We start from the raw sequence: 144179 nt of genomic DNA on the forward strand, positions 1-144179 counted from the left end.
TGTTCCCCTCTTCATAGGAACGCCTACTCCCCACGGGAGTCTGAAACGTAACTAATGGATTAAACTGTGAGTACAGCGAAAAAATTAAAAATAAAGGCATACTGTAGCTGACGCTAGTATGCTGGATGGCATGGTAGACAAAAAAAAAATTTTTTTTTTTAGGGTGAACCCCCGCTTTAAGAAAGAGAGAGCTCCAAAAAGTCAAGGTGTTTGTGACTGGGTGACACACAGACATCTCCCAAACCATCATTGGCACTATGAATGCCTATTTAAAAATAAGAGGATCAGATCCCAATTACATTTCACCTAAAACAACGTTTTATTAAAAAACTGACAAATGAATAAGATCCTGGTAGCACCTAATGTGCCTATGGCAGGTTAAAGGGGACATGTAATTTCTCTGATGATGATGTTGTAATAGGAAGCTTCCAATGACCCCTGCTGTGAACTGGAGTCATATTTACAGCATGCCTGCGCTTTTTCATTCGTAAAATATGCTTACCATTATTTCGTAATTTTAAGAAATGTCTTTGTTTTGACACTAATATTCTTGCATCATATTTAGCAAGTTAGACAACCTCAATTACCTGGAAAGCATAGAAGCTGTAAGACAGGGGTGTTCAACTTTTTGACCTCCCTGGGCCACATTGAAAGAAGAAGAATTGTCTTGTGAAACAAAAAATACACTAACAATGAAAGCTCATGAGCAGAAAAAGTCGGGCAGATCACGCATTAATGATCACTGATATAGATACCTATTTAAATAATAAAACTGTTTTTGTTTGTAATATTTTTTATTGTGAAATTAAAACGTCCTCCAAGAGCTCCCGAACCTCTCCTTTTGTTTAGAACAAGCAGTGGACATTAGTTGGGGTCATATGAACAGAATAAACATGGAGACCCTCTAAGCCCTGTACACACAGGTCGAATGCCAGGCAACATCGGCCGCTTCAATAAAAACCTGCTGACAAAATCGGCCGTGTGTGGGGCAGCTGGTATGGCTTGGCCAGTTTTTTGGGACAAGCATGCTGGAAAACCACCAGCTGACCGGCTTCTGATCAGTGCTCTCAGCCAATGGGCTGTCCCCATCAGAACACAACAGCTCAGCGGGAGAGATTGCTGTACTAACATTGGATCATTAGTATATCGGCTCTGACCGGAGCTGGCAGTTGGGTTGAACGTGAAAAAACTCATAGTATGTACCAGGCTTAAAGCGGAGTTCCACCCAAAAATGGAACTTCCGCTTTTCGGAACCCTCCCCCCCCTCCCATGTCACATTTGGCACCTTTCAGGGGGGAGGAGGGAGCAGATACCTGTGTAATACAGGTATTTTGCTCCCACTTCCGGGCATAGATACCCGAGCCACCCGCAGATATCTACGCCACTTCCAAAGCCCCCCCCCCCGCTGTCTTCTGGGAGACACACACAGGTCCCAGAAGACAGCAGGGACCAGTGGGATAGCGCAGCACGAGTCGCGCATGTGCAGTAGGGAACCAGGAAGTGAAGCCGCAAGGCTTCACTTCCTGATTCTCTTACCAAAGATGGCGGCACCTCCACCCGAGATTCGAGGGATAGATCAGCTTTGGGTGCCGAAATCGCGGGCGCCCTGGACAGGTAAGTGTCCTTATTTTAAAAGTCAGCAGCTGCAGTATATGTAACTGCTGACTTAAAAAAAAATGGCAGAGCTCTGCTTTAAGTCAAAACTGAATTTGAAGATTTGAAGGAGGTTGAGAGCAATAGAAGGTACTTTGGTAAATATACAATTTTTTTTGTGTCACTTAAAATAATTATTCACAGACAATACCACTAATTCAAAGCTTTAAATCCCCCCCCCCCCCAACACACACAAATATGTATATCATTTCTTGCTTAAAGTGGATGTAAAGTCTTATTTTTTACTTGTACCTACAAGTAAGCCTCTAATAAGGCCTACCTGTAAGTACTACGAATATCTCCTAAGCTTGCAAAGTTTAGGAGATATTTAGAGTGCATGCAGCCAATGATGTCATCTTTGCATGCGCTCTGAAGGTCGGCTTATCGTGCCAGATCTTCTGAGCCTGTTTCGTAAACGGTGGGGGGGGGGGGGGTTCCCCAGGGTTTACAACTGCTTTAATTAATAAGCCCTTAGCTGAAATGTGAAAATGGTCCTGGATCTTGACTGGTTACTGGATACTGTATGCTGAATGTAACATTTTAAAAATTTGAATTGTATTCAGAATTTGGTCTGTTGTCGATATAACGGGTATTTCCCATATTCTCGTAATGTAAGCAATGGACAGCTGGCAATTATGTGACATCTGTTAGGTGCCTCTGGATAGCAAGGGCAATACCTTGTGATTGCTATTTGTTGTAGCACAGAGATAATTACTGGCATGGGCAAGTCTTGCCAGGGCTCAAAGGTCAATGGCACTGAATCAACCTCTCCATCAGTATAGTCATTGTAATTGCTCCAGGAGTGGACTGCTCAGCCACCAGGATTGGTAAATAACAGACTGTTAATACTTTGATGTCCAATGAAGAATGGATAGTGGTATCCTCTGCTATGCTTTATATAAGCCCCTTAATGTAAAACAAGAGCAATAAAAAAAGTAATTTTCAAAAAACCTATATATATATTTTTAGTGATTATTCTGTGTATGACACTGCACACTGAAGCTGGTTTCCTTTTTGTAAAAGAGCATGGGTGCAAGCCTAGGGGGAAGGGCATGGCCAGCTTGGCATGGTCTACATGTCAGCCACTCCGTGGGAATTTGAGGCTATGAAGAAGCATGTTTTTTTTTTTCCCCCACAAAGATGAAGCATGTTTAGGTAAAAGAAATTACATAGAATGCACCAGCACACTATGCATTGACATGTCAGCTTGTATTACGGCAGGAACACAATGCTACAGCTCTGGGCATTGGGTACTCCTGAGCCCTGAACTTTGGGCATTAAGTATACCTGAATCCTAAACTCTGGGCATTGGGTACTTCTGAGCCCTGGGCATTAAGAATTCTTGAGCCCTGAACTCTGGGCATTAAGTACTCCTGAACCCTGAACTTTGGGCATTAAGTACTTCCAAAAAAAAAAAAATACATGCATAGTGTGTTTTAGTGCTCTGCCCAATAAAATCAACTTGCTGCTCTAACATTGTGTATATTATTACGCTAAGTAATACATAATAACATACTGCAACAATGTCAATCTAGCCTAATAATAATAATAATTCTCCCAAAGTCCACAAGATCTATGCCTGGCCTTTAGGTCAGATGAGGGCGCTTAAGAGCAGTATTTTTCTATTTATGGCAAAAAAAAATATGTACTATTATTTCTTTAATTATTAACTTTATCAGACAAATTGTAAACAGCAATGATTTACTGTAAGACTATAAGAACTTTGCTCTAGGCAGTTATAAAAAGCCAAGAAAGGGAAAGCACCCAAAATACAGTTTTTCTTAAGAGCAGCTAACATAATGTTTACTCACGGTGGCTGGACTTCTTTCCATCCCACACAATTGCTGTAATTCTTAATAAATACTTGTGACAGTAATAATGATGATTTATTCATATGGAATAGATAAAAAATGATCTTATTATGTCAGAAAATTGTTTAGGAAATTGTTGGTGAATTTCTTCATAGTGGACAGAGAAAAACAGGTCTTATTATCTCAGAAAATTGTTAACAAACACAATTAGTAGATCGGTTTAGCAACATTTAACTAAAAGGAATTTCTTTTTATAAAACATTGCTCTACGGACGCGACAAATATTTGGGCAGGGTCACCATATTTTTTGTGATATGATTATTTCCTATGTAATGGCCATAATTCTGTATTTTTCTGACATTTTTTGGGGGGAAAAATATTGTGCTATTGCCACTAGATGGCACTTAGGAACATAAAAAATTATCGTGCTACACAAAATGTTTTTTTTTTTTTTGCGGTGTGCAAAAGGGGGGCACATTCATACAGCATGTTTTTATTTATTTAAATACACCCTGTACTGCTTGCTCTTAACAAACATAAGTCCTTTCTCCACAGAAAGTGATTAAAAACAAAAGGAATAGAAGTGTGGTGAAGGAAAGTATTTTTTTTTTCTGTTTCAATATTTTTATTGGAATTTCAACTAGTCATAACAAGCTATGATTTTTTTTAAATATTCTTTATTTATATATTTCAAGAACAGGGTACATCCATCAGTACATATAAATATTCTGTTATATTTCAAAACATGGTACAGTTCTCATCTCATTACATTCTTTAAATCTATTTTTTAATCTCCTCCTTCTCTTCTTTCTCTACTATCGTTACTTTACTGTCCATGTGTTCTTATCTATGTACTGCCTACAGAAAAATCACAATATTATGCCCCTCTTTCTCCTAGATATCCTTATCTTTTATTTCTTACAGCCTTCAACATTTTTCTCTTTTAACATTTTTATGCTCATCCCCTCCCAAATTAAAACCCTAAAAAAAATATATATATATTTTAATCCCCCCCCCCCCCCCCCCGCACCACACTCACCTCCCTCCCCATCCCCTACCATCCTGGAGGTCCACAAGTATTGGTCTCCCATATAGTTCTCTTTCCCCCAGCGGACCTACTCCCCAACTATGCTTCCCATTAATCTCTTCCCTTCTTCTGACTGAACAAATATATTCCATGTTGCCCAAGTTTTGTTATATTGCTCTTTTCTGTCTTGTGCCGTTAATACCAGGTCCTCCAAGGCCCCCACGTTTCTAACCCTGTTGAGCCATTCAACTATTGTTGGAGGCCTAGAGCTTTTCCAATTTTTTGCTACACATGCTTTAGCCTCATAGACGATGTGGCATAATACTGAATTTTTATATTCCTGTATAGGTAGTTTGCGAAATAGGCAACAGAAAAAACCCAGGATCGTCTGGCACTGGACATGCCACAATTTTTTGGGATATCTTTCGTACCTCTTGCCAATATTGCTTAATCTTGGGGCAAGTCCAGTATATATGGAACAAAGTTCCTCGTTCTCCGTTACATCGCCAGCACAGATCTGAGGCTTCGGGAAAAAACCTTCCTAATTTTGCTGGCGTATAATACCACCTGGTTAATAATTTATATTTAATTCCTGCGTTCTGGTACATAATGATGTGTTTAGGGCCAGGTATATTATCTTTTTTGACTGAGCTGGTGTAAAAATCTTATTGAGATCCCTCCCCCACTTTTTGATTGCTAGCATCTCATAGTTCTCTTGAGGCGCTATTAGTAGTGTATATATCTTTGATATTTTTCAATTGAGGGGTTCCTTCTCGTTACAGTACGTTTCAAATTTAGTCAGTTCCCGTTTGAACCTACCTATTGGTCTCAGTGACTCCAAGAAGTGTCGCAATTGTATTGCCTGCCAATATTTTATTTCAAATAGACCCCCTGGTTGCGTTAATGCCGAGATTGAGGGCCATGTATCTTACTGTGAAAAGTGTGATACCTGGGTATATTCCCTCTCTCTGAGTTTCTGAAAGGTCCCTACTTCCATCCCCAGTCCAAAGCTTGGATTTCCCAGTACCGGGTATAGTGGGGAGTACTTTGACGAGAACTTTGAGTTTTGGCAAATTTTTGCACTTATAGACAACGTTGATCCTATAAAGGATGCTTTTTTGATATGGTCCGGTAAGTTTACGTAGCACCAAGGTGCCCTGCCCAATGGTACTTGACTCAACTCTAACTCCAATTCTATCCATAATTTGAGTTCTTTGTGTCTGCACCAATCTATGACTCTTCCCAAGTGGACTGCTTGATGACATTTAAAAAAGTCTGGGACTGCTAAGCCCCCATATCACTTGGGAAGGGTCATTTGATTCCTGCTTATCCTTGGTCTTTTATTAGCCCAGATGAATTTGGTAAAAAGCGTGTTTACTTGCTTAACCACTTAAGGACCGCCTCCTGCACATAATTAAATAATTTGACAGAATGGCACGGCTGGGCACAAGCACGTACAGGTTTGTCCTCTTTAAGTGCCCAGCCGTGGGTCGCGGGCGCGCGCCCGCGACCCGGTCCGAAGCACTGTGACCGTGACCGCGGGACCTGCGGACTCAATCGCCGCTGGAGTCCCGCAATCGGTCCCCGGAGCTGAAGAACGGGGAGAGCTGTATGTAAACACAGCTTCCCGTTCTTCACTGTGGCGCCGTCATTGATCGTGTGTTCCCTTTTATAGGGAAACACAATCAATGACATCACACCTACAGCCACACCCCCCACAGTTAGAAACACAAATGAGGTCACACTTAACCCCTTCAGCGCCCCCTTGTGGTTAACTCCCAAACTGCAAATGTAATTTTCACAGTAAACAATGCATTTTTAATGCATTTTTTGCTGTGAAAATGACAATGGTCCCAAAAATGTGTCAAAATTGTCCGAAGTGTCCGCCATAATGTAGAAGTCAGTAAAAAAATCGCTGATCGCCATTAGTAGTAATACAGTGATCGACATTAGTAGTAAAAAAAATTAAAATGCAATAAAACAATCCCCTATTTTGTAAACGCATTAAATTTTGCGCAAACCAATCGATAAACGCTTATTGCGATTTTTTTTTTTACCAAAAATAGGTAGAAGAATACGTATCGGCCTAAACCGAGGAAAAATAATTTTTATATATATTTTTGGGGGATATTTATTATAGCAAAAAGTAAAAAATATTGCATTTTTTTCAAAATTGGCGCTATTTTTGTTTATAGCGCAAAAAATAAAAACCGCAGAGGTGATCAAATACCACCAAAGGAAAGCCCTATTTGTGGGAAAAAAAGGATGCCAATTTTGTTTGGGAGCCACGTCGCACGACAGCGCAATTGTCAGTTAAAGCGACGCACTGCCAAATCGCAAAAACTGGCCAGGTCCTTGCTGCCTAAAGGTCCGGGTCTTAAGTGGTTAAAGTAGGCCCCCGGGATTCCTATTGGTATGGCTTGGAACAAATACAAGAATTTGGGCAATATATTGGGTGTTACAGCGGCCAAGCCATTTATCTAGCAAGGAGCACACTTCTTTATAGACTGGTGGGAAATTTACCGAGAATAACTTTTCTAATCTTGATGGGATGTTTATCCCTAGATATTTCAATGCCGACCTTACCCATTTAAACTTAAAATTAGGTTGTATATTTTGCTGTATTTTTAAGGGTAGGGCTACCCCCATCGCTTCCGATTTTGCATAGTTGATCTTCAAACCTGCTAGTGTCCCGTATCCTTCCATTTCCTTCATCAAGTTTGGCAATGAGACCTGGGGGCATTCTAGTGAAAACAACAAGTCATCTGCATAGGCAGAGATTTTATATTTCCGATCACCTATTTAAGGCCCTGTATATCTGGGTTTTGCCTGATCATATTCAAAAGAGGTTCTAATGAAAGTGCAAACAACATCGGGGATAGTGGGCACCCCTGACGCGTTCCATTTGAGATTTTAAACATTTCTGAGTAGATACCATTTACTTTTACCGATGCTCGGGGTGATGCATATACTCCTGCTATCCAATTCCGCATGTGTTCTCCCATTCCCATTTGTTTCAGTACTTTAAACATAAAACGCCAACTAACCCTATCGAATGCTTTTTCTGCATCCGTACTCAAAAAAAATAGAGGGCGTTTTTGTTTTGTTGGCGTAGTGTACCAGGTTGAGAACCTTTACGGTATTATCCCTAGCCTCACGGGTGGGGATAAATCCGACCTGGTCTCGATGTACCAATTGATTTAGCAAAGGCTGGAGGCGGGAGGCAAGCAGTTTAGTAAAGAGTTTTAGATCTATGCTCAACAATGAGATTGGGCGGTAGCTCCCGCACTCCGGAGGGTCTTTCCCCTCCGTCGGAATTACTGAAATGTATGCCATAAGTGCCTCCGGTCCTGCTGGGAGCTGGTCATGACCTGTGGGCCCTGCTGGCCTGTAGGCCATGGCTAACTTCCAGAAGGTCCCGCAGGTAATGGGCAACTCCCAGCAGGGGGGGAAATAAATAGAATGATCATGTGGGGGTCAGGGTCTCTCACCTCAGCCATGGTCCAATGGCAGCTGCCAGCTCAGCAGGACAGGTCCTCCTCCCTGCAAGTTGCATGGCCTCCTCCATTGTTGGGGGGGGGGGTGTGATGGCGATGCTCCTGTGCTGGGGTCAATTACATGCACTGACTGCAGCCAGCAGCGTGCCCAGGCAGACCCCTGCAGCATAAAACAGAAACAGATTCAAACATATTTCTTTCCTCTCCTTCCTTGAGGAATACTCAAGTCTCTCAGTACGCTAGCAATTTGCAAACACACTCAGTGACAGTAGCATTGTTAGGAGCGCCAGGAGGAGCCACGGCTCCTTACATTTTTTTCTTGTGGCTTTACTCCGAGCGGCGCGTCAATCGCCTATCTCGGAGAAAGCCATGAACTGCAACTCCCAGAAGCCACAGTGGCTTCTGGGAGACAGGCGATTGACGCGCCGCTCGGAGTGAAGCCACAACAAGAAAAAAAATGTAAGCGGGCAGGCCGCGGCTCCTAACAATGCTACTGTCACTGTGCGTGTGTTTGCTACGCATAACGAAGCTTTGGCACCGCACGGATCAAGGAGAGGAGGAGGGAGGGAAGCCCTCTGACACCTCGGCGCCCCCCCCCCCTCTGGGCGCCCGGGTGCCGGACACCCCGTGCACACGCCCAGGATCGGCCCTGTCTGAGTAGGTCTGTCAGTTGTCTCCTCAGATGTGACAATTCTATTCCTACTAGCGGTGTCTGTACCTTATTGTGTTGTACTTCTAGGCCCAGATTCACGAAGCAGATACGACGGTGTATCTCAGATACACCATCGTATCTCGGATTTTTTCTGGTCCTATCTATGCACCTGATTCATAGAATCAGATACGCATAGATAGGGCTGAGATTCCGACAGTGTCACACTGTGTTACACTGTCGGATCTTTTTTTTCGATTTAAAAATGGCGCCGGGGGCGTTCCCGCTGATTTACACTGAATAATATGTAATCAGCGAGATACGCGAAATTCACGACCGTACGCGGACCCGACGCGGTGTGTCTTACGTCGTTTCCGTAGCGCGGTACCCGTCGTATACTTACCCATGCTAAAAGCAGGGGTCAGTATTGTTAAGTATGGCCGTCGTTCCCGCGTCGATTTGTATTTTTTTACGTAGTTTTCCGGTAAGTCGTTCCTCGAATCCGGAACTACGTAGTTTGCGTACGCATCGAAACCACTGACGTCCTATTGACGTCAGTGGGAGCAATGCACGCCGGGAAATTCCCCGGACGACGCAATGCGTATTTAAATCGGCGCGGGAGCGCGCCTGATTTAAATATGACACTCCCCTAGCCGCGGAATTTGGAATTCCGCTGGGGGAGTTAGGATCCGCCGTCGCAAGTTTGGAGGTAAGTGTTTTGTGAATTTGACACTTTCCTCACAAACTTGCGAGGGCGGATCTTAATTCACATAGTTACACGGATCTAAAGATCCGCTAACCTTTGTGAATCTGGCCCCTAGTGCCTGAATTTCTTTTGTCCTTCTCGAGCTCTTTTTAATCGGGACCCATGTTTGATCAAGATCCCTATCATCACCACCTTATGTGCCTCCCAAATCATGGGCGGATCACTCCCCGGAGTGTCGTTCAAATATGCCTCCATTTCTTTTGCTACATCATCCCGAATTTCGGGAATCTGTAGTAGGCTTTCATTCAAACGCCAGCGCCACTCCGGGGCAGAGGCTGTAATTGACAAAGCAATATGTAACGTCACTCGCGCGTGGTCCGACCATGTTATATTTCCAATTTTAACTTCATTTACCGCTGTCAACAAATAGTGTGGCACCAGAAAGAGGTCTATACGAGAGTACATTTAATGCGAGCTGGAAAAGAACGTATAGTCTTTTTCTCCCGCATGTAATAGCCTCCAAACGTCCACTAACTGCATCTCCTGTAACTTCCGCAAGATCCCCCTCCTGGTCCCCCCTGCTATGGAGGAGGCCCCAGTTGATGTATCAACCTTGGGATCTAATGTTGTATTGAGGTCTCCCCCCTAAGATCAACTTCCCTTCTACAAATCTCGCCCACTTACTCTGAGTTTTACTCAAAAAGACATTTACGTTTGGTATGTAAACCGTCGCCAAAGTCACCTTTGTGGTTCCAATATATCCCTTTAGAAAAATAAAACGCCCCTCTGTGTCTACCAGTTTGTCTAACAGAGACCAAGGTATCCGGTTTGAAATTAAGATAGATACCCCTTTTGACTTTGAGGTCTGATTATGCGCATGATATGTGCAAGGGTAAAATCTATTTTGCAAGCTATGATTTGCATACATAGAGGCGACATCAAACAGGCATGTAAAGAAACAGCATGTATACACATAATAAGTAGCAATACAGTAAACTGTTACCAGGACCAGGTTAAAAATTAGGTAAATATCACAGGCTATACTATGCTGTCCCCTAGAGCAGTGTTTGTCAACCAGGGTGCTGCGGCACCCTGGGGTGCCTTGAGGAGTCCCTAGGGGTGCTGCGGCAACAGCCTGATCTGAGTGATCCTCTGTTAGCTCCTGTGCTACATGAGGGAGACTGCACGGTTAACTCCTGTGCCAGCACCTGCTCTCTGCTCCGCTTTGTACTCTCACCAGTGTTCTATCTGTCAGTGCCCCCGTCGAAAAATGCCTCCCATGGGTCTGCACATGCGCAGTACAAAACGTCACTCCAGCTGATATGTTAATCAACTGGAGTGACATCAAACCATTTATTGTTCATTTTATTTATTTTAGTTTGACACGATTTTCCCCAAAAATAAATGTTTTGATCACTTTTATTCCTATTACAAGGAATGTAAACATCCCTTGTAATAGGAATATAGCATAACAGGTCCTCTTTACAGTGAGATATGGGGTCAATAGGACCCCACATCTCACCTCTAGGCTGGGAAGCCTGAAATAATAAAAAAAAAAACGATCCTGGCTTCGATCGTAGCGGTGAGTCGGAAGAAGCACCGGAGGGCGACGGGAGGGGGGGACGTCCCATTTTGCCTCCTGTAAGAACGATCAAGAGGTGGAACAGCCACCATGATTGTTCCTATGGTGTAGAGAATCGCCGGCTGAAAAAGATGATATCTGAATGATGCCTGTAGCTGCAGGCATCAGTCAGATATCCATGCACAAAGTCAAGGACGTCATATGACGGCCGGCAGGAAGTGGTTAAAACGCATTTTTTCCAGAGTATTTTCCGGGTATTGCAGAGTACTGGCAGGGGTATTGCAGAGTATTGTGCGGGGGTATCGCAGAGTATTGGCCGGGGTATTGCAGAGTATTGTGCGTGGGTATTGCAGAGTATTGTGTGGGGGTATTGCAGAGTACTGGCAGGGGTATTGCAGAGTATTGTGCGGGGGTATTGCAGAGTATTGTGCGGGGGTATTGCAGAGTATTGTGCGGGGGTATTGCAGAGTATTGTGGGGAGGTATTGCAGAGTATTGTGGGGGGGTATTGCAGAGTATTGTGGGGAGGTATTGCAGAGTATTGTGGGGGGGGGGGGGTATTGCAGAGTATTGTGCAGGGGTATTGCAGAGTATTGTGCGGGGTATTGCAGAGTATTTTCCGGGTATTGCAGAGTATTGTGCGGGGTATTGCAGAGTATTGTGCAGGGGTATTGCAGAGTATTGTGCAGGGGTATTGCAGAGTATTGTGCAGGGGTATTGCAGAGTACTGGCAGGGGTATTGCAGAGTATTGCACAGGGGGTATTGCAGAGTATTGTGCGGGGGTATTGCAGAGTATTGTGCGCGGGTATTGCAGAGTATTGTGCGGGGGTATTGCAGAGTATTGTGCAGGGGTATTGCAGAGTATTGTGTGGGGGTATTGCAGAGTACTGGCAGGGGTATTGCAGAGTACTGGCAGGGGTATTGCAGAGTACTGGCAGGGGTATTGCAGAGTATTGCGTGGGGGTATTGCAGAGTATTGCGTGGGGGTATTGCAGAGTATTGCGCAGGGGGTATTGCAGAGTATTGCGCAGGGGGTATTGCAGAGTATTGCGCAGGGGGTATTGCAGAGTATTGCGCAGGGGGTATTGCAGAGTATTGCGTGGGGGTATTGCAGAGTATTGCGTGGGGGTATTGCAGAGTATTGCGTGGGGGTATTGCAGAGTATTGCGTGGGGGTATTGCAGAGTATTGCGTGGGGGTATTGCAGAGTATTGCGAGGGGGTATTGCAGAGTATTGCGCAGGGGTATTGCAGAGTATTGCGCAGGGGTATTGCAGAGTATTGCACAGGGTATTGCAGGGATGCCTGAGCAGGGATAGCTGAATCTGTGACTGCAATAGTCACAGATCCAGCCCACAGCGCTGCTGACACCCACTCTCTCCTCTCACACAGAGAGGAGGGAGGAACCGGCGTCATCAAATGATGCCAGTTTGTTTACATGTGATCGCTCCATCATTGGACGGAGAGATCACGTGGTAAACGGCCGCTATCAGCAGCAATTTACCACGATCCGTGATGCAGATCCAGAGGACCCGGCGGTCACGGACATTCCCTTGTGCGCGCCCCAGGGGGCGCGCGGGAGCGTGATTCTGGAAGGACGTCAATGTACGCCCTCCCAGAGTTAACGAACCGCCCTGTAGACGTATTTTGTCTATGGGCGGGTCGTTAAGTGGTTAAAGTGCCAGTAGCTGGGCTAAACATAATACCTCCAGCCTTTTCACTTGACTGTAAATCAGCATTATCACCCCTGTCCACTGAGCTCCAGGCAATTTTCTTTTTTTTTCCGTATAGTTTGGTGAGAACAGAGAAGAGTTTTAACATATACCAGGTTATCCTAATTAAGGTTTCTCCTCTAGATCCTGTCTCAGTGATGACATATAGTATGCTCCCTAGTGGTGTCACAGTCAGAAAAAACTGTTAGGCCCTGTACACATGGCCGGGAATCCAGTAAGGAAAAAACATGTTGGTTTCCTGACGGGATTCCTGGCAAGCTAGTCTTGCAAACCGTGCATACATGATACAGACGGCCATTCAAAAAAAACCGTCGTTCTTTGAATTGCAAGAACGCAGTGACTTCATCGACTACGACGAGCGGCGCTCGTCACATTCGATGCCGTCGCCGCCATCTTGCTACACCCCACACTAAACTTGTATGCTACTGCACATGTGTCGACCGGTTTTCTGATCAGGAAACACTCTGCCGGGAAATCCGATGAGAAAATAGAGAGCAGGGTTCTCGATTTTTCCGTCGGGATTCTCGGCTGTTTTCCTGATGGGAAAACTGATAGGGAGCATACACACGGCCGGGATTCACCCGTGCATACACCCGGCCAAATGCTCTCCTGGCAGTTTTCCTGAGTGGAAAACCGGTCGCGTGTACGAGGCTTTAGTACTAATCCTTTCCTGCTTTTGTAAACATAGAGTTGTTTATTGATGTAGTTGCTCCCTTTGAAGATATTCTGCTAATTTCTTCTATTTGTAACTGCACAGAAAATATGAAGAAATGTTCCTAAGATACATACAGACAGCAAAAAAAAAGAATTTTCTTACTCAATAAAACACGCTCAAATGGGTATTTAGCTATTTTCCACGAGTTTACCCTTAGTACAAAGTATATTAAGGCAATGCACCATTAATAAAACAATGTATCCTTCAAAGGGAAAGTATTGTATACTAACCTTTCACTGAGTACATATACTAAATTATTATTGCAACGTTTGCCTTAAAGTAATTATGAATGTGTTTTTTGCATGCTTGTTCATCTAGTATTTCAGTTATAATAAATAAAACAATTTGTTGTTTAGCCATTAGAGGGTGCAAACACTTCATTTTCAAACACTGTGCTTTCCTTTCAAACAACAGCAAGTGGAAAACATGTTCGTGGGTTAAATACCCAATCATGTGAATTGGAAATGGGAAAAACATGATTTTGAATACACACATGGCAAAGTAAATATGTTTTATTTGTTTAGTATATCAACTCCAATGAGTCGGCTGAGTGCTAGGCACATGTTGTGAAAAGTAGTTATTAAAGTGGTTGTAAACCCTTACAATCCCCTTTTTGCTACAGGTAAGCCTATAATAAGGCTTACCTGTAGCTACTACGGATATCTCCTAAAGCTGCATGGTTTAGGAGATATCCCCTGTATCTGCACTTGTGCCGTTGCTTCAGTGAGTGTGTTGTTACCGGCTGCTCCCATGCGCATGCGTGGGAGTGACGTCATCGCGGCTCCGGCCAATCACAGTCCCGGAGCGCGCAATACCCAGGAGTATCTCTGGGAGCGATGTCGCCGGATTGGTGCTGTGTATGGGCACCACAGTGGGGGCTTCGATCTCAGGTGAGTATTACATAATGAGCTAGTATGCCTTTGTCTTGCAGGTCTTTTTTTTATATGTGGGTTTACAACTACTTTAAGTCCAACCATTGTGTAGCACTGCAAGAACTGATGCAAATTCTGCATATGCATATGCAGTTGAAGCAGCATTAAAGCACAACCATTGTGCAGCACTATAATCTTAAATAAAAACCTTTGAAAAAAAAAAAAAAAGGATGCAGAACTGCATATGTAATGAACAACTCTTGCTGTCCTCATGTACATACACAATGAGAGTATAGATAAGTGGGGGGCAGTTATGGAGCTCCAAATTACCCCCAGGGTGTCTGGGCACAGTACAGTCTTTAAAGGCCACTTTAAACAGTATGTAAACCCAACACTTCATATTCCTAATATGTGCCTGCTGTACCATGTACTTGTGTGTGTGTGTATATATATATATATATATATATATATATATATATATATATATATATATATAAAACTATCCTGTTCTCTTTGCAATGCTTCCTTTATGTGAAATACCAGGTGTTCTTGCCAGTTCCTCTGCTTTTCTATTAAAAACTTACCACACTAAGTAGGAGAACACACTATGGTCAGTTCTCTAGTCTGCTCTCCTCCAATAAGAAGTCTTGTCTTGACACCCCCCCCGTGCAGCCTTTCACTGGGAAGATCAGTGTGCTGCTGTTTCTCCTCCCCTCCTTTTAATGCAGGTGAGCCCAGAGGGAATGTGATCACTTCTAAAAAAAAAAAAAAGGAAAAAAGGTATTTATAATGTTTTTTTAACGGGTTGTTTTACAATCACTTTATTCCACAGAAGCCACACTCGCAGCTTACGTCTCCTCCCCTGAAGCCATGGATGGAGAGGAGGGGGAAATCCATGTCTGCATGGAGTTTTAGTCTTGCCTTCTGGACACGCATTGTTCACAGTGAGAGGAAATGGAGAAAAAAGAAAAAGTTGCAGATGGACGAAAGAAAGTATGTGGTGAAGAGGAGGAGAAGTAATGACTTACCCCATCTAGGTCGCAGGCAGCACTTCCTACAGGTGGCGGCTTCACCCTGCGTCTCCTCCTCCTGGGCTTCACGGCAACTTCCACTGCGCCTCCTCCCTCCAACTTCTCTGCAGCCAATAGGATTGCTTCTCCTCTCAGCCAAACAAGTAACAGGTCTCAGAACCCGCTTCCTGACCAGGAGGAGAATCAGGAAGACAATAGCAAATATAAATTTTCTATTGTCACACAAAAGGGTGGGCTTGGGGTGCAGGGCTCTGCGCCGCTAGCCCCACCCTTTTTTGAAGCTATATAGAGCCTCAGGCTTTAATCATGTGCTTCACAAAAAAAACATTGGAATCTATGCTTCTGGCGGTCTGCATATAGATTAGGGGCCAGCGCATGGCTTAGGGGGGTGGTACCCCTGTGCCCAGTATGGATGGGCCTCCACTGGCCACAAGGCAAGCTGTGCTATGAGGATGGAATCACAGAGTGTGCCCAGTGGCATCACTAGGGTTGGTGTCACCTGGTGCGGTAAAATATGGTGTCACCCCCCCCCCCCCCCCCCCCCCCCCCCCCCCCCCCCCCCCCAATAAAAATTTTCAAATATTTTTTACCTTACTGTTTACTCTCTGTTCTCCTTTCTTCCCCTTTTCTCTCTCTCCCTATCCATCTTTCTTGTTCGTTCTATCCCTTCTTCTTTCTCTCCATTTTTCTTTGTCCCCTCCCCCCACCTCTCTTTCTCCAGAACCGGAATTCCAGCTCAGGAGCCTATAGGCCAGGGGCGTACCTAGAGCATTTAGCACCCGGGGCGGATCCAATATCTGGCACCCCCCCCCCACGTTAAAAAGGTAAAAACACCCCACTGTGCCCCCTGCATACCTCTGCATCCTTCAATATCTCTTTGTTACTACTGTGTACCCCTCTCCACAACTGCACCTCTGGACCCCTTTACATTGCACAGCACCCTGCATCACTGGACCCCTTTACATTAAACAGCCCCCTGCATCACTGGACCCCTTTACATTAAACAGCCCCCTTGCATCACTGGACCCCTTTACATTACACAGCACCCTGCATCACTGGACCCCTTTAAAATTACACAGTACCCTGCATCACTGGACCCCTTTAAAATTACACAGCACCCTGCATCACTGGACCCCTTTAAAATTACACAGCACCCTGTATCACTGGACCCCTTTACATCCCACAGCCCCCTTCACCTCTGGACCCTTTTACATTACACAGCACCCTGCACCTCTGGACCTCTTTACATTACACAGCCCCCTGCATCACTGGACCCCTTTAAAATTACACAGTACCCTGCATCACTGGACCCCTTTAAAATTACACAGCACCCTGTATCACTGGACCCCTTTACATTACACAGCACCCTGCATCACTGGACCCCTTTACATTACACAGCACCCTGCACCTCTGGACCCCTTTACATTACACAGCACCCTGCATCACTGGACCCCTTTACATTACACAGCACCCTGCATCAGTGGACCCCTTTACATTACACAGCCCACTGCATCACTGGACCCCTTTAAAATTACACAGTACCCTGCATCACTGGACCCCTTTAAAATTACACAGCACCCTGTATCACTGGACCCCTTTACTTCTCACAGCTCCCTTCACCTCTGGACCCTTTTACATTACACAGCACCCTGCACCTCTGGACCTCTTTACATTACACAGCCCCCTGCATCACTGGACCCCTTTAAAATTACACAGTACCCTGCGTCACTGCACTCCTTTACATTACACAGCACCCTGCATCACTGGACCCCTTTACATCTCATAGCCCCCTGCTCCTCTGGACCCTTTTACATTACACAGCCCCCTGCACCAACATTTTTTTTTTTATCGGGATGGTGTCACCCCTCTAGCGGGTGTCACCCGGGGCGGCCCGCACCCCCCGCACCCCCCTAGCAACGCCTCTGAGTGTGCCTGTAGGGGGAACATGGCTGCAGGGTTACTGCATAGTGGGCTGTGTATGGCAGTGCTCCTAACAACTGCATTCTGTACCCTGGGGTTTGTATGGCATACTACTAACCACTGCACTCTTTACTCTGGGCTGTGTATGACATGCTCCTGACCATTGTACTCTTTATTCTGGGCTATGTGTAGAGATGTAAAAGCTCCAGAAATTTTAGAGCCATTGGAAAACCAGTTTTCCCTGATTTTTCCAGAACAAATTGAAAATTTAGCAGAAATTTAAAAAAATTAACCATGGATTTGATTTACAAATTAAAAATCATTGTATTACACTGGGAAGGTGAAATGCAGTGTTTATAAAAGTATTATGCTTGAAATAAAAGTATGTCTTATTCAGTAAATAAACAAAACCATTGGATAGTAGAGATCTGTCAGGAACCATAAACCATGAATCAGACTGACACAGAAAATGCAGTAAAAATCACACCTTTTAACCACTTAAGGACCGGACCAATATGCTGCTAAATGACCCAAGGGGTTTTTACAATTCGACACTGCGTCGCTTTAACAGACAATTGCGCGGGCGTGCGACGTGGCTCCCAAACAAAATTGGCGTCCTTTTTTCCCCACAAATAGAGCTTTCTTTTGGTGGTATTTGATCACCTCTGCTGTTCTTATTTTTTGCGCTATAAACAAAAATAGAGCGACAATTTTGAAAAAAATACAATATTTTTTACTTTTTGCTATAATAAATATCCCCCAAAAACATATATAAAAAAAGTTTTCCTCAGTTTAGGCCGATACGTATTATTCTACCTATTTTTGGTAAAAAAAAATCGCAAAATATGCGTTTATCGATTGGTTTGCGCAAAATTTATAGCGTTTACAAAATAGGGGATAGTTTTATTATTATTTTTTTTTTTTTACTACTAATGGCGGCGATCAGCGTTTTTTTTCGTGACTGCGACATTATGGCGGACACTTCGGAAAATTTTGACAAATTTTTGGGACCATTGTCATTTTCACAGCAAAAAATGCATTTAAATTGCATTGTTTATTGTAAAAATGACAGTTGCCGTTTGGGAGTTAACCACAGGGGGCGCTGTAGGAGTTAGGGTTCACCTAGTGTGTGTTTACAACTGTAGGGGGGTGTGGCTGTAGGTCTGACGTCATCGATCGAGTCTCCCTATAAAAGGGATCACTCGATCGATGCAGCCGCCACAGTGAAGCACGGGGAAGCCGTGTTTACAAAGGGCTCTCCCCGTTCTTCAGCTCTGGGTGGCTAGAAACGAATAGCCGCGCCCTCGTCCCGGATCGCTCCTGAAGCCACGGGAACCGCCGCATGTACCGGGGGGGTCCCGATCAGACCCCCGACCCACGTCTAGGCAGGGACGTACTGGTACGCCAATGTGCCTGTCCGTGCCATTCTGCCGACGTATATGTACATGCGGCGGTCCGGAAGTGGTTAATATAATGGTAAAAATGATAGTAGGTAATAGCCAAATAGGTAGTCAAAACATAGCCAGGGTTTAGTTGCCAAAGCGGGTAGTCAGAACAAGCCAGTAAATCAGGAAACCAGAGATCGGCGTAGTCAGAGGCAGGAGACAGGATCAGGAACCAGAAGGGACGTCAGCCAGGCAGGTCTTCAGCAGGAACACAGCAGAGAGTCTCCAAATATGTTTCACCAAGGCGAAGGCACAGAAGGAATGACCCACGCCGTTTAAATAGCCAGAAGGGGCTGGCTTTAGGCTGGACTGATGAGTATGAAGTGATCACCAGGTGAGCCACTGTGAGACGATGAGTACTGGCAATTAATCGACAGCTCAGCAACCTCAGCACTAATAAGGGAGGTCTGAGAGCCCAGCCCTGACAAGATCCCTCTGTACCTCTTCCTTTCCCAGCTCCCAGCCTGCAGAACCCCCCTCAACCCAGGGTCCCCTCACAGGCCACACAACACAGCTTCTTCACTTCATCTTCCACTCAACTCCCCTTGCTGGCCATGCTCACAAAATTTAAGGGCTGATCCAGCCACCCTGCCAGGCCTCCTGCCTGGGGATTGGCCAGATTCCCATAAATATTCAGATTAGCACCTCCTGGCCTCCACTCACTAGCTTCCAGAAACTTCTCCAAGTTTCTAGCACCAGGGGGGAGGTATCAGAGGTCTGACCTGTAGGGCCCACCAGCTTGACCTAGAAAAACCCACCCCAATTTCAGACAACTACCTTGAGTCACAAAAACTAATTTACCTACACTAGTCTAGAACTAGACGGTATAAATAAAGGTATTGTGTATTTTTGGGAGGCAGTGGTTTGTAACACTTACTCACTTGACGATGCTGCTGGAGAAAAAAATACTTTGGGGTTGATTTACTAAAGGTAGATAGTGTAATATCTGGTGCAGCTATGTATAGAAAGAAATCAGCTTCCAGTTTTTTGTCAAAGCCTAATTGAACAAGCTGAAGGTAGAAGCTGATTGGCAACATACCCAGCTGCACCAGATTTTGCACTCTCTAGTTTTAATAAATCAACCCCTTTGTGATGATCCAGAAGCAGCAGAACTGTGGAGGAAACAGCTACTCGCACTTTCATTATGATCCTCATTATTTAATTCAATAAAGTATTTTTAACCACTTATAGACCTCCTTCCGCAGGAATACGTTGGTACTTTGAAGAGGAATGCCATTGTTATTGTAGCAGCTAGCTACCATAACCCCTGTACCCCTCTTCTTCAGCATGTGGTCCTCTTTCAGATAAAAGTGGTCTCTGCGGCGGATACACCACAAGGGCCCATATTCTCTCAAAAAATCCGCGGGCTGCGCTTAAGGCACTTACACTCCGCTGTCCCAACTTACAGGAGCAAGTGTTGTATTCCCCAAACACTTGCTCCATAAGTTGGAACGGCGGAGTGTAAATGCCCCGGCGTAGCCTGGCGGATTTCCAAGGGGGCGGCTTGTATTCAAATTAAGCGCACCCCCGATTCTAATGAACTGCGCATGCGCCGGGCTTCAAAAAGCCCAGTGCGCATGCTCCAGTTCTCGGCGGAAAACGTCAATGACGCCGACGTGTGCGTCATTGACGTAAAGTCGTATTTAAGAACGACTTAGTAAAACGACGTACCCGACGAAAAAACACGACGCGGACCCGACGCCATCCGTAACATGGCCTATGTGGGACTTGCGGAAATTTACTCCTCATATAGCAGGAGTAAGTTTCCGTTTACGCAAACGACGTTAGCGACGGTTACGCGACGCGAACTCGTTCGGGAATCGGCGTAGAAGGATCATTTGCATACGCAAATGAGTCCTTCACGTAAATGCCATCTAGCGGCGGCCGGCGTCATTACATTTAAGAACCGCCAGTGTAAGTGACTTACAGATGGCGGATCTTAAGTGTATCTATGCGAAAATGATTCTAAGATTCTAAGTTACGATGGAGTATCCTGAGATACTCCATCGTAACTTCTATGAGAATATGGCCCAAGATCACTTTTATCGGCGACGGGAGAGGCATAACATTACTCTGCATAACATTATCTTTCACAATATAAAAAAAAATTGGCTAACTTTACTGTTGTCTTTTTTTTTTATTAAAAAAAGTGTTTTTTTATCCTAAAAAATGGCGCTTGTAAGACCGCTGCACAAATATGGTGTGACAAAATGTATTTCAAAAATCGTATTAAACATGGAGCCCACAAACAAACTAAACTGAAGGCTTTCTCCTGCAGTGCTCCCTAGTGTCAGAAATGCATATTTCTCGTGTTTGAGAGCTGCATTCAGAAGTGTTGCTTACTGTAAGTTGTATTCGAAGATTTTCTTGCCTTCAGCTGAGAGAACTTGCAATAATTTAAGACTTTACATAAAGTCTCGGAAATTTTTCATTAAGGTCTTCATGTTGTATAGTTTGAATACCATGTCATAGGTATTTTACATATCATTCTAAAAGAACATATTCCACACTTTTCCAATTTTTCTGGAAATTAAAATAAAAAATGGCTTTGAAAAAAACATGAAAAAATAGTTTTTTTCCACAAATTTTCTGTTATTTTCTAGGCCTTCTGATCTGACATGCTCCTAACCACTGCATTTTACAGTGGGCTGTGTATGCTCCTGACCACTGCACTCTGTACACTGGGCTATGTATAATATGCACCTGATCACTGCACTCTGTACCCTGAGCTGTGTATGACATGCTCATGACCCCTGCACTCTGTACATTGGGCTATGTATAATATGCACCTGACCACTTCACTCTGTACTCTGGGCTTTATATGATATACTCCTGATTATTGGGCTCTGAATGCTGGGCTATAAATGATATACTCCTGACCACTGTACACCAGGCTGTATATGACATACCCCTGACCACTGAATTATGTGCAAGGTGCTATACCTGATATTCTCCTGACCACTCCACTCTGTAGGTGAGCTGCTAATGACATGTTCCTGACCACTGCATTCTGTTTTCTGGGCTGTATATCACACATTGCTGACCACTGCACTCTGTATGTAGGTATGAAATGGTTAACGCTGCCCCATCTGGGAAGGTGGGAGTTAATTGTGTTACTGGGTCTTTCTTGATGGGTTTTCTTGGGTTTTCTTGGGTTTGACCCCATCCCCCCCCCCCCCCATCCTGTGTGCTATAAAAAAGGATGGAGGCTCAGAGCCTAGGGCTGGAGTTTGGTTCAGTTCTGGTCTGCACTGTTCTGTCAGACCTACTCAATGTCATTGCCAGAGGCTGGATTTCCAGTGCCATGCCAAGGTTGGGGCTCAATACCATCTATGGACTTAACCAGTTTGGACTTTTTCCTATGCAGGTATGCTGAGGCAGCCACAAGCCTGACGTTGGGGACTAGGGATGTTAGGAAAATGATTGCACTTTGTTGTCTGTATATGTCATCATTTTAATTTATTCAAGTAAAGCATTTCAAACTTTGTCTTTGCCTGGTCTGAAGTTACTCAAGGGGGGTAATGCAAGTAATCGGCATATATAGTTACAGTTTGGGTCACGAAACACATTGGGGAATGAAGATAATGGTACAGGAATTCATATAGTGTGAGGATACAGTGGTTACCTAGGGTAAAGAAGTTCTCTCTAGCAGCCTGTCGTAAGCGAAGCGTGTACATGTGGCATGTGACTTGCAGTGAGGAAGATTTTGTCGGCACTGCTTCAGCAGCGATCTGTCCCCCATAGCAAGAGGAGAAGATCTGCACCACTTGCACTTGGGCCCTCATTCTGTACACAGGTATGGGAGAGAGAGTTTAGTGAAATGCACGCATGGAGTCTGCGCTAGTTGCACAGTGGGGCTCCATACCATTACTGTGAATGTAGGCCGTATATTATATATTCCTGACCACTGCACTCTGCACCCTGGTGCATATATGACGACTAAAGGTAGGCTGCTCACAAAAAAGTATATGTAATGAAAGGGTTTAAATTATTTCACATGTGTTGAGGTATATGTCTGTTAGACTTTTACTTGTGGCACAGAAGTTAAAGCATATTTTTTTGGTACAAGAACTGTACCATATATCACCATGTACCCAGTCTGTAGGCTCAAGTTTTAAGTCCCTCCTACTTAGTGCAATTTTGCCACACCCATAATTCTCCTCTGGATCAGTGTTGCAGTTCTGCCCCAGACCTTTGTACATTTGTGACGTCACTCCTGACATAAGCATTCAGCAGTCAATGGGTTTTGTATAATTTTTGTGACTATAGTGAACAATTAATTGGAAATTGTATCACCACAGAGTAGTACTGTGGATATGAAAAATTTATAAAAAAAATGCCACGTTCCGATAAATTAGATTTTATAAAGTAAGTTGGTAGATGATGGACTTTAGAGGCATAACACAGATATGTATTTTAAAAATATATTTACAGTAAAACCTTGGTTTGCAAGCATAATTTGTTCCAGAAACATGCTTGTAATTCAAAGCATTTTTATATCAAAGCATTTTTTTTACAGGGTATAAAAGAGAGGCACCTCTGAGTGTAGCAATAAGTTGCTAAATGTTGTACCTTTATTAAATGTAACCATATTGCTACACTTAGAGGCTCCTCTCTTCTTTTTTATACTCAGACATCGCTTGTATAACAAGGCAAATTTTATTAAAAAATGTTGCTTGTCTTGCAAAACACTCTCAAACCAAGTTACTCTCAAACCAAGGTTTTACTGTATTACAGAAAGCATACAAAACCGATAACATTAAAATAATTGGCTATTCATAAATGTGCCTTAAAACAAGAATAACACACCACCTAAATATCATATATTGTGTAGTGCCGGGGTACTTCCAAGTACCGGTGCTGACAAAATCTAAGGGATAATCAGAGTGCAAGTTGACTCTGATCTCAATTTTAATTCTAAAAGGGTCTCTGTTTCGGCTGGGCTGTACTGTGGGCTCATTCTGTTGTTGCTGGGGTGTTATATCACCCCGGGTCAGCGGGTGGCGCCAGTGGAGTCGAGACTTGGGTGCCTTTTGCCAGCAGTCAATCAGGAGGGAGTTTCTCTCGCGGGGCATGCTGGGTAAGGGTACTTCTGGAGCAGATGCCATTGAGGCGGGGTTCTTTTCCCGGTGTGGCACCCACCTTCAGGGTGACACACATCACGTCCCCCCCCCGGCGAGATGGCCTACCAGGCCGGGGGCGTGCCATGCGGTGTTCCAGGTTCCGGGACCATGTTGGCCCGGAACATTTAAAGTTGTGGCGGGGCCCCAGTAATCGACTGGGTCCCCAATTCTGAGAACATCCCAAGCAAGATAGCTGTTCGGTGGGGAGTCCGCCTGAGGACAGCCAAGAAAGGCTGGCGATCCAATAGGGCCTCGACAATTCATCGTGGATCAAGGTAACCGGACACTAAAAGGTTGGATGTTGGCCACCTGATAGTCGGTAACCTAATTGAAAACTACCTGAAGCTGATCCAGGCACTAATATTACCATTATATTATTATTATTATATTATATCATATTATATTACTCCATGATCTAAGTTCTAGGGAGGGTCTGTGGCAGAGATCTTTTCCCTCAAAGTTCCGAGTGATACTCTGGCTGCCAGGTCGGTGTGAGAGGCCTGTCCGAGTACACTATACCCACTCCGGCTGGAGTGGCGACGAAAGCAAAGTGTTGTGGGAAGCAGGACTGTTTCTGTATCGTTATGCCTGAATCTGCTGTTTCTTCTCCTCATACATCTTTACTCTCTACCTCAAGTTTTACTGTTTTACCGTGTTGGGTAAATAAAAGCACAAGAAAAAGACACCTGCTGTGTGGACATTCCATTACTTTGACTCTCATCAACTACCCTAGACGACGGAGTCACAGAGGTAACATGCCACCCAATCTATAACCATCGGCTCCTTTCGGGGGTGAGCGCTACAATAGTATACTTAGAATAAGGGACAGATAGGTCACTTTTCAATGGTTGATACAATGGCATAGAAATGAAAGAGGCGGTTTGTCATATTTTATTTGAATATTTTATTTATTTACATATACATTAGTAATAAGTGATATTACTAGTCTATGAATGAAAAAAAAATAGTGGAACATGGAATTTAACCTTGAGTTTGTAAACAATGTAATTTGGTTTCTAAAAATGTAATTACAATACCATAAACTGTACATGAAACAAAAACAACTTTATTTTACTGAAAAGCCCAAAAAACACAAAACAGGTAAAGGTAAACACCTTTTAAAGACTGTCTAAAATAACTAAATGTGATCGCTACTTACTGATGCTATTATTTAGCCAATAAAAAGAAAACGTCATGACAATAGTTTGGGTAAGGCGTCATGACACTCCAACTAATATGATGGTGAAATATTTTGTAGGTAAATGTCACGTTTGTTTATCTTAGATTCAATTCCTGTGATCTTTAGAGCCCTCTTTTTTCTAGCCCCAGCTTGTGCTCAGGGGCTCAACTGTAAAGTGGTTGAAGTTGAAGTGTGAAGTTGAAAAACTTTCAGTATGCAGCTCCCACAGCAGCCCAACCCCCCTCCCCAAAGCCTGATCCTGACCTAGCGATCTGCATGAGAGTGGCTGCTGTCCTGGGTCTTTGGTTCCTGTCATTGGCTCCTGCTGCTGTCAGTCACAGCCAGTGAGAAGGGAGCAAGAGAGGGGTCGAGCCTGTTCTGTGTGGCTTATGGAAGCGAGCAAGTGCCCCTAAAGCAAGCGGCTTGCTATGGAGGCACTGAGCAGGGGGGAGGAGATAGCGGAGGACCCAAGAAGAGAAGAATCGCGGCCGCTCATATCAGTTGCACAGAGTAGGTAAGCATACCAGGTTTGTTCTTTTATTTTTTTCGTATAATTTAAACTTTTAATGTCACTTTCCGCCCAGCCTATAGCAAAATGACGGCCGGGCGGTGGTTTAGTTATCCTGACTGGGCGTCATATGACGCCCAGCAGGATAACAACCACTACGCTCCCGTGGGGGCGCGCATCGTGGCGATCGGTGGTGCAGCGTGTCTGTCTGACACACCACTACACTAATATTGGTAAAGAGCCTCTGATGGAGGCTCTTTACCATATGATCAGACGTGTCCAATCATGCTGATCACAATTTAAACAGGGAGAGCAGTTGATTGACTTTTCCTCACTCACGTCTGACAGACTTGAGTAGAGGAGAGCCGATCGGCTGCTCTCCTGAAAAGGGGGGTCTGTGCTGATTGTTTATCAGTGCAGCCCCCTCTCGGATACCCGCCCAGGACCACCAGGATGCCACCAGGACCACCAGGAATGGCCATCACACTGGACCACCAGGTATACCACCCTAGACCACCAGGGAAATGTCAATCAGTGCCCAGGCAGCTGCCAATCGGTGCACATCCCTAATGCCTGCCAGTGCCATCAGTGATGCCCATCAGTGCCATCTATCAGTGCCATGTTTCAGTGCCCAGCAGTGCAGCCTATCAGTGCCAACCATGAGTACACATAAGTACAGCCTTTCAGTGCCCATCAGTGTCACCTATCAGTGCCCATCAGTGCTTACCAATGCCACCCATGACTGCCCATCAGTGCCACCTATTAATGCCCATCAGTGCTGCATATCAGTGCCCATCATCAGTGCACGTCAGTGCCACTTCATCAGTTCCCAGTCATTGCCAAGAGACAAAGTAAACGCTCAGTAGTCTTCAAAGAACCTCCTCACTGGAACCAAACCATGGGTGCCGGCAATGCAATAGTGATGCAAAAATACGAAGGAAAATGGTCATTTAAATAAAATCGATCACAAAATAAACAAGCCACAGCAAAAAAAAATGGAACAAAAGCTAACAATTCGCACTGTAGCTTCAGTGCTTAGTCATAGCTAGTAATAGTCCCAGTCATTGCCCATTAGTGAAGGAGAAAACGTACTTATTTACAAAATGTTATAACAGAAACAAAAAAAACTTTTTTGTTTCAAACTTTTCGGTCTTTTTTTATCTGTTTAGCAAAAAATAAAGACAGCAGAGGTGATCAAATACCACCAAAAGAAAGCTCTATTTGTGGGAACAAATTGCTAAAAAGTCTGTTTGGGTACAGTGTAGCATGACCGTGCAATTGTCATTTAAACAGCAACAGCCCTGAAAGCTGATAATTGGTTTGGGCAGGAAAGGGGTGTAAGTGCCTGCTATTGAAGTGGTTAAAGTCAATATTAAGCTCCTGACCTGGAGGCTAAGTCCCACCTCTGTCATTTACCTACCGAATCCAGAATCCCAGTAAGCAATAGTGGTTTTTGCATTTGACAAGTGAAGAATGGAGTGGTGGGGGGACTAAGCACAAGGAGGGGCAGTGTTTACTCAACTTTTATAGAAGCTGAGACCTTGTGTACAGCCTGTGTCCATGAATGATCAGAGTAGGACACAGAAACTGACTTGAAGGCCAAAGCTGACTTGAAGGCCAAAGCTTGAAGGCCAAATGCAGACAAAATAAGGTTAATGCAGTTTGTTATTTAGGGTACATATGAGAGGTTGAGTTCACTTAAAGCAGAAGTTTCCCGCAAAAAAACAAAAAATATATATTAAAAGCCAGCAGCTACAAATACTGCAGCTGATGACTTTTAATAAATGAACGCTTACCCGTCCAGCGCGCCCCAGTGATTTTGGCAGCAGAAGACGAGCAATAGCTCATCTCTCTGCTGCCCCCACCGCCATCCTCACTGAGGGAATCAGGAAGTGAAGCCTTGCGGCAGCGCTTTCCCATTGGTCCCTGCTGTCTCCTGGGACCAGTGTGTTTCCCAGAAGGCAGCGGGGGGGACGGGAAGTGGAGTGACTCCTGTGGGAGTCATTCCCGGAAGTAGGTGCAAATACCTGTATTATACAGGTATCTGCTACCCCCCTCCCCCTAAAAGGTGCCAAATGTCACACCGGAGGGGGGAGAGTTCCGAAAAGCGGAAGTTCCATTTTTGGGTGGAACTCTGCTTTAAAACATACATTTCAATTATTCATTGGTGAAACAAAGAGTAGTATAGAGATAGGCATTTGGATCCCAAGCCAAAAACCAAAGAGGGGGGGGGGGGGCAGTTGGACTATTGCGGTACAGTAAGCAAATGTAAAATGCACGTGTAAAATAAGATATATAAAAAGATTTTATTAGTATAAACATAAAATATACAAACAATACAATATTAAAATAGTGACAATCCATATGTGTCACCGCAGTATTCAACCCCTGAGAGGGGGAAGATCACAGTGGGATCAGGGGTCACTGAGGGTGTCTCTACTAGTTTCGCGGCTGTAGCCGCTTCGCCAGGAGAACAATCTACGACCCCCATCATCCGCGGGGCAGGAGGGACCAGGTGAGGTCTCCAGTGGCTACCAGGAGGGGGACATATGTGTGAATGGACTAGATCTGTACTGGTAAGTGACAGAGGTAAGGGGTCCCCGGGAAGAGGACCCAGCCGGAGCTGGTATTTAGACAACATGGTAGTTGAGGGAAGCTAGGGCAATAGCTTAGTGCACAGATGCAAGGTGCAAAAAGATGCACCTGGAGCTGGAGGTTCAGAGCCAGGGTAGCTGTCCGCTGGGTGAAGTGACAGCAGTCCCGGGAGCGGCGTCCATCATGAAACAAAAAGGGCAGATTTGATTGGATACAAATTGAAAGTTTGTTTTAGGTTTGACCTCATATTATACATTTTTGGGCAAATCTAAAGGGAAATTGTATAACGTATGGCCAGCTTTACTGCATGTGTATGTTACAGCAGATAACAACATAGGTAAAGAGCTTATATTTCATGTTAATTGGTTTGTCAGTACTTTACCTATGTTTACACAGTCATGGTATCTAAATAATTCTTGTATTGGCAATTAAAGGTATAAGCTGGCATACTAGCTGTGGTATTATATAGGAATTAGAAAGAATGCAATATTATTTCCACAGTTCAACTAGGCTTTGTATAGATATAGATAAGAAATATATCATTCAGTTTAGCTTTGTTATTGATTTTAGTATTTGAGAACTAATGTATTATCTTGCAGAAGATTTATTTTTTATTTTTTTGTTTATTAGGTTCAGATTTTTATGTCAATGTCTGCTACATCTGGATTTACCGAAGCAACTGCAAACAGCCAAAGCAAGCTCACTCTGCCCTACTCGTGATTTTTTCCCCCCAGTATACTGGATAAGGGGATAAGTGTTGACAGCTCAGGTAGCTTTGATTATGATCGGCCAGGTCACTACTAATATGTGCATCTGGTGTCAGAGGCACAAGTTAGTTAAAAGTGGACTTTTCCTTTAAGGCATCCCATTATGTTTGGTTGCCTTACACCACAGTGTTTTTCTCATGTCATATTAAATGTTATCCACTTCAATTAAATAGTATTAAATAGTAAATTAATGTAGTGTTATGGTTGTGTACCCACAAAAGTTATAGATCAGCAACCGCAATAAATGTCTTATCACATCCCCTAACCAACATCCAATAGAAGTATGTTCACTTAATTAATTTAAGTAGATGCAAACACAAAATCTTTTTTTCTGTATGTCTGATATCATGCCTCACTGTATACAATTTTCTTAGGCCTCATGCACACTGAGCGTATTAGACCCGGTTCATGAGATCCCAGTGCTTTTTGGTGCAGGCGGAGGGCACAGATGCACCATCCAGCCCCAATGCTAGTAGCGTGTAATAGTCTATGAGAGGCTGATTGCTGCTGCTGTTAGAGAAAGTGGTACTAATGTTTAGGGTAGTATGTGCCCAGGGACAAATGCCTGGAACCCATTAAGTCTAACAGGTCTGCATTTGCGTCCTGCAGAACAGATTATTGTAGGCAGTTAATGACCCACAACATGATGATGATGCACACAGGATAAATCACAAGCGTCCAGGGCTGGACTGGGACAAAAATTTGGCCCTGGGCTTCATCCAGACTGGCCCACTTTGACAGGTCTCTCCCACGGCAGCCGGACAACTCCCGCACCCCCCCGGCCACCCAAGCCCCCTCTCCCCTTCACTAGCCACCAGCCGTTTTAGTTTATTAGAGTAGAACGGCTGGTACTGGTACTCTTATAGGCAGTACCAGTGGGGAAGCTAGACATTATTTCACCCGGGGCAAAGAATAAGTTTGGTGCCCCCCTTATGGGACAGGATTAGGCAGAAGTAAGAAACTGGCAGGCCATAGCTGTTGAGTCAGCTGTCTGTCCCCTCCCCCATTCTCCTATGTCGTCCCCCCTGCTCCTCTGGTCCTTCCCCTGCTTCTTTGTTCCCCCCAGGTGAGCGCTGCGGGGAGGGAGAGGAGGTGAGCGCTGCGGGAAGGGAGAGACAGAGGAGCGGAGGGGGGCAGCGGTCCACTGTCACTGAAGCCGGCCCACTGAGCCATCGGCCCACCGGGAAACTCCCTGTAGTCCCAATGGCCAGTCCATCCCTGCAAGTGTTCAGGTTTATTGTAGAAATTATCCACAAACATGATAGCAATGACTGTCCCATAGGTGTGTGCGCAAGGGGTGTGCCAGGTGTGCCTGGGCACACCCTAATCCTGGGGTTGGCAAACTGTCAATGGTGGACAGGTAAATCACAATCCTTCCTTGTTGACCCTCAGAACCTGGACAGGAGAGGTGGAATTTAGTGGAACCGATCTGTATTTTCCTCCTGCAGAAGCTCAAAGTAGGCTTCTCCTCTCCCTTTTGTCAACATTCAGCTACAACAGGAGGAAAATATAGGGGATTGGTACTAATATATGCCACCCCCATCACCCCTCATTTCCCTGTTTCTCTTCCTTCTGTTGCCCGGGTCCCCCATGTGCTCCCTTGCTCCCCCTTCCTCCCATTGTTTCAAGATGGAGAGCTGGGAAGAGACCGGTAAATATGTCAAACGCATGTGTTGGAGCTTTGAGGTAGACACCCTAATGCAATAGGCTGTGCACACCTATGGACAGTCCCCGCCTTAGGGCCCCCTCCCAAATATTTGTTTATCCAATCAGGGCTTACTAGTAGAGATGGGCGAGTATCCCCCTGGGATATGTCAGACTATGCATCTGAATTACAATAAAAATTACAAATTAAATAAAAAATACAATGTGAAATTAACAAGTTATAAAACGTTCAATACAAATATATATCTATATAAATATATGTATAATAGAACCCTATTTTTTACACTATATATAAAACTTTATATTTATTACATCATAAATTAAAAACATATCAATATCAATCAAGCAATTACTTAAATAATAAATTTTCAATATTAAACTTTGTATGTAGTTAAAGACGATGATCGTGCAGTGAGATATACATTTGTGTGGAAAAATGTATATCGGAAAATATGAAAAAAGTATTGAAAAGTAAAACATTGGGGGGGGGGGGGCACATGGAGGGGTTATGGGTTGAAAGGGAATGGTGGAGAAGGAGGAAGGGGGTGGAAAGAAAAAAGGGGAAGGGAAAAAATGGGGAAAGGGGAAGGCGGGGGAGAAATGGGGACAAAGATAGTCCTAGGGCATGGACTGTGATAGCCATGTTTGTGGGCAGTTTCTACAATAATAAATGTGGACACTTATGACGTATTCAGTGCTCGGCAGCTCTTTCGTCTACTCTTGCTGACAGTGCTTCTTCTAATTAAGAGAAAGCAGTTTAGCTTTGCCAACCTTCAACAGGACATGCCTTTACTGCCAGGATCTATATGTAAACTTCCAAAAAACTATTTGCTTGAGAGAAATTGTAAACAGTGAGGAATAATGGCAAACATACTGAATAATAGATTTTGGGGCAGATCCACGTAGCGGATCGTAATTTTCGGCAGGCGTAGCGTACCGTATTGACGCTACGCCGCCGCAACTTTGAGAGGCAAGTGCTGTATTTACAAAGCACTTGCCTCTAAAGTTACGGTGGCGTAGCATAAATCTGCCGGCGTATGGGCGCGGAATTCAAATGTTAAAGATGTGGGCGTGTTTTATATTAATTTTACTTGACCCGACGTAAATGATGTTTTTTCTGAACGGCGCATGCACCGTCCATGGGGGTATCCCAGTGCGCATGCTCGAAATTAACCCGCAACAGGCCAATGCTTAGAACGTGAACGTCATTCTACGCAAAGCCCTATTCGTGAACAACTTACGCAAACGACGTAAAATTTTCAAAATTCGACGCGGGAACGAGTCCATACTTAACATTGAGTACGCCTCATATAGCAGGGGTAACTTTACGCCAAAAAAAGCCTTACGGAAACGACGTAAAAAATTGCCCCGGCCGGACGTGCGTTTGTGGATTCGCGTATCTAGCTAATTTGCATACTCTACGCGGAATTCGACGAAAGCGCCACCTAGTGGCCAGCGTAAATATGCTCCTTAGATCCGACGGCGTACTAAGATGTACGCCAGTCAGATCTAGCCCAGCTTCAGGCGTATCTTGTTTTGTGGATACAAAACAAAGATACGCCGGAGCAAAATAGAAGTTACGCGGCGTATCAATAGATACGCCGTCGTAACTTCTTCGTGGATCTGCCCCTTTGTGTTTACATACATTTGAAAGTTTCCTAAGAGTTTGACAAGCATTACAATATAAAATAAATTATTTGGCATACTAATTCCCACTGTCCCTCTTCTTAGAACCACATTTTTTATACAACTGGATATGTCTGAAAGCCTAGAAAACTATAGGTCTCTAAGGAGCAAATAGCCTTGCCCATTTGTATACAGCCTATACAGTCATGTGTTACATATTAAACATAATAGTCAACATAATTTACACAATTACAACCACACCCATGTAATGCAAAATCTCATGGTGAAACTGCAAACCCATCTTCATTTAAATCTAATACTTCACTAGAATCCAATACATCATTAGCTTCCAACTGCTGTAGCTTTTCCGATGGTAATCTCTCCTTAGGTGACCTGAGAAACCTGCAAGTACACAGTTCCAAAAACAGATTTGATGAGTAAATGCATTATAGGGTTGAATAAAATTGTATTGCTCAGCCATTCCTAAATTAAGTTCAATAGCAAAGTTGATAGTATAGAAATGCAGCAACAGCAAACGTATCTATGTTGAATTGAAACCTCAAGATTTGGGTGGGTAGGATTTACTGGTTTCTACAGACAACTTCAAAACTTTTGTTCGACAGTCACAGAAAAAAGAAAAAAAAAATCTTATTCCATTTACATAGTAATGACTACAACTTTGCATGGATTAGAGCTTTGGTGTCTTTCTATAATGACAGGTAGTGAAGCAGTCTTATTGGACATTGTAGTGGCAGTTAGCAGGGCTTAACCATGAGATCAAAGAGCATCTGGCAACAAAGGCAAAGCAAGACCAAAATACCAAGGGACACAGAAGAGCCTTTTAAAATGAAAAATACATATTTCGATTTTTTTTGTGTGTATATATTTTACACTTGTTTTTTAAGCAGTATTTGATACATGGTACAGCTTAAAACAATGCACTAAGCATTAGGACTCCCACTGTTGTGCTGAAAAAACATGGTATGTGTTAATTTTCTAGGGTACATTCTATTATTTTTGGATACCTATTAAACACCTTGGCTCAGTGACCAAAAACATATTAACTCAATGACCAAAACTATCAGCTTCTGCTTGTAACACCTAATGTGTTTGCATAAAATGTAGTTCTTAATCACAGCTCTTAAATCATCAACCACAAATTATACCAAATAATATAAAATTACTATATTCTAAAATGATAATGTCCCATATAGTACGTAATCCATATAGTGCAGATTTAAGGAGAAAGTCTTTTAATGAATAACATCCTTCAAGTGCAACTATCATTTTTCTTGTGCAATACTGTCTGTGGCGGGAGTCACTTTGGGCGGGGGGCGTGGAACCCAGAATCCCTTGGAGAGGTTGGGAAACCCTTGCTTCAGCTCCCCATGTACCTCCTATGTCTAGGGGCACAGGGTGAACGAGAAACCCAGTCTGATCTGTACTAATCAGACTCACTGTGCAACCACACTGGAACATTGTGTGTGTGTATATATATATATATATATATATATATATATATATTTATATATATATATATATATATATATATATATATATTTATATATATATATATACAGTATATTTTGTCTCATACTATGGTGTGCTCTCTGTTGGGTCATCTGGGGTGTGGCTGTATTCCATTGTTCTAATGTGTCTGTCTGCCTTGGGTATTAGGGGATGTGTGTTTGCTGTGAGAAGGGAGGGGAATTCCTCCAACAGCTCTCCCTGCTGATTGGACAGTCTACCCCACCCTGAATGCAAAGGAGTGTTACCTCTGTATACCAGTGTTTCAATAAACAGTTCATGCTCAGCAGTCAAAACGAGTGCTGTCTAGTTATTGGTCGTCAATGGTTTGGAATATCTGATATCTATATTCAGACTGGGAGGAAGCAGTATATGATGAAAGCACTCAAGTGGAGTGTGGGATGTTTCGTTACACTGTCCAAAAAAAGTGCTCTGTGCAAACCAAATTCTATTGATCATTAAATGCTCTTCAAAAAGTGCTCTCATGTTCAGAAATAAGCCACCGCCCCACACAAGAATTCACCAGAAAGGATTGACCCCCTGGTAGAGTAGGTCAGTCAGCACTTTCCTCCAAGCGGTTACTTATCCAAGGTAACAATGCTCCTTCCTCTCACCAAGATCAGGAATTTAATCAAATCAGAGGAGCTAAAGAGCTCCAATAGTGTAAAAACCTTTGTTATTTAGGCTATTTAGTTTATTACGCTATCATGCTCACATTTAACTGTGCTTTCCGCTCTGCACCCAAGTTATGTAGCATTTTTATCATACAACACTGACTTCACTATAAGAAGCACAAGCCCTGTTTGTAGCTCCGATCGCTCGGGCCTCTCAGCACATCATGCAGGCCAGACCGTACATGGTTGAATTTCGAAAAATTTTCTTTTCAAAATCAGAATTTTTTTTTTTTTGTGATCCGATGGCGCCACCATTGATTTTTGAAATTCGGCCAACCAAGCCTTCAATTTCACCTCATGTTGCTACAGAAAATATTTTTTGTGGCCGGGAATCTTCTTTTCTTTCCGGGAGTTTTCTTTTCTTACACATGTGCATTCCTTTTTCTATTACATTTCTCACACGATTCTCCCATCATTGATTAGAAAATCGTCTGATTTTCAAAAAAATTTCAACATGTCCGATTACTCAAATTTGATTGCCGCACGAAAATCGGCTGTTGCTGCAGCCCACTCACTAATGGTGCGAAATTCGAATGAAAATTCTTAGATGCGATTTTCGAAACAAAATTCTTTCAAAATTCGACCCGTGTATGGCCGGCATAAGTGCCAAAGGTTGCTACATAAACCGGGGCTGCTCTGAGTCCTAGATATACGAACTATTCCCTGTTACCGCTAGGAAAGGCTGCTGTGAGAAGTTTGTCCTCCCATGATTGCTATTGATTGTTTTGGAGTATCCTGTGACCTTAAATCCTTCTCTTGGTAAAGTTTAAACTAATACTAAAAAGACATCCCCTGTACTGTGTTATTGGGGTCAGTGTGAAAAGACTGGTGCTTGCGGTGATGGGCAACCTCTGTAGTTTTGGGGAAGAACCAGTAAATACCAGCAGCCCCTTTGGGGTAGCACTAGGCTAAAAATCTTCTTCTAATGCTGTGTAATATATTTGCCATGTGATAAAGCAGTACAACATCTGAATAGAACATAAACAAGTTTATTATTACCTAAAAGTTAGTTTCTGTCCAAATTCTTTTTTTAAAAGATTGATTTTGTAATACTGTCTCATAGCTCTCGACATCTTCTCATAGGTCATGTTTGGACGATTCTGCATGAAAACAGATTGAGACGTTATACTACCGAAAACTATAGTCCCTAAGATACAGATATTTACTAACAAAACTTGCAACACTATTAGCTATATGTCTATCTTTTGCACGCATGTAGCAGTCTAAAGACTTTTAGCACTATACAGCTGACCCTAAATATAACTATATGTTGTTCAGAGGCCAAGATGTTATAATTAACAGAAGAATTTGCATTTGCTATCAAAGCGAACGATGCTACCAGAATTCTGTTCTGTCGCTGCTCTTTTTTCTTGAGATCTACACAAATACACAGATGCTTCTTTATGCCCTGCTGTGTTGTGGCTTTGTTCAACAGCTGCCAGTATACACATGTGATTGAGATCAAAAGAGACATAAGGAAACATAGAAATAATAGAGAATACAGAAAAAAAATGTTTCAAAGGCAGACACAGAAAAAAAGAGGAAAAATAGAAAAAGCACTGAAAAAATTTGCGTAGTGGGGTGGGATTTTTTTCAAATTAAAAATGGAAGGCAGCAGCGACCAAAACATTGTTTTCCTTAACCTATAGCAAAACAAAAACATAATATGTTACAGATTAGCAATTCTTATGCCGCGTACACACCATCACTTTATGAAGTTTTTAAAAACGTCACTTTAAATGACCGTGTGTGGGGGGAAACGTTGTTTTATGTCTTGTAAAAAAATGACAAAAAAAATTGAAGCATGCTTCAATTTTATGTGTCGTTTTTCAAAACGTCATTTTTTACTTCACAGAAATTGACCGTGTGTAGCAAAAAACGTTGTTTAAAACGAAGTTTTTTCACCCGCGCATGCCCAAAAGCTACTTATGAAGCAAGCTTCAATGGAAAAACGTGGTGAACGTAACCTCGCTTTGCTAGAACATTGTGAGAAAAACGATGGTGTGTAGGCAACTTCGTCTTTGAAAATTGAAGTTTCAAAAACTTCATTTTTCACTTCACAGAAAATGTCGTTTTTTTTCATCACATAAAGTGATGGTGTTTAAGGGGCATTAAATGTGGTGGCTGCAGTTGAGTTCTATTTTAAAGATTTTTTTCCTTTGTCGTCACCTGTAGCCCCGGTCCACAGCGCTGCTCTGCAGCATGGTCCAGGCTATCACTATCAATGTACTGCCATCCTTGCACCTTCTCTTCCTTTCTCAACCTGTGAGAGAGCCAGAGTGGCTATGTGAGGAGAGAGGGCAGAGGGGACACAGGTGCTGCAGGGTTGTCTACAGCCAGAGGAAAGGCCTGCCCATGACCCAGGAAAATATAGGAAGCAGTAACGCTGTTGCTGTTCAACCTGGCAAAGGACAGAGCCTGCTGGGAGGAGCAAGGACTTGTAGGAGATGTAGTCCCCAGAGAGACTGTACCTGGTGCTGCAGCGTGTTTTGAAACTACAAGTCGCGTTAAGGCAAGGGATCTGCAGAAAAGGAAAAGGCAGAGTTCCTGTGCTGGGTGCAGTCTCTTAGAGGATGGTGGGTGTGCTGTCTACTAGACAATTGCCATGGTGTGCTGCAGTCACAGAGAGGTTCAGCTAGTGACCTCACCAAGTCTGTGGGAACACAATCATTGAGTCCAGCATCGCCATATCCAGTGTAAGCATGGACAGAGAGCGAGAGGAGGAGAGTCATTAACGTTTGTGATAGTAAGATGACACTGGCAACAACCCTCTGCCCACTATTTAACTATTTGGGACAACATTTGGGGGTTCACACTTTAGTGCTTCAATGCAAGATTTAGGCCCCAACATACACCAACACAAGGGTCAGTGGGTAGGGGTTGGACAGAGACTATGAACCTCTGATTCTTGCATTGCCTTTAATTAGGATCCCCCTTAGTATAGGGCTTAAGGGCAAGGTCATTGGTCCGCTTGTTATTTTCAGAGTTACATATAATTTTGCATCTGTACTAGGGTTGTCCCGATACCAATATCGGTATCGGGACCGATACCAAGCATTTGCCCGAGTAATTGTACTCGGGCAAATGCTCCGGATGCTTTACTCGATACATGTACTGTCGGCGGTGATCAGTGCATGGGTACAAGCACCGATCACCGCTGTATAGATTTAAAAGTAACTTCTCCGCTTCTCTCTACACCCCTCCCCCTGCGCGGCTTTCAGCTGCTTTAAAATCAGCGGTGATCGGTGCTTGTAACTCCCCCACACACGATCACCGCTGACTGTCCCGTGTCCTCCTCCAGCCCCCCTCCGTTTTGCTGCAGTCTGTCTCCCTCCCTCCATGTATCCCGCCGTGTATCACGTGTATGCCGCCGTGTATCCCGTGTATGCCGCCGTGTATCATGCCGTCTGTCACATGTATGCCGCCGTGTATCCCGTGTATCCCGCCGTGTTTCTCTCCCCTTCCGTGCTCCTCCTCCACCCCCTGGAAATGTCAGGATGGAGAGCGGGGTAGGAGCCGGTAAATCCGACTCCTTACTGCTCCGAATGGACAGAGTCAGTGATCACTGACTCTGTCCATTCACATAACTGAAACATTGTAACCTGTGTTTACAAATGTTTCAGTTTATGAATGAAGAGAAGACGCTGTCTTCTCTCCTTTCATTTTCAGCGCAGCTGATGCTGCTGAGAAAGGGACAGGGGAATCTGGGTCCCTAGTCCCTTTCCTTGCCTCAAAGGGAAGATGTCAGAGGTCTGTTAAGACCCCTGATATCTCACCAAAGCCCCCCCAACAGGGTTGAAAAAATAAATAAAAAAATAAAGAATAAAAAAACAAAAGAATAAAAAAAATTATTGTAGAAAATAAAAAAATTAAAGAAAAAACACACTGACACGGCCCCCCCCCCCCTTAAAAAAGAAAGCATTATAAATAAAAAAAAATGTAAAAAATTAAAAACAAATTGTTAAAGATAAAAAAAAAAACATACTGACACATGTGCCGCTGTCACATGAGATTAAAAAAAAGTATCGGTTTTCAGTATCGGCGAGTACTTGAAAAAAAGTATCGGTCCTTGTACTCGGTCCTAAAAAAGTGGTATCGGGACAACCCTAATCTGTACTGGTATACCTGTTATAATGTTTACTGTCGCATTTTATGGTAACGATTTCCCATGTGCTGCAGCAATAAATGTTCCCTCTCCAGCCTTGGTGTGGTAGGGGGTGTAGCATTGCCAGGAAGGTCGTTGACGTTCAGACTCAGAACTCAAACATCAACTTCACCTGTTATTCTACCCAGTAAGTCTGTTTTTCCAATTTCCTTTAACAGATCAAGTTGTCCAGCAATAGTGGCAGTTACAGAGTTAAGACAAATCATTTAACACTCGCAGAAGTGCTTAAAATTGTCAGCTTTTGTTCATGTAGGTAAAACCTTTAATAATATTTTTTTCTTTAATATTTTTATTTTCTTTAACTTCTTAAAAGTAAGCTTTAGTTAGGCTTTAATTTATTTGTCACTTTAATTTCAATCTACTAGTCCATCTAATACTACCCTCTTGAAAATGTTTCCATCCAAAAAGGTGGCTACATTGATCCTCCAGAGATCGATGGGAGTAGTGAGGGTAGCCACCCTAGGATAAGAAGTATGGGCCAGATTCACAGCGGAGATACAACGGAGTATTTTCAGATACTCCGTCGTATCTCTCAGAGTATCTATGCGACTGATTCATAGAATCAGTTACGCATAGATAGCCCTAAGATCCGACAGGTGTAATTGTTTTACACTGCCGGATCTTAGGATGCAATACTGCGGCCGCCGCTGTGTTGAGTTCGCGTCGTATTCCAGCCTCGGGTATGCAAATTAGTAGTTACCGCGATCCACAACGGTTTTCCGCGTTCGCTACGTCGCTGCTAGTCTAGTTTCCCGTCGCAAAGTTAGTCGTCGTTTTAGGTGCCCTAACTTTACACAGCACACGTATGTGCTGTATAAAGTATGGCCGTGGTTCCCGCGGCGAAATTTAAATTTTTTTTCTTCTTGCGTAAGACGTCTGGGAATACGAAAGTACGCTACGCATGTCGCCGTTTGAAAAAATGACGTCACTTCCCGCAAAGCACGGCGGGAATTTCAAAACAGAGCATGCGCAGTAGGTCCGGCGCGGGAGCGCGCCTAATTTAAATGGCACACGCCCCTTTGAATTACGCGGGCTTACACCGGAGGCTGCCGGCGTAAGTTTTCACGCAAGTGCTTGGTGAATCAGGCACTTGCGATGAAAACTTGCGGCGGTGTAACGTATCTACGATACGTTACGCCGCCGCAGTTCTTTGTGAATCTGGCCCTATGTTCCTGGGCAGAACACCATGTGAAAATAAAGGAAAAGAACAAAAAAAAAGAACGCTAATGCAGCCACCACATATAAGAACTGGTAAGTTGTAATATATTACATTTTTGTGTTTAGAAATGCTTAAGGCCCCTTTCACACTGAGGAGTTTTTCAGGCGTTTTAGCGCTAAAAATAGCGCCTAATAACTGCCTGAAAAACTCCTGCCCTGCAGTCTCAGTGTGAAAGAGGTGCATTGTGGGCGGTATTAACCCTTTTTCGGCCACTAGCGGGGGTTAAGACTGCACTGTTAGCGGCCGAATACTGCCGCAATTCCGACGGTATAGCGCCGCTATACCGTCAGCGCACCTCCCGCCCCAGTGTGAAAGGGGCCTTAGTTATGTATTGCTCAACTCAAGCTACAAAGATATCTTTACAGGCAAACACTGATCATGTTTTGACCCTCCAACAACCTGACAGTACTTTGTTTGTCACAAGGTGACAATGGTGTCTGTATGATGGTCATTACTGATAACTTCAGCGAAATTCTCAGTGAGACAAGACAAGAAAAAATACTATCTTTTGTGCAAAAGCTTGATGACAACTTAGGTTTATACCACTATGTTATAAATTATATATAGTATAAATGACTTTAAACTGTGGTGCAGTAGAACACTTTTAAAGTTTCTATGTACTTTAAAAAAAAATTAAATTAAATCAGAAAAGCTCAAGAAAAGGTTCCCAGTCTGCTAACTGGAAGGACAGGGTGGAAGCTCAAATATTTTGGTTGACGAATGACGAAAGTCAGAGCTAGATATACAGCAAAACATTTTAATGAGTATACAAAACATAAAGCACCTTGTGATTTCCCCACAGGGCAGCAAGTTTGTTTGGATCCACCACTCGAAACACTTTTGATTCTCTGTCTTGCCATTTAATGTAGGGTTCATAGCGCTTGTCATCAAGTAGCTGGTACAAATAATCCCACAGCAGTCTGCAATCTGAATTCAAAATAAATATATTTAATTCAATGTACATTTACCGGTTTACAGGTAAAAAAAAAACATAAAAAATTCAATGAAAATAGTTTCACCTGTATTAACAGACTTGATGAGAATACCCGGGTTCTGCCTGGTACTAGTAAGGCCGCGTACACACGGGCAAACATGTACGATGAAACCGGTCCGCCGGAACCGTTTTCGCCGTACACGTCTGCCCGGGGATTTCTGTACGATGGCTGTACTAACCATCGTACAGAAATCCGCGCGTAAACAATACGCGGGGCGTGTCCGCGGCGTCGCCGCGACGATGACGCGGCGACGTGGGCGGCCCTGCCAGTTAAATGCTTCCACGCATGCGTCAAAGTCATTCGACGCATGCGAGGGATGGCGGGCGCTCGGACATGTACGGTAGGTCTGTACAGACGACCGAACATGTCCGAGGGGACAGGATTCCAGCGGACGGTTTTAAAACAAGTCCAGAAATATTTGCCCGCTGGGAAAAGGCCCAGCGGGCAAATGTTTGCTGGAATCCTGCCCGCTCGGGCCTACACACGACCGAACATGTCTGCTGAAACTGGTCCGCGGACCAGTTTCAGCAGACATGTTCGGTCGTCTTTACGGCCCATAAGAGGAAGGTGTAAAACTACCTGTATGTCCACACATGCATTTTAGGCCTAAAAATTACTTAAACCCACAAAATATTATATATTTTCTTAAAGGAGAATACATGTACAACAAAAACATGATAGTTGCAAATTTGTATGTTATGCAATATTTGCGTAACTGTTTTTACAACTTATAAATTAGTACACACAAACACAATATAATTCCCTTTTTTGGTAAAAAAAAAAAGATGAGACTGCGCTGAGCAACTAAATACCATATATGTCAGGCATTGCAATTGCATGCAAATATTCATAGTCACATAGGAACATAGTTGGTAAAGTTGAACAAAGACACCGGTCCATCCAGTTCAACCTGACTGTGTGTGTGTTTGTGTGTTTACGTAACTTTTAATTTTTAAAATACATTTACATTGTGTTCACTATGAAACACATCCATTGAATTTATCTACACTCTCTGCTGACACCACCAACTGTGGAAGGAAGTTCTGTATCCTTACTGCACCAACAGTAAAGAACCCCTGTGACCCATGTGAACAAAAAAGCGCTGCTCCAAGTGTACATCTATACAGACCAGTGGCTCTGAAACACTGTCACGTGCTAGTCTCCAGACAGCCCATCTTCCCCTCTGCAACTATGAATCTAATAAACACTGAGGTGCATATAGGAGTGTGCCTGGTCAATGGAGTAACAGATCAGCTTCAGCTTGTCCCCTCCCCAGCCATGCCCCTGTAACGTGTTTCACCCAATCACAGGCTTAGTTGTAGGGTAAGCTTGCGATTGGGTGAAATGCGTTGGGGGCTAGGGAGGGGACCAGCTGAAGCCAATCTGTTACTCTATAGACTGGGCGATCTCCTTGTGTGCTCTTTCAAATTTGTTGGATTCATAGTAAAGAACACTTGCATACTGCACCCCCATGGGTGCGTGAGAGAGGCGGTTCTGGGGAGCCGTCATATGACATCGTCCCAGAACAAGAGTGCATCCCGCCTGCCGTCTATACGGCAGGTGGGTAGTTCTTAAGACTAAACGGTTTCTCATTCAGCTTTATTATTTGGCTGTGTTTTTTCTTTGGAGAACATAGGCTGAGGGGCATACTGACCATCGGGCATGGACCGAGGGCCCGTGGCCAGTAGGGGGCCCCATGACAGCTTCCAATTAGATCTACCCGTCAATCACAGCTAGCCGACGGTTAGACCGGTCCTGAATCACTGCGCCCTACTAAGAGACTGCCGCGCGGGAGGCGGCTGTAAACATACCTTTCTTGCCAGATTTGAATCCCATTCAGTGTCACTATAATTTACATATATAATATATTTTTTGTATATTATTGTAGTGTATATTGTAGGTTGGTATATATTGTAGACTTCGGTAAAATATATTTTATTGTTTGTAGGCTAGTGTAGTTCATTATATATATATATATATATATATATATATATATATATATATATATATATATAGTATTTCACAAAATTAAATTATTGATAGGCTTTGAAAAAACTGCCTGATTATATAAATGTCACGTCAAAGGAATTAATGAGTATATTATGAGCATTGGAATTTCCCTTTCAAGTGATTGGGTATTTTGGGTAGTTGGTTGCAAAGTTAAAGTTCTCCACATTCACAAAGATCTGGGGTAAATTCCCTTGGGAAGTGAACAGAATATTTGTCTTTATTAATGTAACTTGCTTAGAACTTTATGTAATAACATGCAGAATCATGTGTAGGGCTGAAACAACTAATCGACATAATCAATTATAATCGATTATAAAAATAGTTCTCAACAATTTTCATTATTGATTTTCACTGCCAATTGCATTATCTCACAAAAGTGAGTACACCCCTCACATTTTTGTAAAAACTTTAATATATCTTTTTGTGGCAACACTGAAGAAATGACACTTTGCTACAAGTAAAGTAGTGAGTACAGCTTGTATAACAGTGTAAATTTTCTGTCCCCTCATAATAACTCAACACACAGCCATTAATGTCTAAACCGCTGGCAACAAAAGTGAGTACACCCCTAAATGAAAATGTCCAAATTGGGCCCAAAGTGTCAATATTTTGTGTGGCCACCATTATTTTCCAGCACTGCCTTAACCCTCTTGGGCATGGAGTTCACCAGAGCTTCACAGGTTGCCGCTGGAGTCCTCTTCCACTCCTCCATGACCACATCACAGAGCTGGTGGATGTTAGAGACCTTGTGCTCCTCCACCTTCCGTTTGAGGATGCCCCACAGATGCTCAATAGGGTTTGGGTCTGGAAAATTGCTTGACCAGTCAATCACCTTTACCCTCATCTTCTTTAGCAAGGCAGTGGTCATCTTGGAGGTGTGTTTGAGGTCATTATGTTGGAATATTGCCCCATGGCCCAGTCACCAAAGGGAGGGGATCGTGCTCTGCCACAGTATGTCACAGTACATGCTGGCATTCATGATTCCCTCAATGAACTGTAGCTCCCCAGTGCCAGCATCACTAGTGCAGCCCCAGACCACGACACTCCCACCACCATGCTTGACACCGGAGAGAGAAAATTACTAATTGGTCCCAATTTGGACATTTTCACCTATGGGTGTACTCACTTTTGTTGCCAGCAGGTTAGACATTAATGGCTGTGTGTTGAATTATTTTGAGGAGATAGCACATTTACACTGTTATGCAGACTGTACACTCACTACTTTACATTGTAGCTTTTGGTCACTTTTGTGAGATACTGTATGTGTGTGTATATATATATATATATATATATATATATATATACACACACACACACGTATATGTACCGTTTATCGGCGTATACCGCGCACTTTCTTTATCGTACATCACGGGACACAGAGCGGCATATTCATTACTATATGGGTTATATGGAGTACCTTCAGGTGTTGACACTGGCAATCTCAAACAGGAAATGCCCCTCCCTATATAACCCCCTCCCATAGGAGGAGTACCTCAGTTTTTACGCCAGTGTCTTAGGTGTTAGTCATGGTTTAGCTTGCCTCCGCATCCTTGGGATTAGGTGAGCTACCGGTTCAGTCCAAAAAAGCCTCAGCGCTAAAGTGGTCAGTAACCGGACCCCAAACCCTTGGGGTATAGCCCATAATGCTTTTCTTTTTAGAGAGCTGGACCCTGGGCCCAGAACTTAGAAACCTTTGGGTGCCTAATGTTTTCTGTTGCCAGGGTGCTATATGGGCCCAGGACAGTGGATCCTTCATAGGAACCCAGGGCCTGAAGGTCTAGACATCCCCACGGAGATGGGGGAAGATTGGGCCTCTTGCTTGGCAAAGTCCTGCGGCATGGAGCAGGTAAGTGAGGGGAAAACTTGCGGAACTTGGTTCTTAGCAGGTTTTTTTCTGGGGGGTCACAGGGGACATGCCTAAAGTTATGCACTGCATCTGGCAAACTAGTCACATATCATAAAGATAGGATGGCTCTATATGTATTATTCCCCATAAGATGTGACCTCCCTTGTAGTGTTGGAAAAGCATTGAGTGGGGCCTGTGTGATATAAAAGTATATATGTGTGTCAGAGAGCTGTGCTTACCTGCAAGCCTCCAGGCGATGCTCCATTCAGTCTTCCTCCTCAGGGCCTGCAAAGCAGGCAAAACGCTGACCTCCTCATGGTTCCAGGCTGCAGGCTGCAGTTTGCTGGAACAGAGAGGTCCCTTCCTCCCAACCCCCCCCCCCCCCCTGTCGGGAGGGGCATTTCCTGTTTGAGATTGCTGGGGGGGGGGAAGGGCGGGTCAGTGGCTTAAGGAAGGGGCGGCCCTTCCTTGTTTGTTCCATTCAATACTTTGGAACTGGGGAAGAAGACCAGAGCGGCAGCACGGGGCGCCGAGGACACACAGTGGCCAGAAAGGATATTGCAGTCTTCAGAAGACTGTTTTTCAAGCCTAGAAATAGGCTGTTTCTTTTCCATCTCATAGTTTTTCTTTGCAATACTACTCAGGGGGACAGAATGTTTTTTCTTTCCTGGATTTGAAACAAAAACGAAAAAAAAAAAAAAAAAAAAAAGAAAAGTCATCTAGGGGAGAGGAAGCATTTTTTATCCCCCAAACAGGTGTTTGGGCAATTAACTTTTATAGTTCCAAATACCAATAGGTAGCAGGTGTACCTCGGTATTGTACCATGGCATCCGGGTCAGAGGGTACAAGAGGTGGGGATTCCCCCAGAGAGTCTGAGGTCTCGGACAAAGTTATGCCGCTGCTTTCCCCACAGGGAGCCTTGGGGCCATCGGGATCTGGGGCTGGAGCTGGCGCGGGTCAGTCCAACCCTAAGATGGTCACGGACAAGGTATTACTCACCTCTTTAAGAGAGATGGAGAAAAGAATGGGAAAAATGATAGCCACAGCTATGCGGGGCAGTAAACGGATTAGATCTCCGTCGCCCGAGCGCGGACCCTCAGAAGAGGAGGTCCTTTCCTCATGGGAATTGGACGACCTCTTGGACAAGGACCAAGTAGGTTCAGGGATCGAAGATCCGGATACAGAGGAGTCTGGAGCAGTCTCCCAAGGGGAGAGCTGGTGGATTCAAGCCTTAACGGACTTGGTCCATAATGCATTCAACTTGCCAGTACCAGATCTCCAGGTGTCTACGGTTTCAGCTTTGGGCTCACTGAGGGCGCCTCAAAGCAATGCAGTATTTCCGATCCACCCTCTACTAGAGGGAGTTTTGTTCCAAGATTGGAACAAGCCAGATAAAATCTTCTTACCACCTAAAAGATTCTCTGCCCTATATCCTATGGAAGATAAATTTTCCAAGAAATGGGCTACTCCTGCAGTGGACGCAGCCATCTCATGTATTAACAAATCATTAACATGCCCTGTAGAAAACATACAGGTATTCAAGGATCCAGTTGATAAACGCTTGGAAGCACTACTTAAGAACTCCTTCACTACTGCAGGGGCAGTAGTACAGCCAGCCGTGGCTGCGATTGGGGTTGCTCAAGCATTATCGGATCAAATTAAGCAGATGCTTAAACTTATTCCTGCCCAGCAGGCAGAAGAATTTTCGGATGTCCCTAGGGCCATATGTTTTACAGTAGACGCAATTAAGGATTCTATCCAGCAAGCGTCACGTTTATCGTTATCTCTTATCCATATGAGAAGACTCTTATGGTTAAAAAGCTGGGAGGCCGAGCCCCCATGCAAGAAGCTCCTGGTAGGGTTCCCCTTCCATGGAGGACGACTCTTCGGAGAAGACCTAGATAAATACATTCAAACCATTTCAAATGGCAAAAGTACTCTCTTGCCAACTAAGAGGAAGTTTCAGGGGCCTGCGTTTAAACGACAGTACTCCCCTGGGCAGGGGCCCTCTAATGCCAAACAGTATCGACGGCCTCCTGCGAAAGCAAACTTCGGCTTCAACAGCAAATCACAAGGACAGGCTGCTAGAGGCAGAAAGCAGTGGGTTCGCAAACCAGCAAAACCAGCCCCCAAGCCGACCTTATGAAGGGACGCCCCCACCCACGAAGGTGGGGGGAAGGCTGCGACTCTTTTCAGAGGTTTGGGAAGCCAGCATTCCCGACGAGTGGGTACGGTCTTCCATGGCCACGGGCTACAAATTAGATTTCCTAAGGTTTCCTCCTCTTCATTTCCAGGAGTCGAGGATTCCAAACGATCCGGAGAAAGGAGCCGCATTAATGTCGGCATTAAATCATCTACTTTCCCAGGAAGTAATAGTAGAGGTACCAGTCCTGGAACAGGGGCTAGGTTTCTACTCCAACCTATTCATCATCCCGAAGTCCAATGGAGATGTCAGGCCAATTTTGGACCTAAAGATGGTAAATACATACCTAAAGATCCGCTCATTTCGGATGAAATGCGGTCAGCAGCTACCACACTCCAAAAGGACGACTTCATGGCGTCCATAGACATAAAGGATGCCTACCTTCATCTTCCAATTTATCAGCCACATCAAAAATATCTACGCTTCATGGTGGCTTCGCGTCACTTCCAATTCGTGGCGCTTCCCTTCGGGTTGGCTACGGCCCCCCGGGTGTTCACGAAGGTCCTAGCTCCAATCCTAGCCAAACTAAGGATCCAAGGGGTCACGATCCTAGCATACCTGGACGACCTCCTAGTCATAGATCACTCGTCTCCCGGCTTGGAGCGAGCAGTGGCCCTCACGGTCCAATACCTCGAGAAGTTCGGCTGGGTCCTAAATCGAGAAAAGTCAGCTTTCCTGCCCACAAGGCAGTTGGAATATCTCGGCATGAGATTAGACACAGAACAACAAAGAGTGTTTCTACCTCTGAGGAAGGTCAAAGCCATCAAGGAATTAATCCTACTGGTTCTAAGCAAGAAGGAACCGACTATTCGCCTATGTATGAGGTTACTAGGCAAGATGGTGGCCACATTCGAGGCGGTACCATACGCCCAGAGCCACACTCGCATCCTGCAGGCAGCCATCCTGTCAGCATGGAGCAGAAGGCCACAGGCCTTGGATATCCCGTTGCCGCTCTCATCAAGAGTCCGACAAAGTCTGTGTTGGTGGTTAGACCCTCAGAATCTACTGAAGGGGAAGTCTTTCAGCCCAGTGGCTTGGAAGATAGTGACCACAGACGCCAGCCTGACGGGCTGGGGAGCAATTTTGGATGGTTGCACTCGCCAAGGTACTTGGGCAACGCCAGAGAAGCAGTTGCCCATCAACATCTTGGAGCTCAGAGCTGCTCGACTAGCCCTCAGGGCTTGGACGTCAAAATTGCAGGGGTTCCCGGTGAGAATTCAATCAGACAATGCCACGGTCGTGGCATACATAAATCACCAAGGGGGAACCAGGAGTCAAGCCGCTCAGAGAGAGGTGAGCTTGATTCTCCTATGGGCAGAGGCTCATGTGCCCTGCATATCGGCAATATTCATTCCAGGAGTGGACAACTTTCAGGCGGACTTCTTAAGCCGCCAGACTCTTTTGCCGGGGGAATGGTCTCTGCATCCACAAATCTTTCAAGCACTCTGCCAAAGATGGGGAGTGCCGGACGTGGATATCATGGCATCGAGACTCAACAAGAAGCTAGACAGGTTCATGTCCCGCTCAAGGGATCCGATGGCCTGCGGAACCGATGCGTTGGTTTGCCCTTGGCATCGGTTCAAACTTCTTTATGCGTTTCCCCCGCTCCAGTTACTACCCCGCCTGCTGCGCAGGATCCGGGTGGAGCACATACCAGTCATCCTGGTAGCTCCAGCATGGCCCAGAAGGGCATGGAACTCACTAATCTTAAGGATGGTAGTGGGAGACCCTTGGACTCTTCCTCTATGGCCAGACCTGCTATCGCAAGGTCCGATCCTCCACCCTGCCTTACGGCATCTAAATTTGACGGCCTGGAAGCTGAATCCCTGATTCTCAGGGGTAGAGGTCTGTCTCAGAAAGTAATCTCTACCCTAATCAGAGCCAGGAAACCGGTCTCTAGGGTGATTTATTACAGGGTCTGGAAGGCCTATGTAGGCTGGTGTGAGTCCAAGCGATGGCTTTCTCGCAAATTTACCATCGATAGAGTATTAAGTTTTCTCCAGCTAGGAGTGGATAAAGGATTGGCATTAAGCACAATCAAAGGACAGATTTCTGCTCTGTCAGTGTGGTTTCAGCGGCCGCTGGCCACCCACTCGCTGGTTAAGACCTTCCTTCAAGGGGTCTTACGTATTAAACCTCCAGTTAAATCCCCGCTTTGCCCGTGGGATTTAAACCTTGTTCTGTCAAGTTTACAGAAACAACCGTTTGAGCCGTTGGCTGAAATTCCTTTGGTTTTACTGACAAGAAAGTTAGTATTTTTGGTCGCCATAGTTTCCGCAAGAAGAGTATCGGAACTGGCGGCCTTATCCTGTAAGGAACCATATCTTATTTTTCATAAGGACAAGGTCGTTCTCCGCCCTCATCCTTCCTTCCTACCGAAGGTTATATCCAGTTTTCATTTGAACCAGGATTTGGTATTACCATCCTTCTTCCCTAAACCTACTTCCAGAAAGGAAGGGTTGCTGCATACCTTGGATATCGTCAGGGCCATGAAGGCCTATCTTAAAGCTACAAAGAAGATCCGGAAAACAGATGTGCTGTTCATATTACCGGATGGGCCCAAGAAGGGGCAGGCAGCTGCAAAGTCCACCATTTCTAGGTGGATTAAGCAATTAATCACTCAGGCCTACGGCTTGAAAGGGTTGCCTCCTCCAGTATCATTAAAGGCTCATTCTACTAGGGCCATGGGCGCCTCCTGGGCAGCACACCACCAGATCTCTATGGCTCAAGTTTGCAAGGCGGCAACCTGGTCTTCTGTCCACACGTTTACAAAATTCTACCAGTTGGACGTAAGAAGGAATACTGATACAGCCTTTGGGCAGGCAGTGCTGCAGGCTGCAGTTTGAGACCCTCGGATTCCGGGGGCTCCTCTTTTTTGAGTTAAATTTAAAATTTAAGATTATTTTTCTCAACTAAGTTGGATTTATTATGATTTGAGTATTTCTCTAAATTAAATCCTTTTGTCTTGGAGATGTTCTCCCTCCCCTCATTGTGAGCATTGCTTTGGGACATCCCATATAGTAATGAATATGCCGCTCTGTGTCCCGTGATGTACGATAAAGAAAAGGGGATTTTTAATACAGCTTACCTGTAAAATCCTTTTCTTGGAGTACATCACGGGACACAGAGCTCCCACCCCTCTTTTTGGGGACCATTTTGGGAGGCATACTGCTTGCTACAAAACTGAGGTACTCCTCCTATGGGAGGGGGTTATATAGGGAGGGGCATTTCCTGTTTGAGATTGCCAGTGTCAACACCTGAAGGTACTCCATATAACCCATATAGTAATGAATATGCCGCTCTGTGTCCCGTGATGTACTCCAAGAAAAGGATTTTACAGGTAAGCTGTATTAAAAATCCCTTTTTTTTGCCCTGAAAATCAGGGCAAAATCGTGGGTGCACGATATACGCCGATACCCGCTTCCCGCGCTGTGTTTGAACCGACATATACCGAGCGCAGTACACTCGGGTATAGTCGGGCAGGCTCGGCTCCTCTCGCGGTCACGCCCTGTGCGTCCTGTACGTCCTTTACGCGAGAGGAGCCGAACCTGCCCGACTGTACACGAGTGTACTGCGCTCGGTATATGTCGGCGCAGTGGGAAACACAGCGCGGGAAGTGGGGATCGAGCGGGGAGGACACCACGATGGCCGCAGAAGGACGCCGGACCGGACGAGGCCGCCGATGGACGCGATGGACGACGGGCAGGACGCGATGGACGACGGGAAAGACACCGACGAGGGGCATCCAAACTGTAAGTATTTTTTTTTTTCCAGGAATTTTCCTTCAAGTTCGGGGGTGCGCGCTATACGCCGGGGCGCGTTATAGCAAGATAAATATGGTATGTATATGTAAATTATAGTACATACATATTGTAGTTTGGTGTGGTATATATTTTAGATAAATACATTTATTGAAGATTGGTGTAATATATATGTTAGGGTTGTAGTAGTATATATTATATATTATAGATCAGTCTCTGTTACTCTGTCTGATCTCTCCTGGAATTGTAGTATTATATATTAGTCTCTGTATTCTTTTGCCAGGAATTGTGGATGATGTGGTATACAGTACAGTATATATTATGGTAGTCTCTGTACGCTCTCTCCAGATATTGTAGAATGTGGGTCTCAGAATGTCGCCTGCAGTTCTCTCTGTGTACAGGAGGTGGCAGTGTAGTAGTACTGAGATCTCCACTCTCCTTTTTCCCAAGGCCAGTAGTCGGTCTGCACCCACGTGTGTGTGTTTGGTGTCCGGGATCGAGATTGGGATGAGCTTCCTGAACAATGAGTCAGAGGATGGCCGGGACACTCTAGTGGAGAGTTATATGTTTGGTGAGATGTCTGGAGGTGATAGCTGACTGTGTGCACGAGCCTGGGTTCACACGCGTGATTCAGACAGGATTCGCACTGCATTTCTGTTTAAATCACATGCGATTCTTTGCAGTGCAATTTGAGCCCATTCATTTTGTATGGCGTCAAATGGCACCGCACGGTATTGGTAATTGGTATAGGTGAGAACTTGAGCAAAAGCATTGGTACTCGTAGTCAGTTTTTAAACACGGGTATCAGTGCATCCCTAGTTAGAACTTTTCTTATGGTTCAATTGCAATCTTAGTTCCCATTGGAGAGATTTGTTTCTTACTTTCTGTCCTACTAATAGGGAGTCACAGGGTATAGAGAACAACGACCGGAAGAAAAATATATATTTTAATACAGTATGGAAAGGTTAAAACCTATATCTGGTTTTCATTACCTGGTTTCCATACCCCTAATGCAGCCACACACAGAATAAACCTAATGCAGCTGTGGAATCCTGACAGATGTTCTAACCCTTTTCCGTGCTTTTCAAAATGAAAACAGAATACATCTGTCTAGAATTAGGCTTTAAGCAACAAAGACGCCCAAACAAGGCCCAAGTTTATAGTAGCTACCGTGTTTGCCTGAAAATAAGACCTACCCCGAAAATAAGGCCTAGCGTTATTTTCCAGGAGGGTTGCAATATAAGCCCTACCCCAAAAATGAGACCTAGTTTAAAATGCTTTTAAAATCCTATAATCCACTCTATTACAGTATTATATAATGTACAATGTGTGTGTTTCTGTAATATAAATGCGGGGACGAGAGCTCCGGCGGGTCACAGAAGTGTAGTGCGGCGCTATAAAGAAGGTATTTGGAACAATTATTTTACAGAAACACACACATTGTACATTATACCATACTGTAATAGAGTTGATTATAAGATTTTACAAGCATTTTAACTCAGTTCACACTGGGGATTCCTGACAGGCAGGGAGGAAGAGGGGGAGAGAAGACAGCACATTACATGGTAAGACCTACCCCGAAAATAAGCCCTACTATGTCTTTTGTTGCCAAAATTAATATAAGACCCGGGCTTACTTTTGGGGAAACACGGTATATGTTAGGATTTTCATTTCCTTTTATCGCACCTACGAGTATATCCAGTGTGTATTTACCTTTTATTTTTCCATCTACGCAGCCCCCTTTTATTGGAGATTCTTGCTCCCCCTGAGTTCTGGGCATTCGCTGGGAAAGATTGAGAGGCGCATCTTGGAGGATACTGTCTGCGACACCTGTTTCTTTTGTCTTTGTAGGGCATTTTGGTGTTTCTGCTGTTGAATAAGCATGTTATATAAAATATTATATATTATATAATAATGTGCATTAAACAGCAAATTCTTTCTGAAATATGTACTGTATACTTTTGTAGCTGATCAAAGCAAATAAAGAAACATTTCAAATACCGTATTTATCGGCGTATACCGCACACTTTTTTGCCCTGAAAATCAGGGCAAAATCGTGGGTGTGCAATATACGCCGATACCCGCGCTGTGTTTGAACCACTGCGCCGGCATATACCGAGCGCAGTACACTCGGGTATAGTCGGGCAGGCTCGGCTCCTCTCGCGGTCACGTCCTGTGTGTCCTGTACTTCCTTTACGCGAGAGGAGCCAAGCCTGCCCGACTATGACTATACCCGAGTGTACTGCGCTCGGTATATGTCGGTGCAGTGGTTCAAACACAGCGCGGGAAGCGGGGATCGAGCGGGGAGGACACCACGATGGCCGCAGAAGGACGCCGGACCGGACGAGGCCGCCGATAGACGCGATGGACCACGGGCAGGACGCGATGGACGACGGGCAAGAAACCGACGAGGGGCATCCAAACTGTAAGTATTTTTTTTTCCAGGAATTTTTCTTCAAGTTCGGGGGTGCGCGCTATACACCGGGGGCGTGTTATAGCAAGATAAATACGGTACACCCTTTTTAAACTATATACAGTACTGTGCAAAAGTGTTAGACGGGTTTGAAGAAACTCTATAAAGTAAGAATGTTATTACAAATATATATTTTAATTGTTTATTTTTATCAATCTACAAAATGCAAAGAGAGCAAACAGAAGAATAATCTAAATCAAATCAATATTTGCTGTGACTATCCTTTGGCTTTCAAACCAGCATCAATTCTTTCACTTGCACAAAGTCAGGGATTTTGTAGGATTAGAGTCAGGTGTATGATTAACCAATTATACCAAGCAGGTGCTAATGACCATCAATTTCATATGTAGGTTAAAATACAGTCATAAAAGGAAAAAGAAACGGCTGTGTAGGAGGCTTAAAAACCGGTGAGGAACAGCCAAACCCTGTTAGGTGAGGTTGTAGAAGACAGTTTTATGTCACAGGTCATACACCATGGGGATGACTGAGCACAGCCACAAGACATAAGGTACTTATAATGCATTAGCAAGGTTTCTTTCAGGCAAAGATTCCAAAGCAGACTGGGGTTTCAAGATGTGCTGTTCAAGTTGAAGAAGCACAAAGAAACAAGCAATGTTGAGGACCGTAGACACAGTGGTCGGCCAAGGAAAGTTAATGCAGCAGATAAAAGAAACACCATGCTTATTTCCTTTTGACATCTGAATATGTCCAGCAGGATTGGCAGAAACCAGTGGGACCCAGGTATACCCATCTACTGTCCAGAGATGTCTTGCCAGAAGTGGCCTTCATAGAAGAATCATGGCCAAAAATCCATACCCCTGACATGGAAACAAGGCTAAACGACTCAACTATGCACAAAAACAAAAACTGGGGTGCAGAATAATGGCAGCAGGTGATCTGGACTGTTAAGTGCACATTTGACATATTTGGATGTAACAGGAGGCAGTTTGTTTGCTGAAGGGCTGTAGAGAGGTACACTAATGAGTGTCTGCAAACAACAGTGAGACATGGCGGAGGTTTCTTGCAAGTTTGGGGCTGCATTTCTGCAATTGAAGTTGCAGATTTGGTCAGGACCAATGGTGTCCCCAATGCGGTGTGAAATACAGGCAGATACTTAATCATGCCATACCTTTGGGAGGCGTGTGATTGGCCAAATGTATTCTGCCTCAGGATAACGACCAATGTCATTAAGAACTATCTTCAGCATAAAGAAGAACAAGGAGTCCTGGACGCGATGGTTTGACCTCCATGGAGCCCCGATCTCAACATCCTCAAGTCTGTCTGGGATTTCATGAAGAGACAAAAGGACCTGAGGCAGCCTACATCCACAGAAGATCTGTGGTTAGTTCTCCAAGATGTTTGGAACAACTTACCTGCCGAGTTCCTTTAAAAACTGTGTGCAAGTGTACCTAGAAGAATTAATGCCGTTTAAAATGCAAAGCGTGGTCACTCCAATCATTAATTTGATTTGGATTTCTCTTCTGTTCATATACTTTCCATTTTGTAAAAATAAATTATTAACACTAGGGTTGTCCCGATACCGATACTAGTATCGGTATCGGGACCGATACCGAGCATTTGTGCGATTACTTGTATTAGCACAAATGCTCCCGATGCCTGACCCGATACTTGGTCGGCGGGCTAAGTCAGTGGGCGGAGAGGGCGAGCAGACTCAGTGGGCGGAGAGGGCGGGCGGCGTCAGTGGGCGGAGCAGGTGAAGTCAGCGGACCGGAGAGTGAGTCCTCACCTGCAGTAGAACTAGCTAGGTAAGCTGGCAGGGTGCAGGGCGCAGCCGCATCAGTGACCGGACCATCACATTCAGTCGCCGTCAGCTTGGACATCCCGACGCCCATCTTGGCACACCCTGCACTTGGCCACAGTAAGCCAGCAGCTGACATCTTTTTACACCCAGCCCATATAGTTCATGTTGGGTGAAGCAAGATGTCTGCTGATACTTACTGATGCCGATTGCAGGGTGTACCAAGATAGGAGCTGCAGCATAGCATTTCAAAATACTTTCCTCATTTCATTTATTGCTGCATTTCAGTGCCTGCCCATAAGTGCCAGCCATCAGTGCCAGCCAACTGTCAGTGTCCATAAGTGCCGCCTATTAGGGCCAGCCACCTGTCAGCGCCACCTAACAGTGCCAGCCACCTGTCAGTGCCATCATTGCCGCCTATCAGTGCCAGCCACCTGTCAGTGTCATAAGTGCCGGCTATCAGTGCCACCTGTCAGTGCCGCCCATAAGTGCCAGCCACCTGTCAGTGCCAGTGCCCATAGGTGCCATCTATCAGTGCCATCTATCAGTCCCCATCAGTCAGTGCCACCTATAGAACACATCTTGTACCTAGCAAAAAAAATAAAACAATACCATTGCAAATGATCTAACTCACCTATACAAGTCTTAGTATGAAGATGGTTATACTTTCTTATTGTCTGGCTGAAGTCAGGATGACTGGTGAGCCCTTGTCTGTGAGTCTTAATGCATCGTAGCAGTTCATATAAAACATCACCTAAAATGTAAAATAAAAATAAAAATCATTATTATAATTATTTATATATACATACATACATATAATAGACAAATAAATATAAACTCTTCACTATTCAGTCATCCTCTGAAACTTTTCATATAGCTGAGCCTCAGGTTTCTTCTATCTGGTTGTGGAGTACTACGCACATGTGTGTGTATTCCTATCTTTGTGCACTGTCAGTATATTTGTCCTGTGTAGGGTACTATTCATACTCTTATGCAGCGTACACACGGTCGTTTTTCGGCATGAAAAAAAAACGAATTTTTTTAAAACGTCATTTAAAATGATCGTGTATGGGCTTCACATCGTTTTTCGGCTTCTGAAAAACGACAAAAAATAATAATTCGAACATGCTGCATTTTTTCATGTCGTTTTTCAAAATGTCGTTTTTCGTGTTGTACAAAATGATCGTGTGTGGGCAAAAACAACGTTTTAAACCCACGCATGCCCAGAAGCGAGTTATGAGACGGGAGCGCTCGTTCTGGTAAAACTACCGTTCATAATGGAGTAAGCACATTCATCACGCTATAACAGACAAAAAAGCGCAAATCGTCTTTTACTAACACGGAATCAGCTAAACCAGCCCAAAGGCGAATAGAACTTCCCCTTCAGAGTGCCGTCGTACGTGTTGTACGTCATCGCGCTTTGCTCATAATTTTTTTAAAGCGATGGTGTGTGGGCAACGTTGTTTTTAATGATGAAGTTGGAAAAACTTCGTTTTTTGGACATGCTGAAAAATGACTTTTTTTTTCATGCCGAAAAACGACCGTGTGTACGCAGCATTACACTTTGGCACATGTGGAGTGTTTGGTCTTGCATCGTTTTTTTTTTTTTGTGCGTGGCTGTTTTGTAATTATTATTTTTGTCCTTGCACATCACTTATTGTTTTATTATTATGTTTTGTTACTAAATATGGGTGGTGCATTCCTGCCTGGTGATTGCCATGTGCAATGGTGGCCATCTTGTGAGTGCTTATAATATGCTTTGTTGTTTCTACTTTTTCTGCATTGGCCTTTTTTATGCATGATCCATTTCTGTATTGCTTTATTTAAGCTGGGGTGTTGTATATTTTACTTGTTTGACTAACTATTGTGATTTGTTCCTTTTGTGGTCTTTCCTTGACCTCTACCCTATATGAATCTTTTTACCCTTCCACTACTAGTTGTCATCACTAGGGGGTGTTGTTGGTGAGTGGGACTTTGGGTTTATTAGTCTGCTCATTTCCACGTTGTGTCTTGAGAAAGATGGACTGAGCTTCATCAAAATGTCGGCAATAAAAATGCTGCTGTTTTAATTTACCTCCACTGCAAGATCCATGAGTGCATCTACCTGTTTTGGATTTACATACATATATTTAAGAAAGAAGTATGGGTTTCACAAAAACACACACACATATATATATATATATATATATATATATATATATATATATATATATATATATATATATATATATATATATATTTATATATATATATATACACACAGTATATTTTTACTCACCTAGGTGGATGCAGGATCGCCCTGATGCTACATCTGACCCCAGCCGGCTCTAAGACCAAGAACTGAGCGGTCAAACACTGTTGATCGGTCAGTTCTCGATCTTCAGGTTGCAGAGAGTCGGTGACTGCCTGTCACTGTGCTCTGCCCCTCCAGCACTTATTGGAAAGCTGGGCTGTGGAGATGGTGGGAACAGCTGTCTCAGTCTCCCAGCAGCTCGCCAGTCCAGGCATCTGGGTGGATTCTGACCATTTGTTCAGGATCTTTTCAGAGCCTGGACCGACTCTGTGATGTCAGCCAACAGTGGGCTTTAGCCCGCTATTGGCTGAAAACTGGTCACAGGAGTGAATAATGAACTGCATTCCAGTTCGGCCCCTTTCACACTGGGGCGGGAGATGCTGTGGCGGTATAGCAGCGCTATACCATCAGAAATCTGCAAAGGCGCATTGCCGGTGGTATAGCCGCGGTTTCCCATTGCTTTCAGGGGGAAGGAGCGGTGGAGGAGCGGTAAACACACCGATCCTCTCACCGCTCCAAAGATGCTGCTAGCAGGACTTTTGGGGGGTCATGCTAGCGCACCGCTCCAGTGTGAAAGCCCTCGGGGCTTTCACACTGGAGAAACAGCAGCCGCTGTTTAGGGTCGGTCTGCAGGCGCTATTTTTAGCGCAATAGTGCCTGCAAACCGCCCCAGTGTGAGAGGGGCCTTAAAGTTGCCACATCACCCCTTTAATCCAGGACACATATGAAGTACACTGATTCTGAGGCTGATTTAATGCAGATAAGGCAACTAATGAGTTTAATTACCACCTTAATAAACCACAGAACCTGTGTAATTAATGTGTGTCCTGGATTAAAGGGATGATGGGGCAACCCTAACTTCTCCATAGGAGAAGTACAGCCAAAAAAGCTTTGCCTATACTTCTTCTTTAATACACAGAAAATTTGAAACTCTTCACTAATTTACACCTGATAACGGTTGAGACATATTGCACCAGTGATTCCATAAGAGTATACTGTACTATACAATGTGATTATACCATCTTCATTAGGTCTACCAACAATAATGAAATACAAGGGCCTGACTAATTTGATACAGACTGAATGGATTATATAGTTTTGGCCTCATATTACACTGAATTGGTAAATTTAAGGGCGATTGTACAATCATACTTTAGTGTGTACACTACAGTATCTTCATCGTGGGTTGGTGGGTAGATGCTTTCCTCTATAGATTCATTTTCCAAGTGTAGCGCCCTGGGGTTTAGTCATGGAGCTCCTCACAAATTTACTTGCCAGGAATATTGATTTCTCCCTAAGTTTGGCCTTGTTGCACCTTTCTCTTTTACTACTAGGTGGCTGGTACTTCGTAGTACTAGATATGAGGGCAACCCAAGGTCAGGTTATGAGTATATGGGGTATCTCAGTGGGCAGGGGTTTTCTTGAATCCCTTGGCCTGCTGCGAGAACCTATATATTCGGGGGAGGTCAGGTGATCTAGGTGCTGTGCCACCTAGACGGCTGTCTGGGTGGATATTTGTGTCGTACACCCAGGCTGCTAGGCCGGAGATTGGGCCTCTGGCTGCCAGGCTGTGTGAGGGCCTCTACAGAAGTCAGAGGGCAGCGCAGGGTTGGGATTGGGGCTTGCATTCCAACAAAAACTGACGGTTCTGTTGGCCAGGGAACCAGTCGGTGGTCGGAGGTAGAAGGGGAGCTGTCGCCACGAATAGACCAACCACCTTTACTAGGGGCCACCGTGAGTAACTGAAGCAAGTACCAGAACCACATTCTCACCGAAAGGGCACGGTGGAAAATCAGGAAACTTCAGGCAGTGATCAAGTCAGGGACCCAACCCACGAAGGAGACGCTTGAAGAGCAGCCTTTTGAGTCAAGTCGGGGACCTTGCCGGTTAGCAGGGGTGAAGCTTGAGAAGTATCTGGAGGGCCAAGCTAGAGACCCAGCAGGGATGCGTGGGTGACGCTTGAGGGGATACCACCACAAAACCTTGGAGGAGTTCAAAGGATTCAGAGTCAGTGAATCAAAGGGTCTATTGAGAGACTGGAAGCTGTGTTGAAGAACTACAAGAAGCCGTTGAAGTGAAGCTGAAAGGATTGTTACATTTGAGTTAGGAACTGTTAACCACTTAAGACCCGGACCAAAATGCAGGTAAAGGACCAGGCCCCTTTTTGCGATTCTGCACTGCGTCGCTTTAACTGACCGTGGCTCCCAAACAAAATTGGCGTCCTTTTTTTCCCACAAATAGAGCTTTCTTTTGTTGGTATTTGATCACCTCTGCGGTTTTTATTTTTTGCGCTCTAAACAAAAATAGAGCGACAATTTTGAAAAAAATTCAATATTTTTTACCTTTTGCTATAATAAATATCCCCCAAAAATATATAAAAAAAAAAAAAATTTTCCTCAGTTTAGGCCGATACGTATTCTTCTACCTATTTTTGGCAAAAAAAAATCGCAATAAGCATTTATCGATTGGTTTGCGCAAAATTTATAGCGTTTACAAAATAGGGGATAGTTTTATAGCATTTTTATTAATTGTTTTTGACTACTAATGGCGGCAATCAGCGATTTTTTTCGTGACTGCGACATTATGGCGGACACATTGGACAATTTTGACACATTTTTGGGACCATTGTCATTTTCACAGCAAAAAATGCTATAAAAATGCATTGATTACTGTGAAAATGACAATTGCAGTTTGGGAGTTAACCACTAGGGGGCGCTGAAGGGGTTAAGTGTGACCTCATACGTTTTTCTAACTGTAGGGGGGCGGGGCTGGACGTGTGACGTCATTGATCGCCTTTCTCTATATCAGGGAACAGATGATCAATGACAACGCCACAACGAAGAACAGGGAGGGTGTGTTTACACGCACCTCTCCCCGTTCTTCAGTTCTGGGGACCGATCGCGGGACTCCGTCGGCGATCAGGTCCCGCGGCCGTGGTCACGGAGCTTCGGACCGAATCGTGATTGTGCCCAGCCGTGCCATTCTGCCGACGTATATCGGCATTAGGCGGTCCTTAAGTGGTTAAAGACTGTTATCATAGGAGACAGCAATCCTGCACGTGCAGATGTGGCTTCTTGCTGGGTCCTTTCCCTGCACGGGTGTCCTCCTATTGAAGTGTCGGAGTCTGTCAATTGAATTTGAAACTACCTAAGGGTGTCCTGGCCCTAACCCTCTTTCTCCCAAAAATACAAAAGGACTGTCAAAAGAAATAAAACCTCTTTTACATCCAAGAAGTGTCTGGTGCCCAATGACTTTTACCATCTTTGCACCCACTATGCCTCACAACCCACCACATATTGAAGGATGTCAGCTATCTTTTGGCCTGGAAAGTTCTCATTAGACTGGACAAGGCCAGAGACCTTGCTACACAAGTTAATGGCAAAGTCTAGTGCCTGGTACACACAGACAGTTCTTTTTTTTTGTTCAACTCAGCGGGCTGAATGAAAAAAAAAAACTGAGGAGCTCATTGCACTAACTATGAGATGTTAGTACAGTGATGTCCCCGCTGAGCTACTGTGTTCTGACAGGGGGGGACTGCCCTTCGCCAAAACAATTCAGTCTTATAGCCAATGTTCTACCTATCTACAAACTGAATTTTGTACACAGACTTTAACTTACACATTAGTTGTGTGTGGGGAACTTGTCAAATGCTTTTGCAAAATACAAGTATACCATATCCACAGCCACTTCTTTGTTCACATTTTTGCTTGCTTCCTCATAAAAAGAAAGCAGAGTTGTTTGGCAACTTTGGGATTTCATGAACTCATGCTGACTATTGCTTATAATATTTTTTTCTAGCAAAAACAACATTTTAATGATATATCCTGCATACTTGAAGTCAGTGGCTAATAGGGAAAGCATATCTTCGAGTCCCTCTCCTAGGTATCCTCGTAGCTGGCCAGACATGAAAGACAGCTCAGCTTTTCTTGAGCTCTCCCCTTTCTTTTGTTCCTCACTACTATGTCCTGCTTAAAGTGGAGGTTCACCCTATCTTGTCGCGGAGGTGTGAATGCAGCCTTAGGCTGCATTCACACCTAAACGTTTTGTCGCCTGAAGCGCGACGCTCAAATACGCTAGAGGGGAAAAAATACATTATCCCCTATGGAGATTTTTCACATCTGCACGCCAATACACCTGACGCCAAACGCCTGAATCTCAAACAAGTTCCGGACCCTTTTTTGTCGCGCGTATCGGGCGGTTTGGGCGTATTTGAGCGTTTCCATTTCACATAGAAAGTAATGGAAACGCTCGATTAAAGCAACTAGCGCGACAACGAGAGTTTGCTACGGGCGTTTTGTCGCTTTAATCAATAGAACTTTTCACCCAGACAGAAGATTAAAAATATCTACTAACATAGCAACAAGTGATGAAAAGATGATAATTTTTCCTATTGGCTAAAATAAAAAACGTCAAAGTACAAAAACGTCGGACGACGCTGTATGCAAACGTGCAAATAAGCATGAATACGCGCGACAAAACGCCGGAAAAAACGACCGAATGAGCGACGCTCAGGTATAAAGAGCTGCTTTTCAGGTGGACAACACAATCGCACATAATGCAAAAAAGAAGTTCTACAGCTCTAAAGTGATTTCACATGCAAACCCACAAAGAGCGTCAATATTTATTTTAATGTTTTTATTATAAAATGTAAGATTTTTTTCTATTTCCCATAGTCTAACTAGAACATTTGCAAAAAACATGCAATCAATGAAAATTAAAATACTGCCAATGTATGAAAAAGTTTAGATATACTATATGTGATACAGTATATTATCAAAAGCATTGGGACGCCACATGAACTTAAATGGCATCCCAGTCTTAGTCCTTAAGGTTCAATATTGAGTTGGCCTAACCTTTGCAGCTATAACAACTTTAACTCTTCTGGGAAAGCTGTCCACAAGGTGTGTCTATGTAAATGTTTAACCATTCTTCCAGAAGCGCAATTGTGAGGTCAGACACTGATGTTGGCTCGCAGTCTACACTCTAATTCATCCCAAAGGTGTTCTATCAGGTTGAGGTCAGGACTATGTGCAGGCCAGTCAAGTTTCTTCACCCCAAACTCCCTCATCCATGTCTTTATGGACTATGCTTTGTGCATTGGTACGCAGTCATGTTGGAACAGGAAGGGGTCATCCCCAAACTGTTCCCACCAAGTTGGGAGCATAAAATTGTCCAAAATGTCTTGGTATGCTGACGTCTTATGAGTTCCCTTCACTGAAACTAATGCCGCGTACACACAACGTTTTTCGGCATATAGACAAAACAACGTTTTTCCAACTATTTAATTAAAACGACGTTGCCCACACACCATCGTTTTTTAAAAATGCTCTAGCAAAGCGCGGTGACGTACAACACTTATGACGGCACTATAAAGGGGAAGTTCCGTGCGGATGACGCCACCCTTGGGGCTGCTTTAGCTGATTCCGTGTTAGTAAAAGACGATTCGCGATTTTCTGTCTGTTACAGCGTGATGAATGTGCTTACTCCATTATGAACGGTAGTTTTACCAGAACGAGCGCTCCCGTCTCATAACTTGCTTCTGAGCATGCGCGGGTTTTTAACGTAGTTTTAGCCCACACACGATCATTTTTTACAACCCGAAAAACGACATCGTTTAAAACGTCATTAAAAAATGCAGAAAAATTATGTGAAGCCCACACACCATCATTTGAAATGACAATTTTTTAAAACGACATTTTTTCATGCCGAAAAATGATCGTGTGTACGCGGCATAAGAAGCCAAGACCAATACCTGAAAAACAGATGTACATAGAAGTGCCGGCACCAATGGAAATTCAGTAAAATTAACTATGAAAAAAAAATTACATGCAAAAGAACATCTGAAAAGTAACCCCACGTCATAACCCCCCCTCCATCAAATGATTTGGACCAGTGAACAAAGCAAGGTCCATAAAGGATGCCATTGAAGTTCATGTGCTTGTATATGTCATCAGGGACCTTACCTGAACTTGGTGAGCGGGATTTAAAGTCTTCTTTTGTAAGAATGCACAGGGCTCTTCCATTCAGTATAAACTTTCCGTCATCTGTTTTATCAAGAGAGTATTCTTCTTCTGCCCATCTTAGCCAGTGGATGATATCCTCTTTACTCCACAGGGATGGATGAATTCCTGAAAACCAAAGTATGACTTAGTAAACTGTTTGGGCGTGATTGGCTATGCTTTTAAGTTATTAATAGGCTTTCAAAAAACTGTCTGATTATATAAATGTCGCATCAAAGAAATTAAAGGAGTTGTAAAGGAATTTTTTTTTTTTTTGCTGAAATTACTGTTTACAGGGTATAGAGACATAATAGTTAACCGATTCCTTTTAAAAATGATTAAAAATAGATAAAAATCAATCATATAATGTACCTGTAGTTTCTAGTTTCGTTTTTGCATGTTGTTTCCTGCTTCTGTGATGTACGAAAACTGATTGGTGCTGTGGGGTTTTAGACACACAGTAATCACACCTCCTTGAAGTTAGTGACCACAGAGAGAAAGCTCCCAGTACTGTGGTTATCAGGAAACAGACAACCAGGAAGTGTGGAGATCAGAGAAGAATTACATGGCAGCACAGTGGTGCAGTGAGTAGCACTTTCGCCTAGCAGCAAAAGGGTCGCTGGTTCGAATCCCAACCACGACACCATCTGCCTGGAGTTTGCATGTTCTCCCTGTGTCTGCGTGGGTTTCCTCCGGGTACTCCGGTTTCCTCCCACACTCCAAAGACATGCTGGTAGGTAAATTGGATCTCGTCCAAATTGGCCCAGTATATATGTATATATGTGTGTATGACTGTGTGTCCCTAGCGTGTCATGATCCTACGGGGTAAAAATGACGCACCAGCCAAGCAGATACTGGCTGGAAAAAGCGCCCAGAGGCAATTCAGTTCGCATGCGTTGCGCTATACAAGTCATTCATTCATTCAGAGAAGAATTACAGCAACTTGAGAGCAAAAACGAACAATGAGAACATGAAACCAGTACTGCATTAAGGTAAAGGAAGCTATTAAGATAAAAAAAAAAAAATCCTTTACAAGCGCTTTAAGGAGTATATTATGAGCATTGGAATTTCCCTTTCAAGTGATTGGGTAGTTGATTGCAAAGTTAAAGTTCTCCACATTCACAAAGATTTGGGATAAATTCCCTTGGGAAGTGAACAGAATATTTGTCTTTATTAATGTAACTCCCTTTTTTATGTAATAACATGCAGAATCATGTGTAGGGCTGAAACAACTAATCGACATAATCAATTATAATCGATTATAAAAATAGTTCTCAACAATTTTCATTATTGATTTTCACTGCCAATTGCATTGCGGCTTGTGACTTTATACAGAAAGTCGCAAGCGGGAGATATAGTATCTGCTCATCTGCTGTACTTTAAAGGGCTAATTTTTGTAAATATTTTATTATATCTTTTTGTGACAACACTGAAGAAGTGACAGTTTGCTGCAATATAAAGTAGTGAGTGTACAGCTTGTATAACAGTGTAAATTTGCTGTCTCCTCAAAATAACTCAACACACAGCCAATAATGTCTAAACAGCTGGCAACAAAAGTGAGTACACCCCTAAGTGAAAATGTCTGAATTGGGCCCAAAGTGTCAATATCGTGTGGCCTCCATTATTTTCCAGCACTGCCTTGACCCTCTTGAGTATGGAGTTCCCCAGAGCTTCACAGGTTGCCACTGGAGTCTTCCACTCCTCCATGATGACATCACAGAGCTGGTGGATCTTAGAGACCTTGTACTCCTCCACCTTCCATTTGAGGATGCCCCACATATGCTCAATAGGGTTTAGCTCTGGAGACATGCTTGGCCAGCCCATCACCTTTACCCTCAGCTTCTTTAGCAAGGCAGTGGCTGTCTTGGAGGTGTGTTTGGGATTGTTATCATGTTGGAATACTGCCCTGCGGCCCAGTCTCTGAAGGGAGGGGATCATGCTCTGCTTCAGTATGTCACAGTACACAGGGCTGTCTTAATGAGAGGGCACACCTGGGCACTGCCCAGGGGCCCCAGCTGCACGGGGGGCCCCTGTATTTTCCCCAAAGCAGCTGGTCCTTGAGCCCTTGCTGCCCCAAAATTGAGGGCTCCATGATGGAACTGAGAGTGCTAGATACACAGGGGAGGCAGTCTGCCTCCTACCTACTTGATGTCTGTTTACCTGCACTGTTATCATTGTAGGGGGCCCCAGAGCATTACTTTGCCCAGGGGCCCATAATGCTATTAAGACTGCCCTGACAGTACATGAAACAAGAAAAGCTGCTCCAGGTGAGTGAGTCTCTGGTTAATGCCCACACACACACTAGTCAAGTGCCAGCCCAGCTCGCATACTGTGTAATGTGAATAAATAATTCCGGACGGCTGCACTTCCAAAAATCCTTTTATTGAAGCTTCATATGACAAGTGGTTGACAGGTGGAGCAAGGGGCAAAGAGGTAGACGCGTTTCGCGCAAATATCAGCGCTTCGTCATTACCTCACAGTACATGTTGGCATTCATGTCTCCCTCAATGAACTGTAGCTACCCAGTGCCGGCAGCAAGTATGTAGCCCCAGACCATGACACTCCCACCACTATGCTTGACTGTAGGCAAGACACACTTTTCTTTTGTACTCCTCACCTGGTTGCCGCCACAAACGCTTGACACCATCTGAACCAAATAAGTTTATCTTGGACTCATCAGACCACAGGGCATGGTTCCAGTAATCCATGTCCTTGGTCTGCTTGTCTTCAGCAAACTGTTTGCAGGATTTTTTGTGAATCATCTTTAGAAGAGGCTTCCTTATGGGACAACAGCCAGGCAAATCAATTTAATGCAGTGTGCGGCATATGGTCTGAGCACTGACAGGCTGACCCCCCACCCCTTCAACCTCTGCAGCAATGCTCGCACCACTCATACGTCTATTTCCCAAAGACAACCTCTGTATATGACGCTGAGCATGTGCACTCAACTTCTTTGGTCGGCCATGGCGAGGCCTGTTCTGAGTGGAACCTGTCCTGTCAAACCGCTGTATGATCTTGGCCACCGTGCTGCACCTCAATTTCAGGGTCTTGGCAATCTTCTTATAACCTAAGTCATCTTTATGTAGAGCAACAATTTTTTTTTTTTTTGATCATCAGAGAGTTCTTTGCCATGAGGTGCCATGTTGAACTTCCAGTGACCAGTATGAGAGAGTGAGAGCGATAACACCAAATATAACACACCTGCTCCCCATTCACACCTGAGAACTTGTATCACTAATGAGTCACATGACACTGGGGAGGGAAAATGGCTAATTGGGTCCCAATGTGAACATTTTCACTTAGGGGTGTACTTACGTTTGTTGCCAGCGATTTAGACATTAATGGCTGTGTGTTGAGTTATTTTGAGGGGACAGCAAATTTACACTGTTATACAAGCTGTACACTCACTACTTTACATGTAATCGATAAAGCATTTTATTGTGCGTTTCACTAAATATAACCCCTTTTATAACTCATGTAAGGTTTGTGCTGTATATGCTTTAATACTCACTGAGACTTCCAGGAACTTTACATATGACTTCTTCGATGAATGAGCAATGTGATCGGCGATGATCAAATAGTCGCTGCGGAAACTGTGGCAGTACTGTTAACTTTGTAGAAAGCTTTTTCATTGGTCTGACCTGTTGAAATTAGCCATGATTAAATAAATTTGATGAAACGGTACACATCAATTATTTTTAAAGATAAACTTTACAATCCTTGAAACACTTTAAGAAATCCAGAATATAATTGATATAATCTTCATATGAATGTAATCTGCATTTTCTTTCCATTCCTTTTTAGAGCTCGTGTACATGGATATTTATTTGCTTTTCTTCCCCAAACAAGTCAAAGTGAATGTGAAAGCAGCTTAAAGCATCAATTAAGCAACTCGGGAACAGCTCAAAGCACCTAAAAATCACTTAGGGTATCTAAAAATGGACTTCAAAGTATAACCAAAGATAATCGTTTTACATTTTAGACAGAGTAGAGAAGGAATTTGATTACCTGTCGGCTTTTTATTGTTGTTTGTGCCCCAGTTAGGGAGATACACCCTCTCTATTTTTACCTCATCACCAAAAACAAAAGTGAAAGAAAATCTCACATGTTGGATTTTCACCAGAACAGGATAAAAGAGAAAATCTATCAATGTGTCTCATAAAGATTCACACTTGTGTGAGAGAGCTTTGGAAGGATTATGATTACTAGAAAGCACTGTTGCAGGCAGGGTCAGAGACTGCAGACATGACAAAGGAGATGGCCAGAGACTGCAGACATGACAAAGGAGATGGTCAGAGACTGCAGACATGATACAGGAGATGGTCAGAGACTGCAGACATGGTACAGGAGATGGCCAGAGACTGCAGACATGATACAGGAGATGGTCAGAGACTGCAGACATGATACAGGAGATGGTCAGAGACTGCAGACATGGTACAGGAGATGGTCAGAGACTGCAGACATGATACAGGAGATGGTCAGAGACTGCAGACATGACAAAGGAGATGGCCAGAGACTGCAGACATGACAAAGGAGATGGTCAGAGACTGCAGACATGATACAGGAGATGGTCAGAGACTGCAGACATGGTACAGGAGATGGCCAGAGACTGCAGACATGATACAGGAGATGGTCAGAGACTGCAGACATGATACAGGAGATGGTCAGAGACTGCAGACATGGTACAGGAGATGGTCAGAGACTGCAGACATGATACAGGAGATGGTCAGAGACTGCAGACATGATACAGGAGATGGCCAGAGACTGCAGAAATGATACAGAAGATGATCAGAGACTGCAGAAATGATACAAGCGATGGTCAGAGACTGCAGAAATTATACAGAAGATGGTCAGAGACTACAGACTTGATACAAGATATGGTCAGAGACTGCAATTATATGGTCAGAGACTGAAATTATACAAGAGGTCAAATGCAGCCTACCAGTGCCCACCAAATGCAGCCTCATCAGTGCCCACCAAATGCAGCCTACCAGTGCCCACCAATTGAAGCCTACCAGTGCCCATCAAATACAGCCTACCAGTGCCCACCAATTGAAGCCTACCAGTGCCCACCAAATACTGCCTATCAGTGCCCACCAAATACTGCCTACCAGTGCCCACCAAATGCAGCCTACCAGTGCCCACCAAATGCAACTTATTAGTGCCCACCAAATAAAGCCTACCAATGCCCACCAAATGCAGCCTTATCAGTGCCCACCAATTGCAGCTTACCAGTGCCCACCAAATGTAGCCTACCAGGGCCCACTAAATGCAACTTATTAGTGCCCACCAAATGCAGCCTACCAATTCCCACCAAATGCAGCCTTATCAGTGCCCACCAAATTCAGCTTATCAGTGCCCATCAAATGCAGCCTACCAATGCCCATCAAATGCAGCCTAACAGTGCCCATCATCTGAAGCCTACCAATGCCCATCAAATGCAGCCTAACAGTACCCATCATCCGAAGCCCACCAGTGCCCAACAAATGCAGCTCCCAGAGTTTAAACATAGCTCGCTCAGAGATGCATATGTGCAGCATGTGGGAGTTAAAGCACAACATTTTGCTGCCACACATATTGGTTAGTGCAACATAAAGGGTTATAGTGTATCTTACCCTAAATATATATGTTTTTCTATGTGGATGTAAGCAGGTTAAAATGCATTTAGTTGGTTTCCAGCAGCCGGCACAGTCTGGAAAAGAGTTAGGCCTTGTACACACGATCAGACATGTCCGATGAAAATGGTCCGCGGACCGTTTTCATCGGACATGTCTGCTGGGAGATTTTGGTCTGATGTGTGTACACACCATCAGACCAAAATCCCTGCAGACAGAAAACGCGGTGACGTGGCGGCGACGACGATGACGCGGCGACGTGCGCGAACCAGGAAGTTCAATGCTTCCACGCATGCGTCGAATCACTTCGACGCATGTGGGGGATTTCGGCCCGATGGTTAGGTGTACTAACCATCGGACATGTCCGACGGACAGGTTTCCACCGGACAAGTTTCTTAGCATGTCCGGTCGTGTGTACGAGGCCTTAAAGCGCCATTGGCCTAGTTCCCGGGCTTTTTTACTTTGGCTAGCCCACCTGAAAGGACCGCTAAAATCTGAAGTCGTTCGTTGCTAGTTGGTGGGTCAATGAACAGTGAGAGTAGCGTGGAAGTGGAAGACGCTCAAAAGACATCGGGAACCATGGACAGCATCCAAGTCATGGACAATATGGACTCTTGCCTTACGGAGGTATGCCTGGGCCACAGCATGTTGTTAGTTGGGATTAGGGAAAGGACATGTTTTTGCTGTATTGTCCTGCTTTTTAACAGTAAAATTATGTTAACCGTTCTGAGCTCATTTTTCAATGAGGTGCGTGTTGGTTCTGACATATCCCAAAGAACCTGGGTCTGTAATTGCACTAAGGGGTATGAAGTAACACCGCTGCAGAAAGGTTAACTCGCTAAGACAAGGATGAGGAGTATAGTTGCTATGGGCAACCAAGTGAAGGAACAAGCTACAACAACCAGTCATTAAGCATGATACCTGGTAAGATGACAGATCCTCTGGTAGCAAGAGGGTTTGGTGTTCTGGCTCCCACCCTTGAAATCCATCTCCCTTGGTAACCAGGAGCAGACTAGCATTACAGAGACTAATGCCCTGGTCACTGGTACTGGAAGGACAGAGTTAAGTGAGAGCACGCAGGTCCAGTGGCGTAGCGTGGGTTGTCAGCGCCCGGGACAAGGCAAGTAATCTGCGCCCCCCCAACCTGCAGACTTTTAGCACTCCCTGAGTCGCTTCCTTTCCTACTAGTACTGACCAGCTTGATTCATACACTAACCACTACCCTAACCTACCCGATTCCTTCGCCGACCACTACACTGACCTACCCGATTCCTATCCTGCCCACCCCACTACCCACTAAACTGCACTGCACTACACTACACTGCCCACTAAACCCCACTACACTGCCCACCACACTACACTGCCCACTAAACTACACTACACTACCCCCCCACTAAACTTCCCACCCCACCACACTGCCCACTAAACTACACTGCACTACCCACTCCACCACACTGCCCACTAAACTACACTGCACTACCCACCCCACCCCACTACCCACTAAACTTCACTGCACTACACTACACTGCCCACTAAACCCCACTACACTGCCCACCACACTACACTTCCCACTAAACTACACTACACTACCTCCCCACTAAACTGCCCACACTGCCCACTAAACTACACTGCACTACCCACCCCACCACACTACCCACTAACCTACACTACCCACGCCACCGTCCACTAAACTACACTGCACTACCCACCCCACCACACTACCCACTAAACTACACTACACTACCCACCCCACTACACTGCCCATCCCACCACACTACACTGCCCACCCCACCATACTGCCCACTAAGCTACACTACACTACCCACCCCACCACACTACCCACTAAACTCCACTACCCACCCCACTACGCTGCCCACCCCACCACACTACACTGTCCACTAAACTACACTACCCACCCCACCACACTACCCACTAAACTACACTACCCACCCCACCACACTACACTGCCCATCCCACTACACTGCCCACTAAACTCCACTATACTGCCCACTAAACTCCACTGCCCACCCCACTACACTGCCCACTAAACTCCACTACACTGCCCACCCACCACACTACACTGCCCACCCCACCACACTGCCCACTAAACTCCACTCCACTCCACTCCACTGCCCACTAAACTCCACTGCCCACTAAACTTCACTACACTACACTGCCCACTAAACTCCACTGCCCACCTCCATCTATTTTGAGGGATCTTTGTTCAGTCACTGCTAAGGTTTGTTTTTCCAATTTTGAAGCCATACTTTTTCGTGCAGTGTTTTCATTAACATTTTTTGCAGCCCTTAGAGTGTCAGAATTTAGTTTTATTCAGGCTTCTGATGTCATTATTTCAGAAAAATTGGTGAAAATTTTTCTTCGCGGGTCAAAAACTGATCAAATGGGTGTAGGTAACTGGGCTAATCTATTTGCTTCTAGTAGCTCTCCTGTTTGCCCTGTAAAATTATTGTCTCAATATGTTCAGATTAGACCCCCTTCATTTAATAAATGTTTTATTCATGAGTCGGGTTCTCCTTTAACAAAGTACCAATTTAATTGCGTTTTTAAAAAATGCTTGAAAGAGCTGAATTTACATGAATCCCATCTTACATCACATTCCTTTAGAATAGGCGCAGCTACTGAAGCAGCTCGTTTGGGTCTAAACTCTGATGTAATTAAAAAGGTTGGTAGGTGGAAGTCAAATAGTTACCTTTTATATATCCGCCCTAACATTTATGTTTGATTTATTTTAGGTGAAAGCAGAACAGAATGGATTCTGGGCCATTCATTCGTTTTCTGGGCACATCAGAGAGCCACGGATAGAATATATTCTAGCAACCTGGGTTTGGACCCTTCTCAGTTTAAAATTTTATGGTTTGGCAGGAGGAGTATGGTTTGGTCCAATTTAATGTTTGAAATGCATAGGCTTCTTCAGGTATTCCCTCCTCCAGATGTGTTAATTATACATCTGGGGGGGGGGGGGTGACATTGGTAAGCTCAGGACGTTAGACATTATTTTTCACATTAGGGATGACCTCTTTAGAATTAAACTATCTTTCCCCAATACGGTCATCATTTTTTCTGAAATAGTGCAAAGGCTGAGATGGATTTCTCTGCCTTCTTTACGTCCTCTGGAGAAGGTTAGGCGTAGGATTAATAGGGCAGTTGCCAAGTTGCTGTTAGCTTTAGGAATTTTCTCCTTCAGGCACACTGAGCTAGAAGGTCTTATTGAAGGATATATAGAAAGGATGTCCGATGTAGGATTAGATATTTTTAATGCAAATTTGGGCACTTGTGTTGAGATGGCCACGGTTTGGGGAGGTTGGTGAAAGGTGGGTTGGTATCCACCTGTCTTTTGGATAATTTTGGAAGTCTGATTATATTTATGTGCAACCTGAGCTATAGTGGCTAGGCTGTTGAAAGTTATTGAATTTATTTATTTAAATAAAATTTGTCTGAAATCCAATAATAAAGCAGCCACGGCCATACTTATTCCAACACTGGTGTGGATTTGTTTTATTTTTAAGGTTAAAGGGGTTGTAAAGAAAAAAATATTTTCCTCTTAAATTAAAGTCTGACAGTAGCTGATAAAGTAAAAAGTAATGTTTTGCATTATAACTAGTTTGATACCTGTTGAAATCGAGCTGTTTTATTCACCTCCAGCACTCCTGAATCATTATTCTAACTGACTTCCTGGTTTGCGGTGCGCATTCATTCTTGCTACATCACGGCCTAATTGGAACTACAGTTCCCATTAGGCTTAGCCTCCATGCCTGTGAAGGGATAAGAGAGCATCTTCACGCAGGGCTGTAGTCATAGGGAGGGGGTGAGCACATTCTGCTTTCCACCATGCAAAACGGCTCAGATGCTGGTGGAAAGCAAGAAGAGGAGAGACAGGAAATGGCATTTTCAAACCTGGATTACTGTATTTTGGAGGTCAAAAGGAAAAACGAGGTAAGTGATATTTAAATGCTCTAGCTTACAGCAATCAATTGATCTAATAAAAAACAAACCTTTAGTGTTCCTTTAAGTATAGATATTAAGGGTTCCTGCCTGCTGTCCCATGTCTATGCATATTTTGGCTGATCAGCCTCATTTAAACTAGAAGACAGTGTTCTTGTCTTTTCATCCTGGATTGTCAAGACCATCCAATTAGCAATTAGTTTATGGGTCAGTGGGGCTTCCACCTCCCTCTGAATTACAGGCTCCCTCTATGAGGGGCATTGGAGCACCATGGAAAAGCTATGCTAAAGTTCCAGTGAAGACCATCTGTAGAAATGCAAGATGGAGCACACCTAAGACACTCCTTCACCATTATAATCTAGATGTCAGATTAGCCCAGTATCCTTGATATTATCGGTTCTCTCAGATTCTCTAGCTAAATAAATGTATTTTTATTTGGTGAAGCTTTCTTGTTAAAAAAAATGTATTTAGTGAAGCTAGTTCTGTTTTTAAGTTCCCTCCCTTGTTGTACCTCCCTTTTATCACTGTAAATGTCTCCATATTTTGTATGCCTCGTTTATTCGCTAACAGACTGTAAGCTTGGGTGCCCATTCCCCCCCAGTGCACCTAAATACAAACTGGGTGTTCAACAGTATGATCTGAATCAGATCACACAACTGAACAAATGGACACAATATACACTTTGTACTGGCGCAATAAATAACTGAATCCAATACAATAAAGTGTTAAAAAGTTAAAACACGCACTAAAGTCCAAAAACGTAATAGTTTATAGTTCGGGTTGAGCGAACCCGAACTGTAAAGTTCGGGTTCGGTACGGACTTTGGGTTTTTCCCAAACCCGGACCTGAACCCGAATAAATGAAAAAAGTCCGGGTTCGGAGTTCGGGTATGTTTTGGCGCGCTGCACGGCAGCCAATCGCCATTCGTGTTACTACTGTGACTGGGAACTGATCACAGCCATGCCTACTTATGGCATGGCTGTGATTGGCCAGTGCAGCATGTGACCCATCATGTGACCAGTCTCTATATTAGATAGAGGCACACAGCACAGATCATTACTCTGCTTCACTCATGATAGGGAAAGGCTGCTGGAATCTGCTGCTTAGGGAAAGTCTTAGGTGTATCTGGCTCGTTGTCACTGTGCTTCACTTATGTGAGGGAAAGGCTGCTGAATCTGCTCAGGGACAGTTAGGTCTATGCTGCTATGCTGCTCCAGAAATATCAAGAAGCACACTTTATTTCTTTGATATCTGCATCATCTTATGGCATCTGGCTCGTTGTCACTGCTTCACTTATGTGAGGGAAAGGCTGCTGAATCTGCTTAGGGACAGTTTTAGGTGTATGCTGTTCCAGAAATATCAACAAGCACTCTATTCCTGTGACATCTGCTGTGCTTCATATAGTTTAGGAATTTTGTTCAGCTATAGGGGCAGTTTGCAATCTATAGGTGACTGAGTATTTCAACAGCACTACACCTGCCACACCACCTGTGCTCCTGTGATATACTGTGTTTCTGTCAAGTACATAGTCAGGGAGAGGTTCCTGAAATATTTTTCCTATAGGGGCAGTCAGCACTCTATAGGTGACTGAGTATTTCAACAGAAGTACACCTGCCACACCACCTGTGCACCTGTGATATACTGTGTTTCTGTCAAGTACATAGTCAGGGAGAGGTTCCTGAAATATTTTTCCTATAGGGGCAGTCAGCACTCTATAGGTGACTGAGTATTTCAACAGCAGTACACCTGCCACACCACCTGTGCACCTGTGATATACTGTGTTTCTGTCAAGTACATAGTCAGGGACAGGTTCCTGAAATATTTTTCCTATAGGGGCAGTCAGCACTCTATAGGTGACTGAGTATTTCAACAGCAGTACACCTGCCGCACCATCTGTGCACCTGTGATATACTGTGTTTCTGTCAAGTACATAGTCAGGGACAGGTTCCTGAAATATTTTTCCTATAGGGGCAGTCAGCACTCTATAGGTGACTGAGTATTTCAACAGCACTACACCTGCCACACCACCTGTGCACCTGTGATATACTGTGTTTTTGTCAAGTACATAGTCAGGGACAGGTTCCTGAAATATTTTTCCTATAGGGGCAGTCAGCAATCTATAGGTGACTCTGTATATTTCAACAGCACTGCACCTGTCCCCTGTGATATACTGTCTGCGCAGTACATTGTTTAGGGCTGGGTTCCTGCTTCTTGCTATAGGTGGAGAAATATATAGGTGAATCTCTGCCTATTTCACCAGCTTACACTATTTTTGTATTTAAAATTTCTGAAAATTAGGGCAAGACCCTAAATTTGAGAAATATATAGGTGAATCTCTGCCCATTTCACCAGCACTCCACCTGTCCCCTGTGATATACTGTCTGTGCAGTACATTGTTTAGTGCTGGCTTCCTGCTTATTGCTATAGGTAGAGAAATATATAGGTGAATCTCTGCCTATTTCACCAGCTTACACTATTTTTGTATTTAAATTTTTTCAAAATTAGGGCAAGACCCTAAATTTGAGAAATATATAGGTGAATCTCTGCCCATTTCACCAGCACTCCACCTGTCCCCTGTGATATACTGTCTGTGCAGTACATTGTTTAGTGCTGGCTTCCTGCTTATTGCTATAGGTAGAGAAATATATAGGTGAATCCCTGCCTATTTCACCAGCTTACACTATTTTTGAATTAAAAATTTCTCAAAATTAGACCCTAAATTTGAGAAATATGAGGAAAACGTCAAATAAGGGACGTGGCTGCGGTCATGGTGCTGCTGGTGGAGCTCCTGTTACAGGGAGAGGACGTGGTCGATCTGTGCCAGCTACAAGCACAAGTGAAACACCTTTCTCAGGTGCGAGTAGCCGACAGAGCCTGCAGCGGTATTTGGTCGGGCCTAATCCAGCTCTACGAATGTTGAGGCCAGGAGCAGAACAGGCGGTAGTAGATTGGGTTGCTAACAGTGCCTCCAGTTCCTTCACATTGTTTTCCAACCAGTCTTGTGCTGAAAGTTCAGAGTTGGCGCCTGCAGACGATGTCCACCATCAGTCTTTCACCTCACCCCCTTGCAAATCAGCAGTCTGCCAAGCAGTCTGAGCCCCAAAGCATGCAGCAGTCTCTTCTTCTTTTTGATGAGTCTGTTAGCATGTGTTCCCAGGGCCATCCACCTAGCCCAGCCTCAGAAGGGGAAGAAATTGAGTGCACCGGTGCCCAACCACTTATATTTCAGGATGAGTTCATGGGGGGACCATCACAGCACGTCTTGCATGATGATGATGAAACACAGTTGCCAACTGCTGGTGCTTTTGCAATTGTGCAGACCGACAAGGAGGGCAGTGGTGAAGACTGGGTGGAAGATGATGTGCAGGACGATGAGGTCCTCGACCCGACATGGAATCAACCTCATGCAGGTGACCCGTGTAGTTCGGAGGAAGAGGCGGTGGTCGCACAGAGCCACCAGCACAGCAGAAGAGGGAGCACACCAAAGCCAGGTCCAAGGAGTTCCCTAGCGTGGCAGTTCTTCACACAATGTGCTGATGACAAGACACGCGTGGTTTGCACGTTGTGCAATCAGAGCCTGAAGCGAGGCATAAACGTTATCAACCTGAGCACAACCTGCATGACCAGGTATCTAAGTGCAAAGCACGAGCTGCAGTGGAGTAGAACCTCAAAAACCAAGAAAGGTCTCTGGCTCCTCCTGCTTCCTCTTCTGCATCAGTCTCGGGCCTCTCTGCCTCTTCATCCACCTCCGTAGTGACAGTGCCACCTGCCACCCCTCAATAAGAGGACCGGCAAGCAACACTACCAGACAATTTCTTTCACCGCTCCAGGTGAGTCTCGTAGATCATCAAGGGTAGTTTGAACCACCAGGGTGCCGGCAATGCTGATTATAGCAAAAACGAAAAGAACTCTGGACAGCCGCACTCCAAAATGACTTAAAATAAAGTTGGTCTTTTAATGTAAAAAGTACATACAGGCACTGCAAACAACAGATACAGATTGGCCGACGCGTTTCACGCTGCAATTCAGCGCTTAGTCATGGCTAAGCATGCAGCAGTCTCTTCTTCTTTTTGATGAGTCTGTTAGCATGTGTTCCCAGGGCCATCCACCTAGCCCAGCCTCAGAAGGGGAAGAAATTGAGTGCACCGGTGCCCAACCACTTATATTTCAGGATGAGTTCATGGGGGGACCATCACAGCACGTCTTGCATGATGATGATGAAACACAGTTGCCAACTGCTGGTGCTTTTGCAATTGTGCAGACCGACAAGGAGGGCAGTGGTGAAGACTGGGTGGAAGATGATGTGCAGGACGATGAGGTCCTCGACCCGACATGGAATCAACCTCATGCAGGTGACCCGTGTAGTTCGGAGGAAGAGGCGGTGGTCGCACAGAGCCACCAGCACAGCAGAAGAGGGAGCACACCAAAGCCAGGTCCAAGGAGTTCCCTAGCGTGGCAGTTCTTCACACAATGTGCTGATGACAAGACACGCGTGGTTTGCACGTTGTGCAATCAGAGCCTGAAGCGAGGCATAAACGTTCTCAACCTGAGCACAACCTGCATGACCAGGTATCTAAGTGCAAAGCACGAGCTGCAGTGGAGTAGAACCTCAAAAACCAAGAAAGGTCTCTGGCTCCTCCTGCTTCCTCTTCTGCATCAGTCTCGGGCCTCTCTGCCTCTTCATCCACCTCCGTAGTGACAGTGCCACCTGCCACCCCTCAATAAGAGGACCGGCAAGCAACACTACCACCTGGGTCACCAAACATCTCCACAATGTCCCATGGAAGCATTCAGCTCTCCATCTCCCAAACACTGGAGCGTAAGAGGAAGTACCCCTCTTCCCACCCCCGAGCCCTGGCCCTGAATGCCAGCATTTCAAAATTACTGGCCTTTGAAATGCTGTCATACCGTCTGGTGGAAACGCAGAGTTTTAAAAGCCTGATGGCATTGGCTGTCCCACAGTACGTCGTGCCCAGCCGCCACTACTTTTCCAGGCGGGCCATCCCTTCCCTGCACAACCAAGTGGAGGACAAAATCAGGTGTACACTGCGCAAGGCCATCTGTGCCAAGGTCCACCTAACTACGAATACGTAAAAAAATCACAAGAGAACAGCGCTCAGGAAGATCAAATGACAACAATCAGTAACAGGGGTTAAAAAGGTTAAAATCCAAGATAAGGTGACAGCAGCAATTAAGAGTAAAAATGGAACCAATAGTTAAAAGTTCATAAATGAGAGTGCAATCAGTCCATGCATTGAAGCTGTATTCTCTGGGCAATTTATCAGTAGATGACCAAGGGCTGCTCTCCAGGAGTGAAGCCGACTCAGGTATACATGTAAAGAAAAGACAGGAAGAAAGCGCCTCTGAGTCATCTGGTTTAATACAATAATAAAAATAGATATCCAACACTTACATTACATATTACAGGAACAGGGGTGCAAGTGAGGATCTGTGAGCAAAAAGCCAGGTCGTGTGTCAATCTTGATGGGGGAGTATGAGCGTCAGCTGAAGGGATAAGCCAAGTGCGTGGCTGTGTATGAGCGGTGCAGGTGCATGGCGCTCAGTCCAAAGGATGGTAAGGTCAGCGTGACGGTGGCCAGCAGGGGCCAAAGCGATGTAGTGCAAAGCGGAGCTGGACACAGCGCTCGTTCGGAAGGGGATGACGTCAGCTAGACGGTGGCCGATAGGAAGCAAAAGGGCACACAACGCGTTTCAGAGCCAGCGCTAGTAAATGGCAAGACTGCGCGCTCCTTTTTCAAGTGTATAGAGGAGAGGGCCTTGCAGGATTATATCAGGAAAACCATGTGATAGTAATTGGCCAATAGGAGACCTGGATTTACGATCGGTACAAACAGAAGCAGATGAAGAAAACAGTGAAAAATAAGAGTTGGAAAAAAGAAACCAAAAAAAGGGGAGGGGGGGGCCGGCGGGCGGCCTAATTGAAATAAAAACAGGAGATAAGTGGACAAGTATTGCCAAAAATTATTAGATTTTAGCAGCTGCACTTCCTGTATACACATGAAAAGCGAGCAATAAATGGAAAACATAATGAGATAATGTGTACATAAAATTAATAGCAAAGTACATTCATAAAATTACATGATATAAAACTGGTGTATAATAATATTATCCAAATTATGTCAGCATCCAATAAAATATGTTTAGAAAAATCAATTAGAATTATATATATATATATATATATATATATATATATATATATATATATATATATATGTATCCGCACCTATATGTCTATGCTGGAAACTTATGTAAAAAAATAATAATAAAATTGATAGATAGAGAATCAGTCATATATACCCGACAGAGCTATGTATAAATTATTGAAAGTAATTACAGTAATAACAAATTATAAATCTTATGCAAAAAGCATCATAAAAATTATCATAAAATATATAACAAATATATAAAAATATATAAATATATAACAGATCTAAAAGAGACAGATTATTATGAGTCAGCAAGGGCACACCAAATAACAAATCTATATATTATAAAATGGTATTCACTTCCAGTTCCTCATTTAATCCGAGGGGAGCAAGACAATTAAGCGTAAATATCCAGAAAGTTTCGCGCTCGCAGAGTCGCGAGAAACGCTCAGCCTCAGACAACTTTTTGGGAATTGATTCAATGACCCATACCCGCAGGCCGTCAGTGGACTGATCATGGTGTTGCAAAAAATGACGGGGAACGCTATGCTCGTCGCAGCCTGCTTGGACAAGACGACGGTGTGTACCAAAGCGTTGTCTGAGTGGGTTGATTGTACGGCCCACATATAAAAGGTTGCATGGACATGAGAGACAATATACAACATAATCGGTGGAACAGTTGTAAAAGTTTTCTAGCTTGTAAGTTTTGTCATTGTGGACAAAATGTTTTTGGCCATGGGTAACAAAGTGGCAGGTTTTGCAGCGAGATTTATTGCATCTATACATTCCAGTGAGGGGGACCAAACAAGTGGTACTGGATGATCCAAGATCTTTGAGTTTACTCTGAGCTATTTTTTTTTTTTTTTTTTTCTTTCAAATAACAATTTTTTATTTTCAGAAAAGGTACATACAAGATATAGCAGCAGTTCAAGTACATTAGGAAGGCAGATGTACAGAATTCTAGCTAACTGGACTTACACAGTGGCTTCGTACTTATTTATGCTGTCAGTAACATGTAACATAACTGGAGATCAAAGAAGAGGGGGGGTATAGGAAGAGGGTGGGGTTAAGAGAGGGGGAGGGAAGATGAAAAAGGAAGGGGGGAGGAGGACAGGGGTGGGGGGAGGGGCAGGCAGAGCTATTTTATTTTTAAGGGTGGGGGCCCTCCTATATGTGATTTTAGGCTTGTCATTTAGAGTAGTAGCTAGATGAGGGTCCTGTTTTAGAATATTCCAGTGTTTAATTAAAATGTGTTCCATCTTCTTATATTGATCATGGTATCCAGTAATAAAACGTACAGTTGATGTTTCAGGCAATTTTTTCTGTTTGGATTTTATTCCGGGTAAAAAAGTATGGTGTGCTTGATCGATCAGTGGTTCTGGGTATCCTTTTTCTAGGAATTTTTTTTGTTGACTTTGTGTGATATAGTCACTATCCCTTGTGCAGTTATGTCTCAGTCTACAAAATTGTCCCTTAGGTATATTTGTAATCCATGTGGGGTGGTGACAACTATTATAATGGAGATATGAGTTACCCGCAGTGGGTTTAGTATAATTTCGTGCAAATATGTGAACACTGGAATATTCTAAAACAGGACCCTCATCTAGCTACTACTCTAAATGACAAGCCTAAAATCAGATATAGGAGGGCCCCCACCCTTAAAAATAAAATAGCTCCGAGTAAACTCAAAGATCTTGCATCACCCAGTACCACTTGTTTAGTCCCCCTCACTGGAATGTATAGATGCAATAAATCTCGCTGCAAAACCTGCCACTTTGTTACCCATGGCCAAAAACATTTTGTCCACAATGACAAAACTTACAAGCTAGAAAACTTTTACAACTGTTCCACCGATTATGTTGTATATTGTCTCTCATGTCCATGCAACCTTTTATATGTGGGCCGTACAATCAACCCACTCAGACAACGCTTTGGTACACACCGTCGTCTTGTCCAAGCAGGCTGCGACGAGCATAGCGTTCCCCGTCATTTTTTGCAACACCATGATCAGTCCACTGACGGCCTGCGGGTATGGGTCATTGAATCAATTCCCAAAAAGTTGTCTGAGGCTGAGCGTTTCTCGCGACTCTGCGAGCGCGAAACTTTCTGGATATTTACGCTTAATTGTCTTGCCCCCCTCGGATTAAATGAGGAACTGGACGTGAATACCATTTTATAATATATAGATTTGTTATTTGGTGTGCCCTTGCTGACTCATAATAATCTGTCTCTTTTAGATCTTTTATATATTTATATATTTTTATATATTTTTTATATATTTTATGATAATTTTTATGATGCTTTTTGCATAAGATTTATAATTTGTTATTGCTGTAATTACTTTCAATAATTTATACATAGCTCTGTCGGGTATATATGACTGATTCTCTATCTATCAATTTTATTATTATTTTTTTTACATAAGTTTCCAGCATAGACATATATGTGCGGATACATATATATATATATATATATATATATATATATATATATATATATATAATTCTAATTGATTTTTCTAAACATATATCATTGGATGCTGACATAATTTGGATAATATTATACCCCAGTTTTATATCATGTAATTTTATGAATGTACTTTGCTATTCATTTTATGTACACATTATCTCATTATGTTTTCCATTTATTGCTCGCTTTTCATGTGTATACAGGAAGTGCAGCTGCTAAAATCTAATAATTTTTGGCAATACTTGTCCACTTATCTCCTGTTTTTATTTCAATTAGGCCGCCCGCCCGCCCCCCCCCCCTCCCCTTTTTTTGGTTTCTTTTTTCCAACTCTTATTTTTCACTTTTTTCTTCATCTGCTTCTGTTTGTACCAATCGTAAATCCAGGTCTCCTATTGGCCCATTACTATCACATGGTTTTCCTGATATAATCCTGCAAGGCCCTCTCCTCTATACACTTGAAAAAGGAGCGCGCAGTCTTGCCATTTACTAGCGCTGGCTCTGAAACGCGTTGTGTGCCCTTTTGCTTCCTATCGGCCACCGTCTAGCTGACGTCATCCCCTTCCGAACGAGCGCTGTGTCCAGCTCCGCTTTGCACTACATCGCTTTGGCTCCTGCTGGCCACCGTCACGCTGACCTTACCATCCTTTGGACTGAGCGCCGTGCACCTGCACCGCTCATACACAGCCATGGACTTGGCTTATCCCTTCAGCTGACGCTCATACTCCCCCATCAGGATTGACACACGACCTGGCTTTTTGCTCACAGATCCTCACTTGCACCCCTGTTCCTGTAATATGTAATGTAAGTGTTGGATATCTATTTTTATTATTGTATTAAACCAGATGACTCAGAGGCGCTTTCTTCCTGTCTTTTCTTTAACTACGGATATGTGGACCAGTAAGCACGGTCAGGGACGTTATATCTCCCTAACAGCGCACTGGGTAAATGCAGTGGCGGCTGGGCCTGATGCGGATAGCAGTTTGGCACATGTCCTTCCACCACCGAGGATTGCAGGGCGCTTCAGTTTGCCTCCTGTTCCTAACTCCTTCTACTCCGCTTCCTCATCCTCTACCGCCTCCTCATCCAGTCAGCGTAACAAATTCACCACCAACTTCAGCACAGCCATGGGTAAACGCCAGCAGGCAGTTTTAAAACGTTCCTGTTCCTGAGCAATTACATGCTGCAGTGTCTCCGCAACGACCGGCGTGTTTCGCACATTATGACAGGTGCTGATTACTGGGTGGCCACGCTGCTGGATCCCTGTTACAAGGACAATGTACCGTCCTTAATCCCCTCACTGGAGCGTGAACGCAAGATGCGCGAGTACAAGCGCACGCTGGTAGACGCGCTGCTGGTGCAATTCCCACCTGGCAGCGGGGGCACAGTGGAAGCAGAAGGCGAAGGCAGAGGAGGAGGAAGAGGTCGCCAACGCAGCAGGGGCACCGCCAGCACCTCAGAAGGCAGGGTTAGCATGGCCGAAATGTGGAAAAGCTTTGTCAGCACGACACAACAAACAGCACCACCAGCTGATATGGAACGTTTTAGCAGGAGGCAGCATTTCAGCAACATGGTGGAGCAGTATGTGAGCACACCCCTACACGTACTGAATGACGGCTATGCCCCCTTAAACTTCTGGGTCTCCAAATTGGGCACATGGCCTGAGCTTGCCCTTTACGCCTTGGAGGTGCTGGCCTGCCCTGCGGCCAGTGTATTGTCTGAACGTGTATTTAGCACGGCAGGGGGCGTTATCACAGACAAGCGCAGCCGCCTGTCCAGAGCCAATGTGGACAAGCTCACGTTCATTAAAATGAACCAGGCATGGATCCCAGAGGAGTTGTCCGTACCTTGTGCAGAATAGACACCGGGCCGGCCTTACCCAGCCATTGTTTTTTCTGAGCTTTCTAGGGTTGCCATCTCATCCCTTCCAAAGCAAAAACATATTAATTACACAGGTTCTCTGGCTGATTAAGGTGCTGTTAATTAAACTCACTTGGTGCCTTATCGAGTCTATCGACATTAAATTAGCCCCAGAACCTGTGTAACTCTGTGTTCAGGTTTAAAGGGATGAGGTAGCAACCCTAGATCTGTCTCACTATTTTGGGGTTTACCCTAATTTAAAAAATAAATCAATTAAAAACCAAAACCTGCTGTGTTGGCTACCTCCTCCTCCTCCTCCTCCACCGCCGCTTCCACCTTCAGTCACATTCTTAGGCTTGCGCACTGCAACTGCTTTCTTTAAGTCCCACCAGAGGTTCTCAATCGGATTTAAGTCTGGTGACTGCGATGGCCACTCCAAAATGTTCCAGCCTTTAATCTGCAACCATGCTCTAGTGGAGTTGGAGGTATGCTTGGGATCATTGTCCTGTTGAAAGGTCCAACGTCTCCCAAGCCTCAGGTTTGTGACAGACTGCATCACATTGTCATCCAATATCTCCAGGTACTGAAGAGAATTCATGGTACCTTGCACATGCTGAAGCTTCCCTGTACCTGCAGAAGCAAAACAGCCCCAAAGCATGATTGACCCCCCGCCATGCTTCACAGTAGGCAAGGTGTTCTTTTCATCATAGGCCTTGTTCTTCCTCCTCCAAACATAGCGTTGATCCATGGGCCCAAACAGTTGTAATTTTGTTTCATCAGTCCACAGAACACAATCCCAAAACGTGTGTGGTTTTCCCACATGACTTTCGGCATACTGCAGTCGACTCTTATTCTTTGGAGACAGCAAAGGGGTGCGCCTGGGAGTTCTGGCATGGAGGCCTTCATTTCGCAGTGTGCGCCGTATTGTCTGAGCAGAAACTTCAGTACCCACATCTGACAAATATTTTCTCAGTTCCTCAGCAGTCACACAGGGACTTTTCTCCACTCTACGCTTCAGGTAGCGCACAGCAGTCGAAGTCAGCATCTTCTTTCTGCCACGACCAGGTAGCGTTTCAACAGTGCGCATTGCCTTGAATTTTGCATTTACTACTGTATTACAAAACCAATTGATGTCATATTAGTTGCATATGGTTCTTTATGAAGTCCTTGTAGTATTTCATTCTGAATACAATTGCAAATGTACACTAAATTCCCTAAAACCCTTTACAGCATTGGGGGGTTCAATAATTTTGAACAAAACTGTATGGACCTCGTCCTCAAAGGTCAAAAATCATTATATTTTTTTTTTTTTTTTTTTATGTTATTTTAAGTTATTTCCCTATCCACATTTATTTCCAGAGTATGTGCCATGCTCTTCCCGACATTTTGCTGCCATTTGCAGCCCTCCAGCCCTTTCCCTTAGTTTTTTAGAGACATTTTTGTAGTCAAAAGTCCGGGTCCCCATTGACTTCAATGGGGTTCGGGTTCGGGTCAAAGTCCGGGTTCGGGTTCAGTCCCGAACCCGAACTTTTTTTTCAAAGTCGGGGTTCGGGTCCGAACCTGAACATCCAGGTGTCCGCTCAACTCTATTTATAGTACATCCGTGGGTGTGGAAGAAAGTGATTGTGTGGATGTTTGTCTAAACAGGGGTATGGTAGGTGGCTGCTGTCCTTGGAGTATAGCCATCTCTGTGTAAGACAAGAAGGGAGGAGAAAAGGGGGAAGCGCCACCTAAGTGCAGAAATTAAAATGCTTTATTAGCGCAAGACTAACACTTACAAGATAAAAGGTAGTTCAGGCACATACAGTAAATCCAAGGATGAAGGAGATGTTTCAGCTTTTTGACATCCTTAAGGGTTCTCTGTCACTCTCCAGGCTGTGTGGATGGATGGATGTTGTTCTGTGCACCCTGTGGCCACCAGAAAACAGGAACTAACAACCAGCGTGGAGCGCGGCCCAAGGGCCAGTGATGTCATTTTTCAGCTGTTCGGGCCGCCCTCCATGCTGGTTGTTAGTTCCTGCTTCCTGGTGACCACAGGGCACACAGAACAACATCCATCCATCCACACAGCCTGGAGAGTGACAGAGAACCCTTAAGGATGCCAAAAAGCTGAAACATCTTCTTATTCCTTAGACTTACTGTATGTGCCTGAACTGCCTTTGTCTTGTAATGCACACGGTCGGAATTTCCGATGGAAAAAGTATGAACTTTTTCCGTCAGAATTTCCGTTGGACTTAGATAGAAAGCAGGTTCTCAATTTTTCCGACTGAAAAAATTCCTATCGGAAAAAACGTTCGTCTGTATGGAATTCCGACCAGAAAAAAAACATGCGTGCTTGGAAACAATTTGACGCATGCTCGGAAGCATTAAACTTATTTTTCTCGCCTCATTGTAGTGCTGTACATCACCGCGTTCTTAACGCTCAAGAGTTCAGAGAACTTTTTTGTGACCGTGTGTATGCAAGCCAAGCTTGAGTGGAATTCTGTCGGAAAAAACATCCAACTTTTTCCGACGGATAACCCACTCGTGTGTACAGGGCATGTTGTTTATTATTTATTATGTTGTGTTATTCGGCCTTGCGCTAATAAAGCATTTTAATCTCTGCATTTAGGTGGCACTTCCCCCTTTTCTCCTCCCTTCTGAACAAATGGACAAGCAGTTTAAAGTGACCCTGATGTAATGTTCAAATGAAAAATGTACCTGCAAAGAAGAAGCTAACAAGTTACCTCTCGTGCCACACTACATATTGATCCGATAAGAAGCAATCAATCCCCAAAGTCTCTGCAAGCTGACATTTTACAGCTATCCGATCACTTATGCTTGAGGGCCTCTAAACACCCACTGGGTCCTAAGGTCATTAGGGTCATCATGTGAGTGACCCAGTCCTGAGTATATGGCCTTTTCATAAGAATGAATGGAGACTATTGTGTGTTTGTGAAAAAAGCAAAACCCAGCTGATGGATTATTAAAGAGGGTTTATGACACCAAGCAGACCTCAAAAGGAAGTTATCAGAGGAGCAGGGACGGACTTGGAAGGTGTGCCAGGGGAAGGTATAAAAGGAATTATTTACCAAAAGTACATTTCTACCTTGTTAGTATGGATAGCAAGCCCACAGAAGACTGCAGTAATATGTATCAGATACAGATTGTTGCCATCTGCATATGAATGCCATCTTAGTAAAACATTTTCTTCAGTTTTTTTTTTAGTTTTTTTTTATAGCCTGTTTTGATCTGTTCATTGTGGTAATGTACATTACCTTACAATCATTGTTGTGACGTGTTGTGGTGCTATTTATTTAGAATATCACCCCAGTGCACAACTACAGAAGAGGTCAACATACAGTGCCTGTGCTGGTGTGCCGTGTTAAAAAAAAAAATAGGGCTGTGTCCGCTACAGCTCATTCAAAAATCAATGGGCTGCCTTAACTGGTGATGGCGCCTGTGCGCTAACACAAAGCATAGTGTGCACAGACCCATATGGTTTGAGTGCATGACAATGACATTAAAACACTGCTTATTGTTGACAATGGTGCCATTTACAGTGTGCTGCTGTGCAGGTAAAAAATACTGTGTGCCAGATTCTCGTACATCTGCGTATCTTTGCGCGGGCGTAACGTATCCGATTTACGTTACGCCTCCGCAACTTAGAGGGGCAAGTGCTGTATTCTCAAAGCACTTGCTCTGTAAGTTGCGGCGGCATAGCGTAAATACGCCGGCGTAAGCCCGCCTAATTCAAATGTGGGACAGGGGGGAGTGTTTTATGATAATGTTCTGTGACCCGACGTGATTGACGTTTTTCACGAACGGCGCATGCGCCGTCCGTGGAAATCTCCCAGTGTGCATTGCTCCTTATAACGCCGCAAGGACGTATTGGTTTTGACGTGAACATAAATTACGTCCAGCCCCATTCACGGACGAGTTACGCAAACGACGTAAAAATTTTAAATTTTGTCGCGGGAACGACGGCCATACTTAACATTGGTACGCCGCACTTACGCCACCATATAGCAGGGGTAACTTTACGCCGGGAAAAGCCTAACGTAAACGGCGTAACTGTACTGCGTCGGCCGGGCGTACGTTCGTTAATTCTAGCTGATTTACATATTTCGACGCGTAAATCAGCGTACACACCCCTAGCGGCCAGCGTAAATATGCAGTTACGATCCGACGGCATAAGAGACTTACGCCTGTCGGATCTAAGGGAAATCTATGCGTAACTGATTCTAAGAATCAGGCGCATAGATACGACAGCGCGACTCTGGAGATACGCCGTCGTATCTCTTTTGAGAGTCTGGCCCTGTATGTTTATATATCTAATTTTGGAGCATAGTCCATAGATATCAGTAAAAAAACATGTTGCAAAGTATGTTCAATTCTAAAAGTCAAAAGTCTATTGCTAGTTTAATGTTCAACAATGTTTCTCCGAACTGTTATAATATGCTAATAAAAGTAAATAATATGCCGGGCAGCCATCACTAATTACACAGCTTTAGGCAGTGCACCCGTGGAGCAGAGAACCAGGGGGGGGGGGGTTTCTGACGAAAAAAAAACAAGAGTAATCTCCATCGGGCCCCTTACAGGTATAATGCAAAAAAAAAAAACGGGAGGGGGGCCGGGCCGGGCCTGTAAGGGTCCCTGGGGACCATTGGGCCCCTTACAGGTGTAATGCAAAAAAAATATAAAAATGGGTGGGGGGTCAGCCGGGCCCCTTACAGGTGTAATGCCTGTATCCCCCTGATGGCGGCCCTGATTATATGTGACAAAACGTTAAAAAGCTGTTGGCGCTATATAAATCCTGTATAATAATAAAAAAAGCAAAGGAAAATGTTATTTTAATACAATTTCCTCTTGAGATGATTAGAGATGTGTTTAGGGTTGTCACCTTTTCTTCACGCCAAACCTGAACACTTTAGCGGCCTGTGACACCTTTGGGTGGCCCAAATAGAGTAGTAATGCGGGGTGCATAGCGTGCTGCAGCGAACAGTGGGTGTGGCCAAATTTCTCTTGCTGACATTTCTCCCCCCCCCCCCCCCCCAGTGATGCTGAACCTGCCCCCAGACAGCCGCTCGCAGCTCACGGGCGGCAACAGATTTGTGTGTGACTATCTTGGTTATTTGGGGAGTCACAGCCCAATCTGAATAATGCAGGAAAAACAAAAAGAAATGCAGCGCTAATAAATGATCATCATTTATTAGCGCTGCATTTCTTTTTGTTTTTCCTATGTTTTATTGAGTTGTTGTACACAACTTTTTAGTGCTAGCAGCTTACAGTTCATTTCTTCACTGTCACTAATTCAATATTCACGCCAGCGCAACGTCAACCTTTTGGTTTTTTGGTTTCAATCTGAATAATGTGTCCGGGTTTCAGTCTGCCGAACAGGTGGCAACCCTAGTTTGGAACACCTTCATTGGTCATGTCCATAAGGATGCAGTTACCATGTACAAAGTACAGTGCTTTCATATTACTGTATTCTTTAGCAAAAGATTTATGTGATCTCACACTCAGCAGTATAGAGTCTAGGCGTCTAAGCTGCAACCCACGCTGTATCATTGCTGTATGCATGGAGACCAGAGGCTCTACAGCTTTATGCTGTTTATTGAGGGCTTAGCAGTATAAAATCTAAAAACAAAAATGTAATTTGTAGTCAGAGTCATCACCGAGGAATACGACATCCTAACTACCCCGGCCTGAGGTGTGCCATTGGCCTTGGACAGTACGCCTATAAGTGGGCAAAAAGACCCGGAAGTAGGTGTGATGAAAAGTGGAAGGGCATGAACCAGCTGTGCGGTAGGGAAGCACGCCCGGACAGTCTCCAAGAACGACTCCGATAGCATCCGTGACTACAGCAGAAACCAGCGTACTAAGAACCGATGATTAGAAGGAACCCCCCCATCCGTTGGCACTTGCACAACTGCCCAGAAACCAAACAATTATATACAATAAAGCGCATGTGGTAAATCCTGTAAAGGAAAAAGAGAGCCCTCTGAGCAATAAGTCCTGTAAGCTAGGTGAGCTTATACCATGAGTGACAGTTTGTTTTACCGGGCAGCCATGCAGGGGGAGCTGAAGCAACACTCCAAGTACATATGATAAAGGAAATAACAAAAAAGAAGAAGCAGGCGCCACTAGGTGAACTGTACAGCTTTTACTCAGTGTTTGAAATAAAAGTACTCACATTAAATTTAAGGAATTCAGGCATGTAGTTGTTGTCCTGCGATTCGTCCGGGTCCAACCGATAGATGTGAGTATCCTTGGGTCTCTATCACAGCGCTGACAAAGGTGCGCGCTGTGTGTACGTCTCCCCATCGAACCACAGCATATGCACGGAAACGCGTCGCACATTGCTGTCCCCAGGCGATGACGTCATCTTTCTCCCCGCAACCATAGCATCCACAAGCGTGCGCTTCAACGTGCGCTCCGGCGTCTCCATCGGCACATCTGTACACTTACAACCCCTACAATCAAGCGTATGGACCCAGCAAGATTACACCTACAAACACAGCACAACACCAGCGCTGTGATAGAGACCCAAGGATACTCACATCTATCGGTTGGACCCGGACGAATCGCAGGACAACAACTACATGCCTGAATTCCTTAAATTTAATGTGAGTACTTTTATTTCAAACACTGAGTAAAAGCTGTACAGTTCACCTGGTGGCGCCTGCTTCTTCTTTTTTGTTATTTCCTTTATCATAGCCCAGAAACCAAACGACCGTCCCATGACTGATAGACTAAGCCTCCCTCCTGAAAGCACAGACATGGGCACGAATGCTGATGGCGAGAGGATACGTGGGGGAATGGAACAAGGGCCGACCTGAGGAGCCCTGTGAAATGCAAACACCATCCAATAGGACGCAAGACCAGTAGCCTTGTCAAACAGCCACAACCCCTGGCCTAACTATCTATACCTGTTAAGGGGACGTGAGAAGGAGAGATGCCAAAAATGGACAAACTGATAGAAGGGAAGGGGTATGAGAGCCGGCTACCCGAAAGATGAGTAGCTGATGTTGACGGATGAGGCCAACACGCAGTAGCGATATGCAACGATACACAGACAGAACCAGACATGGCATGACAAACTACCCAAGTGACTGAGACCCCCCACCTAGGAACAGGTTGGGAATTGGACAAGGAAGCCTGGACTAACAGACCTGCCCCAACGATTCGGCAACCTATGAACAAGAGAAAAGCCCCAAAGATAACAGCCCAGACCCCTACCATGAGTAGAGAAGAAGTGACGACTTCATGAACGAGAACCCTGATAAAATTATCCTTGCAGGAAAGGCCAGACCACGCTCCATGCTGGTATGTGAAGTAACTGGGATGGAATTGGACACAAACTGAAACGTACCGCCTACCCTGCTGTGGCCAGAAAAGGAAACCCCTTGTTGACTTACCGCTCTGCTGAGTCAAATACGGACCAACCCCTGAGTGACGGAGTACTACCATGCTCATGAACCCCCACATGGAGCAGCCAGGATGTACCAAAATGTGTCGCCCCCGAACGTGCGGCACGCCCAATCATAGGAAAACAGGAAGAAAAGACAACAGACAACAAAACATGAGACACCCCCCCCCTTCTGTACCTGCCTGGGCCAAAGACGTGAGCAGAAATGACCAGACCTCAGCGCGTGAAATTAACCTGACAACAGATCCCACCCAAGTGTATGTGATAAGTGTAAGCAGTAAATGAGCCCGAGTAACCTGCCGCGCAGAGACAGGTAAGTAAAAACGAAACACTCAGGGCCGATGTACCCACAGACCGTGGTGGGCAGATGTATAGGCGTAAGCATGAACGTGCACGTATGACGTATGGTATACAGGCGAGAAGATTGTGGTCAACAATCATTAAAAAACGAAAACCTCAGCCCGTATGGATCTGTAGACGTGACAGATCCCAAGATGCGCACCCTGGCTGACTATACCCGGAATGTAAGAACCTGAAAGAAAGGTATGACGAGACATACGAACAAAAGAAGCTACAAGGCTAAACGTGCGCGTGACAGAACCACGCTTGAGTAGAACATACTATGACAGAAAACACAACCCCCTCTATGCCTACCCAAGCATGAAGACATGCAGATGCCTAGAGGGACCCCAGCATGTGCATGAACCGGACGACCCCCCGGTGAACAACTAGTGAGCGCAAGTGACCTGCTGCGCAACCGAACACTGAGGACCCGTGTACCCACAGACCGTGGTGGGTAGTCCTGCAGGTGAGAAGAAATGTAACGCATGGTAAGACGTGACGTGACAGGCGAGAAGATTGAGGTCAACAATCATCTGGAAAATGATAACCTCAGCACGAAAGGATCTGTAGACGTGACAGATCCCAAGATGCGAGCCCTAGCCCACTGGACCAGGAGCAAAACCTATGAAATATGACGGGACATGGAAATGGATGAAGAAGAACCAGCTACCGGCATGAGCTGCACCTGCGTGACACCGCTGTACTGATAGAAACGCGCCATGGCAGAAACGCGCCATGACACTGACCGAACATGATGCTGACAGAACCGCTATGACAGAAACATACTGCTGACAGAACCGCTATGACAGAAAAATACTGCTGACCGAACCGCTATGACAGACAACATACTGCTGACAGAACCGCTATGACAGAAAACATACTGCTGACAGAACCGCTATGACAGAAAACATACTGCTGACAGAACCGCTATGACAGACAACATACTGCTGACAGAACCGCTATGACAGAAAACATACTGCTGACAGAACCGCTATGACAGAAAACATACTGCTGACAGAACCGCTATGACAGACAACATACTGCTGACAGAACCGCTATGACAGAAAACATACTGCTGCCAGAACCGCTATGACCGAAAACATACTGCTGACCGAACCGCTATGACAGAAAACATACGCTGACAGAACCGCTATGACAGAAAAACATACTGCTGACAGAAACGCTATGACAGAAAACATACTGCTGACAGAAAACATACTGCTAACAGAACCGCTACGACAGAAAACATACTGCTGACAGAACCGCTACGTCCGACAAAACATACAGCTGACAAAAACCGCTAAGACAGAAAAACATACTGCTGACAGAACCGCTATGACAGAAAAACATACTGACGACAGAACTGTTGTGACAGAACACACTGCTGAAAGAACACATACTGCTGACAGAACCGCTATGACAGAACACACTACTGACAGAACCGCTATGACAGAAAACATACTGCTGACAGAACCGCTATGACAGAAACAAGCCTGTGGCGGAACAGCCTGGGGCAGGAACGCTATGACCACAAACCCTGGGGCAGAAACGGTATGACAGAAAACCCTGGGGCAGAAACGGTATGACAGAAAACCCTGGGGCAGAAACGGTATGACAGAAAACCCTGGGGCAGAAACGGTATGACAGAAAACCCTGGGGCAGAAACGGTATGACAGAAAACCCTGGGGCAGAAACGGTATGACAGAAAACCCTGGGGCAGAAACGGCAGAGGCCGAACTACCGGAGTGGAAACGCTACGACAGAAAATGCAGACTGAAACGCAGAGACAGGAACTGATAAATTGCGTATTGCAAGAAAAACTGCCAGCATGACACGTGGGTGGACAGCCCCTCATGCTGCCAGCGTGACCCCTGGAGATGTGGGTGGACAGCACTCTCCCAAGCTGCCAGCGTGACCCCTGGAGATATGGGTGGACAGCACTCTCCCAAGCTGCCAGCATGACCCCTGGAGATGGTGGACTAGGGTGACCCTGGGAGGAGTGATGATGCCGCCCCCCCCATACTGCCAGCATGTGCCTGGGATGAGTGGGTAGATGCCCCCCTGACGGCAGCAAGCCATGGAGGAGTGGATTGATGCCCCCCCCCATGTCTGCCAGCAACAGCCCAGGAGGAGTGGGTGGGTGACGCCTCCCCCCCTCATGATAGCAGCGTGACCCCCAAGAACCAGAGTGAGTGGATGGTCCCCCCTAGCGTGAGCCCTGGCAGAAAGGTGTATGGGATCGGATGGCCCCCCTCCTGACCCAGCGAGAGTACCTGAAGAGGGGGGCGGCCTCCTGCAGCGAAATGAACCTCAGGCATCGTGGGTGGATGGACAGACACACCCCCCGCCCCCCGGCATGAGCGCCGGGAGAAGCGGGCGGCCCCCACGATGCTGTGCACCCTGGAAATCCTTGGGAACCATTCGGTGCGCCCCCCGCAATGCCAGCCCATGGGACCAGCTAGGTTGAAAGTCCCCAGCATCAGGCTCTTGGCCGACGGTGCTGTTCTGAGCTCCGGGAGAGAGGGGCGGCGGGACTATAGCCAACGTAGGACAGAACCCTAGCAGTGGTAAACAGGATGGGTGAGTGGATTGGACGGACGTGCCCCCCCCCATCGCGAGCACCTGGAAAAGCGGACAGGCGGCCTCTCTAATGCAGGATAGAGACCTGGCAGCGTGGGTGGGCGGGTGGATGTGCGGCGGCCCCCCTCCCCCGGCACGAGCACAGAGAGAAGCGGGCGGACTCCTGAAATTTAGATGGAGCCCAGGTAACGTGGGTGGACAGATAGAAGGAAGGGCCCCCTCCCCCGGCATGATCCAGCGGTGGATCCCTGGTGTGAGCGGCGTGAGCCCCCGTAACAGGCAGGCAGGTGAGTGACGGCACGAGCTCCGAGAATAGAGCAGCCCCCCCCCCCCCATGCCCAGCGTGGGGAAAGAGAAAAAGCAACCGGGCTGCCCCCCTGGATGGCGCCGGGAGAAGTAGGCAGGCGGGCGGGTGGCCCCCCTTGATGTAGCCCGGTGTTAGCACCGGGAAGGGAACCGCCACGAGACTTCAGCAGCCGACTGGCCACTCAGCTAAAAAACCGGAAGTGACGTGCGGCAGCTGGTACCCAGAAATCCCACCGACGCCGGAGATTAGAGGGGAGGAGGGATAAATAGCCCTCTGACTCCTCCTACAAACACAGGCTAGCCTGCGGCTAGCCTTACCACATATTGCAGCTAACCAATTCTGATGCCGCGTACACACCATCACTTTATGTGATGAAAAAAACCGACGTTTTTAAAAACGTCACTTTAAATGACCGTGTGTGGGGGAAAACGTTGTTTTATGTCTTGTGAAAAACGACAAAAAAAAATTGAAGCATGCTTCAATTTTATGTGTCGTTTTTCGAAACGTTGTTTTTTACTTCACAGAAATTGATAGTGTGTAGCAAAAAACAACGTTTAAAACGACGTTTTTACACCCGCGCATGCCCAGAAGCTAGTTATAAAGCGAGCTTCAATGGAAAAACGTGGTGAACGTAACCTCGCTTTGCTAGAGCATTGTGAAAAAACGATGGTGTGTAGGCAACGTCGTTTTTGAAAATGGAAGTTTCAAAAACGTCGTTTTTTACTTCACAGAAAATGTCGTTTTTTTTCATCACATGGTGATGGTGTGTATGCAGCATTAGATGTGATAGCTGCATTACTTTCCTTTTTTGAGGCTTCTTTCTCTTTATTTTCACCTGGTGATCATGCCAGTAAGTCTCTTATTTTTGAACTTCCTTTAAAGTAATACTAAAGGGTGAATACTTACCTGTCTAACGGTTCTTGGCCAGCACTGTCATCTTCTTCTGACTGCAGATCCTCTAAATTGGCAAAGGAGCTGGTCATGTTGGCATTCAGAGACGTCACGGCACTGTAAGCTGAGCTGCACATGCTCAGCTCAGTTTACAGAACCGGAGAAGACAGCACACAAGTAGGAGCATTTTATTCTAGAAGTGAGGCCTCGTACACACGACAGAGTTTCTCGGCAGAATTCGCCGAGAAACTCGGTCAAAACCCGGATTCTGCCGAGAATCTCTGTCGTGTGTACACTTTTGGCTCGATGGAGCCGCCGAGGAACTCGACGAGAAAATAGAGAACATGTTCTCTATTTTCTCGTTGTCCTCGTTCTTCTATGGGAGAAGCCGGCCCGCCGAGCTCCTCGGCGGCTTCATCCCAAAACTCGACGAGGAACTCAACGTGCCAAGCACGTCGAGTTCCTCTGTCGTGTGTACGGGGCCTGACAGTGCATGTCTTTTCCACAATAAAAGCCTACCTGTTCACTGTTTCTTATGGCGGAACTTTAGTTCTGCTTTAGCAAACCAAGCTGTGCAGCAAACATTAGAGGGTTAGAACAAATCATATAACACTGACAGGGGTGCTTACATTGGTTTCCTATTACTGACTAACCCTGCCTTGTTTTTCATTGTGTTTCTGTTTGGAGGTGTTTTTGGTAGAGGCAGAGCTTTACTTCCTCATGCCAACACTCACATACCAGGAAATGTACTGCAACATTTCAGAAGTAAATGAAGACAAAAGGTACATTTTTTACAGTAATTACTTTTGAGTTCAGGTCTGCTTTAGGCTTAATGTATGCTATATTCGAACATGCTCTATTTTTTTAACCACGTTTTTAACGTTGTCGTTTTTCGGGTTGAAAAAATTGTCGTGTGTGGGCTTTAACGACGTGAAAAATCCGCGCATGCTCAGAAGCAAGTTATGAGACGGGAGCGCTCGTTCTGGTAAAACTACCGTTTCGAAATGGAGTAAGCACATTCATCACGCTGTAACAGACAGAAAAACGTGAATCGTCTTTTACTAACACAAAATCAGCTAAAGCAGCCCCAAGGATGGCGTCATCCGAATGGAACTTCCCCTTTATAGTGCCGTCGTACGTGATGTACGTCACCGCGCTTTGCTAGAGCATTTTTTTTCTGACACCTAAAGGCTATACCTCCAGCAACCTAAAAAAACTGTTATAAGCTGATACAAGCATAAGGAAACAAAATAACTAATATTCACAAAGTCGAAGACAACCCTTCTTTGCATGGTAAATGCTAAAATATTATTTTCAAGGGTGTGTTAAAGCGGAGCTCCATCCAAAAGGGGAAGCTCTGCTTGTTTGCACCCCCCCCCCTCTCGGTGCCATATTTGGCACCTTTTGGGGGGGGAGCGGATACCAGGTACCCGTCCCTCACTTCCAGGATACCTCACTGTGGCGACCTCGGCCCCCTCCTTCGCTGGCGGGCCAGGTAGAAAGCGCAGCGTGCTTCGCACATGTGCAGTAGGGAACCGGCAGTGAAGCCAAAAGGCTTCACTGCTGGTTTTCCGTTCAACGAATGGTGGCGGCAGCACCCGAGAACCGATTAGAAAATTGCTGGATCCCTGGACAGGTAAGTGTTCCAAAATGAAAAGTCAGCAGCTGCAGTGTTTGTAGCTGCTGACTTTAAAAAAAATGGTGGGGGGGGGGACTCTTTAAAGTAATTGTAAAGGCTATTTATTTATTTTTTTAAATAACAAGCATGTTATACTTAACTCCTTTGTGCAGTTAGTCCTCTTCTCAGGTCCCTCTTTGCTGCTCCTGGCCCCTTCCTCCTTTGAGTGCCCCTCAGCCAGCAGCTTGCTACAGGGGGCACCCAAGCCAAGTCAGAGCTACGTGTATCCATTTAGACACGGAGCCTCTGCCTGCCCCCGCCCCCTCTTCCTCCTAATTGGCTGACTGACTTTGACAGCTGCGGGAGCCTATGGCACCACTTCTTTGTCTCAGCCAGTCAGGAGGAGTGTACTGGATGGCTGAGGGGATCATGGACATTGCTGGAGAGAAAAGGGGCTCAGGTAAGTAATTGGGGGGTGCTGGAGAGGCTTCTACACACAGAAGATTTATTATCTTAATGCATAGATTGCATTAAGATAAAAAAAAAAGTCTGCCTTCACAACTCCTTGAGTAAACAATGATGACAATCAAAAAAAGGCAAAATGTGTAATCTGTGTTATGTAATCCACTGTATCTGTGAGTACAAACTCCACGGGTATAATATGTACAATGTCCTCTTATGTTTACTATGTTGTAATCGGTTATAATGGTTTTAACGAGGAAGTGTGTTCTCTTAATTGTAACAGGACATTGATTCTATTTGTAGTGGATGGTTGCTACTAGTCACTAACATCCACCATGTCACCCTGCTGCCAGACCTCCATATATCACTCTCAGAAACAATAAACAGTCATTTGCTTTTTTTTTTTTGTTTATTTGGGGGATATAACTTGGTTGGGGAAAGGGGGTATGGGATGCCCATAGAACAGATCAATTTGCCATCATTATTGAATAATTGTAGAATCAATAGCACTGAATAAGTGATGGACTCCAACATTTGCAGTCACTCCTCTGCACCAACTCCTGCAGACTATCACTCTCAGGATTCCTCTCCTCCTGCACGAACTTCTTTGTAACATGTTAGTTTCTCTGCCCCATCACCTTTACACTGCACTTGGGCTCACTCTGAATAATCCCAGATGGTTATTTGACTTGCTGAACGCTGATAGGCCAGGGGCCTGCAGTACCCCTTCTTGCGGCCTAGCAGTTTAGAAGTTTTAGTTGGTTGGTGGACTGCTGATTCCAGCTAGCCCGACTTGCAAATCCTGTGCCCGCAGGCCACGTCGATTTGACACAAAACCCCACAGTCTCTCCTCTGGCCTTGCACCCAGCTCCCCTGGCATGCCTCCTCCAGATATCCACTGTGCCTCACTCACTGACCTTCTCCTTCCCTGAGTCCATGGTGAAGAATTTACCCGGACATGCGTACTGACTGGTTCTCCAGCTCCTCTGTTCCAGGACACCTCCTCCATGACCGTGTAAGGATGAGGCTCCCTCCCAGCTCCTGAGCTCCTCCGCCAAGGTGCGCACCCCCCCCCCCCCCAGATGGGGCTGGGCCTCCTGCTGCAGTCTAACACTCCATTCTTCACTTCACCCAGCTCACAACTCCCCTCCAGTGAGCTGGACCTGAGCTTATGAAAGAGGCCTGCCCCCTGCCAATTCCAGTTGGGGATTGGTCAGGGCTCCTCACATGAGCTCCCTGTCACTCCAATTGCCAACCCTGGGGTTTGGGGTTTTACCAAATCCCCAGGTAAATAGCTAACTATCTACAAAGTCTCAAATCATCCAGGGGCGGGATCTCCCTTATATATCGGACTATATAAGATAAAAATAGTTTTTTTTAAGTCTGAGCCATTCCTTGCTTGGGAAAAAGACTTAGGGCAAGACTTTAGCCCTTATCAATGGGAACAAGCCATTACCTCGATTTACAAGTCCACCAAAAGTGCTAACTTGTGGGAACTAATGCATAAAAATACCTTGCGATGGTATTTGACCCCATATAAATTGTCTAGATTCCATCCACATACATCTAATTGTTGTTAGGACCGTTTCTGGCTTACACCGGTCTGGTGACACTGTACTGATGTGCTGGGAATTAGGAACACTATTGCTCACTTACACTAGTCTGGTGGCGATCACGAATACTATTGTCACCAGACAAGTTTAGCTGGCAACTGTTGCCGACTGTACTGATCTTGTAACACAGGAACTGGGGGTAGCAGTAAACAGGAATGTTGCTGGCTTACACTAGTCTGGTGACAGTGTGACTGGTGTGGCGTTAATCAGGAACACTGTTGTTGGCTGTATGAGTCTAGTGTAATAGCGATCAGGAACACTGTTGCTAGCTGAACTGGTCTGGTGCTGATCAGGGACACTGTTTCTGGCTACACTGGTCTGCATACCTCCCAACCCGCACTGATTCTGCGGGAACTTCCTGCACAGACTGCATCTTCCCGCAGTCCCGCAAAAGGTATTCATTTTCCCGCACAGGAATTACGGAAGGAGAAGAAAAAGGTCTGAGGGGAGACATGCTGACCGGAGCGGTGTGTGGACTGCTGGCAGCTGAAGGAAAGAGGAGAACCGACAGGCTGTGCACAGGTGAGAGGCAACAACTTCATCAAACCGCGGCACCCCCCCCCCCCCCCCCCGCTCAATGACTTCGATCCGTGGCAATCGCCCCCCCCCCCCCGATCAACAACTTTGATCTCCGACATCCCCCCCCCATCGCTCCACAACTTTGATCCGCGGCAAGCACCCCCCCCCCAGGTATGCTGGTCTGGTGTGATGGTGATCAGGAACACTGTTGCTGGCTGCACTAATCTTGGTCGCTGGCACTAGTGTGATGGCAATCGGGAACACTGTGGTTGGCTACACTGGTCTGGTGAAACTGGGACTGGTGTGTTGGCGATCTGGAACATTGTTGCTGGCTTACGCTAGTCTGGCGACACTTGGGACTGGTGTGGCAGTAATCAGAGACACTGTTTCTGGCTTACACTGGTATGTTGACACTGGGACTGATGTGGCAGCAATTGGGAACACTGTTACTGATTACACTGATCTGGGGACATTGAGACTTATGTGGCAGTGACCAAGAACACTGGTCTGGAGACACCAGGAATGGTGTAATGGTGATCAGGAACACTGTTTCTGGCTTACACTGGTCTGGTGACACTGTATTGGTGTGACAGTGATTAGGAACACTGTTTCTGGCTTACACTGGTCTGGTGACACTGTATTGGTGTGACAGTGATTAGGAACACTGTTTCTGGCTTACACTGGTCTGGTGACACTGTATTGGTGTGGCAGTGATTAGGAAAACTGTTGCTGGCTTACACTGGTCTGGTGGCAATCAAGAAAACTATTGTCACCAGACCAGTGCAGCCAGCAACTGTTGGTGGCTGCACTGGTCTGTCTTGTGACACAGGGACTGGTGTAGCGGTAATCAGGAATGCTGTTGCTGGCTTACACTGGTCTGGTAAAATTGGGACTGATGTGGCAGTGATCAGGAACACTGTTGCTGGCTGTTCTGGTCTGGTGACACTGTACTGGTGTGGTGGTGAACATGGACACTGTTTCTGGCTGCATTGGCCTGGTGACACGGTACTGATAGGGTGGAAATTCGGGACACTGTTGTTGGCTGCTCTGGTCTAGCGACACTGTATTTGTGTGGTGGCGATCAGGAACATTGGCTAGCTGCACTGGTATGGTAAAACTGTACTGGGATGGCTAAGGATCACGGATATTGTGGCTGGCTGCTATGGTATGGTGACACTGTACTAGGTTTGCTAGCGATCAGGGACAGTGTAAGAGACTGCAATGGTATGGTGATGTACTGGAGTGACTAGTGATCAGGCACATTGGCAGGCTGCACTGGCATACAACACACATAAAACTGCAACACACATTGATGTCAAAATGCATGCACTACACATGCATCGCATAGATGGCCAGAACAAGAAGAAAACACACCAAATTAAGAAATCACACAAAAGCCACCTATGGCCCTATAAGGGTACAGTCATTTTAATTCAAAGCAATATCAGAGCATTGCATTAGGGGGGGGGGAAACTTACTGAAACAAAATTTCTTCCAACAACTTAAAAAGACATACAATAAACTCGCCCTCTGCTCTTACCAAAAGTCCCTAGGAATCCAGAAAACAATAAAAACTGATGAAATCATTCAGGCTGGGGGGTGAGTACGGAACATTAATGTATGAATCTGACTACTCTACGATTTCAATAGGTCATTATCAAATTATTCTCCTCTTTCACACCTAAAGATCCTATTCAGAATCCTGGAAAGGGAGGATTCCATATCATCATTATTTTTGTATAAAACACGGTAAGCTATGGGTGAGCAGAGATTTTGTGAAGAAAAGTCCATGACATGCTCTGAAATTCACATTTTAAATGAACGTGTCTGGAAGTCAAACTTTTCCCATGCAGATGTCAGATACGCTACGCCGCTGTAACTTACTTTGACTTGGTTTGAATCCTCAATGAATTTGCGCCATAAGTTACGGCGGCGTAGTGTATCTCTCGCGGCGTAAGGGCGCGGAATTCAAAATGGGCGGTTAGGGGGCGTGTTTCATTTAAATGAAGCGCGTCCCCGCGCCGAACGAACTGCGCATGCCCCGTCCGTCAAAACTCCCAGGGTGCATTGCTCCAAATGACGTCGCATGGACGTCATTGTTTTCGACGTGTACGTAAATGGCGTCCAGCCCCATTCACGGACGACTTACGCAAACGACGTAAAATTTTCTAAATTATACGCGGGAACCACGGCCATACTTAACATTGAGTACGCCACCAGATAGCAGCTTTAACTATACGCCGGAAAAAGCCGAACGGAAACAACGTAAAAAAATGCGACGGCCGCTCGTACGTTCGTGGATCGTCGAAAATAGCTAATTTGCATACTCGACGCGGATTACGACGGGAACGCCACCTAGCGGACGTCGAAAAATTGCATCTAAGATCCGAAGGCGTACGAAGACGTACGCCTGTCAGATCTAACCCAGATGCCGTCGTATCTTGTTTTGAGGATTCAAAACAAAGATATGACGCAGGAATTTTGAAATTACGCCGGCGTATCAATAGATACGCCGGCGTACTTTCTTTGTGGATCTACCCCTGTCACAGCAACTTTTGTGCCTTGGTTTGGTGGAGGGATTTACAGCACATGAGACGATTTTTATTATAAAAACTTTTATATAGAGTTTGGCTCTATATTCACTTACTGGATTCACTGCTTTATTTATCACTTTGTTGTGGATGTTATCACCCTTTTTATTTTGTGATCACTTATTTTATTTATATTGCGTTTCAGTTTTTTGTGGATGGGATTACCCGTATTGTCTATAGTCCTATCAGATATTGTCCATCTCTTGTGCTTCACTAGTCCCATTTTGTTCACTTCCCTTACACAGTTTAGCCATCACTGTTAGTGCAAGATTGCCGATTGGCCAGTCATTTTTACACTAGTTTACCTGGGGACAGGTTCCTGGGTTGGTGTCCCGCTTGCCCTTCACTATCCTAACCCCCCCCCCTTCATCCTCACAGCGCAGTCACCACCACTTTTTACATTTTGCCCAGTGGTGTATTTAGGTTTTGTGCTGCCCTAGGCCTGACTAATTTTGTGGAACCCCTAATTTAAATATGATCTGCCCCTTCCTGTCAAGGTCACACCCCTTCCTGTTTAAGACCTGCCCTGAAATTTTCCAGTGGGAACACTAGTTCTGAGGGCTTTGGTGGGGGAGGGATTACCTTAAAGGAGTTCTCCAAGCTAAAACTTTTAACCCCCGCTGTGCCCGGGCTGTAAAACTATACAAAATAAACTTTCACTTACCTGCCTACGATCCCCCGTTGTTCCGATATAGCCGTCCCGTTCTCCGGTCCCGGTCTCTTCCACTTCCTGCGGGTCGGTGACTCACAGTGCGCTCAGCCTATCAGCGGCCGCGGCGGGACATTGCTGCGGCCGCTGATAGGCTGAGCGCACTGTGAGTCACCGACCCGCAGGAAGTGGAAGAGACCGGGACCGGAGAACGGGACGGCGATATCGGAACAACGGGGGATCGTAGGCAGGTAAGTGAAAGTTTATTTTGTATAGTTTTACAGCCCGGGCACAGCGGGGGTTAAAAGTTTTAGGTCAGAGAACTCCTTTAATCTGCAGAGATTTCCTCTCACTTCCTGTTTGGCTATGGGGCAGGAAATGAAGGGAAATGAATGGATGGCAATCAACAGAAATAAAATTAAGATTTGTTAATATGTACAACTGACACAAGCAAAGGATTGCAGGAGAGTCCTACTACCTACCTGCCAGGTATATGTGACCATGTCTGTGTCACTTGTGTCTGCGCCACCCCTATCATACCGGCAGCAGTGCGGCAGCTTTATGGGGGCACAAGACCGATTTGTCTTGCGGCCCAGTCCACCTCATAAGACTGGCAATGCACTAAAAGTGTAGCACAAGCCGGCGGTAACTCTTTTCATGCTGCCCCCTGCAAAGTGCTGCCCTAGGCCTGAGCCTTGTTGGCCTAGGCCAAGATACAGCATTGATTTTGCCATTTGTCTTTCAGGATTAGACTCAAGTGTCTGCAGCAGTGTCCTTTAGATTGGCCCCTTAGAGACAGTGCAGGAGTTCTCTCTTTGTTATATATTTGTTATTTGTTGCTATTCATGATAGCGAGTGAAGGTATCACAAGTTTAGACTTAACTGGATCTTCCTTAATTATAAGTTATTTTCATGTTTAGGAGCTTTTGCTCTGTGACACGCATTCCTAACTTATTTGTCTATATACCCTCAAGCCATAAAATGTAATCAGAATTTTTTGGGCTTTTGAGTCAATACCAGAATCCCAATAGAGTAAAAATCTTTTAATGGTGAAATTTTTTCCTGTGATAACCGTCCAAGGCCGGTCATAGATGGTTCAAATCGTTGCCGATTTAGGAGGAAACTAGTGGTTGCAGGAAATAAGTTTTCTCTGTGTACGGTCGACATAACAATACAATTTGGATAGGCACCCTCTACTTCTTGCACACGTAGAAATAGGTTTGGCGCTTGCGATTGGCTCAGTATTGACACGCCAGCTCATTTAACATCATGGGGGATAGGGATGGTCAGGGGGAATTTAAAAAATGACTAATACCATACCTCCCAACATTTTGAGATGGGAATGAGGGACAGCTACTAGCAAATGTATGTAGGCATAGGCAAACGTCCCCTTTCACACCCCCTTAAAGGAGAATTAACCAAAAAAGGGTTAATTAAATACCACTACTATTCCTTTATAGGCTTTTACAATTTACAAATGCAGTAATTTAGAATTAGGATGAAAGGTTTAGCACTGGGAAACACCTTTTGAACACCTTTTGAAAGATAAAAAGTGCATTTTATATACAACTGTATAGATCAGACCAAAATGAGGGACACATGAGGGGGGGGGGGGGGACCAAATAAGGGACAGTCCCTTGAAGTCAGGGAGAGTTGGGAGCTATGACCAATACAAGTCCATGTGATAGCACCTGGATAGGGAGCAACTTCTGGAACAGCCAAGGCTAAATCACAGGTGCCACTCTAAGTGCAGTATGAAAGTAAATATACCATATTTATCGGCGTATAACACGCACAGGCGTATAACACGCACCCTAAATTTAAGACGGAAGTTTCAGGAAAAAAACTTTCCACAGCCCCCTGCGTATAACACGCAGGTACAGTTTGCCCTCTATTTTCAGGGTAAAAAAGTGAGCGTTATACGCCAACAAATACAGTAATTCACAAATGGGTATAGGTACTCACAAGAGTAAGATAGTAACAGGCATTGGGCACAAATTGCATCCGGGGAGCTTCTCACTAGTGGCTCAGAGCGGGCGGCGCCGGTTCCTTGCTCTGGATTGCACAGGGAGTCGGGGGATGATGTCACTTCCGGGATATGGTGAACCAATAGGCAATGTTTTATCCTCAAAAAAAAAAAATCCAGAAGGAAAAACACTAGATAGAAAAGTGGGTGATAAACCCCAATAATTGATAAATTAAATAATAATTAGCTGCCAGTGCCAAAAAATTGTGTAAAATACAGTATAGCGCTCAAAAAACAAATGAAGAAGATCTAAAATAAATTGATCTTAAATAGACAATATTGAATAGTGAATGAGAAACGCTTCTCACACTGGCAAATTCATATATAAAATAATGTGACAAAAAACATATGTGAATATAGAAAAGTCCCACTGTGTTGAATATATGAAAAAAGCATATATAAAAAATAAATTGAAAAATAAGTCCTTGCAGGATAAGTGACTCCTTGAGGGAGTTTTACTATCGGAGATTAGTGGGCAGGAAGAACATCAAGTGAAGGGGCCCAGCAGCTGACAAGCGTCTCTCTCCCTCTATGCCTTTCTGCTACATTAGCTGACGATTCACAGTCTCCTGGCAATCTCCCTGCATGGCTCGGTGCTCTGATATCAGCTCTCCTTCCTGCATGATTATCTTCTATCAATCAGGGGTCAAGTCCTGGGGAAAAAAGTGTGGGAACTCCCACCCAAGATCCACTCCCCCACCAAAAAAAAATAATAATTCGCTCATATGCATAATTACTAAACCGCATGGTGTTTTTTTTTTTCGATCCACTGTACCTTAGTAATCCTTTATGTTACTGTCTGCTTCCTGTATATGGATTCATCGGGTAGTGTGCAGGTATTCCGTCACTTCCTCGATGCCGCAATGTCTCCTGGGAGCTTTTGTCATTGTTCCCAGGAGACATTGCGGAGGTCTCCCGCGAGATATCGCGGGATTTAGAAAGAACTTGCTTCGAGCTGGGCATCGCCGCTTAGTGAAGGATTGGCTCGGGCGGCTCGGCTGCTCTCGGCTGCTCTAGTCCTGCAAAGGGAACTGCATTCCTGCTGTGAAAAAAGTGCAGGAACTCCGTTCCCACGCGTTCCCACAGGACTTGAGCCCTGTCTATCAACCTCTACCATAGGCACCACGTCACACATGCCACAGAGGGTCCAGAGGGAGACCTAAAATCCTCAGGTGCGCTGAGATCACTGTAATGGTGGTCACACTGACAGGGTAAGGAGACTACAATACCACATTTGGGTGTCTTCCTGGTGGATGACATTTTTTCTCTATCCTTCAACTTTTTTTTTTTTGGTGTCCATTCGGATTTACCCCTCAAGGAGTCACTTATCCTGCAAGGACTTATTTTTCAATTTATTTTTTATATATGTTTTTTTCATATATTCAACACAGTGGGACTTTTCTATATTCACATATGTTTTTTGTCACATTATTTTATATATGAATTTTCCAGTGTGAGAAGCGTTTCTCATTCACTATTCAATATTGTCTATTTAAGATCAATTTATTTTAGATCTTCTTCATTTGTTTTTTGAGCGCTGTACTGTATTTTACACAATGTTTTATCCTCATCTAATTCTTGTAAAGACTTCCTCTCACTTCTTGTTTACAGGACAGGAAGTGAAGGAAAATCTCTTGAATGGGACACATATGGCAAAACACACTGGCCCGGATTCACAAAGCACTTGCGCCGACGTATCTCCAGATACGCCGCGTAAGTGCAAATATGCGCCATCGTATCTATGCGCCTGACCCACAAACTAAGATACGCCTAAAAACAGGCTTCATCCGACCGACGTAACTTGCCTACGCCGGCGTAGAGTGGGCGCATATTTACGCTGGACGCATTTGGCACACCCATTGATTTTCTATTTAAATATGCAATATGAGGGAGATACGCCGATTCACGATCGTACATGCGCCCGACGCAGGCTACGACTTGTGCGCGTAAGTTGTACGTCCGGCGTAAAGTTAAGCCCCATAAAGCAGGTGTAACTCAGTAGCAGACATGGAAAGGTCTGCACCAGGGAACTCAAGCCCGCGTATTTTACGTAGTTTACGTTGGACGTGAATATGACTAGGCGTAAGTTACGTTCACGCAGTAGGCAGTGATCCGGCGTATCTTAGGCAGTTGTTTCGACGTGATTGTGAGCATGCGCACTGGTATGCGCCCACAGGACGCCGCATGCGCTGTTCGTTATACGTATCTGTCTGGCGCTCGGCCCTTCATTTGCATGGGGTCACGCCTCATTTGCATGGCTCACGCCTACTTCCAATTACGCTGACTTATGCCTTGGAAACCCATCGCAGTTTTGGGAGGAAGTGCTTCGTGAATTCAATGCTTGTCTCCATGCGCTGCGTCGGCGTAGCGTATCAGAGATACGCTACGGCGGCATAAATGTGCGCCAGCGGCTGTGAATCCGGGCCTGAGTGTTTTGTAACTATTTGTAACCATTCCTTACTTTATCCAAAATGGAAAAAAAATGACTTTAGCAGCTGTGTATATACTGTATATAGGAATGAATAATTGCTTCATAAAGAGGCACTGTTATCTTGCCCATGCAGGATAGAGGGCATTTTCTGACAACTCACCTTACCAGAACTTCCTCATAGTTCTATGATCCTCCACAGGCAGCCGCTAAAATTGGCTGTGTCTGCAATCTTGATTGGGCTGTAAGGTCCAGGCACTATCCGGGGGGGGGGGGGGAGGAGGTTACTGTATATGCTCTCTCATTACCATTCTGGGAATTCTTGATGGCTGCAGAGAAGCAACGAGCTGTGTATGTGGGGTTGGGGATGCCCTTAACAGAGACACTGTCACGTTGCATGAGCAAGGTGACAATGTCTCTTTAACATACAACTGCAAAGTACCTGAATCTGCCTTGATATTAGCCTCCATCATGCCTTGCGCAGCAGCATTTATCCCGAGAAAGGAGGAGGCAACACTAGGAACCAAATCAGACTCTGCAAAAGCAAATATGCTTAATAAACATGTTAAAAACATGAGAGCAGAGTGATCTGAGCTGTAAAACTCTGATAAATATGTTGCTGCTAAATTAGTGACCAGTCCGGTTCTGGAGGAAGTGGTTCACCCGGATCAGATGGGGTTCATGCCTGGGAAGGGGACTGACTTCAACCTCCGTCGCCTCTTTCTAAACATGTCAGTTACCCACAATAATAGTGGTAAGCGGGTCATCGCCTCGTTAGATGCCGAGAAGGCGTTTGACTCGGTCGAGTGGGTCTTTTTATGGGAGGTGCTGCGCCGGTTTGGGTTTGGACCTAGGTTCCTCCGATGGCTGAGGATGCTCTATTGGATGCCCTCGGCTCGTATCCGTACCAATGACAGATTGTCGGCATCCATCTCCTTGCAGAGAGGCACGCGACAGGGGTGTCCCTTATCCCCGGCACTGTTTGCGCTTTCACTCGAGCCCCTAACCGTCTCTATTAGGAACTCGGACAGGGTGAGGGGATTGATGGTGGGCTCCCTAGAGGAAAAACCTTCTCTTTATGCGGATGACACTATATTGTATTTGCAGGACGCGGGCGAGTCACTGACGGCGGCATTGGAGATATTTGACACCTTCGGTAGGTTCTCGGGGATACGTATCAATTGATCCAAATCAATTATTTTTCCCCTTGACCCACAAATTCGCAATCCGGGCATGAAGGCGCCTTTGCTCTGGGTGGACCAATTGAAATATGTGGGTATCCAGGTGAGGAGGGACCTCTCAAGCTTCAAGGACCTCAACCTGCTCCCGGTTCTGTCCCAGCTTCGGGCCAGATGTGCCTCGTGGGCCTCCCTGCCCCTGAACCTCATGGGGCGTATAAACCTTTTGAAAATGCTGTTTCTCCACAAATGTTTGTATGTTTTTCAGAACAGTCCCACCTGGATATCCAATTCCTTCTTTGCTGAGGTGGATCGATGCGTGGGCTCCTTCATGTGGGGTGGCGCCAGAGACTGGCTAAATCGACCCTAACGCTTCCTGTTCGTTGTGGGGGCCTGGCGTTACCGAACTTACTTTTGGGAGGCGGTACTAGTCACGGTCCGGTGGTGGTATGTTCTCTCTAAGGGTAATGCGGCGGTTCTTGGTTTGCTCCGTGAGCTGGGTAACCTAGTTTACAGGGGGCATAGGGCATATGCGGCGCTTCCGCAACCGACTCGTACAACCTTGAGGACCTGGACGTGAGCCAGACGGGGGCTTCTTAGCCCACGGAGCTGGTCCCCTTTTTGTCCACTTTGGGGGAACCCCAACCTTCCACATCTTAGGACGGTCCCTGATCCCCAGGTCTGGGCTAGGTACGGAATCAAAACGCTTGGGGATATCTTTTCAGCGGGAGCCCTGATGCCGTTTACGACCCTCAGGGTCAAATACCAATTGCCTGGATGGATGCATTTCAGGTACCTACAGCTACACCATGCTGTTCGGGCTCAATTCACCTCACCGCCTAGATTATCTATGGACCCACTTGAGGAGTTGTTGGCCCAGGAGCGACTGCAAAAGCCCCTATCTGCCTTATATTTAGACCTGCTGAAGAATGACTCTGCTAGGGTCAACAAGCTCTGAGATCAAGTGGAAAGCTGATATTCCAGATCTTGATAGGGAGGATTGGGATGACTGCTTAGCTGACAGTACTGCCTTACTGATATCCACTAGAGAGAGGTTAATACAGGTCAAGTTCCTGCATAGAGTATATTATACTCCCCAGAGGCTCCATAGGGTGTACCCACAACGCACACAGGATTGTCCCTGTTGCCAGAATAATGTGGGTACTTACTTCCACATGTTCTGGAGCTGTTCTAAGATTGCTAGATACTGGGCTAAGGTAGTGGACACTGTTAATGGCCGCCTCCAGCTGACGCTTCCTGTTTCCCCCGAGCTGGTGCTCCTGGGTATTCAGGACGACGATCAGAGGCCTCGCTACACCATATTACTCCTTACTTACCTCTATTTTTATGCTAAGAGGAAAATTGTCTTGCGTTGAAACGCCTCCTCCCCCCTGGCGGTGGAGTCTTGGGAGAGATCTATCAATGCTGTGTTACCACTGTACAAATTAACGTATATTAACAGGGGGAGGTGGCCTTCTAGTTTCCGGAACTTGGGGGGTGGGGGCATACTACCGGCTTGAGCTCCAGGTATGATAGGATTGGAAGGTGTTCTGCAGTGTTGATTCTACAATTGTAAGAAGGATGTATAGGTTCCTTATATATGCCTACTTTTTTTGACTCCCACATGTACTGTATTCTTCCTTTTTTCCCTTGTCACGATTTGGTCCATTCTGGACAATGTTGTACTATGCTTGAATAATTTTGCCTCAATAAAGGAAAAAAAAAAATTTCTTGTAAATTAGTGACCAGTCAGAAGACTGGTGGCAGAAAGGTGACACCTGTGACTATAATGAATCACAAACTAGGTGAGGAGAATGGAGATTCATATAGTGCCATCCTCATTTCTCAAAAATGTACATGTCTGTAACAATTCATTCAGAGTCAAACCTGATATGTGTGTGACAGAAAGGGCCAGCAACATTTAGAAAGCCACAGACAAGATTGAACCTCCCCACCGTAGAAAATAACACCCTAGTGTTAATAGGTATCATAAAGCACCACTTGACCACTTGATTACCGAGCCTGTTTTTCAGATTCGGTGTTTACGAGACTAAAACTGTTTTTTTTGCTAGAAAATTACTTAAAACCCCCAAACAATATATATATATTTTTTTCTAACACCCTAGAGAATAAAATGGCAGTCATTGCAATACTTTTTGTCACACCGTATTTGCGCAGCGGTCTTACAAGCGCACTTTTTTTGGAAAAAAAAAAACACTTTTTTGAATTAAAAAATAAGACAACAATAAATTTTGACCAATTTTTTTATATATTGTGAAAGATAATGTTACGCCAAGTAAAATGATACCCAACATGTCACGCTTAAAAATTGCGCACGTGGCATTGCGTCAAACTTTTACCCTTAAAAATCTCGATAGGCGACGTTTAAAAAATTCTACAGGTTGCATTTTTGGAGTGACAGAGGAGGTCTAGGGCTAGAATTATTGCTCTCGCTGTAAAGATCACGGCGATACCTCACTTGTGTGGTTTGAGCACAGTTTTCGTATGCGGGCGCTACTCGCGTATGCGATCGATTCTGTGCGCGAGCTCGTCGGGACGGGGCGTTTTAAAAAAAAAATTTTGTTTTCTTATTTCTTTTTATTTAGTTTATCATTTTTTACACTGAAATAAAAAAAAATTATCACTTTTATTCCTATTATAAGGAATGTAAACATCCCTTGTAATAGAAAAACGCATGACAGGTCCTCTTAAATATGAGATCTGGGGTCAAAAAGACCTCAGATCTTATATTTAGACTTAAATGCAAAAAAAAGAAAAAAAAATTGAAACTGTCATTTTTTCAAATGACAAAAAAAATAAGTTTCTTTAAGGCCGTGTACAGACGACCAAACATGTACGATGAAAGCGGTCCGCCGGACCGTTTTCACCGTACATGTCTGGCCGGGGATTTCTGTACGATGGCTGTACTAACCATCGTACAGAAATCCGTGCGTAAACAATACGCGGGGCGTGTCCGCGGTGTCGCCGCGACGATGACGCGGCGACGTGGGCGGGCCTGCCAGTTAAATGCTTCCACGCATGCGTCGAAGTCATTCGACGCATGCGAGGGATGGCGGGCGCTCGGACATATACGGTAGGTCTGTACAGATGACCGAAAATGTCCGAGCGGGCAGGATTCCAGCGGACTGTTTTTAAAACAAGTCCAGGAATATTTGTCCGCTGGGAAAAGGCCCGGCGGGCAAATGTTTGCTGGAATCCTGTCCGCTCGGGCCTACACACGACCGAACATGTCTGCTGAAACTGGCCCGCGGACCAGTTTCAGCAGACATGTTTGGTCGTGTGTACGGGGCCTTAGACGCTGGGCGGGACTGACGTTTTGACGTCACTTCCGCCCAGCCGAGCTATGGGGACAGGTGAAGGACATTTTTCCCTCACTCGCAACCCCAGTCAGCTGCCGAACGGACCCGAACGCCTCCGCCGCTACCGACGGCTCCGGTAAGTGGCGGAGGGCGCGGGAGAGCGGCGGGAGGGGGGGCCCTCTCCCACCACCGATAACGGCGATCTCGCGGAGACCGCAGTTATCGTTTACAGGACCGTTGGCACTAAAGATCGATACCTCGGTTGTGGCAGCAGCTGCTGTCGTTACCGAGATATCCATCTTTAAAAACAGGACGTCTTTTGACTATGGGCCACTAACCAAGTGGTTAAACCAGAGATTCGTCATTGGCTGCCATAAAATCATTTTGAAGCAACACACTTTTGGAATCTGGCTCTACCATCACATGCCCTCTCTTAAACGCCCAGGCCTCAAACTCTACACAAATCCTGGTTACTATTAAATTACACTCAAGACAAGCATCTAGCTGATTGTATAGGAAAATAATAATCAGTTAGATACCAAACACCACAATATTGCAAGGTGCAGAAAGATGATGGGAAACATTACATTTCCTAAGGAGAATAGTCATGAGATCAATATCATGTCTAACATCTATCAAATTGTGAATGTATTCTATTCAATAATATGTTGGTTATCACACTGTAAGATGTGGTCATGTGAAAATATTGATGCAGTTAGCAAAACTGAAACTAAGGGAGTGACTGCTAAAAATTCATTAACACTTCAGCACTCCTACATCAATCCCTTGCACTCTATTGATTGGACGAGCAGGGCCGATCCTAGGGTCACAGGCGCCTGGGTGCAAACATTTTACAAATGTTTCTATGGTAATGACTCAACCACAGAAATGTTCCCCCACGAAGTCTTTATTACCCTGGGATCCTTACATGATCTCTTAACAATAAGCAAAATACAGGAAGAGACGCAGAGTACTTTATTGGGACCTTCACGGGGGGCCTCTCTGATGTACACAGAGAGGGCTTCTGTTAGAGAGTCTGTTAGAAAGACCCCCAGACATACTACACACATGATACAGGAGATGGTCAGAGACTGCAGACATAATACAGGAAATGGTCAGAGACTGCAGACATGATACAGGAGACGGTCAGGCCGCATACACACGGTCGATCCAAACCGATGAGAATGGTACGACGGACCGTTTTCATCGGTTCACCGCTGAAGTGGCCTGATGGTCTGATGTGCGTACACACCATCAGTTCAAAAACCGATCAGGTCAGAACACGGTGACGTAAAACACACGACGTGCTGAAAAAAACTAAGTTCAATGCTTCCAAGCATGCGTCGACTTGATTCTGAGCATGCGCGGGTTTTGAACCGATGCTTTTGTGTACTAACCATTGGTTTGGACCTATCGGGCAGCGGTCCATCAGTTCGATTTTAAAGCAAGTTCTAAAATTTTTGACCACAAGGGCAACGGACCGATGGGCCGTACACACGGTCGGTTTGGACCGATGAAGGCCGTTTTCATCGGTTTGGACCGACCGTGTGTACGCGGCCTCAGAGACTGCAGACATGGTACAGGAGATGGTCAGAGACTGCAGACATGATATAGGAGATAATTAGAGACTGCAGACATAGTACAGGAGATGGTAAGAGACTGCAGACATGGTACAGGAGATGGTCAGAGACTGCAGACATGATATAGGAGATAATTAGAGACTGCAGACATAGTACAGGAGATGGTAAGAGACTGCAGACATGATATAGGAAATGGTCAGAGACTGCAGACAATAGTACAAAAGATGGTCCATTAGACCCCTTTCACACTGGAGGGTTTTTTCAGGCACTTTAGCGTTAAAAATAGCGCCTGAAAAAAGACTCATCTGCAATCCCAGTGTGAGAGCCGGGGTGATTTCACACTGGAGCATTGCGCTTGCAGGATGTCCATAAAATTTCCTGCAAGTAGCTTCTTTGAGGCACTTTCGTGTGTGTATACACATCGGCGCCCCCACCTCTGCAGGTGCCTGGATGCAAAGCACCCTGCGCACCCTGCCTAGGATTGGCCCTGTGGACGAGGGTTGGCCAGTGACAACCACTAAAGAGTCCACAAATAGCTGCTGCAATTGTCTGAAGGCAGCTCTCAATTTTCCTATGAAACTATACACAAATGCTGAGGTCATTATTGAGAGCCAGTGACTCTGATACACCAGACTGGACTACTCTGAAGCTAACTGGACGCTGCACAGGAACCAAAATTCAAGAAAACCATGTCAGGTACTTTTTACGTTTGAACTCATTGCTTTTTGTCTATATTCTTTTTATCTTTTTTTCAGTAAATGTTTTATAGCACTGTTGTTTCTTCCCTAAATAAGGAATTCAAGAATCCTTGGCTCCTTGAAGACAGCAACCATTTTTTAACTCCTTTATCTTCCTGTCTGGCATGACAGTGAGTTTCACAGATATTTATTTTGTTGAAAAATGTTTTATTGGGTACAAAATAACGGTACAAGTCATTATATCATATATGCAGAAAAATACAGTGAATTTGAATCATCATTATTGAGATTTAAGACATAAAATACAGTGGATGAACAGATTATTGCTAAACGATTCAGCTAGTGATCAAATAATCAGGTGGTAGTTGAAATAAATTTACATATTTTCTTTCCTGAGTGATTTTAGTTGAGAGGAAGATTCTTTATACAGGGTTTAAAGTGGAGGTTCACCCAAAAACACAATTTTTAACATTAGATTGAGGCTCGTTTTGTGAAGGGGAATCGGGTGGGTTTTTTTTAATCGAAGCAGTACTTACCGTTTTAGAGAGCGATGTTCTCCGCCGCTTCCGGGTATGGGCTGCGGGACTGGGCGTTCCTATTTCATTGACAGGCTTCCGACGGTCGCATACAGCGCGTCGCGATTTTCCAAAAGTAGCCGAACGTCGGTGCGCAGGCGCCGTATAGAGCCGCACCGACGTTCGGCTTCTTTCGGCTACTCGTGACGCGATGTATGCGACCGTCGGAAGCCTGTCAATCAAATAGGAACGCCCAGTCCCGAAGACCATACCCGGAAGTGGCGGAGAAGATCTATCTCTAAAACTGTAAGTACAGCTTCGATTTTTAAAAAAGCACCCGATTCCCCTTCACAAAATGAGCATCAATCTAAGGTTAAAAATAGTTTTTTGGGTGAACTCCCACTTTAAGAAGTGATCTGAGTGTGTAAACCATGGGATACATGTTTTCAAGTAGATGTGTGGCATTGTATAAGGTGTGAATTTTTTTTTCCATGAGGTAAATATTATAAATTCTATTTTTCAGTTGGGTTATAGGTAACAAAGTAAATTTCCAATGGTGACCGACAAGCCAAAGAATGGAGACACAGATTGTGTGAACTAGTCTCAAGTGATGAGTGGTTAATCCTGGTATTGGGGTGAATAATAGACAATTGGGAAGGGTAAGTCTTATGTTGTTGGATTTTGGATGAAAATTTTTCGAGTTGCTTCCATATCTGAGATACCCTCTCACATTCCCCAAAAATGTGAGAAAATGATCTGGTGGAAATGCAACCTCTGAAGCATGTTTGAGGAACTGAAGGGAAAATAGAGTGGAGTTTTGCTGGTGTGTAATACCATCTTGTGAACACCTTTATTGTCATTTCTCTAATTGTGAGTGATCGCGTGCATTTGATTAGGTTGTTGATGCAGTCAGACCATTTTTCAGAGGGAAGTAAGATATCACATTCTTGCTCCCATTTGAGCATATAAAATAGTTTATCTTGATTATCTATGTTACTCAGGTTTGAGTATCTCTCAGGCCCCGTACACACGTCCGAGGAACTCGACGGGCAAAACACATCGTTTTGCTCGTCGAGTTCCTTGTGAAGCCGCCGAGGATCTCGGCGAGCCAAGTTTCCCCATTGACTAACGAGGAAATAAAGAACATGTTCTCTATTTGGCCCGACGAGTTCCTCATCGGCTTCCTCAGCCAAAAGTGTACACACGACCGGGTTTCTCGGCAGAATGCGGCTCCGATCGAGTTTCTGGCTGAATTCTGCCGAGAAACTCGGTCGTGTGTACGGGGCCTCAGAGATTAAACCTGTTCCTCTTGGAGATCTGGTACATATGTTTTCATAAAATGTGGGTGATCCAATATCTGATATTGGAAAATATGTGTTATAAAAGTTTCTAATTTGGAGGAATCTCCTAAGTTCAATATTGGGGATGTTATGTTTTTCAATGACGAAAAGGAGGTAAATGAAGCGTTCTCTATAAATTGTTTGAGGGTGGTTACGTTTTTGGTAATTCACCATGTGAATTCTCCTGTGTCTTGATAAGAATTTGGGGTTTCCTATAAAGGAAGCGTGAGGAGGTGTGAGGGAAAATCAGTGTGAATTTCTTATTGTGTAGTTTCCATAATTGATATGAATGAGCGACTAATTGGTTAAGCTTTTCTAAGGTATGGTTAGAAACGTTATTGTCCCGTAATAATCCAGTTACTGTATAGTGGCACAAAGATAAGTTCAAACTTAGCATATGATTTTAAAAATACAAGGCTACCTTTTACAAAAACTGCATATTAAATCCACCAATAGGTCCAGATATAGAAGGAGGGAGGCAGGCAGGACTTTTACAGAAAATGTCTCAAATGTTTTCCTATATCTTGATGTCTACTTATTGTTTTGGCATATAGTTCTAATAGAAGTTAACTATTGCTTATGCATTTTTGTTTATCTTCTGCTGATTTTTAATTTCCCATGTGCAAGACATACTGTATTTGTTTTAAACGGACTTATTTCCTACCCATCCCTTCAACAGCCATTTAAAAAGCTGTTTAAAATTGTTCTAAAGTCAACACATTTTTAACTTAATGCATTCCCTGCAGTACAGTAAGAAATTACCCAGTAATTATATCGCTAGCCACCCACCCTCCGTCTGCAGTGGCGGTCTACTCTCTCCATAGACTTATAGGAAACAAAGGTAGTAGTGGAAGATATTGGCTCCTCCTGTTGTCAATCTAACCCTGCAAGGAGGAAGTAGTTGAGCCGCTCTGTGTGTGTCAAAGTGTCAACCCAGCTCGAAGCACACCCGCATTAGTGCCCCCATAGTAGCCGGGTTGCTATTGGGGCACTCGCAGAAGAGGAGGAGTGGAGAGTGCTGGCAGGGGACCCCAGAAGAAGAGGTATGAGTAGTAATTTTTTTTGCACAGAGCAGGTAAGTATACCATGTTTACAATTTTAGAAAAAAATTGTGCCTTTAGAACCATTTTAAGTAAATTGTAAAGGCAGATTTTATTTTTTTTAATGCATTCTATGCATTAAGATACAAATAATCTGTGTGTAGCAGTCTCCCCAGCACCCCCTAATTACTTACATGAGCCCCATTTATTTCCAGCGATGACCACAAGTGTCTTAGTCGTCCGGGACTCTCCTCCTGATTGGCTGAGATACAGCAGTGGCACCATTGGCTCCTGCGGCTATCAATCAAAGTCAGTTAGCCAATCAGAAGAGAGAGGGGGCCAAGGCAGGGCTCCGTGTCTGAATTGACTCAGCTCGGGTGACCCATAGCAAGCTGCTTGCTGTGGGGGCACTCGACAGGAGGGAGGGGCCAGGAGCCACACAATGGGACCCGAGAAGAGGAGGATCCAGGCCACTTTGTGCAAAACCAAATAGCACAGAGGAGGTAAAGATAACATGTTTGTTATTTATTTTTTTGTTATATTTAAGACTTTACTTTACAATTACCACAAAACAATCCATAAAGTAGGAAAACCCCTTACCATATTTCCTAGCTTCTACTGTGCTTGACTAGGCAAGGTTTATGTCAGTTGACCTTCCAGTTGCATGCTGGGAAACCTGGGACTCCCAAATCCTATGAAAATGTGCTCCTGTACAGTGTAGGAATGCATTCTTGCAGGATTTTAGGTCCTTCGCTTTCCCAGAATCCTGCAAGTAAGGCCCAGTGATATCACCATCATCTAAGTTAGCACTGCAAACCATGATTTAAGGTTGGATTTTTCCCCCAATGCTTTAATTGGTATTTTTTATTTAAATGTATATTTTTTATTCTGTGGTTGGGGAGCTGGGAAATTGGGGAAATAAGCTAGGTCTGTGTTAGTGTTCTAAGGACAATTGCAGTATTGATTTTCTTTGGTAATAGACATAGCAAATAGCAGATCCCGGTAAGGCAAGTTTGATTTAAAAATGTGTGGTATGTTTTTTCAGGAACCTTAAGTCCGAAGGGGACCCTCCTTGTTTCACTTTCCTAATGACAAACCACATAGTTAATTTTAACTTTAAAGGAAATCACAATAACTGCTTCTTATTCAAAATGAAGGACCTTATTCATGTACTGTAGATACAGGATATTTCAGCTTATACTACATTTGCATTGATTTCCAAGGCGATAGAACTACCCCCTAATTGGCTTTAACGTATTCCATGTAATATTGGCACGTGACCAATTTTTATTTTGCCACCAGTAGGCACCATTTTCTCTTCTTGCAAGATTACGGCGTAGGCCAGCCTTCAGAGTCAATTTATAATTTAGCTAGTGCTGACATAAAAATATGAGTGTTCAGGCTTAGCTAGATCTCATTATCCTCTGTGCTAGAGGCTGATAAGGTCTTATTTATTCACTTTTTACTTTACACTAGCTGCCATACATTGTACACTATGAGTGCCACACAAAATGAACATGTACAATAAATTCATAAATCCAATAAATTCATGAATCCTAGGTTTAACGAGAATTTTTCTCCTGCTAGAAAATGTTTGTTACTAAGCGTTTCGACTAGAGAATAGGAAACAAATCATTTTAGCGCTCCATTCAAAATTGCAATGGAAAGACATTGGGCTAGATTCAGGTAGCTGCGCGCAATATTACGGCGGCGCAGCGTATCGTATTTACGCTGCGCCGCCGTAAGTTAGAGAGGCAAGTGCTGTATTCACAAAGCACTTGCCTCCTAACTTACGGCGGCGTAGCGTAAATGGGACCGGCGTAGGCGCGCCTAATTCAAATGATGATGAGGCTGGCGTGTTTTATTAAAATTAATGGTGACCCCGCATATTTTACGTTTTTTACGGCATGCGCCGTTCGTGAAAGAATCCCAGTACGCATGCTCAAAATTCCCGTGCAAATCGTCATTGCTTTCGACGTGAACGTAAATTACGTCCAGCCCTATTCGCGAAACGACTTACGCAAACGACGTAAAAAATTCAAATTTCGAAGCAGGAACGACGTCCATACTTAACATTGGCCTTACGCCGAAAAAGTCTAACGTAAACGACATAAAAAAATTGCGCCGGCCGTACGTACGTTTGTGAATCGGCGTATCTAGGTCATTTGCATATTCTATGCCGAAAACAACGGAAGCGCCCCCCTAGCGGCCAGCGTAAAAATGCACACAATTATACGCCGCCGTATTCAAGTTACGTCGGCGGAGGAAGCCTATTTTTTCAACGTATCTGCCTTTGAGAATCGGCGTAAGATACGACGGCGCAGATTTGAAATTCCGGCAGTGTATCTGGAGATACGCCGCCGTAACTTGTTGCTGAATCTAGCCCAAGGTATCTTTGTTATATAGTAATTGGAACAAGCAAGGACAGATCTTAGATCTTTCATCAGAATTTACAGAGATCCTCTAATTAATCACAACTTGTATTTCTTCTTTTTTCTACCATCTAATGAGATCCTGCTGCTAGAGCAAACAAATATTGCACTCTGTAAAAAATAACATATTCTGTAAAAGAACACGTAAGGCTGACCTTTCTTTCTGCTTAGAGAGAACGTAAGAACTCCAATTCTGCATGCGCGTTCTAGGTCAGTGACATAGTACTGAAGCCACTGGGAAACACTGGAATCTGACACTCCAGGGTGTGTCGGATAACTGATCTCCCACTTTGCGCTGTGGTTCCTCCTACAGGCTATTACATCACTACTGTGTTGTATTGATGTAGCCCCCACAGGGAGGACCCACTCTAAAAATGGGGTTGCATTAAAGGAGATTGTTATTTAGGAAACATGACAGTGGTCATTCTTCGCAAAATGCTGTTTCCCTGGTTGTCATAATGATCTAGTTCAGTAGTCTTCAAATTATGGTTCACAGGCTACACCCAGTCCGCTACAAGAGTATATCCTGAGCGCAGCAACTTTCTGTGAAAATATGTAGCCTAGTTGGCAGTGGAGGCACTGGTATGTGTATGGAGAGCGGCGCATTTACTACCAGACAGATGTGTACCCCCCACTGCTTGGTTGCTAAAACCACTGGTGTCCTAGTGCCCAATGATTGCCCCACTGCCAGCATTTACAGGAAGGCTGGTTATAAGGGGGGACTCTGATGAGCAGTCCTGGATGGAAGGGGGTGGGGCTCTGATGGGCAACCCTGGATGTAAGAGGGGACTCTGATGGGAAACCCTGGGTGTAAGAGGGGACTCTGATGGGAAACCCTGGGTGTAAGAGGGGACTCTGATGGGAAACCCTGGGTGTAAGAGGGGACTCTGATGGGAAACCCTGGGTGTAAAAGGGGACTCTGATGGGCAACGCTGGGTGTAAGGGGGGACTCTGATGCGCAGTCCTGGATGTAAGGGGGGACTCTGATATGGCAGTCCTGAATGTAAGGGGGGACTCTGATGCGCAGTCCTGAATGTAAGGGGGGACTCTGATGCACAGTCCTGGATGGAAGGGGAACCCAGATGGGCACCTCTTGATATAAGGATGGATGCTCCTGGACACTCCTGAATGTAACAGGGACTTTGCTGGGCATTTTCGGAACATACGAGGGACTCTGATGGGTAGTCGAGGATGTAAGGGGGACCCTGATAGGCACTCCCTGATATAAGAAGGGATTCTCCTGAGCATTCCTGGCTGTAAGGTGGACTTTGCTGGGCACTCCTGGATGTAAGGAGGGATTCTGCTGGGCACTCTTGAATGTAAGGGGGATTCTGACGCTTCTGATTATCAGAAGAACTCTGCTGGGCACTCCTGAATGTAAAGGGGGAACTCTGATGAAAACTCCTGACTCTAAGGCGGAAGCTGCTGGGCTCTCTTTATAAAGCTGATTTTTTTTCGTCCCGTGAATATTTGTAAATCATACAATGAGGCCCCTGTGTCTAAAAGTTTAGAGACCCCTAATTGAGTGGCTTCAGTACTATGTCACTGACCTGGAACGCGCACGCAGAATTGGAGTTCTTACGTTCTTTTCTGATCTGTGTACATGTTCCAAGTCAGTCCAAAACAATTACATTCAGAAAAAGTCAGAAAACAAGCTTTTTAGAAACCTCTCACTACTGGTTTCCTTTAATGACAAAAGTATTTAGTGTTCAGTAAACATCATTGCGGAAGATTCTAAATTCGATTCCTTCCTGAAATGTGATCAGATACGTCTCTGTATCTGCCTAGTCATTTCTTTGGCCGCATAATAACTTATTGTTTTTGCAAACCACTAAAGTGATCCATAAAAATCTTCGGCAAGCCATACTTAAGTGTTAAAGTATCTATCCCAAAGGAGGAAAGAACTTACACATTAACCCAAGAGCTGCCTGCTGACAATGCAGTTTCCTAGACACAAATATGATTCAATCTATACTATACAATCATTTAAAGCAAGTACTTTGTGGTATAGTGGGCATTGTAATGGGCATTGCATTTCTTACCTTATAGCCGACAGAAATGGGATAGTTGCTTGTTTTTGATAGGTCCATAGCTGATTGCAGAGGACATGAAACCAAAGACTTCAGTGTCACTTGCTCCCTGGTCTTTAAGTAAATTTGGATAAGCCACTGAAATCTGAGAATTAACCTTATAAAATAAGAAGGAGTGCTTAGTAACTTCCTGTACGGAAAAATATTTTAGGATATCCGATGCCAGGAAAAGATCTGAATCAGCGTCAATAGAGAAACCTGTACGGTCGCTGTCTTCTCTGTAAACTGAAAGTAAATGTTTCCTTGTAGAAGTGAAAGTGACTTTGTGACCAAGCTAAAACTGCAAGAGACGGAAATAAGGGATATGTGGCCTAGAAGATGTCAGTGATAAATCAGTAATAAAAGAGACTGCTATCAACTATCCAACCCTGTGGGTAGAGAGAATGAAAAGAGACATAACTACAGACACATATTATATTACCAAAAGTATTGGGACACCTGACTTTTTGCGATTCGGCACTGCGTCGCTTTAACTGACAATTGCGCGGTCGTGCGACGTGGCTCCCAAACAAAAATTGGCGTCCTTTTTTTCCCACAAATAGAGCTTTCTTTTGGTGGTATTTGATCACCTCTGCGGTTTTTAGTTTTTGCGCTATAAACAAAAATAGAGCAACAATTTTGAAAAACATGCAATATTTTTTACTGTAATAAATATCCCCCAAAAATATATAAAAAAAAAAAATTTCCTCAGTTTAGGCCGATACGTATTCTTCTAAATATTTTCCGTAAAAAAAAAATGCAATAAGCATTTATTGATTGGTTTGCGCAAAAGTTATAGGGGTAGATTCACATACAAATAGATCGGCGCAGCGTATGTGAGATACGCTACGCCGCTGTAACTTACATTAGGCCGGTTCGAATTCCCAAAGAATTTGCGCCGTAAGTTACGGCGGCGTAGTGTATCTCAAGCAGCGTAAGGGAGCGGAATTCAAATCGGCGATTAGGGGGCGTGTTTCATTTAAATGAAGCGCGTCCCCGCGCCGAATGAACTGCGCATGCGCCGTCCCGAAATTTCCCGCCGTGCATTGCGCTAAATGACCTCGCAAGGACGTCTTTTTTTTTAACATAGACGTGACTTACGTACATTCCGATTCACGGACGACTTACGCAAAGTAAATTAAAAAATTCTAATTAAAGGCGGGAATGATGGCCATACTTAACATGGCAAGTCTAACTATACGCGACGAAATAGCAGCTTTAACTATACGCTGACTACAGACGCCGTAAAAAAATGCGCCGGCCACTCGTACGTTCGTGGATCGTCGGCGGAAAACGACGTGAACGCCACCCAGCAGACGCCGAAGTATTGCATCTTAGATCCGAAGGCGTACGAAGACGTACACCTGTCGGATCTAACCCAGAAGCCGTCGTATCTTGTTTTGAGGATTCAAAACAACGATATGACGCGGGAAATTTGAAAGTACTCCGGCGTATCAGTAGATACACCGGCGTACTCGCTCTGTGGATCTGGCCCATGACGTTTACAAAATAGGGGGTATTTTTATGGCATTTTTATTAATATTTTTTTTTTTTTTACTAGTAATGGCGGCGATCAGCGATTTTTTTTCGGTACTGCGACATTATGGCGGACACTTTTGACACATTTTTGGGATCATTGGCATTTTTATAGCAATCAGTGCTATAAAAATGCATTGGATTACTATAAAAATGCCACTGGCAGTGAAGGGGTTAACACTAGGGGGCGGGGAAGGGGTTAATTATGTTCCCTGGGTGTGTTCTAACTGAAAGGTTGAGTGGCCTCACTAGGGGAAATGACTGATCTTCTGTTCATACATTGTATGAACAGAAGATCAGCATTTCTCTCCCTGACATGACCAGGAGCTGTGTGTTTACACACACAGCTCCCGGTCCCCGCTCTGTAACGAGCGATCGCGGGTGCTCGCCGGGCACGCGCGCCGGAGTCAGGAGCGAGCGGGGGCGCGCGCGCCTCTAGTGGCCGCTAGGAGAGCCGACGTTATACCAAGTGCTCTCGCGCAGAAGAGCCGACCTGCTGCCGTAAAACGACGGTGGCTGGTCGGCAAGTAGTTAATGGCATCCCAGTCTTAGTCTGTAGGGTTCAATATTGAGTTGGCCCACCCTTTACAGCTATAACAGATTAAACTCTTCTGGGAAGGCTGTCCACAAGGTTTAGGAGTGTGTCTATGGGAGTGTTTGACCATTCTTCCAGAAGCGCATTTGTGAGGTCAGGCACTGATGTTGGAGAGGTCTGGCTCGCAGTCTCTACTCTGATTCATCCCAAATGTGTCCTATTGGGTTGACGTCAGGACTCTGTGCAGGCCACAAACCTCCACCCCAAACATGCTCAATTATGACTTTATGGAGCTTGTTTTGTACACTGGTCCAAATAATTTTGGTGGAGAGGAGACTATTGCGTGGGGTTGTTTTTTAGGGTTGTTCTTGGCCCCTTAGTTCCAGTGAAGGGAACTCTTAAGGCGTCAGCATACCAAGAAGACATTTTGGACAATTTCATGCTCCCAACTTTGTGGGAACAGTTTGGGGTTGGCCCCTTTGTGTTCCAACATGACTGCGCACAAGGGCACAAAGCGAAGTCCATAAAGACATGGATGAGCGAGTTTGGGTTGGAGGAACTTGACTGGCCTGCACAGAGTTCTGACCTCAACCCATTAGAACACCTTTTGGGATGAATTAGAGCGGAGACTGTGAGCCAGGCCTTCTCTTCCACATCAATGCCATAGACACACTCCTAAACCTTGTTATAGCTGCAAAGGTTGGGCCAACTCAATAGTGAACCCTACGGTCTAAGACTGAGATGCCATTAAAGTTCACGTGCGTGTAAAGGCTGGTGTCCCAATACTTTTGGTAATATAGTGTATGTATTGATCTGGAGATCCAACAGATAGAATAACCCCTAACCGACCACGCATTTTAGTTTTACTGCTACAGTGTGGCCAGGCTGCGCAGAATCACATAAATATATATATACACACATGATTCTGTCACTGGCTCTAGCACATGCCAATCAACACTTCCCGGCCCGTCGATCATCAGAGCGAGTGACAGGAGAGAGCTTTGTGTATGTAATCAACACAAAGCCGCTTCCTCATAGCGGCGACGTGCTGGCTTTTGTTTCCCTGCAAGGCAGGGAGTAAAAACTGACATTGCTAAGTGAAATCAGCACTCATTACACATAGTATACATTGTTAGGCACATATTTAACCCTTTCATTGCCCCAGATGTTAACCCTTTCCCAGCCAGTGTAATTAGTACAGTGTCAGTGTATATTATCAGCACTGATCACTGTATTAGTGTCACTGGAAATGTCAATGGCAGTTAGCCAGTTCCCACAGAACATGAGGAATCTTGCCATGAATAACATGGCCTTTATGACAGGGGTGGTAGGTTGCCTGTTTCCTGCTAGAGTAGTGTCAGTTAGTGTCAGATTATCCGCCATCCCACTATATATAAGTCGCTGATCACCACCATTACTAGTATTACAAAATAATAATCTCCTAGAGTGTAAGCTCTAATGAGCAGGGCTCTCTGATCCCTCATGTATTGAATTGCATTGTAACTGTACAGTCTGCCCTCATGTTGTACAGTGCTATGCAAACTGTTGGCGCTATAGAAATCCTGTATAATAATAATAATGCCAGTACATATCTCATAGTTTGTAGATGCTATAACTTTCACGCAAACTCATCAATATACACTTATTAGGAATTTATTTTACCAGAATCATGTAGGAAAATACATTTTGTCCTAAATGTATGAAGAAATTTAATTTTTAAGATTGTTTGTATTGGATATGTTTTATAACAGAAAGTAGAAAATTAATATATATTTTTTTAAAACATATGCTCTTTTTTCATTTATACAGTGCCTTGAAAAAGTATTCATACCCCTTGAGATTTTCCACATTTTGTCACGTTACAACCAAAAACATAAATGTATTTTATTGGGATTTTATGTGATAGACCAACACAAAGTGGCACATAATTGTAAAGTGGAAGGAAAATGATAAATAGTTTTCCAAATTTCTTGCAAAAACCAACATACAGGTACGTCTGTTCGTTTAGGAGAGCCGACCTGCCACAGTATATATGCGTGAGCTGGTCAGCTAATGGCTAAACTTCATAGCTTCATAGGTAAAACAGGAGCAACATTTTATAAAGATATAGAGATCTGTTTAGAGTTATATTAATCTCAAAAGCAAACATTTATTATATTGCAGCTTACCAATCATTAGATGTGATGGCTGCATTTGTTCTCTTTTTTTAGGCTCTCTTTCTTCTATTTTCATCTAGCGAATCTGGCGAGAAGTCTGTTGTTTTTCAAAAGAACAAGCTCTCCAGCAGAATGTATCAGTTACCGAGATGGGACAAACCATTTAACACTGTCAGTTGTGCTTACAATGATCAGATTTTATTTATCTAACACCTTTATCTCAAAAGGAAAAAAACTATTTTGCTGTAACCACTTATAAGATGTGAGATGGAGTTTTGCTTCAATTTGTTAGTGCATTTAAATCTGCGTGTACACTGAAGCCCTGTACACACGATCGGTGTGTCTGATGAAAACAGACCGATGAACCATTTTCATCGGACAAATCAATCGTGTGTGGGCCCCATCGGTTTGTTTTCCATCGTTTAAAAAAAATAGAACATGTTTTCAATTTTTCCTATGGATAGAAAAAAACGATCGTCTGTGTGGAAGTCCATCGGTCAAAAATCCACGCATGCTCAGAATGAAGTCGACGCATGCTCGGAAGCATTGAACTTCATTTTTCTCAGCACGTCGTAGTGTTTTACGTCACCGCGTTGGACACGGTCAGATTTTTGACCAATGGTGTGTAGGTAAGACTGATGAAAGTCGGCTTCATCGAATATCCGACTAAAAAATCCATTGGATTAGATTCCATCAGATATCCGATCGTGTGTACAGGGCTTAACAATCCCCTCTTCCCAGAGTTACAATGCTGCCATCCAATGGTTCTCCCTGTGCTCCTTCATCCAGAGTGGGGGCACTTTTAGTACAGGAGGAGTGTTACTGGCAAGATCACCAACTGAAAACAAAGGGGAAAAAGCGAATGCAGCCAGCACATCTAATGATTCATAAGCTGCAATGTTTTTTTTGGTTTACGGTTTAATACCTCTTTAAGAATGTTTTCACCAATGATTCACACAACTTTCCCCCATGATTCATGCATTTTTCACATAAGACTCAATCAGAAACTGTGTGAAAACCCTGAAAAATAGACAACATAACTAATAAAAACTCAATATTCTGGATTATTGACAGATATTTGTACTCTGCATAACAATGAGTTGTGATAGTTAAAGATGTGAAACATTTCTCTCTGGGTGATCTATGTACATTACAAGGATTTTCACAAACGTTGTTGCAGATTCTTACCTTTTGCTATTCTGAAGAAATAGCTGTTTGTCTGTGTCCATGTGCGCAGTGAATCTGTATGGGAGGAGTTTTAAAATGATCAATCTGCTGCACCTACAGGATTGAGGGACATTCTATTTGATGTGATTTTCCTTTGAACGTATCTCACCAGAAGTGACATTTTGTTTCAGGGGATGCCCAAAATCTGACTTGTATTTATTGCAAACTTCTGGGAAAATCAGTAAGCTAATCACACAAGCAGGAAATTACATATCTGGGGTGTGTTCAGTACATATTCTGAACACCTCCAGGTAGCCATATTGCATTTTACAGAACATTACAGCACTGCAGATTGAAAAGGAAAGGTAATTTGTTATAACATTCAATTACAATATGACTTGTGTTGCAATGGTATATGCCAGGCATGTCCAAAGCCCGACCCGGGGGCCAAATGCGGCCTGTGTTTTGGTTTAATGCGGCCCCACTGGTAATTTGGACGTATATATATATATATATATATATATATATATATATCTTTTGTGGCCCACAACGAATCCCAGAGCACCGTATTTATTGTTTTGTCAGCCTCGGAGGGGACAGGGAGGGGGCGGGACGAGTGCTGTCAGATAACATACATGAGAATCTCTTGTTTACTTGACGTCCTCTGTAATGGGAAGGCCGCCAAGTAAACAGGAGATTCTTCTGTATGTAATCCGTTGGCGCTCGTCCCATCCCCCTCCGAGGCTGTAGATGGGCATTGATCAGGCTGCACTGATGGCAATAGTGAGGCTGCATTCAGAGGATGCATTCATGGCAATGGTGAGGCTGCATTCATGGGCACTGACCCTTATTTTGCTTCACAGTTCATTATTTCAAATTAAAAAAACAATCCTGAAACTTCCCTCTTAAGGTGAAGGTGCGTGTTATATGCGATAAATACGGTATATCCAAATAATACGCCCAAGCTCATCCTTAGACTCTTCACCACACACAGCCACAAAGGCAGAAGAATTTCTCATTGGGCAGCGTATAGTTAATTTGCATTTCATTTTAATGGTTCCAAAAAGGTCAGGCAAAATAGTCGGCCCTCGCGCATGTTCACTTCATCAAAACTGGCCCTCTTTGAAAAAAGTTTGGACACACCTGGTGTATGCTATATTATATTATATTATATATATTTTTTTTCTTATTTGCTAATTTTATTCCACACAAAATTGGAGTTATCCTATAAGTATACAACTGAGGTGTCTGAAAAGTATAATACAAAGGACAATAAGTAGAGATCAGGTTGACCTAGTTGCATTGGAATGATGCCACCCTGCCACACAGGTTTCACCCAGTTTTTCTAATCAACTATGCTATGTAAACCCTTTTACCAATAATAAAAAAAAAAGATCTCTGGTGCAGCATGATGTCTGATTTATACACAGAACATTTAACCTCTATAATCCTCTAATCAGAGTTGCCCTGCACAGGGGTTAAGATACAGGCGGATCTAAAAAAAAATTGAATATCATCAAAAAGTTTATTTATTTCAGTATTTTATTTAAAAAGTGAAACTCATATATAATATAGATTTATTACACACAGAGTGATATATTTCAAGTATTTCTTTATTTAAATTTTGATGATTATATCTTACAGCTAGTAAAAACCTCAAATTCTGTATCTCAGAAAACTAGAATATTGTCAAAAAAGTTCAATATTGTAGACTTATGGTGTCACACTCTAATCAGCTAATTAACTCAAAACACCTAAAAAGGTTTCCTGAGCCTCTAAATGGTCTCTCAGTCTGATTCAGTAGGTTACACAATCATGGGGACCTGACAGTTGTCCAGAAGACAGTCTTTGAAAACCTCCACAAGGGTGGTAAGTCACAAAGGGTTATTGCTAAAGAACCTGGCTGTTCACAGTGCTGTATCCAAGCATATTAATGGAGAGTTGAGTCGAAGGTAGAAAAAGGCACACCGCTTCCTTAAGAGGATTATGAAGCAAAGGCAATTCAAGAATTTGGGGGTGATTCACAAGGAGTGGACTGAGGCTGGTGTCAGTGCTTCAAGAGCCACCACACACAGTCGTATCCAGGACATGGGCTACAACTGTTGCATTCCTTGTGTCAAGCCACTCCTGAGACATCAGCGTTACCTGGATTATTGCTCAGTGGTCCAAAGTCATCTTTTCAGATGAAAATAAATGTTGCATTTCATTTGGAAATCAAGGTCCCAGAGCCTGGAGGAACAGTGGAGAGGCACAGAATCCAAGTTTCATGAGGTCCAGTATGAAGTTTCCAGAGTCCATGGATGATTTGGGGAGCCATGTTATCTAATTGTGTTGGTCCACTGTCTTTTATCAAGTCCAAAGTCAGTGCAGCCCTCTATCAGGAAATTCTAGGGTACTTTATGCTTCTTTTTGCTGGCCAGCTTTGTGGAGATGCTGATTTAATTTTCCAACAGGACTTGGCACCTGCCCACACTGCCAAAAGTACCAAAACCTGGTTTCATGATCATGGTATCACTGTGCTTGATTGGCCAACAAACTCGCCTGACCTAAATCCCATAGAGAATCTGTGGGGTATTGTCAAGAGTAAGATGAGAGACACCAGACCCAACAATGCAGACAAGCTGAAGGCTACTTTTAAAGAAACCTGGGCTTTCATAACACCTTATGCCACGCCACATTAATAATCGCCTTCATAATCGCCTCCATGCCACGCCACATTAATGCAGTAATTCATGCAGGAGGAGTCCCAACCAAGTATTCAGTGCAAACTATACTGTACATCGACATACTTATCAGTAAGCCAACATTTCTGTATTAAAAATCCCTTTTTTTTTTATTAATCTTATGTAATATTCTAAATTTCTGAGATACTGAATTTGGGGTTTTCACTAGCTGTAAGCCGTTGTCATCAAAATTCAAAGAAAGAAATGCTTAAAATATATCACTTTGTGTGTAATGAATCTATATAATATATGAGTTCCACTTTTTGAATTGAATTACTGAAATAAATTCACTTTTTAATGATATTAAAAAATGTTGAGATGCACCTGAATACGGGTGAAAGTATATAAGGCTCCATTTCCCAGGAGTCTTCAGATGGACCTAACGGGAAGCTCCATGTTAGCCTATGGGTGGCTTGATGTAAACAGAATTGTGTCTGTTTACATCTGATTACCTCCAAGTATGTCCAGAACCTAAAAAAAAATAAAGTCTGCGCCCTTTTCCACGTTTTTTAACCTAAATGTCACTGATCTAAAGTAGTCTGATGGATACAACCCTGTTTACATCTAGCAGCCATTAACTCTAACATGGGTCTGGAAAAGTTTTAAGCCCTGGTTCACATTGATGTTACTTTGAAATCGCGCTACTTCACTTGAAGTAGCGCGATTTCAAAGTAGCAAATTCAGCACGTTTTCAGCTGTTACTTGATAGACATCTGGCTTCATGCACAGATGTCTATTGAAGTCGCACCTGAAATCAGCAAAAGTAGCGCAGGAACTACTTTTGCAAATGGGTACGGTGCCGCAAATTTGGTGTCGCACCAAATGGAATAGTGCCATTGCCTCCAATAGGCTGCGACTTGTCATACAATTTGATCTCTCAAATCGCATGACAAATCGCTCCAATGTGAACCTAGGCTAAATGCAGCAGATAATTGAACAGACACAGATGTCGCAAAAGTGACAGCAGTTGTATTATACTCAAATTAAACAAGTGATCTATTCACAGATCCCTGACTGATTGGACCGGATGTCACTCGAGTGAAAACGGCCTAGCACTGTCAGGGGGCCTTATAAAGCAACTACCCTTTTTCAGTTTTCATATATTGAGCAGTTTGCTTCAAGTGCACAAGCACCACTAGTAGTCTTAAAGTGTTACCAAACCCACAACAGTAAAATAGTCTGTATATGCAGTAAAGCATGCTTGTTATACTCACTGTGGCACCTAAGGGGTTAACCCTCTGCATTGTGTAAAAAGGCAGTTTTATCCTGGCTTCTCTGATCCTCCCCTTCTTTCACTGTCCCCTGATAACACAACATCTATGAAGTCAGGCTGCACTTGCTCAGTTTGGTGTTTATTGCTAGAGAGCTTTTTTCTTTTCTTGGGAAGGTGCATCAGCTTAAAGTCAATCAGCACTGTCCAGACAGAGAGTCAGGGATCTTGCATTCTCATAGGGCAGTCAGAAAACTCCTCCTACGAGCTTTAACCAGTGCATGGCTGGACACTGGTAGAAGTCACAAGACTGCTCTAACTACTGATGAGAAAAGGTATTTAGCAGTTTATATTTACTAAAATAAATGCTTATCCATGTTCTGTGCACTGTGGGAGACCAGATATAGTGAATGCAGGGTCCTGTTTTTTTTTGTAACACTTTAAGGTTTATCTGTCAGATGCATTTAGGAAGCTTGGGCAATCAATAAATGTAAAAAATAATAACAACAAAGGTATGTGAAATAAAACTCACCTTGTAGCTGCCCATACTTAAAGTAGAATTCTAGTTAAAAATCAAACTCTAAAACTTTTACATTGTGCATTATCTTAATTGCCGATTGTCTAGATTGGAAATGACAGTCCAATCTAGACAATCAACAATCTTCTGTGCTTTACTGACAACAGTGTGCCTGTGCAGCAAATGTGGCTGATCACTGGCACTCCCTTAAATCACTGTCTGTGTAATCATTAAAGCATCGCTGTGATAACCCCCACCCCTTCCCATCCTTGCCCAGCCCTGTCCTGCCAAGGCCCTCACTGCCATTCAGCCTGGCATTCTATCACCATGGAAAAGCACCAGGCAAAAGGGTACGTCACTTCCGGAAGTGACGGCCCTAACCTTCAGTGTTTATGCCCACCAACTAGATACATCACTTCCAGAAATTACGCAGCTAGAATCCAGTAGACATGACCAACAGCCATGCTGCCGGAAAAAAGTGATGGGCTTTACGGTCACGTGACAGGAGCAATTTTTAGGTCCATAAAAACATCTATTTACAATTTTATAACACATAACACTTTAATTGTATTGGAGTATTTGATGACTGGAGGGTGACGTAAAGCAAGCCTTTAAATCTACTTTAACAGGTTACTCCACCATTTCATCCGCTCATTGGGCATAAAGAGAATAAGCAGTGTGTAAGGTCTAGGTCACACTTGAGCTTACACAGGGTTATGAGAACAGTGTTTCATGCCAAAGGTTTTGTATTCCAGTCCATCCATTCCTAGATAGTCCTATCTAGTAGGGAAACCAAACTTGATTTTCCTCTTCTGCACTTAGGTAAAACGTACAGGTATTGCCCTTCCCCCATTCTGTGATTGGACAATGAAAAAACAAGCAGCATACTGATGATAGGCTAGGTCTATTTGCAGATAGGTTTGCTAAGACACTTTGACATTGGAAAGCAAGTTAATACACACGTACACACTATACGTAAATAGTCTGTAAGCATAGATATTTAGAACCAGGAAGTTGCATAGAGAAGTTTCACTTTTATGGAGGGACTTTTCCCACTAGTAATGAAAACTAGTGTGTATAGAAGTGAGTAAAGGATACGTAAGGGACTATTTTACTATGTTAAAGTGGTTGTAAACCCTTACATATACCCAGTGAAGTGACTGGCCTCAGGTGATACACAGAGATCAAACAAATCCTCCTACATAAGTTGTACCTGTAGACTTCTCTTTTCTACATCCATTCAAAATGCTGAATTATAAAGCTTGTCTGAGAGCTCCCAAAAAAAAGGGTCAGAGAGCTGAAGTTACACTTCGCAGAGCTCAGTAAGGAGAGCTCTGAGAGCGGATTGGAGGGATGGGACACACCCCCTCCAAACAGCTTACAGGAACAGAGCTGAGGCTGTCTATCAGCTGGAGGTCCCTCCCTGTCACCATTTTTCTATTAGTGTCAGAAAAACTTGTCAGAAGTGATTCATGCTGATAGCAGAGGAATGAAGCAACAGACAGAAATTACACCTAGTGCTCTGGATTGAGATAAGTACACACTATAGAGGGATATTAAACAAAGTAACTGCTCCAGGTGTGGATAGCTGAACTGCTGATGAATGAACACACATCAGATGGGGTGCACGCCCTGTCACTGCTTCAGATGAATGGATACACAAAAATAGGATGGCAGCACCAGTGTCATCTTAATAGCATCATGGGCCCCTGGGCAAAGTAATGCTCTGGGGCCCCTACAATGGAACAGTGCAGGTAAACAGAACTCAAGTAGGAGGTAGGGGATATCTAGGGTGAAGAGGGGTCAGAGTGCTGTGGGGACATCTGGGATGTAGAGGGGCAGTCCGGGCTCAAGGACAAGCTGCTTTGGGGAAAGAGAAGGGGCCCCCCATGCAGCTGTGGCCCTGGGCAGTGCCCAGGTGTGCCCTCTCATTAAGACAGCCCTGGGCAGCACACTCATATTAGATGCAAAAATAGAAAAATTTACCAAGGAGATAAAATCATGAGACAAAAAGCAACGACATGGCAATGGCAATGGCAGGGGCAAAAGGTGACACCTTTCACACGGCTGGAGTGCTTTGTCTAAACCATTCAGAATGCAATCACCAACGCAATAATATACAAAAAGACATATCACATGAACACTTAACATAATTGATTCAAAACAAATGTGATTGGATCCCTGTGTTCTGTTCTTTGCTCCCAAAACAAAAAAATGTTTTGCAGGTCAGTGGCTTGGGTAATGCTTTTATAATATCCGTTGTAGAAAAAACATTAATTATAAACAATTACCACAATACAAAACATCATATCAAAAGCAATATGCAAAAATCATACCAAAATAAAAAAACTGAAACAAATAAAAATAGATACAGCAACCTCCTTTGTGGGAGGAAAAAACATACACACATCATCGCACGACATGACACACCATATCATATAAGGCAATATGGTAGATCAAATAATTATTCGATCTACCATATTGTATTGCATTATATGATATGTTGTCCAGTAAGCAAATGGTTAAGCAATTTAGGCAGTTCTACGAGGTTGTGTTTCCTTTTTGGCACAGTAGTATACACTTGGCACACTTACACAACCTCCTCAAAAATCTTTCACTTTTGATTTTATCTCATGTTATAACTATCTTACGTTCATTAGCTTTAATTTCTTATGGCAAAAAGTTTATAAGATCTTTAAATGTTGTTGTGGGAAGGAGATCAACCCTTAAAACTGCTGTAGGAAAAATGGAAAATTGAATGACAGATACTTACAGTAATTTTTGAACTAAACCTTACCCTGCCAGGAATCAGGCTTAATAAATACGTTTGTTCACAGAACGGCAACCAAAAGGTAGGAATTTACAAAAGATGTACAATAATATTCTGAAATGTACAAGTAGCGATACCCCCGAAGGTGCTGCTTAAGTTTGTTTAGTCCGTTACTTTGCTTCTCAACCCTAATAACAGCCTCAGCCCCCTCTGTCACACCTGGCAATAGTGTAAGTGCAATGACCAATGAGAAACACACACATTATAATAAAACACAGAAATTGTCTTTACTGTAATATTTCTGTGGAAGGATAACAGACAGTAACAATATATTAACAAGTAATCAACTAGAGAGCAATAACTTAGATTTAAGAGCAATAAAGCTCTTAATCATATATTCAAGCAGCTTTCAGGGGATTCCAAACCTGAGAATGTCCCCAAGAGCAGTGACACACTTATGACACTTTAAATTGGATTGGTTACCTTTCACCTGACACCACAGACCCAACTTTACACACGTATTCAAGTCAACAAGTAATGGCTTAACTTTATAGATAGATGTAATATATACTGCAATAAATAAATGAATATATATGATCACCCTTCCCACCCTACCTAATATACTAATTTGATAGGCTATTATCTATTATTAAGGAAATATTGTAGGTCAAAATCCTTATTCAACCCCCCTGGCACCAAAGATCCCATTTGGATCCCAGGGAATCTTTGGTGCCAGGGGGGTTGAATAAGGAGTTCAACGTACAATGTTTCCATAGTAGTAGATAATAGCCTATCAAATAAGTATATGAGGTAGGGTGGGAAGGTTGACCGTTGACCATATATTAATTTATTAGTCCTTTTTGCCCTGATTTGACATAACTTTATTGGCTGGTGTGGGTTAGCTGAATTTATCATGGAGGTTACACTAATTCTTTACGAGGGGTTAGGCTCCATTCACACTAATGCGTTTGATGCATTTTGCAGAAAAGCAGGGAAATTTTTTAACATGGTTTCCCATGGAACATGTTCACATCAATGCTTTTTTGTGCCTCTGCATTTTTGGAAAGGTTCAGGGACTTTTTTTCCTGCAAAAAGCAGCGTTTTGCATGTAATAAAATTCTTTTTTTTGTTTACGAAAAAGTTTTATTTGGAAGACAGGTAATAAAACAGTACAATACAGTGCAGTGTGTAAGGGATCAGCAATTAGGGGAGTAATAAGATGGAGACAATGATCAAGGGGATGACATATAGAGAGTATGACAAGGAGGAGAACAACAACTTGTATACTTAAGAAAAAGGGGATCAAATATGCAGCAGAGAACAGCAGGGTAAATCAATATAGAATGCTCTAAGTCAGTGTTATCATGGGGGAGGGTAGGTATGTTGATTTTAGAAGAGCTGCATGTGAAAGGAGATTATAGAGAAAATTATGTAGAAGGTGTTGACCAGTAGAGCCACTTACTAGTAAAAATATGCATGCTATCGAATAAGGTGTGGTGAATGCGTTCAGAGAGTTTGATGGATTCCATTCTGGAAACTACTTGAGGCCATGGGAGGGACTGTGATTTCCAGTTGCATGCAATCATCCATTGTACCGCGCTGATAAGGGAGTGGATCAATCTATTACAAGGGGTGGGAACATCAGGGACCGTGGCAAACAATAGACAAACATGAGGGGTAAGAGTAATTTTTTTCTTAAGAGAGGTCTCTAGACTGTCTACAACCGCTTGCCATATATGTTGTAATCTATTACATTCCCAGAATATGTGAAAGTAATTGCCAACGTCAGAGCAGCCTCTAAAGCAGTTCGAGGGGACATTGGGGTAAAAGGAGTGAATTTTAGCAGGGGTCATGTACCACCTGGTGAAGATCTTTAAGGGAGTCTCCCTGAAGGCTGCAGCACGGTTACTTTTCCTTAGGTTATCCGTCATGACCAACCACTGGTCTACAGAGAAGGAGCAGTTGAGCTCGAGTTCCCAGCGCTCCATGGGGCCTGATTTTTCAGGTTGGTGCATGGAGTTGAGATATTTGTAGAGATAGGATATTAGGCCTTTGTCTCTGGGGTTGGATATGCAGATATGTTCGAATAAGGTGCTAGGAGGGGAAATGCACGTGGAGAAGTATTTGGTATAAAATGTATGAATTTGTGTGTATTGAGGCAAGGCGGAGGGAGGGAAATTATGTCTGGTCTGCAGTGTAGAGAAGGGGAGAAAAGATGAGTTAGAGGTGAGTGATTTAAGAGTGGTAAGACCCTCAGCAATCCACTTATTGAAAGTAGACATGTCTGTGGGGGAAGATGAAAATCTGGGGTCACCTAGGTATGATGCGAGGGGAGGGGTAGGGGAGGAGAGGAGTAGATTAACACTAATCTTTCTCCAAGTCTGTAACATCTGAGCAACTATAATGTTTTTTTTGGAAAGGGTTTGGGAATGTGCTACCCCAGACCACAGAATTCCTTTAAGATACAAGGGCTGAATCGAGGATATTTCAAAACGGAGCCAGGGGATATTTGCATCTGGGGAGAACCACTGGGCTATTTGTACTAGTTTAGCTGCTAAATAGTAGTGCCATAGGTTTGGTAGGCCAAGGCCACCACTGGTCTGGGAACGGTGCATGAGAGAGTAGCTGCATCTAGGCTTTTTGCCACACCATATGAATTTATTGATTTCTCTTTGTAGAGCTTCTAAACGGGTTTTGGGGACATTAATTGGCAGTGCCCTAAAGAAGTATAAAAGCTTGGGTAGTATAGTCATCCTAAAGGCACATATTCTACCTAGATAGGAAATATGATATGAGGACCAAACTTTGAGTAAAGCGCTGATCTTTGAAAACAGGGGGAGATAGTTGGATTTGTAGAGTTGGTTGTGAGAGGATGTTATGTTGACCCCGAGGTATTTAAAAGAGGTAGGGGACCATATAAAATTGAAGTTTTGTTTCAATAGGTTCGTAAGATTGGGGGGGCAATTGATAGGGAGAATGGAGCACTTGTTGGTGCTAATGGATAGGCCAGAAAGTTTGTGAAATTTGTTGAGAACGGAGAGGAGATTCGGGATGGAGGTGTGTGGGTTTGTTAAGAACACAAGGGCATCGTCTGCATATAGACTTAGTTTATATTGGTGGGAGTTTTTAAGGTAACCTTGGATATCTGGATTTGACCTGATAGCATGGGCAAGAGGCTCAATGGCTAGAGCAAAGAGGAGGGGGGATAGGGGGCAACCTTGTCTAGTACCTCTGCTAAGGGGGAAGAAGTCGGAATTACTGCCTGGGATTTTGATTCTGGTTTTGGGGAAGTGGTATAGAGCGTTAAAGCCATGGATGAATTTTTGTGAAATGCCGAATTTAGGGAGAAGGTGGTTGAGGTAGGACCAGTTAACGCTATCGAAGGCCTTGTGGATGTCGAGACTGAGAAGGCATAAGGGGTGGGACCGAAGGTTGGCGTCTTGTATAACGTTAGTGACTAATCTAATGTTGTCGACGATTTGTCGTCCTGGGATGAAACCCGTTTGGTCAACGTGGATGAGCGAAGTGATTACTGAGGAGAGTCTGTTAGCAAGTAGTCTACCGAATAGTTTGAGATCATTGTTTAGGACTGAGATTGGGCGATAATTCTGGGGAAGGGAATGGTCTTTTTGGGGTTTGGGAATTAAGGATAGGTTTGCTAGCAACATTTCTTCTGGAAAGTAGCCTCCCTGAAGTACAAAGTTAAAGAGACGAGTAAGACTGGGTACAAGTAGGGCGGAGTATTTTTTATAATAGGTGGCTGAAGAACCATCTGGGCCAGGGGCCGTTGAAGTTTTAATGGATTTTATTAAGTCTGCAATTTCTGTCTCTGAGCATGGGTCATTTAATGAGGAGGATTGGGCCTCGTTTAGTTTAGGGAGATGTAAGGAATTCAGCCAGTCCATGGCCGAAACTTTTGGGTGAGATTGGGGGCCAGAGAGAAGGTTTTTGTAAAATGTAGTGAAGATTTGTAGGACATCTTGAGGGTGGGTAACCATATTTCCCATTGGGTCTCTTAATTTAAAAACGTGAGGGGGTTTGGCATCTTGATTTAGTTTGCGGGCAAACATTGCGGATGCAGAATTACCATGAAGCAAAAATTTTGCCTTAGAGAATCTGAGTGATTTTTCTGTGTCCTCGGAGAGGAGAGTATTAAGGGTCTGACGTTTAGAGTAGATAAGATCCGTTAAGGATTTGGAGGGAGAGGAGTTAATCTTATTGTATAGAACGTTCAATTCTCTGGTGAGACACTTTATGTCTGTGAGTTTGGATCTATGTTTTGCCGCCGCTATACTGATAATGTGGCCTCTCAGGACCGCTTTGTGAGCAGCCCAGGTGGAAGATGGGAGAGCATTTCCAGGGATATTTTCTTGAAAATAATTTTCAATGTGGGTTCTAATCTGTTGGTAAGTAGTTGGGTCAGAAAGGAGGGAGTCATTAAGACGCCAGTTGAATGTGGTTGGAGCAAGTCCAATGTGGGATGTCTCGAAGGCTGCAATGTTGTGGTCAGACCAAGGACAGGGGTGAATGGACGCTTTGGAGGAATTGGCCAAAAGGATAGGGATGCAGAATACATAGTCTAATCTGGCAAAACAGTCGTGGGGGAAAGAGTAATGTGTATAGCCTCTGATGCCAATGTTGTGGGCTCTCCATGTGTCTATCAATTGGGATTTGTTTAAAATTTTATTTATGGTTTTAGTAAATGCTTTTGAGGAAGGGGATGTTCTGTTTCTGTCAAGGGTGGGGTGTGCCGCTAGGTTAAAGTCCCCACCAATGATCATGTGGGGGGAGGTGAAGAGGTCAAGTGTGTCAAAAAATTTAGTGAAAAAAGAGGTTTGAGCTTCGTTAGGGGCGTATAATGAAGCAATGGTTATATTGCGACGGTTAATACTGCCCTTTAAAATAATGAATCGGCTCTCTACATCTTTAAAAACAGAGTGTATTTCAAATATAACAGTATTCCTTATAAAGATTGCAACTCCACGTGATTTATTAGAGAATGTGGTGTAATGAAGCTGATTAAAAGTTTTATCGAAGTATTGGGGGTGGTTAGCAGTAGCGAAGTGGGTTTCTTGCATTAAAATAATATCGGCGCCCAATCTTTTGTAGTGTCTAAAGGCCTTTTTGCGCTTATTAGGGGAGTTAAAGCCCTGGACGTTATGAGAGAATATTTTGAGACCCATTAGGTTGGAGGGGGGGGTTGTAGGCGTATAGTGATGGTGTCATGGACTTGGGGGGGGGAGGGGACTGGGACGTGAGAACAACCCAAAATATATACAATTATTATATACAATTATAATCATCAGATAATGAAAGAGCAGTCTATACAAGTAATTGTTGGTGGGGGAACAGTATACAGAAATATTAAACATAGTATGTATCGATATGATCAATGAGAAGAACATTGCACTGAAATGGAGAAAAAATAACAACAAAAAATAAAGTCTTCCTGAAATTTCTCTTATATAAAGGAATGCCAAAAAGGCAATAAAGCTGGCTGATAAAAAGTGCCAGTGAAGGGGACTAGGGAAAGGGGGGACCCCTAGTACTATCAAAAAAAGAACAGTGGACAAATATGTCCAAAATCCACCGGCGAGGCCAGCGGACAAACCCATGTCTAGGGCCAGACCGCAAGCCACACAGGGGGATCGGGGGACAATCCAACAACGGCGGATGAACCAGGCGAATAGGGTGAGAATAAATGAACTGACAATAATAGGTAAGTATTAGTTTCAGCCGAGTATAAATATGAGCATAAACAAACATCACAATATTATATCATGGAACACCAGGAACAATTATGTATAATATAAGGCCCATAAGGGCAACCTCATTGAAAAACAGGGGTGAGGGGAAGGAAGGGAGCACCTGGCCGTGTTTATCAACTGTGTGCTATAGGATGCGGGGAGGGATATCTGGGGGGGGGGAGGCAGGGAGTGGTGGTAGGGTAAAGGAAATGCCCCATTGGCAAACAGACGAGAAAGGTGCCCGGTGGCACTTAGGGGATGTAGGGGGGACGCCAGCTAGGTTGGGTAGGAAGTCTGTGAGAGGGGATCCATGGGAGAATGGATCAGGAAGCCATTGCTGGCAAAGGGAGCAGCCCTGAAAGGTAGAATGACTCACAACATAGTTCAGAGTGAGCCACGGAGGTGTAGAGTAGACTCTCAGCTGGTATGTAGGCGTAGTTCTCATTCGCTAGGCAGAATTGTTATGTCGTTCATTACCAAGGTCTGGTCAGCAGGAGGGAGTCCCCAAGGTAATGATTCAGGACGTTTCCTCACACCGAAGAAGTATCTGTAAAAGTAGAAAAAAAAAAGGGGGGGCGGGGAAACAGAGAAGGGGAGGAGAGAGGAGTTTTCATGTGCAGTCACGGCCAAGGTGTAGGCATGGAAGGACGAAGGTCCAGTAGTGCTTCTAGAATAGAACAGGACTGTGATAGTTGGAGCAGACTATGCAGCCTGGTTGTGAATAGGGTGCTGCATCCATCTCCTTTGATCTCTGTGGTTGCGTCTTGAGGACGGGGTCGACCAGATGGGAGATGATCTTGGGGTCGCAGGAAAGCGCTGTTGGGGTTCTTGCTCTAAGAGACCTAGTTTGATCAGTAGGTCTTTTCCTTCAATTACATTGTACACAGTGTACGAGGATCCGTTGTGCATTATGGACAGTTTGAATGGAAAACCCCATCTGTATTTTATTCTGGCGGATTGGAGGACACTGGTAACCTCCTTCATCCTGCGTCTGCGATCCAGAGTTGCAGGGGAGATGTCTGGGTAGATTTGTATTCTGACTCCGTCTAAATTAATATTTGGGGTGTTCCTGGAGGCCCTCATTATGTCCTCTTTAGTGAGATAGTCCTTAAGGCACATAATTATATCTCTAGGAGGCTTGTCAGGAGTCGGTTTAGGGCGTAAAGCTCTGTGCAATCTGTCGCAGGCAAATGCAGATATTGGTTTGTCTGGTACTAAGTTGTGGAATAGTGTGTTAATGGCCTGAGTAAGATCGGTGATTGATTCAGGGACTCCACGCACTCTTATATTATTGCGACGATTTCTATTGTCCAAATCCTCCATATGTGCCTGCATGAAAGAGAAACTATCTGCTAGAAGTTCATAATCTTTCCTCAGGTCATTGTGTGCGAGAGCTAGTTCGTCATGTTTGGTTTCCAGTATGTCAGTGCGGCCTCCTAAATTAGCTATTTCTTGTGAGAGGGCGCTGGTGGATTTGTGTATCTCCTGCTCAAACTTGCCCACTAATTTCTCATATACAGCAGTTAAGCTGGCATCCAGATCAGCCTTAGATAATGGCTGGCAGTACTCACTGTATGGTGAAGGCAGGGCAGGAGCCTGTGAGGAGCTGGAGGAGGCCGCGTGTGGGCCGGCGCCATCTTGGGACATCTTCCTCTCCTGTTCCAGCAAGAAGCTGGTAAAGTGATGTGGAGAGCGGCGATTTCGCCTCTTGTTGCCAGAGGGCATTCACGTTGTTCCGCGGGGGTGATGGAGAAATTTTGGGCGATTTTCGCCGTTAGATAGCCCCGGGATCTATGCCTGGTTCAGTCGGGCAGACAGAGCTCACTCTCTCTGCATCCGTCCCGTCTCGCGCCGCGCATGCGCCCCCATGTAATAGAATTCAATGGACCCGCATCCAAAACGCAAGTACCGCCATTTTGCCGCCATTTTGCGTTTTTTTTCACCTTAAAGGGGTTGTAAAGGAATTTATTTATTTTCATAATAAGCATCCTTTACCTGCAGACATTCCTCTTTTCACTTCCTCATTGTTCGTTTTTGCTCAGAAGTTGCTCTATTTCTTCTCTGTTCTGTTCACTTCCTGCTTGTCTGATTTTACTGACCACCGTGAAGGTAGACTTTACTGCGGTGGTCAGTAACGTGCTCACCCCCTCCTGGGAACTACATCTGTGCGTCAGGACGCTCTCTACGTGTTAGAGACTTCAAGGAGGTGTGAATTACTGGGTGTGCCGCAATTCATACTGGGAAATGTAGTTATTACATGAACGAACAATGCAAACCAGGAAGTAAATGAGAGAACAGAAACTAGAATGCCGGAGGTGATATAGATGAAGGAATTTAATAGGCATTTACTTGTTTTTTAACCGAATCATTACACTATTCTGTCTGTCTACCTTGCAGACATTAATTTTAGGCAAAAACATTTTTTCCTTTACAACTCCTTTAAGCAAATGTAAAAAAAAAAAAAATTGCTGGCTAAAAAAACCCAAAATAATAAAAAAAAACTGCGAAAAGCAAATCACCGTAAAATCGTGGTAAAAACTTGTGTCGAAAAACGCAGCAAGCACTGCAAAAAGCACTGCAAAAACGCTCAAAAGCAACAAGCATAGGTGTGAATCGAGCCTTATACTTAATTATCTGTGGTTAGGACACTTGGGTTATATTTAGGATAAATATGCTAGGTCCCATCAGAGATGATGTATGATATGAGTATATATCCTATACCAACTCTGTTTTGATACATTTTCCAGTAATACATATTAATAAACAAACACCAATACATAGGGAGTTAGATACTTGGTTTATTTTCATTTTAACATTGAGTTCAATTTATGGCTTGATTTAGGTACTTATGATATATAATTTGAATACATTTTTAGTTATAAATATATTTTAAATATTTTTTTATATTTTATTTAGTCCGCTATATAATGTTAAGGAATTTATCCTAATTGTGTAAGCCATATTCATATCATTCATATAGATACAGCATAAATTATGGCTATATATGGCCACAAGATTAGAGGGAGGGGGGTTGTTGGGTGACATTGTTCATAATTATTTTAGTACATACCTTTATTATCATTGCCCTTTGGTTCATATGGCTATTTAGTGACCATTGAGATAAAAGGGATGCTTTTTTTTTTGCTCGTTATGGTTTTATTAACTATGTATTGTAAGAGGTAGTCCTGACATTTTTAAAACTGAAACATTTTTTTTGTAAATTTATATTGCTAATTGTTCAGTTATTTTTGAGCCTAGCAGCACACATTTTTCTATGGGTTATAGCATATTGGCACGGCTTAGGGCTGCTGTTTTTAATAGTGGATCCCTTAGTTAGTATAGGCATTGAGATACACAGCTCGTATAGTGTTGTATCGGGCTACAGCATGATGGCGCGCCCTTGGGGTACAAGAAAATGGCTGCCATTATACGACTTAACACAAAATTACCAACCGTCCAATCACAATCCCCCTGAGTAAGACACGTCAGATCACTGAGTCGGTACGCGTTGGGGAGGAGACAGGGCGGTATTGGAGGCAGCTGGTCTGTTTCACAGCAGAGGGACATACTATCTCAGTGATTTTTCTGCTTGATATAGAGTGGTGCGCTGAAGCACCTGTACCATGTGAGTACCCTGGAAGGTTTTGTTGAATAAATGTGTTTTAAAAACAGTATTACACTATCTAGACATTATTTTTTATATGTGTGGAGACAACGCGACTGGACAGCTCAGGATCCCACAATTCTATTTTCACAGAACCCAAAGGTGGTTCGTTTGCATTATTAGACCAAACTTAATTGTGCGGTCACACGCCCTGAGGTGAGCAGATTCACACATGGGGAGCACAAGTTCAGTGTCACGTGGATATTTAGAAAATCCACATTCACCATGGTTTTCTGTTGTACTTGTTCGCACCTGAGTGTAGTGTCACTTTTAGTTTTTTTTTTAGCTTGAAAAGGTACATGAGCTTCTTTGCGCTCGAAGCGTATTTGGCCCCAATAGACTTCAACAGGAGCGCTTGAAAAATGTTTGAGAGAGAGAGGAACAAGAAGCTACCTTCGAGACGCCATTTTGTGGCCTTTAAGACACCACTGTCTATATTGTGACACAGCACCTATAGGAGGCTCTGAGTTGGATGCCAGGCCCTATATTATTTATGTTCCCTGGTTTTGAATGCTTAAAGACAGACCCAATATCCGCCAGAGGAGTATTGTGTGAAGAAAATGCTATATGTACAAGAGGTAAGAGTCAGCATCTGCAATGTTCCTTAGGCCCTCTGGCTGTGATGATTATTCACCTCACAGCTGATTATTTTACCTCACAATTCGTGCTGCTGGGATGAAGGCTTGTTAAAAGGGGACTTGCCTTACCACTGACCTCTGTCATGGGATGAAATCATACTGACTTTTTATAATACAAAGATACTAGAGTGATATACATAAGAATTGAACATTACCATATTACCATTCTGTGGTAGATATATCCAGAGACTGGTACATGCCTGTTAAATCATATAGGAATAAGAAAAAGGGCAAAGTAAACAATAAGCAAGCTGCTGTTGCAAGGGATCCTTCTAAGATGTCAACAGTACCTCTAACGTATGCTCAATGCACAGCAAATGTGAATTCATCACATATGGATCCTATTCCCTCTATAATACACCACACTTTACCTCAGGAACCGATCCCTGGGAAATCTAATCAACTGTCGTCTATGTTGATTCCCTCATGTGAAACAGTAAATGCTACAACAAATAGTAAACAGGCTCTTGATGTTACCTTTAATGTGTCTGAACTGTATGCTAGAATATCTGAAATGCTGGAAAGAGGATTGGCACAAACTGCTGAAAGGATAACTGGAGAAATTAGAGCTGATTTTCAAAATCTAGGTTCAAGAATTGAAACTATTGAACATAATTTGGATGTTAATGTTGCTAGGACAACTCAAAATGCCGATCACCTACAATACATGCAGGATCAGCTGGAATTAGCACAAGCCAGGATCGATGAACTTGAAAATAGATCTCGGAGAGGGAATTTTAGGATCAGAGGCCTTCCTGAATCTGTTCTTGATATTGACTCTGCAGTACAGGATATTATCAAAATGTTGT

At 44.2% G+C, this 144179-nt stretch overlaps 1 protein-coding gene across 3 annotated transcripts; it reads right to left on the minus strand.

Moving 5' to 3' along the window:
* Positions 1-32111: 32111 nt before the first annotated feature.
* On the minus strand, positions 32112-121081 carry LOC120927016 (transcription factor ETV7-like). Of its 3 annotated transcripts, none has more exons than XM_040337407.1 (8): positions 120681-121081; positions 66539-66668; positions 62992-63156; positions 55370-55489; positions 52217-52369; positions 40473-40615; positions 35304-35404; positions 32112-32505 (listed from the first exon to the last, which is right to left on the minus strand). In XM_040337407.1, the coding sequence occupies exons 1-8, from the start codon at positions 120726-120728 to the stop codon at positions 32382-32384; spliced, it is 984 nt and encodes a 327-aa protein (XP_040193341.1). In that variant the 5' UTR covers positions 120729-121081; the 3' UTR covers positions 32112-32381. The 3 variants fall into 3 exon arrangements, with proteins under 3 accessions (XP_040193341.1, XP_040193340.1, XP_040193342.1); XM_040337406.1 differs by having other exon boundaries at positions 52217-52372; positions 120681-121076; XM_040337408.1 differs by lacking the exon at positions 32112-32505 and having other exon boundaries at positions 35300-35404; positions 52217-52372; positions 120681-121076.
* Positions 121082-144179: the final 23098 nt, after the last annotated feature.

This window comes from Rana temporaria, chromosome 2 (genome assembly GCF_905171775.1).
Source record: "Rana temporaria chromosome 2, aRanTem1.1, whole genome shotgun sequence".
In the NCBI taxonomy this organism is placed as follows: domain Eukaryota; kingdom Metazoa; phylum Chordata; class Amphibia; order Anura; family Ranidae; genus Rana; species Rana temporaria.

Bases quoted from the DNA above. Each gene is read 5' to 3' on its own strand.
- LOC120927016 (XM_040337406.1), bottom strand. From the start codon at position 120,728: ATGGACCTATCAAAAACAAGCAACTATCCCATTTCTGTCGGCTATAAG. The intron at 52,373-55,369 runs GTGAGTTAGATC...CTTATTCAACAG, and splicing joins TCATACTAAGACTTGTATAG to CAGAAACACCAAAATGCCCT. The intron at 35,405-40,472 runs GTGCTTTATGTT...GTTTTCATGCAG, and splicing joins CCCTGTGGGGAAATCACAAG to AATCGTCCAAACATGACCTA.